General features: G+C 28.3%; 1 protein-coding gene across 1 annotated transcript; it reads left to right on the top strand.

The window, feature by feature from the left end:
* Window positions 1–62978: 62978 nt before the first annotated feature.
* On the top strand, window positions 62979–123538 carry LOC121124732 (uncharacterized). Its single transcript, XM_040719919.2, has 8 exons — window positions 62979–63294; window positions 102444–102588; window positions 102648–102708; window positions 116990–117125; window positions 118340–118473; window positions 121603–121707; window positions 122704–122845; window positions 122904–123538. Exons 1-8 carry the CDS (start codon window positions 63228–63230, stop codon window positions 123113–123115), a joined length of 1002 nt encoding a protein of 333 aa, XP_040575853.2. The 5' UTR covers window positions 62979–63227; the 3' UTR covers window positions 123116–123538.
* Window positions 123539–144179: the final 20641 nt, after the last annotated feature.

Raw genomic sequence — 144179 nt, 5'->3', positions numbered from 1 at the left:
TTAAGTTTTGAAAAAATATTACAGATAAATGAAAATAAAAGTATCGACTACCTTTGCACATACATAAATTATTTATAAGTATCTAGAATAAAGTCATATCATAAAAAATAAACGTTTTTATATGTTGTGATCAAATGAAGAACTCAATCTAACGTTATATCATTTCTATTCATTTTTATAATATAAGGTATGGAAAAATTCCTTTTTCCACATTTAGTATTTTTTCACTGGTATTATAATATTAAGACGTTTTTCACATCTATGAACTTGCTCTTTGTCTCATAGCCTTCCGAGTTGTTTGAATCCTCTTTATTGGTAGCAAAGTAAGGCGTTTTGCGACAGTTGACATGGTCATCAACATTTCAATTTATTATTATCCTTAACAAAAATTGGAGATCCCCGGATTATCATGTTGCAACAGTTTTTTTAGTTATTGAAAGCGTGCAACTACTTATTGTTATTTTTTTTTTTTTTTGACATATTTATTCACTTATTTCATATACATACATTTACATTAAACAGATCTCATCGCGAAATTTTATAAAAAAAAAACAATTCCCAGTTATTAATTTAAAGTCTTAAAAATATTTTTTTAAAGTACCAATATACAAATATATTTTATTGATTTTTATTTAATATAATTAAAAGGAAGGCGGGGAGAAGGCGTACAAACATAAGCCTTGATACCAAATATTTGACATGTACTGTCTCTAGCTCCCTCTCCCATACTAATCAAGAACGTTCCAAAGTAATCCATATTTGTCCTAGCTCCTCATCCAACAGAAAAGAGCACTAACACACATACTTTCAGTATTATTGCATAATGTAAATTATGAAAGAAGGCAAAAAAAGAAGGAGAAGCGAACCGGTCGTAAACAAGACTTGAGATAAACTTATAATTATAAGTATAAAGTTCCTGGCAAAACCTTCTTTTGTGAGGGGAACCCCAATTCCTCAAAGTTTTTTTTAGTAAGTCCCAGATCCTACTGGGACACAAGAGCCTATAGGCATGATAGAATTCTTCTTTCACCAAACACCACTGCGAATATAATTCATTGGAGTTTGCAATTATAAACTCAATCTATTATATTACATTATAATTATACATAATATTATTTTCATTAAGGAACTCGTTCCTACTATTGATCCTGGCATTAAAGTTAGCTGGTTCATTATTTCCAGTAGAGGAAAAACTACATTCAATATCGATTTCCAAGAGGATCCCATTTATTTCCGAAAATGTCCGCATTTTTTTATTGTTTTTAATAGAACCAACGGACCCATGACAATCTGCTCCGAAAAACAACTTCCCGTTTCAAGAATCTGTTTTTAATGTTCATCGCCCAAAAATCTTTATTAGGAAATATGCTTTTAATCCTATAGAAGTTCAAAGACTTCTAAAGTGATTCTATACAAGGGGGGGCCAAGGCCCCAATCATGAACTGAAGCTTCTACTCTGGTTTGTGAAATACATGGTTTTCAGTTATTCCATACTAGACCATCTCTCATCTTGATTATTTCTTGGTTTATTTGATTGCAAAAGGTTGTATATCTTAATAAATGGAAGATCCTAGGAAGTATATTTATATCCCATGCTTTCAGCCTTTTGTTTCGAGTTAGAAGGAATGCTCTTATAAATTATAACGCTTCTTTGTAGTGATTCAATAATTTTTACCTCATTTATTATCGTAACTTCCAAAGAATCTGCGGAACCCCTAACTCTGATGGAGTGATATCTAGTTCACCGAAAGAAACTCTCAATTCACGATCACAATTCGAGATAATTTGTGTCTTTTTAAGATATATTGAGAGACCCGAGAAATCTTTGAAATTATTAATAGTCTCGAAGGAGGCTTTAATCGACTGTATGATCTCTTCATCAGATCCTGTTGGAAAACAGAGAAGATCATCAGCATACAGTATCGACTTTAAAAGTGAGTTTTTTTGATTTGCAGACCTTAGGACTATTTAGCCTTATTTTATTCCATAAACCGTAAATGGCGATTATTAACTGGGTTTGAGATAACAAATCTCATTGTCTGGCAACTCTGTGTATTGCAAATTATAAATTTGCTCCCAGATTATCAACTGTCGACGATGCGTGTCATAGAATAGCCGATATGATATCAATGAATTAATCTGGAAATACATTTAAATACAATAGTTGGATTATGTACTTTTGAGATAAACAGTTGAAAGCTTTTTCAAAATCTTTGAGGAGTGTTAGAAATTTTCTATTACCTGACAAATAGTGATCCATTACATATTGTATTGACCGCGGAATATCTAACGAATATCTGCCTGACAATAAACATTTCTAATCAGGAGAGATAATGTGTGGTAAAACATATTGTATTCTTCTATTTAAAATGCCTCTAAGAATCTTGAATGATATATTCAGATAAGAGATAGGACGACAATTCTTGATGTCTTTACTATTTTTCTTTTTTTAGGAACAACACCCAAATTCCTTTACCACTGACATCTGGGACAAATTCCTTTTTGAAAATGTCATTAAAGACCTCTTCCAATATTGGATCCTTTGCGAGTCAAAAGTCTGAATAAAACTCGAAAGGAAATTTAGAAGGCCCAGGAGATTTATATTTTTTTTTGTAATTTTTAATTAAGTTTAGGATCTCACCTTGGTTTATGGGCAAGTTTATATTCATTATATTTTATGAACTAACATTACAATTTCGTTCAGTCCTTACTGGTGCCGATAATTCAGATAGGAGGGGTTTCCACTTGGTGAGCTCTTTCATAATTCTGCAGAAGGATCAAAAGTCGCCCATTTTATGTGTGGTACAGTTGGGGCAAGCATACAATTTTGTGTAGAAACTACATACTTCCTTCGATACCTCAGCAGGATCCTGAGAAACCTCACCAGAGGTCAACCTTAAGCAGGATTTCCCCCCCCCCTCCTCCTCTCAAAAATTTTTCCAAGTTATTGAAGGATAACTTCCTCTTTCTTTTAAGATCCATAAATTTTTGCTACTTACTCTAACCATGGCTCTTTTACTTTCGTATTCAGTTATTTCCTCCAACTTTGAGTTTGTATCTATACATTCCTCAAACAGTTTTTCTAAACGTATCCTCTCTCTTTTTCTTTCTAACGCAGCTTCTTTACCGCATAGTCTAAACATCTTTATTGCAGTTAACTCAATGTTTTTTAAATTTTCCCCTGGTGAAATACTTTCAGCATCTAACTTTAATTTATTTTCGCTTATAGGTTGATATATTTCATTCTCTAGAGCACAGGAGCGATTCATTTCGTTTCCTGAACATGCTACTTGGTTTACATGGATTCATGAAAGCAGAAATTAATGAAAAATGATCAAATATTATTGAAGGGAGAACATGGAACTCTTATAAAAGATTAGACACCCGAAGAGTAGCAAGAATGTAGTTGAGTCGGCCATTTATATCTCTATCAAACTTTTTTTTCCTTTTAAATATCATTCTAGTGAGTGTTTTGTTTGATATTGGACCTAAATCAGAAAGATTTTTTTTTTCCTGATGACATGTTTCATTTCTCTTGCGTTGATCTTATTATTTTACCCTCTGTATCCCCTTGCTCTCTGGTATGCACGTAATATTCAGATCTACAGCACCATAATTAATCACAAAAAGAGCATAAAAGGTTGTTCTTAACCCAAGAAAGTCAAAATTCACAAACACATAATTTCCCTCTGGATCAGATATCCAACGCTATAACGCTTCTGGCTGGATGGGAATGCGCTCTAGAAGCTTTGACATAGAATAATGCATGTGGTTAGGAGAGGATGTGTGATATGTTATTAATATCATCAGTTCTCGTACCTGTTAAAATGATTACGTCCAGAAATGAAATAACTTTTCAAAAACTAAAAATTTTTTTTTTGCTCTTTCAATACTTGAAATTGAGTTTACGTTATAGGTCAATAGACCAGACATAATAAATATTAAAAACAATACATTTTTTTTTACCTGTTATTTAGTTTTTTTATCTGTACCCTTCTCAAGGCGACTGATGTTGACCTGCCTATCTATGGTCTTGACCATACCATGATGATTCAATCCCTCCATTGGTTTGTTTTAGCTTTCCCATATCACTTCAATGCTTTTAAGTAAGTAGACAATCTGAACTGTGTGTTTGAGCAGTAATCCAACTATATTTTTTTGGAAATATGAAAACAATAATAAAAAATATTAATTGTATTATCGATTTATCCACACCCAGTATGGTCATGTTACTTAATTTCTTTGATATATATATACTTTATAATTAAAAAGTCAATATATTTTACTGGATAAAATATACATTCACATGTATATATCGATATAAACTATTCAAATAATTAATAAGTCTAATTTTTGATGGCAATGGTCATTAAGAAAAGCAGTTTCTCCATTTTTATTGTATTTTAATATTTAATAATAGTTTCTTAAATAAAATGGAGTAAGGAAATAGCTTTCAATATCACTTTTTTGTCAAAAAAAAAAAAAAAAAAAAAAAATACACACATGCATACTGAAAACATTTTTCAAGGAGTTACTATTGATTGAAGTGATGAATAAATTGGGAATGAATTTTTTATTTATTTCTCAATTCAAGTATGATTCAATTTGAAAGGAAGTAGGGACATTAATTTGATAAATTTACATATCTAAATTTTTTTTTCAAATTTAATATAAATAGATACTCACAAGAAGAGTTCCATGAAATATGACGCGTGCAAGACTTTTTTCTAGTTATTTAACAATTGTAATCTAGTGCTTTAAATGCTATCAACTATTTTTTGTAAAATTAGTGCAAAAAAGTTTTTTTAGATTTTCTTCCAGAATTTGTCAGTTGAAGTTTATAGTATAATATTTTTTTTAATTCATAATACTAATACTAATGTTAGAAGAGTTGTTTTTTTTTGGGGGAGGGGTAAACTTTATACAATTTCTCGCTACATCGTTATTATTATTGTATGAAAAATAAAATTATTAGCATATTTATCTTCAACAACGAAACATTCATATTACATTTATTATTAGTAGTATTAAGAAGTTTTTTTACTTTTTAAACTTTTTCCTATGATTCTGACCATTGTCATTGAGATTTTTCCACTCCCTCCTCGGCCCCAGTCACGCCATGTAACCCTTTAATATTATTCTATATAGTGCATTGTAGGGATGGGAAGAGTTGGTGTGTGTCCTTTATGAGTACTCACACCGAAAATTTGAGGAATTACTCATTTGCACCTGGTGAGGCTAAAATGGGGTTTCTGTTTTTTGATGGGAGGGGGGCTCATATAAGGGGAATTATTCAATAGCCAAAACAAAAAATTAGATAATGAGTTGAATTATGAGTCAAAAAGTGACTGTCATTTTGAAAAAAACATTTATTTGAATAAATACTTTCTCAGTTTTAAAGAAGAGATGCCACAAAATGATGATTTTGGAAATAAAATTTTAGACCTTATCACTTATAATATAAATTTTTCCATTTTTGGGCCATATTATAACATAATTTTTTTGATATTTGCAAAATTAAACCAGTTATTGAGGTTTTTATTCAACGACATTTTTTGCGTAACTTGTTTGCTTATGCAACTACAAAATTTTATTTATATGTTTGTGTTCTTCTTTCTATCGGCAATAAATACTATTCCCTATCTTTTTTAGCAACAATAGTAATAACAGTTTTTTTCAATGTTCTTCGTAAATTTCCGTTTGCAATTTATGACATAAATAAAAGATAGACTTAAAATCTGGACAATTTATATATAAAAATATATGTGAGTAGTTTATTGAAAGTTTATAATTTTTTTTTTTTTTAATTCATAATAACACAAATAATATATTATACAGGTGCAATATTATAATTATCTTCTGTACCAAAGGGGTCTAAGCATTAAGAAGAAATAACATTGACCATTTCCAATTTGATATCCTGCTTCTTCCTTGTCCCAAACAATGCCGGGTAGCTTTTTCGTAGTATTTTGTAAATTGCAGTGCGAGTAAGAAATACCACCTAAAATAATGAAACAAAAATATGTTAACATTGTGAGACAATCCATAAACTTACATTTATAACTACAGTCCTTTTTGCTTCCTGATACTGTAGAATTTTAGAAATGAGGGAGGAATTAATCATCATAACCCAAAAATTATATAATTAACACTCACTGCCATTTAGAAAAAAATATCGCCCTTAGTGATCAGGAATTACAATGTCGGTTCTCAAAGTAATCAGCAAATTTTATTTTTAGGCTCACAAGGATGTTGACAATTATTCCACCTATATTGGTCTTCTGCAAAACTTATTTTTTTTATATACATAGGCCTTATATCACAAATTCATCAATTCATACTTATATTAATTAAAATTAGTTAAAATAAATTAATAAAATTATGACAAAACAATTGAATTTACAAAATTAGAGACTTTTCCATTTCTTCAAAGAGATGGTGTTGAGTTTTCATAAAAAAACATTCCCTTTCTAATCCAAATTTATTTGATTTATTCTGGAAAGTATTAGGAGTAAACTCCACAACTTTATTTTCTTCATATTATTCATCATAAGATACCCAATAAATTTTTTTTTACCACCTCTATATCTTTTATTTACCCATTTTTCTTACTCACAGGTATCAGCTTTTTTAAAATGCAGGTTCCTCCCGATTTTCGCTTTTCTTCCCATTTCATTGGGCAGAAAAGGAATGTCCAATAAATCTATGTAATAGTTTATAACATGTATTATATAAAAACATATAAAGTCTGTTTTTGCATATTTTTATTTGTAAATTAAATGACCACCCGTTTTGTTAAAAAATATTAGCTGAAAATAAATGGTAGCTCTAATATTAATATTTGGAAAAAGAGAACCTTAGCTGTTATGATGTTACATTCAGGAAGCTCTGATATGAAGGAAATAAACAACAAACCCTCTTTTGGTCTTCCTATTATTAAGGCAGGAATTAGTCTGATTTTGATCATTTAATTCTACTATGAGTCCAAATAGGACTTACGCTTTTCAATCCCTAACAAATCATCATTGTTACTCTCCGTAATTCAAGTACACATATACTTGTAATTACATTTAGTACTTAGATTTTTCTATTCTATTATGAAATAATAATGAGCAAGTCATTGGAAAATAAAAAAACATCGCTCAGCTTGTCAATAACAAAAAATCTGCCTCGCAGCTTCGGTCATATTTTTACAATACAATTTAACATAATTTTTGATACACAAGAAGATAAAAAATATTATATTATAAAATACCACTATAATCAATATATTTTTGATTATAGATAATGTTTGTAGGAGGCATTTAACTAAATGAAATATCAGCTAAATTTATTGATACAATTTATACAGTGATATTGTTGGACCTATAAGTCCAAAAGTACGGAAACTCTTGATAGTTTTACTTTATGTATAAGATAAAATTATGTAACAAAGGAGTTTTTTTTTTAACTTACAACATTAGAATCAAAAATTATTGTCAATGCTTAAAAGTGGCCGTATCCTTGTATACAATGTTTTTTAATCCTCTAACAAATTAAAGATACTTCAGTAAAAGACATGACAATCATTTTAATAGAAAAATAAAATGAACTTCAGTTTTGATGATTTTAAAAATGTTGACCACAAGTGATAACTTCAAAGTGAAAAGTAACCTATTTGGCTCTGTTACGAGGAAATTGTCTTCCTAGGATTTCCTACTCCTGGGATCTTTACCGTTTGGAGCTGACATCACACATACATTTTTTATCTATCATTGTTCGACTTGATGTACGACTTACTTGATTCGTTTCTTTTTCTTTCGTCTCATCTGTCTTCTTTGGATTTAATTTTTTTCACTCTAAGCTTGCGGATTTTTATTTTTCCTTTTTCCCTTCTTCTTCTATACATATATTCATTTATAATCTATCCCTTGAAATGGAAGAAAATACTAATGTCAGCCCTCCAGAGTCCAATAAATTGCCTGAAAAAAAAGGGCAAGATCATGTCTTATGTGAGAGTCCTTTCTAAGAGAGAGGAAACTGTCAGATACGCACTAAACAGAATTGACCATAGTACAAATTAACGGTGGGAAACTATTGTTATAGTCTTAACAGAGTCAAAAAGCCAACGTGCTTTCCACAATTTAAATATGAAAGAGTTACTCGTTTACAATGCAGCTATAAATTATGGTTGCACAGATGAAGAAATCGCTATGATATGGCTTTGGTTACTCTTACACTTACACCAAGGTCCCTATAGACATTCGTCCAAGGTTGGAGAGATTAAATAAATGCTACAAACCCTATGTAGCTGGACCTAAGGGCCAAAATTGAGACCACTGATATGAAGATTAAAAACATTGACAATTTTAAATCAGATAAGAAGAAAAACTTCAGAATTACTGGTGTGAATATTTTTAAAGAGCCCGATGAAAGCAGACTGAAATAAATTGTTAGCATATTTGTTGACATTGTTGACTCCTACCCAGAACAAAACCTTGGAGATTCAGAAGCGGATGAATGCTTCAAAAATTACAAAATATAATTAAGGAACTTAAATTGTATTTTTGAGGTGGTAGGGGATCCCTTGAATATCCCCCAAATACTGCCTGTGAATGAAAGTCTTTTTTATCTCCGATTTCCGGGAGTTAGACTACATTGTCAAAAATGTTTTGGATTTGGACATCCTCGGTTAAATTGCACCGAAAAAAGACTGCAAATTAGCAAATATACACAAGTTCTAAAGAAAAAATCAGAATTATTAATGAAAATAAAATGAATAAAACTTCTGAAGTCATTTCTCCTATTGATCATGTACGTTCGATCCCAGAAAAGGCAACAGAATAATTTTAAATTACACAAACAGACTTTAAAAAACACTATAGAACTCCAAACGAGGGAGGAAGAAATGGTAGAATAACCAATACGAATTGTCTCTTATAAAACAGATGGACAGAAATCGTCCACCTCTGAAAAAAAGAAATCTTAATCCAAACAGATATCTTAAGACTGCTAGAAACTGATTCCCTTACAAATTCTACAGGTGCTCTTTCTAAGAATAATATTTTGCCCTTTCGGTCTAGATCTGGATCCAATCCAAATAGGTTATTGTCAATTTCACAATCGTCTCCCATCAATTCATCCTTAAAACTATAAAAGAAGAGCAGCCCTGCATGTGAACCAGAAGACGATCCTGATGGCTCTCGTGGGGTGTCCAGTCTTCATGGAAGTAACAAAGTAGATGGAAATTGATAGTCTAATACAATAAAAAAATAGATATGATAACTTGTACCCTCAATGAAATTTGAAATTCACTGATAAAATTGGAGAGAAAATACGCTTTATTGCGACTTCTACGACATCTTGATTACCCTGCAGATGAAACCATAAAAAAATAGCCATGCTTTATTTTCTTCTAATAAATCCTCCAAACCCGTGTCCTCAAGAATTTACCTATTTATATTCAGTGGTATTGAAAAGCAATCAAAACCAAATTGACAAATTCCTATTATCGGGCAGTGCTTTAAATTAAAAAAATAAACTTTAAATAAAACAAATAACGCAATAAATGGCTAGATACCGAAGAGAAAATCATTCAAATAGCTGTTGATGAGGAAGAAGAAAAAGAGAAAGAGTTTACGGTACATAAAATATAAAGAGAAAACTCTCTGGCGCTCCTCAATCCCAGATCTATGTCATATTAATCTTATGGAAATCATCCGTCCTTCCAACTTCATCTCTGCAATAAAAAATAAAGGATCCAGTATGACAAAATAATGTCATTTCTTTCACAGATGCCTCAAATGTTTGTTTAATTGACTGTCATATTCGCCATGGTCAAATTATTTCAATATAGGGGGGGAGGTAGCCAATGGGATGTTATCATGTATGAAAACCGGTACCCTGGAGATTTGGTTGTCAGTGATTTCATAACTTGGGCTTTATTCGTAGCATTTTGACTATAATAATTTCATAAAGGACATGTCACATGATTTTCAAGATATTTTTATGGATCCCAATTGCAATCATGCTGCCTTGTAAGCTAATGTAAATAGTAAACTACGTATTGAATATGTATTTATCCATTATGATTATACCCATTATTACATGTTCATATTTTAGCAATGTTATACGTAAGGAGATCATAAGTACCTACGGTATTATTTCTTTATCAGTACATCAACGCCTGCCTCAGAGAAGTCAGAAGCGGAATCAAATACCTGCCTGTACTTTTGTAGTAGACAATCAAGATTACCAAGGATGATGTTTGTTTCGATACGAATTGGAGACATTTAAATTAAATATGAGTATGAATTTTTCATACAGTAAAACAGTCATTGTTTGTAAATTTGTTAACATACTGAATTATAGTTTATTTAACCTAAACATTAGATACAATTTTCAAATGAGTTTACAACCGTGTAGTTGTATATGGTGCACAAACATTGTCTCCAAGAGGTACATTAAAATAAGCAAGGTACACACTCTGAACAAAGGGATTATGTTCCGTCTTTGAGTCTTTGAAGTGAATCATAAACAGATATAGCAGAATATATCTTACTTGCTACAGCACTTTTTACTCCATGAGGATTTTGATGTGGCTATCTTATATACGAATACAGATGTGTTCGGATTTCGTAAACGTCTATAACGGTGATTTAGAAATTGTTTAATAATCCCTAACGTTTATTAAATCCAAATGAAAGCAATACAAGAAAGTGTATCCAATGAGAACTACAATAGTATTAATTGGATTAAACTAAGTATATATTGATTGCTCAAGGAAAAGCTGGCACACACCAAGTTATATATTAAAACACAGTAGATACTTGAGTCAAAAAGAGAAAAAGACGTACATACAGAACAGGTAATGTGGTATCATTATATCCTTATAACTTCTTTTCTTAAAAGATTAGGAATAAATTGCCTAGTTTTTCCTAAGTAACCAAATTCGGTGAGAAACTTGTTATTTAGGCTTACAACTATAAACACTGCACAACCTCTAAAATTAAGAGAATTAAACTAAAAATAAACTTTTACCTCCCAAAATACGTAAAATACCATGCCAGAAAAAATTCTGTAATTAGATCAAAAACTTCCCCCAAAATGGAAAACATGTATTAGACAAGTATTCTCAATAAATAAAAGTTCACCTTTCCTCCTCACTTTAGTAAGCATACCAAAACAACCTACAAGCTAATCTAAAAAGTCTCCTATTAAACTGTAAGAACATTTATAAAAAAAAATAGTGGATGTAAACATATACGAATATTAAATATCAGATAGCACAAAAATTGATGTTATGGGGCAGATCTAAGTATATATTCGGATTTAGCAGCCCAAACTCTATAAGAATACTAGTGATATTATAGAAATACTAATAAGATTCCTAAAAATAATTATTTTTTATAAATTACATAACATTTTAACAAACTTACAAATATATTGTCAGTAAGATAGAACTAATTTTACTTTAAATTTTTGTCACTTAATTTTTTTAGTCAAAAAATAAGATTGTTACTTCACGGAAGTAATTAGGTCCTTCTCAGAAGTTTGGTATGGATATTATGAAAAAATGGTCCAGATATGTCCCAAACAAAAAATAGATTCTATAAATAAACAATTGATGACATAATGGGTGTTTAAAAATTTTAAACATCTGGTTTTTTTAACGTTCCTTTAATTGGTCAAAAAGAGATACACTTTTTAAATGTGTGTAAATATTATAATATTAGATTACTCCATCTAACCTAAGATTTTTTTTAAAGTCCATAACATAAAGTATATTTCCTTTTCTAGATACAATCGAGGCACGATTATCATTATTATCAATCATTACTCCTGAGCTTGTTGTCCAGTATACGGTTTGATATGGCAATTTTGATCGAATTATTGGTTCAAATTGGTACATAAAAACCAAAATAAATATATATTAGAACCAATTCTGAAAATAATTTTTCAGATATTTTAATTTAAGAAAAAAACTGTAAAATGTGAAAGAAATAAACCTTTCATTATAAAAAAATTGACGATCAAAAAGAAACTATCCCTTCAGTTGCGTCTCAAATTTTGAAAATATCCGTTATCCAACTAAGGTTTATAATATATGTTAAAATTGTCCCTATAATTTTATTTACTGTTATATAAAATTTATATTAAAATATGATAAAGTGATATATTTTAATCTTTTCATTTTATTTTTGTAACTGGAGAGTTAGTTTCTAAAATTGTAAACAAATTGTGTCATACTTGAATTAAACAAATTTTTAAAAAAATCTTCTATTTTTCAAAGGGTAAAACTGATTTGCCTTTTTAAGTAACTTAATCAAAAACATTGCGCAGAACTTGTAAATTCGTGTGTTAATTGTCTAAATGAATCACAATATAATAGATATGAATCACGATTGAAAATAATAGTACTTCATACTAAATAGTTACAAAAATTAAAATACTACTGCCATATGGTTGTAATACTCATAATTATTTTTCCCCATAATAATTAAGTTCTTTTGAACCTCATACATTGGCTTAATTTTGGTAGCCCTTTTAATATTATCGAAACCATTTTTGTTTGTTTTATGCTTTTTATAAAAGTTTAATGGAAATAATCGGTTTATTTTGTATATTCACGCCATCTAAGGAAAGGAACACCAACAAATAAAAAAAAATACAATTTCAAAACATTCAAATTAATATTAAAACTTAAATACAATTGTTGCCCAAAATAGTTTATTGTCTTGAACATAGCAAAATAAATTTGAATTTGATTATAATATCAATTGTAAAAGCTAAGTAAAGTTTCCAGACTAGTTTTTGTTTTCTGTACAGTACATTAAACAATACATGAAGATTTTTTAATTTAAATGATTTAATCCAAAAATGTATCCAGTTGATTTATAAGAAGTCAAGTTTCCCTAATCACTCCTAATTATAATAGCATATAACTTTTATTATGGTAGTAGTACATCTTTCTCTAAAGAATATTCATATACATAAAATATCTTTGATCCACTTAACTCTGCCGCAGAATATACTTTATACAACTTTAGAAAGAAACTCTTTTGATGAAAGTAAAAAAGGGAATCTTTTTTTTTCTATTTTCTGTCAGTTTAATAGGGTTAATTGTATTTCTTACTTTGAAAAGGGTTATTTGTCTTTTCGTACTATTTGAATTAAAAACAAATTTTTTAAATCGCCAGTCCCTTTATAACAAAAGAACGGTTTAGCAACTATGAATAAAATCAATTATACCAACTCAGATGTATTTTTTTTTGTAGAAGGGAACGAACAAAAGATAAGAAGTTTATTATTATAAAGAATGTATACCTATATGGTATATAGTTACAAACTTTGTAATACCTCAATCCCTTTCTTGAGCATCTATTGACTTCAAAAAAAGTTACAAAAAAAATTAAGTATGGATTATTTTTTTATTATAATTCTATTATCTATTTATTTACGAATTTATGTAAAAAATGATGTTATTGACTTTAAAAAAAAACCAAGATAAAAGCATGAAAAAATTTGCCTAGATAGGCAGTAAAATTTGTATTTTTTTAACAAAATTTGTCAAATCGAAAGTTTAGAAGAAAGATGAAAAAGCTGTTTTGCATTAATTTTGCAAAAATAAGTAGAAAAAAACATTTAATATTATTTTACAGAAGAGTTCACTAACCTACGTGAAAAAAAAGTTATATATTAGGTATGCGCTTATGAAATGACACTTGTAAAAAAAATTGAGCGTTTATTGTGAACAAATGGTTATAAATTTAATTTTCAATGTATGCGCCTTTGCTACCCACACAGTTTCTCCATCTTTCAGGCAATTTATGGATGCCTTTCCAAAAAAATCGTTCGTCTTTGGCTGCAAACCAGGCATCCATACAATTTTTTGCTTCAGTGTGAGAATTTAAGTGTAAATCATTAAGTGCGTGGCCCATCGATGCAAATAATTGATAATCGGAAGGCACCAGGTCTAGCAAGTAAGCTGCAGTAGCAAGAATTTTCCACTTGTACGATTCAACAAGCTGGTGGGTGGCTATAGAGCGACGCAGTGGTGCGTTATCATCAAGGATAATTACCTTTTGTTGCCTGGCTTCTGTTTTGGGTGTTTTTGGCGTAATACCAATGATTATTGGAAGCGATTACCATTAACAATTTGACCAAGTTTTAGAAGGCCATACCATATGACACCACACTGGTCCCAAAGCAGACACAACATTGCCTTCTTTCCCATCTCTTCATTTCTCACGTCAAAATTATCACTTTGGAATTTTTCAAACCACCTGAAGCACTTTGTTCTGCTTCTACAATCATTTTATGGGCTAGAAAAGTGTTTTTCTGCAATTGATAACAGAAAATAGAGGATGTCTACACTTCGTAGTTTGTAGCCACAAAATGAGATATTTTTAAGAAAAGTGTTTTCTAAAAAAAGTAAACTGGTGTAAAATTAACACATATTCATATAAACGTTTGGTGACATTACAAAAAGTTCAACAAGTGACGTTCCGTGACCTTTAATAGCTCAGTTATAATTATGTCATGATTTGAACCGATCTGTTGATTCTTACATTGCCTCTCTTCTCAAAAATAATATGGCAAATATCTCCAAAGTTTTACTCGAACTCCAGAGTAAACATAATAAGGCATAATACAAAGACGAATGATTTCTTTGTAATGAATGAAAACCCTACAAAACTAAATAATGAGCTATAAGATAAAAACCAATAAAAGAGCTAGACTAATACATATGAAATTTCAAAATCTGATACTGTAGATGGCCAAATTTCATTTATACCTTATTACTAAGACATTATATAGATGACCAACGATCCTACCATTGATTTGTATAGAGTAACAATATGTAAAAAATATATGGTTCTACTTAATCTACCACCAATATGGTAGAAAATAATCATGATTATACTAAAATTGTCGCAGTAGAAAATAAATTTATGGTCCATTTCCAAGTTTCAACTGAGTGTATCAATTCACCTAATAGAGATTCTGGGAGGATCCACAATTCCGTCATATGTGCTTTCATAGAGTATCAACTGATATCAGATCGTTTGTGCTTAATAAGGTATAATGCTGCGTTGCTTGGCTTTTGTGCAGTAAATTATGTATTAATAAGGTATCAAGCACTTAAATCAATTTGACCTACTTCTGTCAATAAAATGCAATTAGGAAGGTAATCATAGTATCTGTAGCAAGATATGCCATTTTTCCATTTCAATTTTGTAGGAGATATGTTTTAGAGTGGGACCTCCCTTCAGATTGGGTTTGATATTTTCCTTCTTGGTCGATTATATATTATCATAAACAAAAGCCTATAAGTGATAGATTCTGGATTAATGTGGAATGATATCAGAGATGTCTTTGGCTCTATTTTATTTCAAACGTTCGTTAAATCTAATTTTTTTAGATGCGGCTAAGTTGTGTTTTGGATTTTGTTTGTGGAGTTATATCTACTAATCTTATTTAGATAAGGAATTAAGATTTTCAGGTACTTAAAGAAAAGAGGATTTGAAAAATGAACAATAATTAATTTTTTTTGTACATATATAATATTAATTGTCCTATATAAATTTGAATTGAAGAATTTATTTCTTAAAAATTATTTATAAATATCGTTAAGATGATTGATTTCCAGAATTATTGCCATTACTAAATTACCCTCAAGAAAATCCCATCATTGGGAAATTTATTTTAATTATACTATATTGATTGGGATTCATGGAAGGACCCGCTGATAGTATTCCATATTTTTGTATGGACGATGATAAAATAACTTTTGGAATTTACCAATTTGCACCCGAGGCACATGAGATTAGTTAGAGAAAAAAAAATGTTTTTTGTATTTAAGTAACACTATAAATATATTCATTAATATTTTTTGCGTGTATAATAATCATTAAAAGTTATGAAAGAAAAAAGAAGGGCAGTTTCACATTAAAGTGTTTTTTTAACACCAAAAATATCAATTTAACTAATTTCGACTAGATTATAAATATAAAAAACTCAAAGTTTGGTCAATTTTCAATAAATTCTGACAAATTCATAGTAAGACGTTTTTATGTGCTTCTAAACTAGAATAAAAGAATTGGAATTCTGCTCTCATATTTACTTTGTTTGGTGTGTTTAGAATCATTATAAAAAATAAAATGTGCAAGGTTTCAAATAACAGTTTTTTGTTGAGGAAGGCCAACCCGGTTTTACTTTTTTTGTTTATCCTTGACAAGTTGTTCTGGTATTAATACCTTTCACTGAATCATGAATTTCCGCCTACTTCTTCTAGTATAATTTATACTAGAATGCATGATTAAAATATAATATTTTTGTTCGATAACAATCTGAAAATATTCTTCAATCCCAAATGCTACTATAAATATTGTAGATTCTCCTCTCTAGATATGGCATTAATACATTTTATAACCCTTGCAAAAAAAAAAAAAACTGGATCCCGTCATCTCCTCGCACTCTTCAAATGAACATCCTTAATGAGTGAAAAATTAAATAATAAAAATATTATTTATAATTAGAAAGCTGTCAACTGATATTATTATAATTATATAACATGCAACGTGACGTATTAATAATTTACGTCTTTAATAATATTTAAATATATTGATTATTTGATTATTAAGAGAATATAGTTGAACTACTTATCTTTCAATAAGTAATCATATTAAAATATATACTTTCTTTAACAAGATTTGTACTTTGTTTAGTTTAGCAGCAATGTTGATTTAATTCCAATTTTTTGGTACAAAAGGAAAACAAGTTTATAAATATGAAAATAATTTTTTTTGTCTATTTAATTAATTATTTTAAGTCAAAAAAAATTAAAATGTTAGCTTTGTGTTTATTCTTACATATACCACATCTTTCATGTTTTACAACCAAGGGAAAAAATAATCAACTTGCAAATGGAAAGGGGAAATATTCTAGGGTGAAAAAGGGACTAATAGCCATATCAATCTTCAACATTATGATTATTAAATGGGGTTAAATAAATAAGGAGTTTACATGTTTTGCGTAAACATTAAAACAATCTTGATGAAAAATCAAGAAAGTAAGAAAATCTAAAAAAAGTGTTCTACTATATGTAAACACTAGGGGGATGCAGTTGCCCCAACATTATCAGAATCAGCAGAACCTTATTTATGTACTGAGACAAGGTAAGTAAAATACAAATACAAACTTTTAGCAAATTTTGTTAGAGTTTACCTCTAGCACAATTGCAATTTCTAAACTTGTATGAAGTAACACTTTTTAATTATGGATTTTATAAAAAAATCTTGTTAAAAAATAACATATTTCTATATTCAAATAACGATTATCTAGTAATATAATTTTTTTTCACTTCATTTCCTTGATAAAATCATGTGATTGCACCTAGACTGTTTGTTAAATAAAGAAGAATTAGTTTTTCTCTACCTATTAGGTTTTTTTTTTTTAAATTATCATTTTTAAATAATAATATATATTAATAATTTTGTGTGTTTGTTTGGATTTCATTTCTAACTTGATCAAAAAAATTATGCGTATAATACGAGTTCTTCAGTTAGGTAACACAAATAGGCCAAAAATGGTTAATGATTGCAGCATCTAAGCAAGTTTTATTGATTAAAAACTGCAACTCTACAAAGATGAAATAATCTAAAAAACTGATCAAGTTTTTGACTGGTATAAGATCATTCAAGGTAAAGCTGAAGGAAATGTTCTTAAGTAATTCTTGTACTATATTTAGTGGATAGATCTTCAATGCAAAGAAGTATAGCTATCCAATATACTATTACCATTTTAAGCTTTACCGCCGCCACGTTTCTAGGCTTAATGGAAACCTTTTAATACGCTATAACTTAGCCAGACCCACAGGTTGTGCAGGTAAACTACTGTAATGGAGGTAAGTAAACTTTCTCTGATGTCTTTCTGCGTGCATGAAGCAACCTGTCTTACATCAGAAAACACCTCGGCTCTGAGACAGTGCAGGTGAAGTAATTGCCTCAAGTCATTTGTAAGCACTAAAAAACCCTTCTAATTTGTTAGAATGCATCCTTGCCCACAGGTTGTGGGCTGCTGGTCCCTGAGAAAGGTTCAATTCTTCCACTACCTCTTCCCTGGGCATAAAGAACCCGTTTGATATCCAAAATACACTCTGGCCCTCAGGTTGTAAAGAGCAAAATTATAACAAATGCTATTTTAAGACCACCATGGCCCTGAGCACCAAAAAAATTGTCACTATCCTTTTCTGGAGCCATAAGAACCTACGTTAAAAAATTCAGCAAAATCCATGTATTGGTTTGGCCGTATTTAGAGAACAAACACAGACACACACACATAGCCATTCACATATAATATATTGAATGGAGTAGGTTTCCCCAGCATTGCCCAGGACATTAAGAAATTAAAATTAATTGATTACAATTCTACTTAATATAAAACAAAAAAAAAAAGACTGAAAAATTTGTATTTTTTTTTCATGTTGGACAAAATGAAGTATGAATATACACTTTATAAATATTATCTGGCAGTATTTTTTCACGTGATGAGAAAGTAGTTGATTTATTCTGTGTAAGATGCCGAATTTGCAGTCTTTGTTCCATTTGCCTGAGCATCTAGGAAACTTCCATGTGAGGTCATCACATTAGGAAGACTAAACCTGTTTATATATAATATTTTAATGTACCTTTGAATAAAATATATTTTTATTAGTACACTATGCAACAAAATGACAATACAGATGATACTCATTAACAAAACATTCTGCACAAGCTTCAAGATAATATTCTAAAAGCTACTTTTATTTTCAGTTAAAGTTATGGTTATGGTTCTTAACTAGACACACATATCTGTCAAGAATACATTTGTACACGATTTGATCCACTGCACAGTAGGTGAATCTGTGTAGTATGCAGAATATATTATTTCATTTTAACGGCATATCCCCGGACCTAAAAAGAGTCGTAGGCATCGCCCAATTTTCTTGGCATGGCAATTTGACTGATTTTAGCTCATTCATTGGGCTTGCTAATCGATTAGGTAAATTCCTTCCAGATTTTCCACACGCTAAATAACTGCTTCGCAACTTTAAAAAGAAAATTGTTAATTTTCTAACTTAATACTTCTGGCAATACATATACACTGAAATCCAAAAAATCTTCTGGAACCTCCTTACATCACACTAAGGAACTCGAAGAACTCGTGAGAGAGCTATGGGCTTATATCTTTTGCGTACAATGTCGACTGAAATTAAATATTTGATATAAAGCTGTAATTCATGCCAAGAGTTAGGGCCTTCATTACCTATAGAATCACTCCAACAATTTTCAGGGTCAATGCCTTTGAAATCCATGTCTTCCAACCTAATGGAGGTAATTTAGAAAATAAATCTCTTAATCGTGGACCCCTATTCAGCATGTCCCCTCATAAGTCATTTACGAAAGACTTCAAATAAGTCAGTCGCTGATATAATGTTGACATGGTTTGAAGATTGGGGGCTTCCAATACATAATCGAACGTACGGTGTACCACAATTCTTGACGGAGTTTAAGGTATCTTGAAAAAAATTAGGCATTAAATATAAGCTTGCATCCTCATAATCAACCCAATCAGAGGCTGCCATCAATTGCATGTATATGATAGACAAAAATATAATGACTGGGCTTTATTTCATTCATTACTCCTGGAATGGAGAAATGCACCCACATCTGAGTGACACAGTCCAACCTAATAGGTATTTGGCTACTCACAAAGAACACGGATCCCAGAATTGCGCATTATCTACAATCACATTTCGCCTTTGGGCATTGAGAGGGCAGAGGAGAAGAAGAGTGAGATAGACCTTTTATCCAAAAAATACTACGACTGTACAAATTGGAACCCTTTGATTCTTGGAGATCACATTATGATCCCAAATACAAAAATAAAGGTGTTGGACATACTCGGAGTAATTAAAAGATTAGAAAAGATAGAAGATTCTATTTTGATAATGTAGAAAGAAAGAAAATTATTTATAAAAGACACTTCCTAAAATCCTATCAACCAGAATGCCCTTAAAAACGACTTAAATAATATTAGTATTCCATAATTATCCGTCAGTTTTGTATATTGAAATTTTGTGAAGTAAAATAATATTAAGAGTAATAATGTTAATATATTATGGTAGTTGTCGTTTGTGGGGAGATGTTGCTGTACCTTAAATAGTTGGATAGAATTTGAGGACGATTCTTTTAAAGAATACAATCATTTTTGCTTGCTTTTGTGTTTATGGACCAAACAAATACAAAAATAAAAGTAGCAAGAATGAGATTAATCGTATTTATATCAGCATATAGGTAAATCTTTTATTAATTACCATTTGTCTTTACATAATTTTGACGATTGAATTTGGATATTTTTACTAAAGTTTTCATGAACTTCCAAAAGCTAAATTTGAATAATTTGCTAATAGAAAATGACGATAATTCGTCCCAAGGTATAAATCATTAAAACTTTTATATTTTGATGGACAGGTTATATATATACAATATCATACATAATTTACATGTAAAATATTAATGTCAGTGTCCGAGATTCAAGACCAAAACCAATAGATAGATTTTGCTAAAAATCTTATGTTCTTTTTAAGGATTCGGAGACCATTTTGGTAACATTTTTTTATCTGTAAGGCCATAGCGGCTTAAAAATAACATTTTTCTATAATGATTATTTCAATAATAAAGTTCAGAATAAAATTAATTTTAATTTCATAACGTCCCGGCCATACCCAACCCACCTTCTCAAGTATATATTATAAATGAAACTAAACATAAAAATTATCTTTTTATTTTTTACAATAATCACGTAACACAGTCTTACATATAATACATATGTACATTCAAACAGAGAAGCACTTCATAGATTTTCTATATTTTCAGCTTATATTCATTAAAGTTAAAAAATGAAAATATATCAAATTTTTTCTAAATTACTTCATTTCTCTTCCATATATGATTAATGTATCATTTTTAGAAATAAAAACACTTTTTAAAACAACTCCATACTTGAATAGAAAGAAAAACAAAAGTCATTATTGTCCATTCTTTTTGATAATATTGGAATTGTTTATAAATAATTTTATTATAACTTCAATAGGTTGGTCAGTATATCATGGATCATTCGTGTTCCTCTGAGTGTGAATGGAAACTTTTTTTTATGTTTATACAAAGTACTAAAATTACACTATGGAATTGAATTATGTAACTTTATTAATTATATTAATATACGAGGACATATTAAGAGCCATAAAAATTGCTAAAGTTCGATAATATACATATTTTCTTTCACAGTAGAGACATATTTTTCTTTTTTGTTCAAACTCCGGCATAATTGTCCATAATAAAAAATATATTTGTATCTTTCGGTTGTTCTGGACAAATTTTTTTGGCCTTTTACACCCTTCTTAATATTTAATGTTAAAAACAATTTAGTTTTTTAGACATTGAGAATAAATAAAATCGCGTTGATCACTTCAGATTTAAGTGGTATCAAGCAGTTTTTTGGTCTATGAGATCAAATTACCCCCATATCTTTAGTGTAGAGCTTTACAATAGCAAGACAAAAGATTTGTTACCCTTTTGTTCCAAGAGACTAACAGTGGTATTAGTTTATATGCATTGTTACTCTTATTATCTTTTCATCAGTTATAAATTAAGTATCAGAGTCATTTAATAAATTAACAATACCCTCTTCATTGGCACAGTTCACCTAGTCTAAAATGCTATAAATATACTTAGAGTGCAGCTAAAAATATTCAAATATCGGTTTTTTTTTTGCATGATTTAGTTTTACGAACAACACTACATTAAATAATAAATTATTTATAAAAAATAAATGTATGTACTTTTTTTACTTAAATAAAAATATATACATATATTTCATCATGAATAAATTTTTAAACCTGAAAAAAAAAATCTTCAGTCATCAGTGGCATAACACATTTTAAACTGACATAACTTTTTCATTTTTTATCAAAACGGAGCAATATTTTCAGAAGTTATTGCTTATAAAATACAGATATTAAAACAGTAAAAAATAATTGAAAATATCCATCTGTAATAATCATATGAAATGTTATTTTATCGAAACAAAAAAGAAAACATTTATCAAATAACACGAATGAATCAAAATATTGGACTCTTCTTGTCAATAAAGATTTTCATGGTTGAACCATGTCCTTTTAGGTACTTGAGGAACTTTCGACACCAAGTGAACCTCTACTTCTTTAGTCTTGTAGTGAGGAGGTGGACTAGGATGCGGATGAATGTCTTCATAACCAAATCAATACAAATGGCAGTCCTGATAGTATTTTCGTCATTCCATTGCTCTTTCGCGTGCCTCCAAATAGTAGTCGTGGAGTCCTCGTCGACTTGGGTATTAAGAGATGTGAGGAAGACTGAATCACATTTAAGATTATTGCCACCACTCCCAAAGGACCTATCAACACTCTAATTGTACTTTTAACTGCTGTACACGAGTATACTAATTTAACGGCTCGGATTGAATTAGAATTTAAAAGAGATGTGTGGGAAACATTCGTTTTCGATACACCTCAAAGTCCAAGGGGGGGATCAGGGATCGAAGAGGGGCTACAAGGAGCCAGCCATATTGTTTTTGAATAAGTTTTGGTTTTCTCAGCTACATTGGGCTGTAATGGACTGCATGAAGTTGTAGGCAGTCCAAATGGAGATGCCTACAATCTTTGTAGCAGTTCTGGTACTGGCACCGGCGTAGACAAGATGGCACAATCCTGTACTTTTGTTGTTTTTCCAACATTTTTAGACTTAGAGACATTACATATAAAGTAAACGTATATATTTTTCTTTCTGCTGTATTTTGGTTTCGTAATACAATTTTGTAAATAAAAAACAGGTCATATAAGGATAATTAATTGCTTATACAAAAGTGTAGGTATCTTGTCTGTACATACAGGAACAGTAATAGTCCCTCAATAACACAATGGTTATATTTCAAAAGACTTTAAATCGACATATTTAGATATTTTATTTATCACTTTTAATAATCAGTTATTTTAAATTAAGTATTTCTACTTAATAAATGGATTATTGGACTTTATTTTTGTTATAAAAATAAATTGAGGGACGAATATAGTTTGTACAATATCTTAATATACTAAATTTTATCCGTTTACAGCTAATTAAAAAAGCTTTTCATTTCATAGATTCATTAATTTAACTTAATATCTCGTCTTTTTTAAAGAAACTCATTTACCTTAGTACTTTTTATTATTTTTTAGCAACTAAAAATAAACAAGACACCCAGTCAAATGAAAATGAAATTCAAAGCAATTTGTCAAAACTCATAAGGTATAAAAGTGGATATATGCTTTTTAAATCCCTCATTTTTCATACTACAAAAGAATAGGATTGTTAGCTTCAAGGGATCAATGGCACATATGAGTCCTAAGGCTAAAAATAACTAAAACAACTTGAAATAGATCTCAATTAGTTCTGGGATTCTTCTTTTATATGACTATTTACATTAATATATATATATAAACAATTTATCATTATTAGATTTCATGGTTTAGGGTTGTGTTATTTTACATACATTCCTCCGGTGCAGAGAGAGTCTAGAAAATACATATATAGTGTAATAAAAAAGAAACCATAATTTACTCATTTGGAATTCAAATCACAAATTATTCATAACTTTATTGGTAAATATGTCTACAATATTTATATTATGGTTTTTTTTTAAATAACAAAATCTTTTTTGACCTGCGCAATTTCCTACTATTGAGAAAAATGGCTTTAAAAAATCAATTTTTGGGGAAATTCTTTATAACATTTGAAAAGAGTGTTTATTTTTTAAAATCAAACATTTTATAAAATATAAATAATTAAGAAGAATAAAGAATCTTTCAAAAAGAAGAAATAAATTCCTCTAAATTGATTTTGCTTTCCATTTATTTTCATAAAATCTAAAATTGCAGAACACACAAAAAAGCGCATATCCTCTATTTTTGTATTGGTCAAAAACTAATTAACGTCGAGAGATGCAAACCCAAATAATCAAAAAACAATTTATTAATCATATAAAAATTGATTTCAGAATTATCAGATTTATATTTAGTTTACTTTCAAAGAGTTTGACGGAATTATTTCTATTTGATCAATATTTTGAAGAAACAAGAAATATTTATTTATGTAAGTAAGACGAACTTGTTGCTCTAAGAAAAGGTATTGTTTTTTTTCCAGTAAAGTCTAAATTATTATTTTTCGTAATTCCATCGGGGAAATGCTGTAATAGAGTCAAACCAAAGATTTAAATTAGATTTATTATTTTTTGAAGTAATTAAATTTTTGCAAAAGAAGAAGAAGAAGAGTTTATTAGAAGAAATGACACATTATTACCTTTATAGTATATTGCAATCTATCCTACAAAAAGAAAATTAATAAAGTCCACAAATAAATTGGTCGTTGAGACGGACGTGCCGGTTTCAAAACATTGTGATGGAACTATATCTGCTAAATGATGTCATCATATATTAAAGCTAGTAACCTCATCATACATCAAGTTTTAACTACAAGTAATACAAACTATAATAAGACCTAAATTAAGAATAATGGCAATTTTTATCGTGCATTGAAGATACTTAAAGTTTAAAAAGAAAAAATCAGTACAACATAAGCAAATTAAAATTAGGATTGACAAAAACTAATTTCGTATTTCCTGCCCTTTTTTTAAAAACTAAGTATTCCTTGGTCATTATTGGTCAAATAGGATCATCTTATAAGGCATTGTAAATGTAAGAGTGTGTACAACAAACACTTATTGTAATGGGCTTGGCCGGTTCAGTTGTGTACTACAGTACATCGAGTATGGAGGTATTGAAAAAAAGACATTCCCGATATTTTCCATTTTTACTACCTTGCAAGTAAGCATTTTCAATGGTTACAGGGCCGATATTTGGTAGGTTTGTGATATACAATAGCGGTTGAGCGATTTTTTGGCACTCAATTCTGCCCACTACTGAAAAAAACTCGACTGATGAAGTTGTCAAAAGAACAGAAGCGGTCAGCATTGGTGATTAGAAGACAACAAGGCATCATCTAGACAAGGCCATGCCGTACATACCTTCGATGGCACACAAGAAGCTCTAGGAGCTGGGATTATTCGTTCTTATTCATCTACAATACAGTCCGGATCTGGCAAATTATGAATACTACCTTTTTCTGTCTATGGCAAATGCGCTTGAGATCTTAAATTTGGCCGCGATAGTAGCCTATGAAAATGGTTTGCCATTACTTCCTCTTTTTGCATACCTTCAATTCTCCTTTACTTGGAAGACGGATGCTTCTTTGTTCAAAGAAGCCATTGAGCGATGATTTAAAGCATCTCCCCTGGTAATGGCAAAATCCAGCACATTCATTGCCTTCTTTATCCTTTGATCCATCTGTGTATATGATTGTGTCCGGATTTTCAAGCTTGGAGTTATCCATCCAAATTAGCTTTCCTTTAATATAATCACTGGGTTTGTTTAGGTGAGCTATGTTGAGTATTTTGTCACAGGAGAAGCGGTTTCCACGACGTTTCGGAAGATTGCCAATGCCGTCCCAGGTATCCTGTAAAAAGTGTCTTGTTCTCCATCTTGCTTTTGTTGCCTGTTCTATTATATAAAGATCAAAAGGGACTATTCCCATAACTGATCCCATCCCCGCTGGCGTCATGGACCAAAGAGTGTGGGTCTTTGCAAGAAGTGATTTTCTTTGAATGCCATATAAAATAATTCCGCATTTTTTTTTTTTTTGCTATAATAGCATGGCCCCATATAAGCTCGTTTAGAAAACTATTGGCCTTATAATCGATTTATAGAGCCATTAAACTTTGTCTGAGGTTAAATCCTACTTTTGACCAATAACTGCTTGGGCCATGTTCCACAGACGACCGCATTAAGCACCTTTTTCTTTTTTGGTGTTCCGCCCAAGTAAGTGCTTGATCAAATACAACACCAAAGTATCTTGTTTGTGATCAAAAATTTCGCACTCATTTCTAGTCTGGGAAGTATTTAGATCGTAGTTCATATGCCTTTGAGAAGACCACTGATTTAGTTTTGTCTGGGTTAAAGGTCACACCATTCATTCTTCCCCATATCAGAACAGTACTGATCGCTTCTTACATTTTGCTAACGAGGGCATGGATATGCATTCCACTCATTAGTAGAAAGATGTCATCAGCTTAACCAACAGCCTTGACTGCGTTATTATTAAATTTTTCAAGTAGGGTGTCCATGATCATATTCCATATCATAGGCGAAAGCACACCTCCTTGGGACTATCCCGTGTTGGGGTTATGCTAACTTTTTCTCCCGTAAGTTCAGCTGTTACTGTTTGCCTTTTAAGGAGTTCTCTGTACCAAGATTTTATACTATCTGGTATTCCTATTTTTTCCATTACATATTTTGAATTGAATACAGTCAAATACACCAGTACAATCAAAGCTGACCCCGAGTGTACATTGATTTTGATAGATCATTTTTTCAATGATATCTGTAACCTGTGACAAAGCCATTTTGGTTGATAAACCCTTTGTATAGGCATGTTGTCATGAGAATACTGGAATTAGTTATAATAATCTTGTTACGTTCTACCATAATACATAACAGTTTCCAACACTTTTTCTTATAGTATTAGACTATTAAAATGATACCCTATGGCCCATCTGTAACTATGAAATACCAACTATGACTCTCTTTTACGTGGATTACTTAACTGTCTACTGGACGGTTCTTTGAAATAGATAACATCGTATATGAAAGCAGTTGTAAGGACCTTAGAATCATTTTCAGATCCATTGGGTCCTGTATTTAACACCAGTACTACTGAACTCTTATATGTCTCACTGAAAAAACCTTTGAAGAGATGGTTTCCGTTATTGAAGTTCCAAGTAGATCACATCTTTTTGGATTCTCTTTAACAAAAGAGCAAGGTTAATATAACTACAAGGTTATGTTATTATGTAATCGGGCTTGCTAGAATATTCAATTTGATGAACCTTACCGACTTATGAGGTAGTCAGACAGATAAAAGGTCATAAAGTATAACAGAGTTACTTTAACAGTAACAGTTAACGATGACGATATATAGCTCCTCTTGATAATAGTTATACTCTTTGACGTAACTATTAAAAAGCGATGTGGAAGTCAAACATTTTTGGGAGAAGCGCAATGGTATAACCTTATGATTGATTGTATTACCATTGCAAAAGAGAAATGATTTATTGCCATCAACACTAATGCAGAGAGAGTCCTAGAATATATATCTAGTACTACGTTGTTCTATGATAAGCCATATATAAATATCTTATAAAGGGTGAAAATATGGAATGTAGTTTGTATATCCCGAGTATTGAACTTATTCAGAGAAAATCAAAGACAAAATAAATATTTCCAGGGAAAGTTTAATAGGGTTTCAACGCGAGCTTATGTACAAAAGCCAACAGTCTGCCCCAATTCTATCCTTGGGCATAGGTCTAAAAAAATATAGAAACTCAGTGACATTTTTTTTAACTTCACAAGGCTGATTAGATACAAAAGTTGTTTGGATTACTGGACAAAATGCTTGAAAGACAATTTTGAAAGGAATCACTAAATTTTTATTTATTATTTACACGAGAAGAAGCAAGAGCTATTAGTCTGGACAGACTCCTCTTAAGATTCTGTAAAGTAATGGAGAGGTTCAATATGAATTGAAAAGGAATTGTCCTATTGTTTTTTTGTTCATTTAATTCTTTTTTAGATTTTTGTAAAGATGTGATTATCTTTTTTCATATACCCATACTTATATTTTGTTTAAATCTTCCATAAGAAATGATTAGTATTGTTATTTTATTAATTAATTAACATTATTTTGTGATGAATAGTTATTAGTATTTTAGAATGTATATATATAAAATTAGTGTAGAGAGAATAAAATAATTATATAATTTAAAAAAAAATAATAATAAAATAAATGAAACAAGGACTAAGAAAGACAAAACCTTACATACATCAACCCCATTATACATTGATATATCAAAGTTATTCAATTGTTGTCTATTTTTTCTAGTTACTTTATTAAAATTGTTCATGGAATGTTTTTAAAATGTTTTTTTTTAAAGTTATAAAAAAATTTCTCAACCTTTTTTTACTTGTTATTGAAAATTAAAGGTTGGTTTTATGTGATTTGTTAAGCTTTGGGGTTTCGTACAAACAGTTCATGTTTGTTGGTGATTAAAGTTACGCCAGTTGGCCAAAAATAAACACATTTATTGATCCGGAAGGTGGTATGACAGCCTGTTCCTTGTTATTAGTGAGTTGTTTAAGAAAATCAATATCATTTTCCTCAGTCTTTATCGTTTCAATTTAACTACTGAGTAGTGAACTTCTTTTTCCATTACTTCCAATAATATTAAAAACCTGTTTGAACTTTGATGTGTATTAGTAATTGATGGAAAGTATAGTCGAGGATTTCTTACAAAGTTATGGTTGTAATTCCTTATTAGACTTGTTGTAGAATTGAGAATACAAATTAGAGTCATTCTTGCCAATATCCTTTTCTCCCACTCCTCGCAAACCACAGCTCTCAATGTAGCTGTTTTAATGTAACGTCATTACAGCTAAGCTACTCTCTTCCAAAACATTCTTGAAATTGTTTGGGTTACAATTTTGTAGCATGGCCAAAATAAAAATGTTTTTAATCACTAACAATTACCTATATTTTTATATTAAATGATTTTATAATAATTTTGTATCATAAAAGTAAACCTTGCTAAGGCCTTACTGGTAAATTAATGTTCCATAATATTATATAAGAGAAAATGATAGCTTGTTCAGGGGCCTCTAAATATTGAAACTTTACTCAAAAACAGAAAATAAGAAAAGTATGTGAGATTCGACTGATTTTAAATCCCAAATTGAGTACTGATATGACACTCATATTTAGCCTGTTATTCCCAACAATAAAGCTACTATTCAATTCATAATTATTAAAAATTGTTTACAGTTTCACAATAGTTGATTCGAATTCAAGCAAGCATTGGTTAGAAAAGAGATTACTTAAAAAGAAACAGAAAAATTGCTTGTTGACTACAACATCAGGTTATTTGTTTTGCAATAAGGACAATCCGGTGAAAAGCATTAAAGTAAAAAGAATAGAAGCAATGTAGCTCCGTGCACAGTGCACTTTAGAAAAATTGTTTTCTTGAACATAATGTGGGATTGAGTGCAACTCAGTCTAACCAACTAAAGCAACATTAAAAAAATTGAATCATTCTGAAAGCAAGATGAGAATAAAATAATCAATTTTTATTTACCAATTAGTATGGAAAATTTACAAATAAAATATGCTGCCCTTTAAAAATCAAATGGTCTGTTTTTTTACACATTTATTTACATGTTTTTATAAATAAAGAATATTGTAAAAGCTACTTCTTAGTGCCTTCAACATTAGAACATAATACGCTTTCCTTTTAAAAATATATATATCAAGAGCAGTTGAACAGCTAAAAATACACCAACACTTCTTAGTTTTTTCCCTTACGTCACTCTTAGCATAATAAATTATATAAATTAGTATAAAATGCTTTAATTAGTTTTCTACATATTAAATCAGATAAAAATACTGAAAATCTAGATTGTAAGAAGTTATACCATTAAGTATACATATATATATATAGGTACTTTGTACCTATGCCCCTGACAAAAAAGAAAAACAAAATTCTCTGCAGTAATTTAGCATGGACATAGTTTATGTATTTTTATGATTACTTTGATTATATGATTTGATTTTTTATAAATGAACATGTAGAACTCCTTATTGTTGTTTTCAATTTGGAAATGTATATTTATAACTTGTAGGTTGGTAATACGTATGCTCCTGAGAAATAAAAATCTTGTTTCTCAATCTTTTAATATATGATATTTGTACTCACTCAATTATAGAAAAATATGTAGAATATAAAATTTGCTAGAACCTATAAAAAACCCATTTACACACGCAAAAAAAATAATATCAAAAATATGTCTCTATGAGTAAATAAGTCATGGGACTATAGATATATGGAATAAAAATAATAAGTCCTAAAATTAGATCAGTCAAAAAAGACTGCAATTCTATCTGTCTTGTCCTTATAAAATTTGTCAGTCGAAGGATAGGTCTTTTATTGTAACTACAGCATGTGAAAGGGCGTAGTTACTGTGTCCCTCAGCTGTTTACCATAACTTCATTTAAATAGACAAGATATGTGATGCTGAAAGTAGAAAGTGTATGGCTAGCACTTAATAATAAAAGTAATTTTCTTCGTTTTGATATTCAATCCTAGCTAGTAGTGAATAAAAAAAAACATAGTTAGGATTGTAGCCTGAGGAACCAACTAATCCGTTCTTAGGAATGTTGAATTGTACAAAAGGACTAAAAGGTGGGGCAGAGGGAGAATGATTAAAAAATCAGTCCTAGGACAACACTTGTTCTGGAAAACTTGACGAAACCGCCTTATCACTGATTTTGTAGCCAGTACGTAAACCGTTTCCTAAATATTTTGCCCACAGATACTCAATAGCTGCCACTAGGGCGTCTTTGCTGAGCCTAAAAACTGTACTGGCCTCCACATTTAGGATATAATTTATTCGAAAGTTGAAGGGTTTTGTCTCAAAATTGTCTTTGCGCCCTTTTTGTTCTGTATTAGCAGTATTGTCGGTGATATTACTAATGATGTTATCTTTTTAACCTGGGTATTAAAATACCTACAATCAATATTCTTAATTTTATAAAGTAAATGTAAGTAGGACTCTTATTCTTTATCACACCATAAAAGCAAAGAAAACAAAATTAAACGAGCCCAAAATTAAAATATATTACAATTTGGACTTGAAAAATATGGAAATTTTACATATACTTTTGTTTTGTCCTGAACAACTACATACGTTGCTTGTTGACATACAAACAAGCTAGAATGGTTTTTCGTACAATGTATTGTGGATTATCTACATTTTATTCTTCTGCAAATTACCGTCAATTTGAATTAACTAATCATTCATTTTTTATAAACCTTATTGTGTACTGGATATTGCATTCAAATTAGCCAAAATTGATGATCGCAATAAAATAAAAAGAAATTGTAGATTTTATTTCAAACAGACCATTTGAATCCTATATAAGTTTAAGTTTATATGTACCCACTGTTAAAAATCTTGCCAGGAAGTAGCTGGGTAAAAATCAATCCAAAAATAATAAGTAATTAATCACATAATAGAAGTTTGAAGAATTATAATAATACCGTCATTTTAATTTTAAATCTTTTTCAACTATTCCATCTATCTTGAACTAGTAAATAAATTTAAATTCAGCTACAAAAAATACTTTAATGAATAGAAGAAACCAAGAAAGAATAAATTCCTATAAAAAAATTCATAAAAATATGCCTCCTTTCAATAAAATTTAATTTGTTATTCTCATGGAAAACAATATACATTATTTAATGGGAATTTTGGGAATCATTGGATAAAAAAATCTATGATATCAAAAGGGGAAAAATGTGTTTAAATCCCATATAAGCTAAAACTAAAGAATAAACTTCATATTACAACTTCAAAAGATTTACTGTCAAAATAAAGTTATATTTTGATGGATTTTTAAGTTAAAATTTTAATTTTCTTCTATAATATTTAAAAAATAAGCAATTTAAGGCTACCTGAAAATGTTTTAAAATTACATATAATTTTGTCAATTATTAGAACAATTGTAAAAGTAATTAGTATTTTAGTGGGAGGAAATATTTAGAATGTTTTTCAGTCCAATGTATTGGCTAAGTATTTTTAGATTATAAGTATGTAACCTACTTGACTTGTATATGTATATTTATTTTCTGAGCTTTTCCTTCCCCCAAAACATTGATCATTTATAGCCATTACCCAAATAATAGACATAATGATATTTAAAAATCTTTTCATGCTGCCTTACATTTCATCTTTATTAAATAACCCGCTATCAGAGCTGTTATATTTATAAAGGCATAATGATGAGTTGTTGGCTTTGTCGTAATGCTTTAACATCACAAGAAAGGTCATATTTGGTTCGGGATTCCTCTTCAAAGGAATTCCAGTTATGAAATCTCTGTACTAAATTTTGCATTAATAAGTTTCTAAAGCTCTTATAGCAAGTCAACTTTCTACTCACACTGAACTAAGATTGGAGGATATTAAGATCGAATTATTGCATTTACAGCAAGGTATGCCGCTTGTTCCTTGCGTATTTCGAAGAGAAATTCCTTAGATTGGACTTTATCTTGAATTTGGTTTTGGATATTTTCCTTTTTGGTTGGTTAAATATTAAAAATAAACTCAAAAATATAATAGAGTGGGTCTTTTGATATAATTATTATTTATGTTTTTTTTAAATCTAGTTTTTCAGTTGTGGGTACGTTCTGTATAATACTTGGCTGTATGTGTATTTTTGAAAGTAATTGTATGCAGAATGTGTTTCTTTCTGTATCAATGTTTTCACATATTTTACGAAAATTGTTTTTTTGTTTTGTTTTATGTTGCAAAGGAATACAAATGGGATAGTGGTCTATAATTGAGGAGGATATTTTTAAACAAGAATATTTATTTATGATTTCTATTTTGCATTCCCACTTAATTTAGTTTTTCATGATTTTATGTATATTTGATATATTTTTTTGGTAAATAAAGTCCTATAAAAATAACAATAATTAAGTTGGAATGTACTGGCTTTCTTTCAAAGGCCTTGAATTATGTTACATTATCATTGACTCAAATATGTCTATCAAATATGGAATTATGAATTATGATAATAAAAAGAGATTTTTACTTTTTCTTGATTTTGTACAAAATTGTTTTGATATTGAAGTAAAATATATTCATGTTGAATCATGATCATGCTAAAAATTCAAAATTTGTATTATTTGAATACAACTTTAATGTATTTAATTTTTTCATACTATTAGCTTTTTATAGTTTCATTTGATCTTTTGAACTTTTGTATTAACGTTTTGTCGTTTATTATTATCATTTTATCTTTTGCTTAACACCCATAGCATGTTAATCTCTATACTTTTGTCTTTATTAAATGGTTTTGATGTTTAAATAAATATTTTTTCGTTTACATTATTAAATCTTATCTACATATTTTTGTCAAACAAATTCCATTGTTTGTTTTTCATATTGAATTAAAAGGGCTTATTTTAAATTTGTGTATGTATGTACATATATGTAAAGTTTATTAAGCTTAGTAGCCTTTATTATCTACATAGATGTCATATTCTGTTATCTATATATACAAAAAGATCAACTGATAGAGTCTGGATTTACATGACTTTCATTTAATTCCAATGTTTCTCATAACATGATGTCCCCTAAATAATATAATGAAAGTTTTTATTTAAATTACATAAAGTTAAAAAGAATAAATTATAGTAATAAACATACATGTTGACACACGGTTATATTCAGGCAAGATGTAGAGTAAAATAACAGTTTCATTAATAGAAAAGAAAAAATTCTAAGTATTATTCAGGTTTTTTTTACCAACATTAATAATCAAAGCCTATAACTATCTATTGTAATGTTTAGAAAATTTAAACATTATCATTCTTTCTAAAAGTTAGATAAGAAAATAAGTTTTTCAAGATAAAAATATTAATATTTTAAAAAATAACGTAATAATGCAAATTAAAAAAAAGATAAAATAAACCCAAAATGCAAAAAATATATTTATAAATATGTCACAAAACAAGAATTAACTGAACATCACTTGAGGTCATCCTAACTTATGTTGACGATAGCATAGAGATGTTAAATTCCAAACACAAGCCAATCTGTAATAAAACTATGCATAGAAATGTTTACATTTGGTTTTCGTAAGTTGATGGTGTTGCAAATAGAGACTCTTGTTTCGTGGAGGGGGTATTCTTTATTTAGTAACCAGAGTGGGGAACAAAAATTTATCTTGTTTTTTTATTCGATGGAGTGTAGTAGCATCCTTAATAACACACCTAGGATAGAGAGTGATGGGGCCAAATCTTTTGATTTTGATTTAATAGTTTTTGTTATCTCACAATGAAAGAAAAATCGATACACACCTAGCTTGCACCTTTACCAAAGAATTAATCATGTAGTTTATAGAAGGATTACCAATCTCACATCCGCACATTAAGATCAAGAAAACGTAAATTTTCACGAAGTTTTATGTTACGAGCTTGGAAACATATTTAATGATTCCCAAGTTTTGATTAGCCTTCTTTATAATCTAATGTATATTTCTGCTTCCTAAATCTCAGATCACGAGAAATGTAAATTTCTTAGTCTAAGTAATCATCAATATTAAAATTATGCTCAATATTTGATAGATAGATGTGTATTAACATAAATATGTCTCTCTGAAAGAAAAGTTCCTCCCTACTTTATAAAATTTTTTTTGAATAAGTAGTATTCAAAATAATAAAATTTAATTTTTCAGGAGCATTATTCATCATAAAGTTATTGAATTAATTCCTTTTCTCCTTCTTCCCCATCATATACAAAGTGGATCCCAAAGTTTTCTGTAGAATGACTAATTTTCAAAATACGTGATTTTTGTGGAATATAAAAATAATAACTCGAAACCAATTTGTGATATGTTTAAATACTACCCAAATTAATCTTTTAATCAATATATGCTTTTTTACAAGTAATAAGATCTTCAACACACTGATGAACAGATTTGATGCTTTTGACGATGAAGGTGGTGTACAAGGCGTACCACACTGTCATAATGGTAGTTTGGCTGAGGGTTGCAGCAGTATTTTTCAATCTGCAAAGTCCAGGAGGTTGACGTTAGGGGTAAAGGAGGGCGAGAAGTCAGACATATTGTAGCTTAAGAAATTTTGGTTCCATGTATCATTCCTATCCTTAATTGACTTGTTGATGTTGTAAGAAGTCAAGATGGAGATTTTAATACCTTTAATAATGCTATAGGTGCTGACACCAGCACAGAGAAGATCGCACTCCTGTTGTCCTCTTCTCTGTTGCTCAGACAATTTTGAAACTTACGTGTGTAGAATAATAAAAAACTGGTTTATTTTTGTTTTATCTGTGGATTGGTTGAGTAATGAAACCTTTGAATTAGAAATAACCAGGATAAATTTGTTTATTAATATTACATCAAGTTTTGGGTCCTCACTAAGAAGTTCACAAAGATTTTCATTCAGTAATAACATAACTATTTTCCTTAATTTTTATCTTGCACTCTACAAAATATCCATATCTAAGGACGAGGTAAGTTGAAACACTTCAACTTTCTTGTAAGTTCTGACGAGTTGTGGTGCAGTTTTTGTATGGAGTGACCACCTATTATTGCTGTATGAGCAACGATTCCTTAGGAGCTGTGAGCTATTCCAATTTTGAGATATGAAATAGTTCTAAACTTATACTTTGAGTGTAATTTAGTTTATTTTTTATTATATTTTTTTCATAATCTCAAGCATGGAGTACTTAATGTTTCTAATGTTTTATAAATCCAAAATCAAATTTTTTGGATAATGCCCAAAGATGGAAGTTGTGATATACTGTATGCCCATTCTGTTTTTCTTTTTGAAGGGGGGGGGGGTAAATAAAGAACCACTACGTCAGTCTACATCGGGAACAACGAGATGATAAAAAATTATGTGTTAGAAAAACACAGGGGTAATGAATATCCCCTTATTCGTTATTCTTTTGTTACATAAATATTGTTGTATCCAACGATACCTACCTAAAAAATATACATAAATCTATGTATTCCTACCATATGCAATGCTGAAAGCTAAGTGGTTCTAGTGAGTTTTTCAGAGATGGAGATGAATAAACTTAGACTCGTTAAACATTTTATAAAGCAGTGTAGAAATTTCATTTGTTTATTTTTTTTTATTATATAAAAAATGGCATCTGAACGTGACACTGACGTGAAGAAAAATCAAGAGACTCACTTCCTCCCATGAGAGTGACAATATCTCTACTCTCACAAGGCTCTTTCCACCCACAATTATGATTGCACTCTGGACAATCTGCTGTAAAATTTCCAGATCTCTTGCATGGAATCTCATGGACTTGAGAGGATTGGTCTGGACTGTTTTTTAAATCCCTAATGCCATCTAACCCTGCTATTCCCCATGGTAATGCAATCTTTTTCATTTAACAATACAATTTTCATTAATGCTTTAACTTCTTTTGTATCATTATCTCTGCAAACACAGTTAAAAGGATATTATTTTATTACCCTGTTGGTTTTTCTATTGGTTAGCAGGATTACAACAAAATTGTAAATCTATTGTGACTTACCTTGCTACAAAGATTATATATATTCAAAGTAAAATCCTATAAAATTTTGAGATGCCAAGGTCAAGGTAGCACAAACCGTTAAAAATTTATATTTCCACCATGAAAAATAAAAAGATACAAAGCTAAAATTGCTTTTCTTATGTAGGTTTTTAACAATTTACTCAACATAACCATGGGCAGAGGGTTGCACTCTGCTGAACACCCATTTCAGTTTCACCACTTTATTCCTTCACTTACTGTATATTTTTTTAACTAAAATAATTTACATATAAAATAATAAACCTTTTATTGTTGATATTTTAATTCTTGAAGTGACTTGCACTAAATCATTCCTTTTTGTTTATGATCCTCATAAATATTTAATAGTTTTCATTGCAACAGAAAAAAAAATTAGACCTAAATAAATTGTATGATTAATTGCTATAAATATACAACGTAGTGTATTCACAAATTTGCATTCAAACAATTATTCATTTTTGAACATTTAACTGGTCTAAGTGTGATAAAAAGAGAAACTAACTCTACCAAAAAAATATCCAAAATGATACCATCAAGTCAATTCTATAGAATGAATAAATATAGGCCGTTTACACAAAAGAAAGTTTGGAGGAATTTTCTCAAATTTGAGCCTAAAATACATTTGTTACCTTTGACAAATTATCGTTCATTTATATTCCTAATTATTCTTATAAATCATTTTGAGACGTTGTAAATTGAACTTAAAGTAATAAATTCATCATCGTAATGAATAATTAGACATTGATAGATTTTATTTGAAAGGGTTTATATCAAAGCCACACAGAGTATCATTAATCAAATGAAGTAATTTCATATTCTTTGGTATTTTTTTTTTCTAACCCCATTTAATATATTTCAATAGTCTTGAAAGATAATCGAAATTAGAATATTTTTTTAAAGTAAATAAATTCGAATAATTAATAGCCATATAATTTCGTTAATTAAGTTAAATTAATTGGTCATAAGTAACGTAGTGAAAATATAGTAGTAACATACATTTTATATTTTCATATCAAAGTTTTTTTTAAATTATTATCGAATCAGTGATTCGTTGTTGAAGAAAAATGATAAGAATTGTCTTCTTTTTATCCTTTTAGCTCAGTCTAAGTGAAAGAGGTAGATGATTAATAGGATGTTCTTTAATATTATGTGACTTCGAAGGCACTTTTTTTAATTGGGATAAACACTACGGATGAAAAGATATATTTTGTAAAGTCCGATGATTAATTATTTGTTCAAAAGTGGATTTCTTTAATTTTTTTCAATCTGAAATAATTGATATCTTATCTCATAACAGAAATTTGAATACAGAGCACGCAATTGAACAAAATATGTTCATAAAATATTGAGATGTATGTAAATATAGTTAAACAAAGATTATTCATTAAACATTTTCTTAATTTTTTCTTCAAGAGTGTTTTTGTGTTACAAAAGTAAAAATATCTTCTATAGTAAAAAAGTACATTTAAATCATTCTTTAAAAAAAGAGCCTGGAGTTTTTAATTATTTTCTCTTCCCTCGATACGGAAGATAATTAATAAGTTTATATATGGCGCATATGATAAAAACACCTTGAAACCGGACCTAAAGGCTTCCCATTGATAAATTGTTTACATGGATGAAGATCAAAAAACTTGAGAAAATCCTCATCAATACTTTGGCTTTTCCATACACTTAATATTCCCATTGATAGTCTCAAACAAAGGTATAACCTAAATTTCAAATTGAATGTACTTGAAAAGATATTAATATGTATTTTCTGAAAAAGGATACTCTAGGAATTACAGATCACACATACTTTAAGTAACATGATGAATGTTCGATACTTTTTCAGGGCGAAAAATATTTCATATCGACCTAAGTATTCATTAGTCAAATGTAGATGAGTTATTGTACATAACATTCCAACAAGCTTTATAAATATAAAACCCATTTTACAAACCGAAATTTGTAGGCTGACAATGAGTTATCAATATGATCGGACATTGTAAACATTAAAAAACTTTACAAAGTCATTTTTCAAAACATAACCAAAACAACTAATATACTACTATTTAAAATCAAAGTCAAACGTATTATTAAGGAGTTATGAAGAATTAAATCATTGTTAATGATTTCGGAGAATAGTAGTAGCTTTTTACGTTCTTCAAACTGTATGGAGTACCATTCTTCACTTCATTTACCTTAAAAAACGTTGTTACATATTGTTAATAAATCTGTCATGGCATCAATTTGAAATTTATGTTACCTAAGCTTTTTAGAATTGATAAATTAATTACGTATACTTTCCCCTCTAGCAATTTATGTAACATGGATGAAAATTTATAGTTATACACAATATATACATCAGAAAAAATTATACAAGCTATCAACTTATTTTTTTATTTTATTAAATCAACATTTCCACCTGAAAACACCACATGTGGATTTTTTTTCTTCCCTCCGACAAAGAAACAAAATCCTAGCAACTTTATTATTAATTGTAATACAGAAAAATAAAAATCTTCATTTATTTTGGGTGTTTTTTATTTTCATTCATATATATATATATTTAATAATAACACATTTTGACAAAAACATTTAATTGAAATTCACTATTTTTTAATTTAAGTAAACATTAAGTTTATTTATTGTATAATGGATAGAGATGTAAACACTTTCAAAAATTTTGTGAACACATAAAAAGATCTTTCAAGGTAGCTACTAAAATAAAATCAGTTTGTACCCTACATAATTATTTCTTATTAATTATTTTTCCCCATATCGAAAATTCAAACGTATAAACGAACAATGAACAGTAAGTAAACAATAAATGAAGAATGGACTTCTCATCTAGGATTTTTTTAATGCATATACATGTTGCTATGTTATTTGAAGTTTAAATCACAATTTATTTTTTTAATTGATAGTGATATGACCAAATAATAAGAGTATTATTATTATTATTATTTTTATTTTTTTTGGGGGTGGGGTTTGCTGTTATGAGACTTTATGGATTACCTTAATTAACTGGATTGTTAACGTGTGATTATTATATATAATGTAAACTTATACATTTTTCCTGTTCCATCTTTATAATCATAGTAAGAGAATTAGAATTATTAGGATATTTCTCGAGAACAACAAAGCATTCAGATTACATTTATTAGTATATGTATATATCGAAATATTTGTTGGAATAATTTTTCAAATTTTTTCCAAGGATTTTGATCATAGTCAAAGTGATTTCTTTCTCCCTCCTTGGCCCAAGCAACACCAGGTAACTCTTTGCTAGTATAGTAATAACTAGATTGTGTGCTTATGAAAGAAGTTTTTAGTAACAACTAAAATTTTCTACAAAGTTATATGTGTAAGTTGTTGTTGACTCAAAGTAGAATTGAGGATAAAAAAAAGAGTAACTCCATTACTAAGTCATTGCTATATAAGGAAGATGTTTTTGTTCGTTTCCTTCATCTCATAGCTTCTTACTGGTAATTTAATGACACGTCATGATAGCTTAGCATTATTTTGTATACCTATTTAACTAATCAAAAAGTATTATTTATCTTTATTCTCCCCTCTTCAAACATAAATTAACAAAGTATGGAAGAAGGGTAAAAGAAGAAATAAGAGTGAAATAATTTCGCTTGATCGTAAGGAGAGTATGTATACATAATGGGAACTACTAAAAACCCACAATTCATACCTTGTGGAAAAAAATCCACATACATAATATATTTTAATATAAATATGTATTTTTCTAAGTATCCTTTCTGCCATCTACAACCCTGTCTATCCATTTTTACGATCTAAGCCCGGCTTCTTCATTTGTGAAATATCTGAAAACACCAGGAGAGTACTCCATACATTTATCAAACTCGCATAGGATCCATTTTTTGTTACACTGGATTGCGTAGAGGATTGAAAAGAACGCTTACAAATAAAAATTCAATTTTTCTACCATTTGATTCCCGACTAAACGTCATTATTAGCCAGTCTTAGATATCTAACCTCATATCGTACGTACTCTCTTAGAATGCTCTTCTCCAAGCCTCCCTCATACTTTGAATCTTTGTGAACTTGTAAGATATCTTTCCACTTCTCTCACTTTCTAATCCACAGATGGAGAAAATTGCCTTCGTTGTATCCCGGAGTGACTAATTTACAAATAATTAGGAGGTGGACATTCGATTCCACAACCATTTCTGGTCGGAGTCCAAACGTGAATGTTTCATATTTGTTTTGTAGTAGGTCAAAACGTCGACTGACTTAACGTCGACCAGAAAATATAACATTTCAAAATATGAAAAATTGTTCCTACAACATTTCCCTCCAGATATTTCCAAGCCGATATATTTACACCCCTCCCCCCCTACACAAACTAACATTAAGGTACCATCAAAGTCCCCCATGAGTATTTCAAAATTTGGGGCTACTTCGGGTACTGCCAGTACCCAAAATGAGATTAAACAAGAAACAGTCTGAAATTTTGGGGTCCCTTTCAGGGTGAAATAGGTATGGGGTCAATTTAAATAGTGGCGGTGGGTTTCATCCCATTTTGGGACACGGCAGTGACTGAAAACAGCCCCAACATATATAAGGGGGATTGAGAGGCCCCTAATTGGTAGTTTATATCGAAATGGTGCTGCTGGGTTATGTTTCAGGCAGGAAATGTCTGAATGGGATATATCGCAACACCATTTGGAGTAGCCCTTTATTTAATATTCTATGGTCGACCTTCTGTCAGTTGATCTTTTGTCTATTCGACGTTTTGTCCATTCGACGATTAGTCGGTCGATTTTTTGTCCACACACCATTTGTTTTTGTTTTTTGTTTTCTCGTAACTTTTCCACGGAGATCCAACAAATACTTTGTTCATCAGTGCAACTCCCCTTGACATAATTGCAATTATAATTTCACCATTCGTAAGGGTCGACGGAAAAAATATGGAACATAAAGGAGGGGATTTTTTGATTTAGTCTTTAATAATACGGTCTTACGTGTTAAAATCTCTCTTGCAAGAGGGGTAAAAACCCTTTTCCATAGCTGTAGACTGAGATGAATCCTTTTGAGTCATAGACTGTTCCGCAATGATGAAAAGTGTATTATAGTGTATGGATTCGTTTCACCAAGAAACTCTATGTTGCCAAATTAATTTTTAGTTTCATTTGTTAACATATTTTTTTCAACTATACTTATCTGTATTCAGCTGAAACGTCGGTCACCTCTCTCTTTATATTTGCTACAGAGTACACAAAAAAGGCACTACATACATTACTAATTGAGAAATTTATGCATTTATTAAAAAAAAAAAAAACCTACAGACCTTATAAAATAATAATCTAAAGTATTGAAAAAGATATAAAACTATTCATATAAACAACATATAAGACACAAGGGGGGGGGGGAGGGACAACAGAAAACTTATTTCATTTTGTAGAAGAATGTCTAATATAATTAAGTTTTCTTTCAAAAAGTTGTAGCAATATTGAGGGGGGGGGGGAGAGGAAAGAAACTGATATAATTTGTACATTTATGTATAATTTTTCAACTTTTTGTGCCAACTATTATACCTTTCTCTTTCTTTTTCACTATATATAGATAAATAGATACAAATTAAATGTTATTGTTATCAATACTGTACACAATGGTAGAGTTGATGATACAGAAGAATAAGAAAAAAATAATGATTCTGAAAACAAATCATTACTTTATTTTCTATTCTCTCTTTCTCCCTATTTCTCTGTCTCTTTCTCTGTTTATTTTTTATATGTGTTTATTTTCTTTTGCTGTAGTCATAGTTCTCATTTCGTTATCTCTTATTTACAAATGTGTTCATGTTATTTATTTGTGTACATACGAGTACATAAATAACGAAAGGTGGAAAATAGATGCGCTAAAAATCCAATACACTGATATTTTTATGAGACTCTAACGGTTTTTACTCTAGTTGGATCTTATGGATATAATCTGCTGGCATGTAAAAATAAAAGGAATTTAAAAGTCATGAAGATATCCCGACAATTTGAAATTTTTTCGGAAAGGGAGCAGTTTAGACTAGACTGGTCTTTAATAAAAATATGATTTTGATCTATATTTCATTTAAAATTCTGTCTAGACAGATTCTAAAAGTAAATTTTTGATGGCCTAATGTGTGCTTTAAAATTGTGAAAATCATACAAATACAGCCATACGATGTTAAATATGTTGCATAAACAATAAAAATAAAAAGTACTCCGGAATATTTATAATACCTATGAAGGAAAGGAAACAGCGGTGGATATCATAAAAGAAACCCATTTATTATTTGTAGTTGTTATTGGTTATTAAAAATTGAAAATAATGTTTTAATCTTTATTTTATGATAAGATTCATTTTTTTTTAAAATATACATAACTTTTAGAATAACATATATAAAGAAATAAACATTTTTAGCAAGTTATAATTGTTTTTCAGAACCAATAAAAGGCTTACGAACGAATCTTTTTCATTTATAACATGTTTTGCTTGCTAAGCATCGTTATTTTCTTTTACAATTGATGGTACACCAGCTTCTATTTTTAGTTGAACAGGTAGGCCATGATTGAAATACTTAATTATTTTCATCTGGATCATCCTTTGTTTCAAATAGAGTTATAATGTTTGCAAGATGAATCTACACCAAAGGGCAGACTAAAAAAGTAACTTGATCCAAAAAAATGGGGATCAAATAGGTTCTATTAACTTCATTACAACATATTCAAATAAAAATTTATTTGTTAGTTTTTGTGAATTTTTCCTGAAGGAAGGAAATCCATTAATTAAATATTTGAACTATGCAACAATTGCTAATCAAAATTTTATAGCAAATTTATCAGGCATATTAGGCATATATTTGGTGAATAGATACTTGGCTTTTATTGGGAATAGTTGCTCATATCTGGTAATATTTTCATATTCCCTTTGTGATGACTTACAATTTTTGACATATCGATCTCATCTTGTTGAAATCAAAGCGAACTTGTTGTCTGTAATTTTTGGGATCTTGTGATTCAAATTCTAAAGTGGATAAATTTATTTTAATGGTGATGTACCTGGGACTTCTTTAAAAAAACATTTGCTAAAACGGGATACATTCTGTCCATTTTCTATTTCTTGGTTCTAGATTGGGTTATCCTTGCCAATATACATTGACTCTCCCAATAAAGCGGTTGATACAGTTTCTTAGAATGCGCGAATTAAGTCCCTTTATAGCATCCTGGCATTTTCTAAATATTCAAAATACAAATTAGTTATAAATCTAGCATAACTAATAATGGTGTTCAACAAAATTACTTCCAACAGGCTTGTCAAAAATAACAGAATAGTAATTAGAATTATAAGAATTGGATTCAGGTGGTTGGACATATTCTTCATGGTGTTTCAATTCAAAATCATCGCCTTTTGAATTGGAGTACAATGTGGACACAAGATAATAACTTATTTCTTCCTTGTGTAGTTTTTCTCGAACGTCCTTGCACAACCAAAGGTCGAAGCAAAAAGTTTAGGTCAGAAAAATCACTCTTTATGTTTATTCAAGAAAGGTGAACGATTCCATTATAGAGTTATGCATTTATGTCTGAACCTGCTTGAGCCATTTCATACAAAATTTAACAACAAAAATATTTTTAATATATTGGATACCAAATAGTTTAAACCGACGTCTGTTTAGGTAGTATTCACTATATCAACGTAACGATTACTGTTCTTTTTTTTCTTGTGGTTAATTAAATGAATTATGAAAATTTGAGTACTGATAAACACATAGAATCAGGAATTTTCTTGCAACATTTGATTGAATCCCAATTGGGAAGCATAAATGATACTGTGTTGTTTTAGTATTAAAAATTGTTTGATTGTACTCCTCCAGATTTTTGTTGATTACCCAAGTTCCTTTATGTTGATGAGGAAGATCTTTTTGTTTTTCTCTTCCGTTTCCCTTAAAAATTGATATGTGTGGTTCTTGGTATGTTTGATTAAATATTTCTGATACTGATTTTATATAGATATTAAACGTTCTACTGTATGAATTTTTAACTTTTTCAGCCTAGTGTTGTCTGTTTTGGAATCAATAAAATACTTCATTTTTTTTTTAATCGTCCTTTCATTGGTCAGAAATAGTTGCACCATTAAGTATTAGTAAACATTATAGCATTACAATTAATCTAACTTATCTAGGAATCTTGTGCGAAGTACATATACATAAAGTATATTTCTTTCTCTAGGAATCACATGGGTGCAAAACTATGCACAATGAGTTCGAGAAAATATTCTCACTCGAACTTGTTGTCCATAAGCTACGGCGATTCAACTAAATTTTTTAATTCTGGCAGATGTACTCTTTCATTTTGGATAAAGTTTTTAATGGCTTGAGACTATGATGTTCTACATAATCATCTTGGCCAATTATATTTTTCAAAAGCCTTCCACCAGTTATAATTTTTCTTTCTTTTTTTTAATTATCGAGGAATAGATTAAAATCCAATGTATATCCATGTTTATCGCTCCTTGTCCTCCTTTACTTTTTTTTTTTTTTTTGTACAGATTCTATCATTTTTTATGGACAAATATTATTTGTGGTCTGATAATAAGAATATTACTTTTTTTCTTCAAAATTTGACAGTTAAAAAATATTAGTATTCCTAGAAAATAATCCCTAATTCAAAAGTTGATTTAGAATTTTCCTTAAAATTTTTTCCCATTGTAGAAGATTGCAAGCTTTCAAAAAGACGTCTAATCTTTTTATTATCATAATAATAGTAAAAAAACAAGTTTGAGAATTGAATTCAGAATTTAAAAAGAAAAGTTTCTTTTTATCCCTTAAGAAAATCATTATATTTTTTTTGTTTTTTTAAATACAGCAGAGCTAAGTGGAAATAATTCTTTCAAAGATAGAAGTTAACACCACGACGATCAATTCAAGAATGGACTTAAAAAGATAAAGCACCCAATCTCTAAAATGTGTGTTTAACCTACCAAATTTACATCCCTGAACAAAAAACAAAAAAAATATGTTTCATTTGTGACACTGTTTTCATTTTAAAAAAATCAAAAGGCACACTTAATTTTGTTACGTAAAAAGTATACGTCTTACAGATTTAAAAGAAGGACTTCATTTAATCAAATTGATCTTCCCTACGCTAAGTCCGCCTGGAGTTTCAAAATAAATGATGAATGATTTACATTGCATTTATATACCTTGTAAATAGTTTTGAACAAAGAGGTGCTGCATGCATTATTCATCTTACTATTATAAATTATACTGGATTCCACAAGTTAATCAGAGGATTCTTTTTTGTTAGAATTAGTTTTTTTCACCCAAAATGATTTATCTTGTGTATGTATTTGACATGGATATATTAAAAAATCAGAAGTTATACATGAATGCAATAAGAAAATTCATTTATGATATTTTTTTGCTTACACACCACTCTATTCTTGCCTTTTAAATTAAAACTTTTTGGGTAACCTTTATTTTTTAAAGAAATTCCATTTATAAGAGTCAATATTTCTCCATAACAAGGATATGTATCCATGTTACAGCCATTTTGGTGTAATGAATAAGAAAAATTAATGATATTACCGAAAGAAAGACATAATTGAGATTTATGGTAAGGATTTCTATTTATGAACTTGGATATAATATATGTAAATTAGGAGATAGTCCAATTTGCAGTAATTTAACAAACATATCTGTCTATCAATAATGTTTTAAGAGATAGGTTAAATTATGGAACTTTCTACAATATTTCTCAAATGAATATATTGTAACATGAAATTGCTATATTAAAATTTAAATATACTATACAAACATTCAATGTCTTTCCTTTCATAATAATTATTGTATTTTTATTAAGTATGTGAAATCTACGTCTAGATGTAGTTTAGGAGTCATAGTCATTTTAATTATCGGCAAACAGAGGGATTTTTTTTGTTCTCCATGTTTTTTACTTAATCAAACATGTAATCAGACATATCAGAATTAATTATTTTATTGTTTTGCATCACTGTAATATTTGTTTTGAAACTATATTAATCTGAACGGATTCATATATCATTTTTGTTGGCCATCATAATTTTGAAACTTTAATAGGACCATTATGATACCGTCAGTCCGCAAGTGGAAGTGCTATATGGGTGTACTTACTATTATTCATTAAAAATATATTGATAAGATTCTTCAATAAGCCTTTTTTAGATTTCAAATTAACCTTGTTGTAAGATTTGGTAATTTTTGTTGCTTAGCAACAGGTGGAAAAATCAGCAGTCTGTAAAAATAATTTCTTTAACATTGTCGTTCTAACAAATTATTACATTGATAAAAAATCTAATAACAAGCGTATTGGAAAAATTAGGCTTCGAATAACATGAAGATGAAAACATTAGTAATTGCTCAATTTTTGCAATTTGAACAGATAAGACATTTTTATACTGGGTAGCAAACTTAAGACAAATATAACAATAAAAGTAATTTAATTCTGTCTTAACACTAGAACGACGTATGGTAACAACCCCCTTAAACGACGGTGGATATCAAAAATGATACCCATTAATTTTTAATATTTTTAACTGTTAGTGGATGGTAAAATTGAAAGTAATGTGTTATTTGTCAGTCCTCTGTAGAAGAAAACAACATTTATACCAGCAAAATCCATAATATTGTAAAAACTTTTACAGCCCATTGGCAAAAATAAATTTTGGTTTTTTAAAGTACGGCCAGTATATCTAGAATATCAACTCCATACTTATTTTTGTTATAATACTGAATTGATTCTGGTAATGGTTTTTGTCCATTTAAAAGTTTCACTCATATTTTTGTAAATAAAGTTTATAATTAGTACATCTTTTTTTTTTGATAAATAGTATATCTTTTACTTTTTACAAAAATATTGAATTTTGTCCTTTTTTGGTAGCCTTTTGTTAAGGAGTTTTTTCTTGGGGATTCAAAGTTCCTAAAATACTGCTAACCAGAATTTAATATCAAATTTATAAGGCTTCATAGTCATACATTGAGTAAAAATATATTTTGATTGTCTTAATATTTTTACTTGGTCTGTACGCTCATTTACAATTTTCGACTAATTGATCCAATAGCGTTGAAATCAAGATCTAACTTGTTGTTTTTCTGTATTTGTGATCTTGTGGAAGAAATATCAAAGTAAATAAATCTCAATAATTCCATATATCAGTCGTGAGGCATAGTATTATGAAATAAATTGATCCTCAATTTTCCCCTTTGGCTAATATTCCTCTCTTATATATCATAGCAATTAATTGGAGTATTTCTCGTTTGCTAGTTGTCAATATATCAATATAAAGTTTGGAAGAAGCCTAAACTATTGTATATTTTTAAATGTGATCAATGATAAAACTATTGATAAAGAGTTCCAAAGCTAATAATGTTTTATATGTAATGATGTTAGGTTTTGAAATGATGATTGACCCTGGATTTCTTACAAAAATTTTCTGGTCTAAAAAAGGTTAAACTCTTTCAATTTCCAAATTTTTTTTTGTGCCTGATTATATTATCCTTACTGAGAAACAATTATTTTCTTAATGAGTGGGTTGATTTATGTTACTTAGTAAACAGGAATTAAGTCGTCACTTAATTGTATCCCAGCATTTTTGAAAAGTTAATCATACCCATTAGTCGTAAACAAATGCATATAGTGCCTACCACAACTAATGAAGGTTTTTGCATAACTTCAACATAGTCATGAGAATCAGACGTAATTGATTGAAGTGGCTAGACATATTCCTCATCTGCTTCCTATTCGAAATAATCACTTTCTGAATTGGAATACGATGTGGACTCAAGACAATATCTTATTTCTTCAATGGATATTTTTTCCTTGGGCAATAAAAGGTAGAAATAAAATTGTTACTTTAGACAAATATATTTTATATTTATAAAAGGAAGGCACAAGATTCCATTCTAGAGTTGCTCATTCATGTTAGAACTTGCTAGAGCTTGTTCATATACAAGTGTAGAACATAAAGATTATTGAAAATGATTAGATAACAAATATGATGCGGACGTCTGTCTAGGTAGTGTTCCTTACATTTAACTCATATGTTAAAGTACTGCTGGGTATTATTTCATCTCTAATGTATAAAGATGTATTATAATTGCAATGCCAGCTATAGAAAATAAGTTAATTGATAAACTTTTTTTTACAAAATCAGAGTTTAATAAACAGGGTTGATCTTTTTTTAGTAGTACAAATATCATTATTTTCAATTCAGAATGACTTTAGTACCAAATCACAGAGGAATACAACAAAATGTTTTATTTTTGAACAGAGCAAGCTGAAACGGTTGGAAAGACCAAATAATATTTTAAATTTTTGCAAAGTCAACAAAATTTTCCGGCAAAGTTTTGATCTTTTCTGACGAAACTTTTCCCACCTTTGATGTCATTATAAATAAGCAAAAAAGCCACTAAACCATAACCAAACATCCAAATAATGTCTAAACTTTAGCGAGATATGTCTGCAAAACAAAAAAAACTGGGCCTTTTGGACACTGCCCTCACATTTTTCTGGAAAGGAAGGATCGGCTCAATGCAGAAGTTTGATGTAAACATCAAACTTCTGGATAAGAAAGTACTACCTTGGGCCAAGAAAAAAAAGTTTGGTGACATATTTTTTTTCAAGCAAGACAGAGTTCCTCGTCATCACGCCGTTAAAAACCAGCCTTTTTGAGAAAAAAAATTCCCGACTTTTTGGACCTCAACATGGGGATACCTTCCTCTGCAGAGGTGAACCCCTTGGATGACAATATTTAGGTGCATCTGGAGGAGTGGGCGAGACATACTCCTGTCAGGAATCTTAAGTACCAGAGAATTCTATCAACAAGGAATGTACCAAGTTCGAGTATGACTACTTAATTGAGGTTTGTAAGGGATTTAGGCCTCACACTGAGGGAATTATGACAACTGAGTGCTCACAAAGTGAATAAAGTTGTACCAAACACTTTGTTTTTGTTATAGAGTTTCTCGTTTAATTTTACACTTAAAAATCGAAAATATAAAATGTGTTACACTGGATAAGAGCAACCCTTTATTTATAAATATAAATTATATTTACCAATTGTTTATGTAAAAATACCCAGATGAAAACAAACAGATGTGACGAAATATTGTACCCCCTATGCCAACAAACACCTTGCTCAATTATTCACACATATTGTTGCCTTCAAGATCGTAGGATCAGTCATCTCCTTTCTTTTCATCGGCGCCATAACTCAATTATTTTTAATGGATTTTTTTTTTCATTAAGATTTATTTCTTTGATAATCAAAACAGTGCTTACATGACATTTGTGACATTATTGGCTGTTACAGTATCAGGATCTCAAATACTATTTCTCTTAGCTTGTATTTTCGCCTTTCTCCAAGAAAAAAGGGCAAATATGGTGTATTTTCTCATTGTTGGAGTCTATCTTTGACTCACATTCAAACAATACTAATTCAAATGATTTAGTTCAACATTTTGTCGTTCTAACAGCATCCACTGTAAATCAGTTGTACTCATACAACGTAAGATCTACATTACTATAGCTATCCATAAGACAAATAATGGATTTGTGTTTACAAGACCTACTACAAATTATAGTTAATCTTAGATATGATTGAAAATAATTATCCAGGTAGTTGCTAATTTATATGGTTTCATAAAATAAAATTTCAAACCTAACTTACATAGAATGACTTTTATTCGACATACATACTTTGTCCATTAAATATATAAACATTACGAAAAATAATGTAACATTTTTAATTTAAATAAAAAAACTATACGGCCAATTAATCCTTTCAATTTTTTGTACAATGAATACGTAATATCATAAAGTAGTTATTGCATATACTTTTAATTTCAGTAAATAAACTTTATAGTTATAATTTTGGTCAAAAATAATTTGGAAATATGTAGCAATCAAACATTCTTGTCTTGTTTAATATCTAAGTTGTTGAATGTAAATTTAATTATTTATTCATTCATTTTTGTGATTAAAAAATGAAAAAATATGCTTTTATAAAATAATTCAAGGAATACTTCAAATATGAAATATGCACTGTTTTACTTTTTTCTATCTTTTTGCCTACTACGGTCTTTTTTTCAAATAAGTAGCCTAGTTATGAAATGGTAAAATAAATTTACTTGAAACAATCGTTTAATAAATTTATTTATATTTTTGTATGATTCATTATAATAATACGTTTTATAAACTATTATTTTAATTTGTTCAGATATTCATATCATGAATTATTTTGTTTTTTTATAAATTCCGTTTTCATTTCATAACTATTATACTCTAAAAGTTGCCTTTAGTTGGCCAAACTAAAGCGAAAAAAGGAAGACACAAAAAATACATCAGGCTCCTACCAACGTTTTTGAAAGTGGACGGTAACAGTAAATATATATATATAAAAAATCTGTTATTTGTAGGATTATCAACTGTTCTCATTTTCCCGGACATAAATTCTTATTAGTTCTTGTTTAGAAGATTTTTAAAAATTAAAGAAATGCCCCCATTTTTATGGATTATGTCGATTGTCGGAATTTTAATGGAGAAGAAGTTGTTGCAAAAGAGGACGGTTGGTCAGTCGAATAAGAAGATCGTTTGAAATGTATGGTAAAAGTCCCAGAGATGTCACAAACGGAAGTTATCGTGTCTATGTTTGGTTAGAATGATCTCTTGGAAGAACACATAACAACTTTCAGCCAGATTGGTCTATTTCTGTCTGTTTCACATTTGTTCGAAAAATTTCTGAGATGATTTAAAATAAATCAGTATAAGTAGATAATGCATCTTTTTTCAAGAACTAACTTGTCAGCTAAAAAAATATACTGTGCTGTCGGAACAACTAAATGATATTTTGAATTATATAGCTGGCTTTATTCTAAATCAAATTAAGATATATCAGTTGGTTTTTCGCACTGTCTTAGTTTGGTTTTTTTCGATTTTTTTACAAAATCCTTGATATAGAAGATTATACCGGCCAATCTTAATGCAGCTGTATCAAGGAAGTTTTCCAAAACACATTCAAAACGGCCTAGAAGCGATTAAGCAACCTTCTTATAACTCAAACATTAATTATTCCAGAAATATAATCAAATTACTGAAATATATATTTGAAAAAGAAAAAAAAAACTCCTACCCGATTCTCATAGTATTGATACCACAATTTTTCGAAAAATATTGCAAAGTTGGGTTTAAAATGCACGTAAAACTTTCTCAAAAGAGACGAATATAGAAAGGAGGAACAGGAACAGTGTTTCTGCTAGTAAAAGTACAATATGTATGAAATTCTCCAACACATGTTTGTATTATTGGCCAAACTTTATTAATATTAGTAATCTAAATGTATTATTTCCAAATTTAAAATTAGTAAAAGTCTATTAGTGCAATACTTAAAAATAAATTTGGTTCTTTTGATTTTAATACTTTTTTTCAAAATAAATGTCTAATTCATTTTTTTAATGAAGAAAACAAAACAAAATACTAAAAACTATTTCCTAAAAATTACCATTTTAAATCTTGAATCATGAGAGAAAAACAACAATATATCAGTAAGTACAAAAGCTGTAGATGACGACCTTATTCTTTCCCATTATATTATTGTAGTTGTTATGGATTTCTTCCCCGCTCTATCCCTTGAGCTCTTAAATATAAAAGGCTCTAAGATAACCTTTTTGGACACATTGGAATCAAATGTGGCATATTTATTTTTATTTTTTTAATCTGGTGTAATATATACACAAAACATATTATTTCATTGTAATTTCGTAACAATTGAGGAGCTATTATCAGAGCTACACGGTATTTAGTACATTTAGGAGGAAATGAGATGCAACATAGTTATGTGTACACCAATATCTATATAAATGAGATAGATCAAACTGTGATCCCCTGTATCAGCCAGAGGGCTAGAGGCCGTCCCTGGGTGTTGCAGCAGGACTCTACACCCTAGTTTGTCTTTTCTTACTTGAGAAGAACTTCTATGAACTCGTGATTAAAGGTCAGTGGATCACTCAACAACCCTGATCTTAATTTGATGGATTATTTTTTCTTTGGTTACATTTAGGTACACACAAATAGATGTCCCTAAAAACTAGGAAAGAATGGTGACTGCACCTTGAATTCATGTCCAGATACATTATCATTAAGGCTGCTCCTAAAATCGAGGCTGTTATTGAGGCTGAGCGCAATTATATCAAGTATGCCTCAAGACATATAACCTTCCATGAATTAGTTTTGTATTAGATATGATTTTTTTTTACAGATTAAATGTTTTTTTTTAAATGTAAATTTGAGAAAGAGCGCAGATTTTATTTTTGAAATGTGTTATATAAATTAAGGATTTCCTGTAATATTAAAAAAATATTCATAAATGTTCAATTATATCAAAAAAAAGATCAAAACTTTCTCCTTCCTAAAACTGACAAAGATTATTTCACATCTTCTTGCTTTGGAAATCAAATTATGATAGTTGTAAATGTTCAAATTTAGTATTAGCCATGTTTTTCTTCATTTGCACATACAAGTCAATATTGCATAGACATCAAATTATGATAGTTGTAAATGTTCAAATTTAGTATTAGCCATGTTTTTCTTCATTTGCAGATACAAGTCAATATTGCATAGACATATTTGGGTCAATTATACGTTAAGCATTTAAATTTTTATAATGAATTATGATACTGAGGAATCTTAGCTATATTTTAGAAACTTTATTTTATTTATGAGACTTATATTTTCCCTATATGAACTCTTTTTAATAATATCTATCAATTTCCCATTCAATTTTTGTTTCATTATGTGCAATTTGTGGCCTACACAGAAGGTTAATATAAATAATTTTTTAATATAAAATAAATGACTATTTACCGAATTATAAAAAATGTAACCCAAACTCTATTTTGAGAAAAACTCTTTCTAGCTTACTCTTATGTTGACAGATCCCATATACAAAACCCATTTCTAACTTTTCCTTAAATTACTTCATCCAAATTTCAAAAAATATAAGTTTTCATCTTAAATGAATGATTGTTGTACCTATATATTAATTTAGTACATAAAAACTTTACTGATATACTTAGCATTTACTTACATACCAATATCTAGAGTAGAGTTACTTTAAAATTAATTATGTATGTTTTCTCAAAGTCAGGTATGAAGGAAAAATAATAACTATCTAAAATGTTAAAGTTTTTCTATAAAATGTTCTTATTATTTTCTTTAAATAAGTAAATAGATTTTTTTTTCTTTCAAGGTCTTTATTCATCCACGTTACAGAACACAAATAAGTAAATTTACAAATAAATATATGAAACATAAAAGAAATTTGCATTGATAAACAACATTAGAAAGCCTTATAACCAACAGTTGATAAGGTTAAACAGTTAAATATATTTATTTACAAGACTATATTTGTAATTTTTTAGTTTTTAATTTTGCAGTTTCTCTTTTGCATAAAATGATTTCCCCTCCCAAAAAAATCAAATATTTTTATAAAAAATTTAGGACAACAGTTTGTTCCGGCATTGAAGAGTATTAGAGTTCTTGAATTGGTATAAATGAAAGTGTATTTTTTCGTCTGTTTGTTTTAATTAACATTATAAATGGGGTGGAGTTTTGATAAGTTGACAAACAATACCTATAACTTTGATTATAACTAGAGTCTATTTTGTAAAACATTGGTCATAGTATCATGATTCTATCTATTAAGTTTAATAGTTCAAAAAACATAATTCCCTTACAGTTTATTTTATAATCTTTACCCCTTTCAGGTTATAGGTTTGGAATGACTTTTTTTTTAGAAAGTGTAAGCTTTCTTGAGGTCTTTTTAATGACTTTGTTTTGCCAAACATTTCCCATGTTACGTGAATGCTCCAACTGAATGACTTCTGTCGGCTGCCCTTTGGCTAAGATTCCTCTCGCATACATTATTGCAATCAGTAGGAGTATTTCTCGTTTGCTGGTTGTCCATACATCATTCTTAAGTTTTGCCCGAGCCTCAACTATTGTACATTCTACAATGTGATCAATAATATAATTATCGATGAAGAGTTCAAAAGCTGATAATGTTTTATCTGCAATGATGTTACGTTTTGCAAATGATGATGGACCTGAGACTTCCTTCAAAAAGTTTTCTTGGCTAAAACGGCCTGAAATTTCTCCATTTCCTATTTGTTTGTGCCAGATTGTGTTATCCTTGCCAACCTCCATTGACTCTTTTAACAAGTGGGTTGATTTATGTTTCTTAGAAGACGGGAATTGAGTCACTTGACTGCATCCTGGCATTTCTTGAAATGTTAAATATACCAATTTGTTGTTAACAAATACATCTAGTATATAGCAAAACTAATAATGGTATTCAAGAAAATTACTTACCGACTAGCTTGTCAAAAACATCAGAATAGTCATCAGAATCAGAAAAACTTGGTTGAGGTGGTTGGACATATTCTTCATCTTTTTCCAATCCGAAATCCTCACCTTCTGAGTCGGAGTACGATGTGCACTAAAGATAATGTCTTATTTCTTTAATGGATAATTTTTTTCTTAGACATTCTTGCACAATAAAAGGTGGAAGCAGAATGGATAGTTCAGAACAATCTACGTTTATATTTATACTAGAAATGTACACGATTCCTATACAGAGAAGTTTATTCATGTTTAAACTTGCTTCAGCCTGTTCAAACAGGCTTGAGCCTGTTCATACACAATTGTGGAGCAAACATATTATTTGAAATGATTGGGTATCAAATATGATACCCACGTCTGTCTAGGTAGTGTTCACTGTACCAACGAAACGAATACTAATTTTAATTTAGTTTTTGTGATTAATAAAATGAATTAGGAGAATTCATGGACTTATAAACAAATACAATCAAGAAGTTTCTCACAGTATTTCATTGAATCCCAAATGGGTATCAAAAATGATACCCTCGTTGTTCTAGTGTTAAGAAAAAACAAGTTAATTATTTTTTTTGTAAAGATGAAGTATACTCATAACTTTCATAATGATGATAGTTTTTTTTAAATGAGTTGGAACAATGATATAGGAACGAAAATTATAGGTAGTTGGAGAGATCTGGAATAGTTGCAACACAGAATGGTGGAAGCAGGGCCTTTTTTTAAAGATCCATAAATCTACATTCACAAAAATCATATATACATTTTGTAAACTTTTTTGCCAGATACTACATAAAAACTACAGGAACAATATTTTCATAATTTGAGGTATAGTAACGCCTACTCCAAAATATGAAAAAATGCAATATTTTATATTTTGTTATATAAGAATACATACAATAAAATACTGGGGATAGGCCCTATTGATAGCATGTAAGCACACTCACACTAAAATAGACGTAATATAAAATATCTTCAATCTATAAATATTAAATTTCATAATTAGTTGTTTATATTAATCATTGTCTAGTAATTTATTTATATAAAAACATAACATTATTTATGTGAATTTCTATGTCAGACACGATCTCTTAACTGTATCAATTGTCCCCAAACGGTTGTTTCAAATGTCCCAAACTATTTGGTAAGTTGTAAAAATTACTAAATTGTACTGGGTCGCGCTGCAAAAAGCGAATTTTTGATCTTGAATATTAACAAAAACACTGTTCAAAATTTGTAAACAATGCCTTTGCAAATTTTGCCTCTAAATATAGCTCTATTTAACATCAATCACAGCTTTAACACGTATATGGATGTCCTTGTAAGGTTTGATAACAAAATCTTCGGACAAGTTATCCTACGGAGCTACTATGTCAGTCTTCAGAAAGTCAACATTTGGATGTGGAGTTTTGTTGATTTCCATCTCCCTAGTGTTCTACACAGCAAAGTACAGTGGATTCAAATCTGGCAAGGGAGGGGCCTAAATCTATTGCCTCTTTAACTCTTCCCAATGTCCCTTCACGGCCCTCCGTATGGTTCTAGCCACTATGGAACAAGGAAATTCAACGATTTTGTGGGGGCCTCCTTGTTTTTCTTCTCCAACTTAGATAGGAACTAAGGACCCCTCTTCAAATTTTGCCCTCCACTTCCTGCTTATACCAAGCGGTCTTCTCCATTCTTTATCTTGGCTGCCTTGAAAACCAGGCTTCTAGAGCATTTCACTATGTCCATAACCTTGGACATATCAACTTCAACAGCAGGAGAATTGAGATTCGCTTATTGTGACTATTTGCTATATTATAATGATGAAATGTTTCTTGTCAAAAAGAGTATCTTAACCTTAATGTAAAAATTAATCAATAAACCTTTCATTATTAATGAGAAAATTAACATTGATTAACAGTCAAAGTTTTTCAACTTAAACCTTTAAAATTCTCATAATGGTACCGACAAATAGCAGATACATTATTTTAGTTCAATTAAATTATTAGCAGATGCAAATCAAATTAATTCTGAAAATTTACCAAATAAACAAATCTTATTTTACAAGTTTACACACTCTATTTGTATTTCTAAGAAATTATTAACCGACGAAACTAAAAATACAACTGGAAAAATAAAATCATCTTATCAAATATCATTGTCAACTTCTTATCTATTAGTATTGAAATTTATGTAGCTAACATTATATAATAGGGTGGCATTTTATGTTAAATTTATATGTATGTCAGTATACATATAGAATTAATTTCTATTAATTTTTTTGTAAATCATATTAAATTTACGAATTCACAAAAAAGCTTGTGGAATAACTTTTTTACATAACACATTTATATATTGCTATGATGTGATGATAAAGTGCATTTACTTATTATTCCTTCTTTTAATATATTAAATATGTCTTATTTTATAATTATACCAAGCAATTTAATGGACACAAATTGGGGTTAGTCTATATGAAAAAAATGATAACAAGCTAAATACAAAGATGCTGTGATTCAATGCAATTTATACATTTAGTACAACAGATAAACTTTACAAAACAATATCTTTTTGAAATAATCATACAGTTTCAAGTAATAAATATTTTTTAATAGAATGTTGTAAATATAACTTGAAAAATTGTCCAATTGGTACTTTATAAGAGACGAAGAAGTTTACCTTAATATTGCAGATTACAAGTTTTGACAAATTGAAGGTGTTTCCTAATTTTAGCAATTGTTTTTTTAAGGAGACATGAAGAGCAAAATGTCATGGAATGGTACAAGGACATTATAAATGATTATTTTTTAATGTACAGCGTGTTTTACTTATAGAAATATCAAGTTTCTATAGTTGGATATCTTTCTAACCATGTGTTTCCTTTTTCAATATCAAAAATAGACATTCATAATGTCGTTCATGGTTGTTTAATTTTGATTAATTGCGTGTTTTTATAATTGGATATCTGGAATGTTTACACAGCAGCAAATTAAGCTGATCTTTCTAAAATTGAGTATAGTTTACATTCGTAGTCTGTCGCTAATTACCATCAATCTCTATCATCAATGTATCAATTATTAACACTTTGGAGGAACTGGACAATGCATATTAAGTAGCTAAAATGAATTGTCACAATCAAAAAATGATAATTTGACAACTTGTATTTAAAAGGTCATATCGGGGCAATTATAATTACCTAAAATAAAAATTAGGTTCAAGACTATAATAAAGTATTTTGGGGTATTTGACTCAAAAAAATGCATATGTTGAGTAAAAAAATCATTTGAAATATTCTCCCATTTAATGACATTATATTTGAGACCATAAATCCACGGTTTTGTTAAAACAACTTCGTCTAATTCTAAAGCCCTTTAATAAAAAAAAAAAAACCCTTGAAAAATTAGAGAGAGGATCAAAGTCGCAAAAAACTTTGGTACAACCAACTATAAATCAATCTTATGTTGGAAAAATTATAATCACTAATAATACATAATTAAAAGCTACATGATCAACACAACAAGAATTTATTTATTCCTCATTTGATTGCTGCATTTTTATTCAGTACTAACTAAGTTTTAAAAAATCTTTTGTTCACAGGAATTCATATAGCGATAATTTGATATAGTTTTTTAGAACTTTTTTTAAACAGATGTAATAAACTTGTAAAGCATATTTAAATCAGTCAATAAATCCTTTCTGAAATAAAAATTATCGTCAATTTCAGCTGTTACATCAACAACTTTATAGTTGTTTTTTTTTCATACTATTTCTCAGGAAGACTTTTTAAGATCAAATTCTCTTATGTTAATTATTGCTGTTGTTTTTATGTTTTTTTTTTCATAATTAAAAGTTGACTAAACATTATGAAATGGGTAAAAAGGCTTAAAAAATTCTAAGAGAAATTTTTCAAAACCAGATTTGATAAGAAAAAACTAATAACAAGATTATAATCAACAATGCAAGTAATAAATATGATTTTTTTGATGACTCGTATTATCGTCACTGAAGTAAATAATAGGCATATTATTGTAAACTAAATGAAAAAATACTGTCTGATTACTTTTCATTTGAAGCATGAAATTCGAAATCATGAAAAGCCATTAAAGTAAGTGGCAATCAGAAATAGTTGGAATACAAGAAACTATTTCATCTTTTGTCTTTCTAAAAAAACCCAAAAAGACTGAAGAAACACGAAAAGTAATGATATGAAGTATCAATTCCTAATAAGATAAACAAATGAAGATCATATGTTTGATAGACAAAGTAAAAGAAAACTTGATGATTTGAAAAAGGATGGGAGAGAACTGGGAAGTATCTATGTAATGGAGTAAAATAAAAATGGATAAACTGATACATTTCAAGATTCTCTTGATACATACTATTTATTAAATATCAACTGTCAGTAAACATTTTTTTTTGTTGTTGAAATAATAATGTTATTAGAGTGGGACAAAATACTCAATTGTCACAACTTTTATTCGTGCAAATCAATCTCTAATTTAGATTTTAAAACTAATTGGAGTGGTCAATAATTCTATTAAAAATTATATAATATTTAAGAAGTTGGAAAATGATGGAAGTGGCGATAGATTCTTGCGCTTTAAACTATTTTGCCTACGAACATTTGTATTAAACCATTTGGCATTATAACAATTTTTCAGATATTTTGCCATAATATACAAATACATGAGATTTATGCATTGTTATAAGTATTTTTTTGGTTGAAATTGATGAACCCTTTAAATTTTGAAAATCACAAAATGTAATGTGTATTACTATAAAAAACATTTTATGGTTGTTATAAGCAATTTTCACTTTGTTATGATACAATATGTGTCAAAAGAAACTGCAGTTGGCTGTAGTGAGGCAAATTCTGATAAAATTCTAGGACACACTCAAAATTTGGGTGATTATTTCAAACAGCCTCCTCTTCTTTTGACAGAGCTTGGATCATCACAAAGAGTAATCACTTGTTTGTTTATTTTTATTTTAAATTATATTACATATTTTGTTTTTTTGTTCTAACTCATACAGTAGTGAAATTTCAATAGTATGTTTCGAAATTGGGGGAAAAAATACAATCATTTCTCCAACAGAAAACAGCAAATTACTGTTTTTTAAAGTAATAAACATTACATATTTTGATTTTCAAAATTTAAAAGGAACATATGTATAAATCAAAAATAAACAATAACAACGAATAAATATCTTTTATTTCTTTACCACAGCAAAATATCCTTGATGCAATTTGCTTGTTAAGTGAAATGGGTTCTAAGAAAATAGCTTAATATGAGGAATAGTAGTAGCAGAAACTCAAATATTAATGGAAATAACTTCAATACGAAAAGGTATTGAAATATAACTTTATTTTTCTAAAATACAATAAAACAACTTTAATAAATCAAAAAACATTAATTTTTGTTTCATAATAATTAATAAATTCATAATATTTTAACATTTTTTGAAAACAATTTTTAAAATCATGCCAGTTAGATGACGTGACCCATTGTCCATAAACTGAATATAACGAACTCAGATATTTTAATAGCCGGATATTTAGTTCATAACTTTTATAATTTGTTATTTAGAGGTATTTGAGGGATAATGATTTTATACAAAAGGATGCAAAATTAAAGTAGCAGCATATTTTTTTTACAATTTAGTTTTTTCAAAATAAATCTGTTTCAATTACTAGACTTGGACATAACACAAAAGTTTAAATTTCTTGTATGAAACCAAATTTAATTACATAATTTTAACTCTCTTGCATCATTATCCGTGGATAATTCATTAAATTCATTATTTTTTTTTGTAAGTTTCAAATTTCGAAAATAAATTGAAAAAAAATATTTTTTGTGTATTAGAAATGGAAGAAATTAACTGAACGTCATAAATTGGAAATAATTTTCCTCCAGAGCGAAATTATAAAAAGCTGTATTTTATAAAATATTCTTTCATATCATTTTTTGCCAATATTTTTTTTTCTTTTACTACTCAAGTATTTGATAACAATTAACCGTAAAAAAACTTTAGATCCACACTAACCTCGCTACTACTTCTAAAGTCTGATTACCACGTATTATAAAAAACGAAGTTATGTTGTCACTCCTTCTGTAATTTGAAAGCACCTTATAAAGTACATGTGTAAATATACTATATACTTTATATATCTCAGTCTTCGGTCAAATAAATAGTCACAAAATTAGTAGTAAGGATATACTGGCGAATTTAAATAAACAGTTTGAAACAAACACAACATTTCATGTTTACCCTCTTTACAACTGCATGTATAGATAAAGGCATCAAGATTACATCATGAAAATGTGGAGACAATGAAAGTAGCTGTTAAACTGTGCTGGATTGAAATTGAAAAAGCTATAAATCTGAATTGTATATATAGCTTTTCACTACACTTATTATATAATTATCAATATATAAAGAATTCAAGAATAGTATCACAAAGCTGTAAAATTGTAGTTCCCCCCACCCGATATAAAGGGGTTTTCAATAAAGACGCTCACATTTTACGTTGATAGGTTTCGAAAACAACGTCATATTTGCTATTGTTTCTTTAACAGCTGTGCTCAAAAATAATTGTAGTCTCATCATGGAGCAGTACACACTCGAGCAACGCTTGCAAATTATTAAAATTTATTACAAAAGTTTGGTCCAAACTTTAAGAGCGTTAACGCCAATTTATGGTCAACGTAATCGACCTGCAAAATCAACAATTCAACGTTTGGTGAAAAAATTTGAGTCCACATACACGATACATAATTTTCCTGTGCCAGTGAGCAAAGAAATGCACGAAGTGTAAAAAATATTGCTGCCGCAATCGCATCAATTCAAGATGACCCAAATTTATCTCTTACGCGCCGTTCTCAATCGTTGGGCATCTCTGTGACATCGTTGTGGCGAATTTTGCGAAAAGATCTTGGCCTACACCCGTATAAGATCTAGTTGACAAATGAACTATAGCCGCTTGACCACTTCAAACGTCGGGAAGTCGTAAAATGGGCTGAAGGAAAATTCGAAAATGATCCTGATTTTCAACATAAAATCATCTTCAGCGATAGGGCACATTTTGACTCAATGGCTTTGTTAACAAGCAAAATATGCGCTAATGGGCCAAAAAACCACACGTGATTCATGAAGAAGTATTACATCCCCAAAAAATCACTGTTTGGTGTGCATTGCATGCTGGCAGTGTCATTGAGCTGTACTTTTTCGTCGACGATGACAATTGCCACGTTGCTGTGAATGGAAATCATTACCGCACCCTGACAACCGTTTTTTTTTTTGCCTGAATTGGAAGATATGGACTTGGACTGTATGTGGTTTCAACAAGACGGTGCTTCACACACAGCAAATGTTACAATCGATTTATTGAAGAGTAAGTTTGATGAGCATCTTATCTCCAGAAATGGGCCAGTCAATTGTCAGCCTAGCTCGTGCGATTTAACGCTTCTAGTTGTTTTTTTGGGGGGTCACGTGAAAGCCCTAGTCTACACCAATAATCCGTTGACGTTAAAAGAGCTCAGAACAAATATTCAAGGCGAAATTGCTGCAGTTTCAGCCAATTTATGCGGAAAAGTAGTCGAAAATTGGGTTCAACGATTGGACTTCGTAATACGTGCTCGTGGTGGTCATTCAAACGACATCGAATTTTATTCATAAATTAACTTAAATGTATTTTAACGGCAAATAAAAAAATCGTCGATATCTGAAACCATTTTTGTTTTATTCAAATAAAAAAAAATGTGAACGCTGTTAATGAAAAACCCTTTTATATACAAAAAACAGAAAGGTTATTGTTTTTTCCTTCAATTTCAATGGGAAAATATTGTTTGACATATAATATCTCAAAAAAAAAAAAAAATGGAAACAAATTATCTCAATTCTTTTGCCAGAATTTGAATAAATTGCTTCATGATTGATTTATGGGAATAAAACAAAAAAAAAAGAGTAATACCAGAGATAAAGAGGAGAATCGTCATGATATAAATATATCTATTAAATAATAATATAATTGACTTGACAAAAGTTTGTCTAAGTTTTTCATTACAAAGTTTTTATTTATTAAAAGAATAGAAAAAATGAAGTAAAACCATGAACTAACAAAGTGATTGAAAGATAGTTGTACGATGTTAAGAGAAAGAATAAACATTCTTCCTCTATTCTACTGATATTCATTAAGAACAATAGTAAAAGCTCCCTACCAAACCATATAAGGAGTAACTCTTCTCTCACGCGAACACGTACAAAGAAGAAGAGTATTCGAAAAGGTTTTTTTTCTGTTTCAGTATATATTGACAGAGTGAACGGAATAGTGAAAGTCGTTGGATTTTTAAAATGTGCTCTTTGTTTTAAAGCTATATTTAAACATCTTGATCAAGAGGCGAAGGACATTAATCAACATAACTCAAATACTAACTCCTAAATAACCATTAATCAAATCAGACACTCTCCTCATCATGATTAATTATATTGGGGAATGTTGGTTCTTACTGTTTACAATATGTTTAGTCATAAATATCCCAGGTAAGAGAGAAAGGAAAAACGTGGGGCTTCGATTACCTTACAAAATAAATGAAGAACAAGGCATTTGAAAGTATAAATTATTTATGAATGCAATCAAATTAGTATTTTGTTGTACCTTTTATAGAAAAGATAATAAAGCGATTTCGTAAGTTGCTCAAGAAAAAGAATGGAATTTAATCTATCAATATTTGGAAATGTAAATTGGGAAAAAAGAGTGCATGGGCTTAGTAATTGAATTGTTTTTGTTTATAAGCATATGTCCATACTTTTATACTTAGAAAAATTCGACAGGAATGAGTGTTTTTTTATTATAGAAGAAAAATTATATATAAAGCTCTCTCAATGATGTGATGAAATTGATTCTTTACATGGGATCCGTCAACACAAAAGCAAACTATAATAATAGTAATCAAAACGGAGTTAGTACTATATGTGTATTCTCTGACAAACGATTGGCTATTTGTATAAATAAATTATTCTAATTAACCTTTTGTCTGTGTTCTACAGTGCAATTAAAGTAGACGAAATTGATAGTCACAATTGAAAAAAAAAAAATTGATATATTTTATTATAAAAGTTCTACATGAGGATAATATATTGCGAATAATTCGTGGGGAAAAAAAAAGGAAATTTTTTATTCCATTCATCATGAGGAAAAGAAAAAGAAGAAGCTAAACTCCATGTGTAGTTATTCCATATGTCTAGAATTCCTTGATTTCATTTAAAATACCAATATATGCCTTTAAATTAAATACAATTATTGTATATCTGAACTCGTTCCACAAATTTGAACAAAATGTCCATAATTTGCTAAAAAGTGTCTATAAAATATTGGGCTCTATAAATACATAAAATTAAAAAATAATTTGGGATTTACACATTTTCGTAATTTTTGTTCGAGATTGTTTTTATGTGAAGTTTAACATATTTAGTAAAATTTCAAAAGGTTTGCTAGATAAATTATTTTTTTCAGGATACTTTTTAAATGTCTTTATTTTTTAAAATACAAAATTTCATATCTTTTGATTCTTCACTTTCTGACAATTGTAACAATGTAATTTAACAGAATTTTTATTGAAACTGCTGTTAAATATTAAACGTTTGTTTGACAACATCATTTTATGTTATGACAAATTTATAAGCGATTTGACAATGTTTGATTAACATATGTATAAAATTATTATATTTGATTGGTACTTTACACATATATTATATTTAACTTGTTAAAATATGCATTTATAATTAATAATCCCTCTTAGTGACCTTATAAAAACAACAACTGTTTTTTACAAAAAAAAGTTTCAAATATGTAACTATAGTATGCAAAGCCTCCATTTTATAGGTTCAACCCAGGTCCTTCGTTAAGTTATCCCTCGGCACTAAAAAAAAATGTACTTTTTGAAAAAAATAATACAAAAATTTGACATATATTTTGTTATCACAGTCGATGTTTTAACTTATTTTCAGGGTTATCAACATTTACTGATTGAATTCAAATAATTTTTTGTTAAAAGTTGAATAATTCCGAGAAACTATTCAATAAAAATTCGGTGGCTGGAAAAATTAAATATATTCCAACTTAATTTTGGTTTTTTTATCTTTCCAAGAGAAAAGATTGTTAGATACAATAAAAGTAACGGCCAAATTCAAAATTGGTATTCCCATTTTATAAAATTTAACCCCAGTTTCCAAGGCAGATGCCAAGAATATCCTGCTAAAACCGACACTGGATTTGAGGTGTATCAACATAAAAACAAGTTTGAACAAAAATTAAGAAAATAAGAATATATTTATTTACTTCATATACACATAGAGCCAAATATTTTATCAACATATTTGAGTCCACTACATACTTCTTATTTAAATTTGTAGGATGAATGAAGATTTCTCAGAATTCTCGAGATAGTTTAAACCCTTAATTGTACTATACACACTTATTTTGGTCTTGATATGGCCTATAAAATCAATCTGTTTATCATTTTCATATTGCCACGATATATTTAAGTGGGTCTAGCAGTTCCTCTAAGGAATAAATAAGAGTAACTTGTTGATATAAATAACCGATCAATCGTTTCAGTGTCCAATTGTGATCTACACTCAATTCGCGTTCATTGTATAAGCTTCCCCACACGTATGAATTTCTCTTTCTATCTCAAAATTGGAGGTAGCTACAACAGATAGATGATTTTGAATTATTGGAGCCTGTTAATAATAAGGAAATAACTTCACACATTTTTAACTGGAGTAAAAGGAGAGGGATGTCGACTTTTTGAGATATTCGGACAATTAGCACTTTGGAGGATCACGGAAGTAAATGGAAGGTCTTATTATGTGGAAGAGGTTGAATTTGAATCTTATGAAGTATTATGGGAAGAGACTCGGAGTCGATCTGATGGATGAGGTCGGAGGAGATCAAATCTATCTACTACAAATCATTGCAATGTATTTGTAAGATGGACGTATTTGGAATCATAAAGATGATCTTGTATGTCATTAATTCCTGAAACATAAAACTTATGAATATAAATTTACAGTAGGAACTCCAAGGATTGCTTATTCCTATAAGAACACGTTTTCGAAAATTGTACTCGATTGAGTCAAGATCACTCTTCTCCTTATCCGATATTATTTTCTTTGAATTTCAAACTTTTGTTTTTATAATTAAAGGTTGCAATAAATGAAGTTAAACTACTCGCTGTCATTGCCTGTAATTTTGCGATAGAAAGAAATAGTATGACGTACGGGCAGAGTTTTACAATGTACCCGTTCTTAATTATTCAACTTTTAACAAAAAATTATTTGAATTCAATCAGTAAATGTTGATAACCCTGAAAATAAGTTAAAACATCGACTGTGATAACAAAATATATGTCAAATTTTTGTATTATTTTTTTCAAAAAGTACATTTTTTTTTTAGTGCCGAGGGATAACTTAACGTCTGTGTTGATCGGCCACATATTTTATGTTTCCCCTTTTCCCCATGATAAACAGTGAAAACTTGACGTGTTAGTAATAACTACATCATATCTGAGAAGTATGTATTTTCATTTCAAAAAGGGAATAGAATCAACGTAAATCAGCAAAATTATACTGCCTAAAAAAACAAAAAATATTATAAAAATATGTATGAAACTAGTTGGATTTGATAAATTCAAAAAATATATATTAGTCAGCTGTTTTTACTTTCATATTATACACCTATGTTTTAAAATGTGTTTTTCTTTTCTTTTTTTTAATGTTGAGAGATCATAGTCCAAAAATTATAAATTATAAGAATTGAGTCATTTTGATCGATTTTCACACTTCTTTGAAAAAATTTTGAAAAAAAAAATATTACCTACAAAATAATCAACATTAGTAATAATGTTTTATAGCATTTTATAGTGGAAATTTATTATAGATGAATGTAGAATCTTTCAAAACGAGTAAATGCTTTTCTCATAAAATGATTATTTTGTGTAAAAAAAATATGTACTCCGTTCAGTGATCAAATTTTCCCCTTTATACGTAAAATATTTTTTTAAATCTATGTACCATGCTTTTTTTAATAACGAAAAAAACTAATACTATTTTTTAGTGGACACTCTTTAAATTATAAAATGCAGTGCATACTTATATTTAAAATACTCGATCTCATATATTGGTAATGCGAGAAATTATTTTCAATTATAGGGATGTTGAGTATAGTCAACCATTTTGCTAGCACGTGAAATTTTTCATTTTTATTTCGAAAATGGAGAATATGACATTACACCGGAAGCAGTAGTATCTGGCATTTCTTGAAATATTTTTACTTAATTAATATGTCATATTACTCATCAAAAAATCCTCAGTGTTACTTTTTGTTTTTCATGTCCACACTAACTCGTAACTACTCAATACTAAAGAGACTAAAAAGGAGAGAGGAGACAAAATGGTTGAAATAAAAAGTTAAAAAAAACTATGTATATGATTTATCTTCAGGATTCACGTAACCTCGATCAAAGAATATAGAATATAAATGCCCTTCGTTGATAATTAGAGGGTTAGGGATTTTTTTAACAACTTTTATAATATTGTCGAGTATAATTATGATGAAGATGATATGAACTATGCTTTTAATTAATATTTTGGTTTATTCTAAAGGAAAATACATAGCCCTGTCTGAAACGTTTACTTCTATGAAATTATTTAAATTAATCTTAGCCAAAAGATGTGACATAACAAGGAATTCCACAAGAGATTAAAAGTGTGGATTGATATATATAACGTATCTTTCACTTATAATCTCTTTACTCAATACTTATAAATAAATGATATGACGTGTTCTGTCCTCAAGAATGAAATAATAATAGAACGATTTTATATTAATATGTTGGTATGGTCTTTATAGCACTCACTAATAAGAAACCCAATTAATTTCCTCATATCAAAGTTTGTATTTACTTCAAAACTTAACATGTTCTAAAAATGTAAAGGAATTATGATATGTATATCAGATACCAATAAAAAAATGAAAGAGTGTAAAACTATTCATTTCAATAAAACGGGTTAAATTATTATTTCTTATATCAAAAATATGTAAATGGTATACACGTTAGATGTCATATACCCACGACTGTAATATTAAACTATTGGGACTACATTGATATTCCTGAATCAAAATATTTCGTATGATGTACATCATTTAGCTTTATATTTGGTAGACTCAGTGACTTGCTTTCATATACATAAAGACTAAAAAACTTTGCTTTATAAATCAATATGACCATAACTTTAATAACAATTTGAGGTAATGAAATATGATAACGCATTGTTTTCATATTAGACAATATATTTACAAATAAATATGCTTAATTAATATACCAATATTTTAGTCGGTCAATTAATTTGGTATTGTATAATTTTTTTCTTCTATTTCTACACAATAAAACCTAATTTATAGTTATATTTATATATTTTCTATTCAAGTTGTTTTTATTGGTGTGATTGTTAGATTTCTGATTTCATACATTAAATAATTTAGGGCCAGATGTAGTTAAACCCCGGTTAATGAGCATCCCTTTTCATAATGCCGTAATAGAACTGAGTAAAAAATAGATCCCACAAATTTAACATTTTTCATCTCATGATAAACGGGTTTACAGTATACAGAATTAATATTTATGTAATTGTGTATAAGTTTACACATATAATTAGGAATTAAAAAGTTAAAAATAGTTGTTTGAATATATATAAAATAATAGTTACTATACTAAATTTCCTGACAATGAAAAAAAAAAAAGAGTCCAAGACAGCGAAAGGAAAAATATAAAATGACTAATAAACAAAATGGTTAATTATATTAACTATACCTCGATTAAAAATGGTTAAATATACCAATAAATCCCACAGAAGGCATTATCATGATAAATAAAGCATTTTATATGACTAGGATTATGCTGCAAAATATTGGCGATATAACGTAGATTCAAAGCAATAAGGAGCTTTATTATTTATTTTGGAGAGTATAATATCCCAGATCAATAAGGGAGTGCAAACTTTATTATGTTTAAGAAAAAAATATTTAAAAATTTCAATAATTACTTTTTTAAAGTATTGGATTTGATTATTACGGGAACTTCAAAACTCAAGAACTTTTTCAAAATGAAACAAACTCGTTCATATATATGTTGTGAAAATTCAACATTACCTCAACTCAAATAATAATGAACTCAATTGGTAGTATCAATACATAAAAGGATAGAAAAAAAAACTCTAGACTCTACTTTCTCATTAAAAGGAGATTGCATTAAAAAAAGGAAAAAATAAATGGCATACAATTATACTCGTATATGTGGAAATTCTGAAAAACTGTACTAAACTAAAAAATTAGTGAATTGTCTAAACACCAATTGGACTTGACACAGAACTCAATACGTGAGTTCAAAAATTTGCGTCGAATTCGATATTAGTTTTTAATTTACTATGATGATTTTAATCCCAATTAATAAAAACATATGACACTTCTTCATCCATTTGCCTATTTATAATTAAGGCATTTCTAACCACATAGACTTTTATATAAACAAAGAAGTTTTTTAAAACTTTGGATATCGTATAATTATAATTTAATATTACTACATCATTGTTTTTTCTTCCCTGCATGGATTAGTCATTAAAATTATTGACTGTTCAATTGACTAGATATCATAATTTTATTCTGTTTAAATTTTTATAATGATCTTAAAATAATGAATTTACTTTATTAAGAATTGACATGTCAACAAATATTTATGGTCATGATTTTTGATTTTTCCTTTAAATTATATTTTAAATATATTTAATTCTCAAATTTAAAAAAAACATATTGTTATACAATAAAAACTTCTATTTAAAGCATATAACCACATAAAAAAGTTTCATAAAAACGTAAAAAATGTCATTACGTATTCACATGCAACCTTTTTAAACTTACTCTGATAAATGAAACTAAAAAAATATATTAAAAATGTACTTCATATAAAAAAGGTATTACTAAGCTTATCGTGAGCATTCTTAGCAAAATCAAGAAGGAAAATAATTAAATATTTATGGATTTACTGAATATTTAAACTGGGTTAAATAGTTATGTAAAAGTATGAACGCTTCGGGCTATATATTAATATATGTAATAAATGAAAGGATACTAATTTATATTTTGCATCATATCATTTTAGTTGAACATATCATCTTAGAAGTGATGAGTTAATGTATTCATTGGACTTGTCAATCATTCAGTAATTAATTAAAAAATTACTTTTGATAATAACATTTATATGATTATTTACCTTACAAAATGGATATAATAGATATAGAACACTTGGTCTAAAAAGTACCGGGCTTCACACTTAGATGTCCAAATTTTGTATCAATCTGTTCGTTATTAGGATTTTTTTTTGCTATTACATGCCTTAAGGGTACGTAGATGGATAGCTACCTCCCCCTAAAGCCACGGAAATCCCAATTAAATGCAGCAACCCGTGTAACATATACCCCTACAACTGGGATATACTTTTATATATTAAAATCACATCTTTTTCAACAAAAATGTATACGACCAAAACAATGCCCTAAAACAGTCTATAAAAATAATAACAACGATTTAAAAAAACGTTATTAAAATAGCTATTTTTCTTAATGGCTTCAGTCTAATATGAAATATTTTTTATTATTATACCTAGTCTTCTATATTTCCCTCCTTAATCTCTCCAGGGCATCACACTCTACCCATAAATGAATTGGAGTCTCAGTTATATCTCCACACAATCTGTATGATGCATCTTCCACCATTCCCATTACCGTTAGATGCTTCCTTAAGGGAATATGCTCTGTAATGAAGCCAACTATAATGCTTATAGATGCTCTCCATTTTTTTTTAAAGTTGCCATTTCGAACTACTAAAAGAATTTTGCATGTCGGCACGTTGTGTTTTTTATCCATTCCCGTTTCAATGTTTACCTTATGTACTTATTTATCTCGGACAAAATTACACTTTTGGGAACTTTGACTTCCAATTCTTATAGAATAGTATCACCATTCTTAGCAAGTGCATCCGCATATTCCATTCCTGTCTACTCCCAATGACCTTTTATCCAAGTTATCGGGACATTCCTTTTCAAACACTGCATTTCTTCTATCACCCTAACTTGTTGACCCGTTAAGAAACTTTCATTTTTAGCTATAAAACAAATAACAGCTGAACTGTCCAAGAAAGTTTTGATTGGCACTTGAACAAATGTTTCCTATTGAGAACACATAATGCCTCTAGTTCTGCCGGAAAAACAGTATTGTACTATTTTAAGTTGCCACAACCTTGCATGACACAGTTATATCATTTTTCCATTTTGCATTCATGTTTTTAAACAAAACCTTCGGAATTGCTTCTTCATATATTTCATCTGACCTAATTATAATTGAGTCACTAAAATACCCTCTCACTAAATCATTTAAGCCATCCAATGCGAAATCCCCCCATCTTTATTATTATTATTTTTTTTGTACATCAGTACAACTATATTTCAACATAATTACAACATATATGTAATTAAGAGAAACTTTAATTATATTAAACACACGCGTTAACAAACAGGAGATTTTTCGTACTTATTAATTTATATAAAATATGTTGTATATGTCCATTATGGCCATTTGGTAAATGTATTCCAGCTGATATTGCTCTGTAAAAATCCAACTTCGTGCATCTCTGCCCCAATGATTTTGTCTCTCAGTTCGATTACCCTCCTATATTCTGTTTTATTTTTATAATAGTCAACTCTATCGTTACTCCATTGGGGGTTTCTTCCTCTCCGCTCAGCTCTATTAGTTTCATTTCTCAATTTTCTCAGTTCTTCTGTCCACCAAGGTGTGACTTGTTTATACTTTTTTGAACGCAGTGGCGCCAAATCATTTAGAGCTTCGATGAGTAAATTCATTATTTCGGTAGCTAGAAGTTTCATTACTTTTACATGTACTTTGTTTTCCAATCCAGATGTAGCAACCTTTTTCAATGCACACAGCTTCTTATTATACTCTTGCCATTTGATTTATACATTTAAAACAATTTAACGAAAACAATTTCATGATATAATTTGAGACTGCTTCTTGATGAGAAAAAGTTTAAGCTATGCAATACCTCAAAAATGAAAAAATGGGGATTCTAATCTATAAAGAAAAATAAAATAATAATCTTTAAAAAATCCAATTTAGAACTCAAAAATAATTGTTTTCTCTGTTAAGGCCAAGATTTTCCAGCCTAAGTGTTATGTGAGTTGGAATGCTTTATGCAAATGATATTTTGATTAAAAATTAATTTATTATACATTATCCAACAAATGTTTGCTTGTGGACCCAAATGGTGTGTTCCTGTTTGCTTTTACTTCAAGGAAAATGATAGTACCTTTTATTTGCCAACATTTATGTTTTTGAGTTTACAGAACTTAGCATTTTATTTACTATCAATAAGATTTGATGGCTTTATTAATACATAAAATTATGGTATGATATAATAAATCTAAATCAATTTTGAATTTTAATTTATATTAAGTTTTATTTTTGTATTATAAATTTTAATATCTTCACCTTACAAAAAATGATAATAAATCTGTAATTTGATAAAAATGAGATGGGATAGACTTTTATTTAAAAAGTAAAATTTCAACATTTTGTTGTATTTACAAAGCAATTTTTCCGATTCAGAAACATATTTTCACAACGAGCTGAAAGTGACTGCATGGTAGAACTTTATTTGTTAATATAGGTAGTCAACAAAACAAACTAAACCTAAATTTACAAATCTTGAAAGGAACTTCATGTAATTTCCTTAAAAAAAAGGATTTTTCATAAACTAGCGAATATCAGGTCATCTTTTGAGAAGAATGATAATACTATTTTGCAAAATAAATGGTCCACACTAAATTACCATATATAATTATAATAATATATTAAATTATTATCACTCTGTTAAAATCAAACAAAAATACTTTATACTAAATAAATATATAACTATACATAATTTTATAGTTAAAAAAATATTTAAAAAGTTATGTATTTGGATTTTTTGGGAAAAAGAACAACATACATACTATTTTTCATACTGGTCAAATTTATATTCAAAATGACGCCAATCCGAAATTTTTGCAAAAATCATCCACGTTAAGGAAATTTGTGATTAAATTAGCTTTTTCGTGATCAAATTGGATATAAATGATAAAAAAAAGAACAGTACAAAGGAACTAGAAATTTTTTTTAATTCAGTTTAATTGGTATAATTTTCAATTAATCTTTCAATTTAAAAAAAAAAATTAAGACAAAATTTAGAATTTTTATATTTGGAAGACTATATACAAACTCATACAAAAAGTATTGGTGATTTTTTTTCCACAGTATATGCATCTTTCATGAAACTGCCAAAACCCACCAAATTATTCTGGAAGATAAATATCTCAACACTTGAATCTATATATAGATAGGTAAAAAAAAGAATAACAAATTAATGTTGAAAGCTTGTAAGATTTCTGTATGGGAAATCAAAGAAAATATTAAAGGATGCTACATCATTTTTAATTCTTAAAGATTAAGAAATATAACAATCTCATGAAAGTTCATAGAAAAATTGAGGAACAGATGGAAATACAAGAGGGGACAGAGGGTGCAAATAAGAAAATAGATAAAAACTAAATAAAATTCAATTGAACATAAAGAGAGAAAACTCACTTGACCATCTAGACAATATTAGGACAATAGGCATATAACACTTTCCATCACAGCCAGATGGTATCGTAAATGAGCCCATTTGTTTTTAAGCAATATTTTGTTTATATTCCGTATTTTAAATTTATAAAAAGTTGAAAGAACTTTCAGACATAATTTGTCACAATTACACCCTAGAGCAATGGTAGTGTAAAATATACTTATTGGTTTCAAAAATGATCCTACAATAGTTCCAAAACTGTGTTAGCAAGCTAAATAATTGTGTTTGAGTCTGATATAATTAATATAGTTAAAATACAATTATGTACTTCACTCAAAACATCAAAATTAATTAAAATAACTTTTATTGGATTTGTTTCATAGCAAAAAACAAAACAAATTGCTTTACGACAAACCTAATCTTAAATAAGATATTTTGCCTCCAACATATTAAAAGCTGAAGAATTGGAGTTAACCTGTATGTACAAAATAAAGATTAACGTCAGTAGAGCATTTTCTATTCAGATGAGATGTTCATAAAGTCGTGTGAATCTGTAATATACACTTAAAAGTCAAACAGTCAAACTATAAAAATAAGCAACTTTATAAATCTTAGTTTTCGCTTTCGATACAAACAACAAAATATTAAATAACCTTACCCACATAAGTACAAAAAGTGTTTATTTTGATACGCTGTATAATCATTCAGTCCATTTATGTTATAATTTCATTATAAAATTTTCTTCCATTTGTAAAATAGTTTTTACTTGTTTTTAAAACAATATATTATTCAAAAATATTTAAATTTTTACTTATAGTTAATGTAATTGTTATTTGCTCTTTAAGTTTCAAATAGACTATGTGAGCACCATAAATATACAACTTCAATTAGTGAAATTTTCCTTTTTTTAACAAATACAAAAACTGTGTAAAAATATTATTTTGTAACTCCAAACAAAAAAATATTTGTTTTCCATTAAGTATGTTTACAAACGCTATTTTTAAAGTAAATCTAATTTAGAACAATTTCCTGACTGACTTCATTTGCTCTTTATTTTTCTACGAACACTATTTAAATAATTTTAATTTCCAAAAGAATAAATTATCTCGCTCTATTTGTATAGAAACTCTTCCCCAATAGTATACAATTTTTTATTAAGTCCTAGTGACATCATTTTTCAAGTTAGGACCTTCAAAATTAAAAAAACAACATTTTTTTGGTTTTCAGGTTTTTGAAAAATGTACAAAAATTTAAAAAATGTAATTACGCACCAAAATATGAACATAAAAATAATAATGACTTAAGATAATTTTTAAACAAATAAAATTTGGATGACTTATGAGTAAAAAGATTAGCATTGATTTATTCTCAACCTCAACTGTCAAAAAGGAAAAACATTAATTAGCTAGTCTTGTATATTTTCATTCTTTATTGTCCATTGGTTATTATTATATCAAGAATCCTTATTAATTATTAAAAACATTACATTTATATACCAAAACTTGGAGTAAGCTTGTTTTAAAAAAGTGATTTATGTTCAGTGCAGTTTCTTAAAAGACTCAAGTATAAAAAAATGTCAATTTGTCCATCCATTTAGGAATCTATAAGCAAAAAAAAGAACAAATAAAATCCTACAAATATATTTAAGAAGAATATACTCTTTAATATAAGTAGCCTGTCAATCTAAAAGAAAATAAAATGATTTATAATTTAAACTGAGTGTAATGTTTATTTATATTATCTTTGAGTTATTGTCAATTTATATGTTCAAATTTAATTCTTTGAGGACATTGAAAAATATGCTTCCAATATCCAAAATTCATTGACACAATCATATACTTATAAACAGATGGATTTTAATTCAATTAAGTATCATAAACCAAATTAAGGTTTGAAACTATAATTAAGATTAAAAGATAACTAAAATAAAACAAGAAATTTGAATATATAGCCTATGATTGATCAATATATGAATGAAAATATTGAGATATATTGAAAAAAGCTTGGAATCTTAAAATTAGTTTTTAAAAAAACCATTTTTCTGAAAGTCCTGAGGCCAATAATGTAATGTTAAGACCAAATTTAGAACCTATACTAAATAAATATATTACATTCGTGTACTACTTTTTCTTGTGAACAGTGTTATTTATTGACCAAAAAATATTATTGGTAAGGCTTTGTGCTTTTTCATGTTGTTTTTCACTTTAAATTTTATGTTAAGAATTCATGATTTTTTAAATCAGTACCATTACTATTTTAACATTATATCTTTATTGAATTTCGATCCCACTTAATTAAGCAGTTAAAACGTAGGTTTCACCCATCGATAATATTATTGAAAGAACTTAAGTAAATGGATTATTTTATCATACTAATATATTTTAACGAATAATATAGCTGTATGTTCTTGTGTCGACACGTCATACATGTACATTTATAAAGTTGTTCATAAATTCTGGCAAACCATACTATTTAGTAATTTCAAATGTTTTCATAAAATTTCTATGTGAATATTATTATTTCATATCTACAAATTTAACATTTTTGTTTGTTAAAAATAAGATCAAAATGTCAAAAAATTATTTAATGCATAAAATTAACGTTTGTAAATATTAATAACTATGAATGTATCAAAGCATATAAATATATTTATACCATTTTTATTTTGCTGATTCAAATTTGTATGTCTGTACAATATACCTATATATACGTTGTAAAAAATAAAAAAAAGTTGATATGACGCATGAAAATTGAGTAAAATAATGGCTTGTATATTTTTATAACTTCTCTAAATTTCAATGAATCGGCAAAAATTATATACTTAATATTATTTTTTCCTGTTTTTTTAAAAATAAAATCACTAAGATTAGAAAAGAAAGAAAGTGTAGGCCAGTGAAGCAATTTGAAAAATAGAGAATATAAACTTAGTTTGGTATATTTTACTTTAGAAATAAAAATAAAAAGGTTCTTAAAATTTATTTTCTTATTTTTTTAGACAATGAAATTTCTTTAATCTTTTGTGAATAAAAAGTGTAAAGATTTTTATTCATTTTCTAAAATATAGCTGGAAAATTTAAAATAAAATATATATATTTTTATATTTCACTGATAATTAAATTGATAAAAATATCGTGATATGTAAATAAAAGAATTGAAATATTAATGGGGTTATAAATACCCCAGTTTGAAAAATCTCTGCATTTTTTGCTTTTGCGACTTATTTTTTTACTCATCCTTCAACGTAAAGAACTGTATTATATTTATTGAAATTGTGTTGCTGCTTCATATTTAGGACTGAAGAAAAGATTTCCGTTTCAGTTCAGTACTGCATATCAGTTATAAAAAAAAATTAAAATGCTGACTCCACTCATCTTGAATTATTTTTTATTAAAATAATTTATAGTACTGACTGGCATAAGGACCGACTTTATTAAGAACCGTTCTTAATCTTCTGTAAATGAACTGGGACATTACTCATCCTCAGGTTGATAAATGTTTCTAAGTCTTTTTAACCTCTATTTTATCTTCAATACTTTTTAGTATATACTAGAATCAATAACTCAGCGTTATTATGTTGCTATTTATTTTTCTGGATAATGCCTTCTTTAAAATTTATTCTATATTTATTAAGTTTAAATTGAGGTATAGTGAGTTTAATTAACGATTATGTTTAAAAGTATTTTCTTTGTTTTCTCTTTTGATGTCTTGTACTGAGGCATACAACAGTGGACACACAACTATGATAAATTAGCTATTATTTCATTACACAACATCATTTAACGTCCAGAGCACCAGAATGGAATTGTTAGAACTACTGCTTTGTTGCTTCATTCAATACTGTTTTAAATCCTTAAACAGAAAAAAAGGCCACCTCCTGGGCCTTTTTACCAAGGCTGTAGTGAAACTTTAAAAAAAGTATCAAATTTTCTCTTTTTTTACTTCCACTTTTGAACACTGTAACACAAAACTGGCTTCACCTAATACAAAAATATAAATCAACTTTTGTTTTGTGTACTCATAACCTTCAAGCATATATTAAATTTTTTTTTATACAATGTATTAATCGTGAGATATAATTCACTAAAGACATCTAGCAAAAAACGCTCAGAACTTTTTACTTTACCTAATATTTTAGAAGTCCAAGGGATATTGAATATAAGTGTTAGAAATAAACTTTTACCCATTCCACCATGCTGGAAGAGTATGTACTACATTTAAAAAATATCCTAGATGTTGTTTCTACCCGGTAAGAGATTTCCTGTCCATGAGGAGTTTTGGATTTATCTTTTTAGTATTTTCATCTACTTTTATTATGTATTTCTTATGTGTATTATACTAAAGTATTTCATATTCGAGATTCTTCTAAATGCCTTGCATTTGTTATCCTGATGCCAGATACAAGTACCTGTTTATTCTTTACGTCTGGGGTTAATAATAATATTAATGTATATTATATTTATCTCGAAGTATGTCTTAAAATGAGTGTTAGTAAAATTTTAAAATATTAGAAACTATATCTTATTATTTAATATTACCTATTATTTCATATTCATTTATGTATACATCTCTAATATCTTCTTATGTAAGTAATAGTCATCTCTCAGTTATTATTATGCAAACAAATAAATAACTATTAATATTAATTTAAAAAAAAAAATAATAAACGGAGTATTACTGTATTTACTACGGATTTGTGACGTCATTTCTATTAATTATTTATGTGCGTCGTCTTTCAAAGGAATTTCAGACAATAAACCATCAAATTAAATCGTGAAATAAGTGGTTTTCCCACAACAATTCAAAAAAATTAAGAAATATAATTTAAAGACCATAACTTGTGCAATCAACTTATTAATTTACTTTTACCGAAATAATTATAGCCTGTTTTTATGATGATAATTCATTTTTTTTCAATTGAAATACTATTTTGTTGGAAAAACAAGATCTCATTTAATATAGATAAAATTTATTTATAGAAATTAAACCGAATTATTGATGTTTAGAATTAAAAAAACAGAAGTTTCTTCATCAATAAATAGAAAAAAGAAGATAATCTTATTGAAAAAAAAAAAGATAAATAATATGATATTTTATATACTTACCTATACTTACTTACACATATATAAAAGACATGAAACGAAAAGGAAGAAAGAAAAAGAAAATCGATTGCATTTTTGTTTGAAAAAAGTTCAAATGTTTGTATTCAATATCTATCAAATCTTATATACAAATAAATATATATAAATATTATATTTATAATTATTTTAGTTTTGACAAGTTCCCCCTTCCTGTCCCTTAATTCCAAATTAAATTAATCGAATACGGATGGAGTGTTTTTATTCATATATAGGCATAGAAATATTAGAAATAATTTGTAGCAATATTACATTTATTATTTTGGTACCAGGAAAACTACCCTGGCGAAAATTGCGATGGAGAAAAATTGCCTGTATTTTGTTCAAAATTCATGACAACATATAATAAATTCGCTAAATAGCACCAATAACAAATTTCTAAATAAATATTTGTTTGTTCCAGACCGCGAGGGAGTACCTTCAAGAGTGAGTAATATTATTGCAGTACCATTTTATTCCATTTATTTTAAATTCAATCCAATCTTCTAAGAAATTAATCGAAAGGATTGGTAAGGATAGGGATTAATAGCTAGGACCTCTTAAAATATGGCTGAATACCTTCCGCCATTGGATTGGCCCATGGGTAGTGTAGGACTACTAAAAACCACCGGCAATACATCCAAGGAACCTCTCTAATACCAAAAAATATTTCCAAGCTCTCGGGTGTTGTACGGTACTTGGGTTACCCTTGGATCCTTAATAAAGTTTGAAGCATTCAAGGTATCCAGGTGTACTTGGGATACCCCTGGATCCTTAAAAACCACTGCCAATTCATGCAATACATTCAAGGAGCACGTCCAATAATAAAAAATACTTTAAAGCCCTTGGTTTTCCTATTGAAACCCGTATTTTTTTTTTTACGCCATTTACTCTTTTTTCTTACGGATGCTACGGTAAATGCAAATAATATTATTTGTATTTCAATATTCATAACAATATTTTTTTTAATTTAATTTTTAAATTACAATGTGTTATTATTCATCATGAAGTTTGAAGAAAATACGGGCAAATTTCACTTTCACTGCCCCAGTTGAAATTGCCATTGGAAGTTTTCCACGCACGAATGTTAATGTTTCCAAGGTTTGGGATATAGATAAATTATTAAATATATGCTACAAAGGCATTTGCAGTTCTGTATAGTAAAACTATAGCAAATAAAAAACCTTAAATCCGTGACAATGAACGTCAGCTTAAGATACGGTATTATCTTGAAATACGAGTGCTACAAGATAGGATTATTTTTAAAGATACAAGTCCGTCGAGAGGGAAAAAATACTTTAAAGGTAATTTTTCTAGCTATTTATTTTGGGATAGATTGCGTTTTCTTTCATACTATGTTAACGAACAGCTTAAACCTGTATGTCAAGGTAATATAACTTTATAATAGTATTATATCTCTGGGTACAAAAATAATGTATTAATAATAATATTGTAAATATGTATTATAATTTTAACATCAACATAGTAAAATATGTTGAGTTGATTGTTGAACATTTTATTACACTCCCAGAGTTGAATATTATTTCTATAATTATAGCTATTTTTTACTGATGTACAGAAAAGAAACATATGTAATGCCATATTATACCCTTTTGTCAGTTGTTAATTTTGCTCATCTTGTTTCCTGTATTTATTTCTGATTGTTTAACACAATAATTTTGTAAACGGAAAGTTCACTGTTCTCTTATCACCTCTAGAATGGTCACTTCCCACTTTTCATCCCGTAACAAATTCATCCAGTAGGCAATTCATTCTCAAAAGTACATATATTTAAGATATATCTTACTGAAGAAAAATCAAATATGATATAGAGTTGTATTCTACTATTTAGTACAATAATTTAGTCATTCACTAATATAATCATTATCATGGTCAGGAAATACTTATTCTTAATTAAAAACGTTATTTGATACTTAAAAATGCACTAATTAGACTTTTTCTAATAATTATATTATGTTAAATAAAAGCATTTTTTTCCTCCGGATGATTTTTTCTTGCTTCGGACTTCCTTGGGAATGAAATGTCTTTGGAATAATTGGGCATCGTGATGAACTAATCATAGGAAAAACATCCTTCAAATTGAGTTTTTCTTCCAATAGATTTGTCTTTGGGAGAACTTTTCTTATGACTAAATTAGCATGGGGTGAACTTTCTTGTACTCAAATAAATTGACTTTTTAACAAATTTTATTCTCAAAAGATTGCAAAATAAATTTATCAATATTTTTTACCTATATTCAAAAGTGTAACACGTAGTTATCAGTAATAAATCATATAACCTTTTCTTCGAAAGTAAACATAAGAAAGGCCCAAAATCAATTGGTCATTTGAGATTTCTTTCCAAAAATGGCATTGCACTATTTTATAATTATTGGGAATTTTTCACGGTTTGATGCACAAAAGTTCATACTTATTAAATCAATCAACGTCCAGAACACTTATAAGGGAAAAGAACGTAGTAAATTGATGTTTTAGTCCTGGTGTTTGTTAGCTACATTCTTCCCAACCATGGAATTATAATTTAATCGTACATGGTAAATTTTTCACAATTTAAAAATAGTAAAGTCCAATTCAACCCATCCACGATCGGAATATTCATTAATTGAAAGGAAGAACAAATATCAACAGGCAACAACAAAATATAAAATATTTTTTTGTTTCAGGTAAATAACGCTGTGATAAGTTTGAGTATATATTTTAAACTATAATGTTATAAAGAATAAATGTAAGTATATATGTACCTTTTTTTACGATCCATATAAAAGTTATGCAATAAAGTTTAAGACAGTTTTATATTGTTTTATACACGGGTATAATATATGGGTAACTATAATATTTTATTTGACTTTACAGTTTCCCTATCGGGTTTGCTGAATGCATTTCATCTTATCCTTCTTTTTACTCAGAGCCTTTTATTTTATTCTTGTTTCATTACAATTTTATCACATATTTTGCACATAAGGATACAAACCATTCTTTTTAATACAGTATTAACATCATTTTTACAATATAAAAGTGTTTATAGGTTCATAGGTGAGTATGAAAGACAAGGGTAACATAATATGCTTCGTTGGTTGGTAAAAAAAAAAATCTACCAAAATATAATTTAGTAACCAAGTACGTTTGTGTGAAGAGCAGATTAGCTGTCATGACAAAAACATAAAGAAATATATCATCCCGTGTTACTGTAAAAAAATAATACAAATTCTAGTTCATAATCTTCATAAGTGCTTCACTCAATAGATGTAAATTATAAGCACTGCCGTTAAGTATAAAAATAAAGAACCCCAAAACTAAAAAGGTATATTTTATTTATTGTTCTCCTTTCAAGAATAAAAATAAAATGATGGCAGCTTTTGTAAATGGAAAATATGTTTAGATACAAATCAAAAAAAGTGTACAATTTTCAAATATCATAATTGTTTCACCTTTATTTATGACATTATTTTTTTGTCTTACATATCGGCAGTGCATATTTTTTAACTTCTCACAAGCATAAATAAATACTTTAGAGTGCTTACTGATTTTTCTATAAATTTATAATCGTTAAATGATTGTTTTTAAGTTGAGCAGTTATATGAAAGGTACAGCGAAAAAGAAAATAAGAAGACAGTTTTTATAAATGTATCTCATCATATTAGATTCACTTCAAGAAGCTATGGGAGATGTACGAACTAGCACGATGTTAATCTTTAATTATACTCTGAGCCCAACAAGGACATACACATATATATTATATAGTTTCCTTTATTTTTTTAAATATGTTCTCTCCTCACAAATTAAATAAAGTATCAACACTTTATTACTTCTATTATATCTTCCAACCTTTAAAAAAACATAAAAAAGGTTCAAAATCAGTTAGTAGCAAGACAATTCTTTTAATTTTGAAATTCTTACATAATAATTGTAAATCATTTACCCCAGGTTAACAAAAGCTGATTCAAATCCAACCAGTTAATGTTCAGAACATTAATTAGTGTAAAATAAGACGGACAACAAAATACATTGTGTTGTTTTGTTTCTAGAGTAATGTTATGATAAAAACTCTAAAAAATAAAAACAATAACAACTACTAAAAAGTTCATACGCGATTAGTCGATTAAACGATTGCAACTCAATTAATTACACAATGAATACTTAATCTTTTTGGAATACTTGATATAGTTAATCTTTTTTTCTGTGATGTCGTCATCGATTCCTTCAAATTTTTCTCGAACATTGTTAGAAGTATTCAGATGTTCTTATGTTTTGAGTCTTCCATACCTGGATCGATGATTGTCACTTCTAATAAAAACTACAAATTTTCTAAATACTACACTCTTTGCACCTATATTTTTGAGTGCTGTATCTAGTTGCTTCCTTTTTTATGTAATTCAGATCATCCCTATGCCCGATATTAACCAAGCTATAAGAAGACTTGGAAACTGCAAGTTATTTAAACCTATTAATGACTTTTTTTCTATGTATTTAATGGAGCATTTTCCTTTCATATTTTAATTCAGAAGTTTGGATTTACTTCTTATTAGTGCAATTAAATTTTTGTAATCCAGAAGCTCTTCGAGCGATTAATAAATATCAATTGATTTCATATTTGAGTCTCATGGTCAAGAATGAAAAAATAATACAAACAGCTTGTGAAAAAAAATATGAAGGATGGTCTAGCGTCTACTTTAATCTCATGAACGCTATTTGGCTGTTCATTAGCCAGATCCACGTGCAGCTATAGCTCATTTTAAAGTAAAATGGATTATTTAAATATAATTTTTGTATAATATAATGTACTTATCTTCAGTTTTATATTATAAGAGTCTTATAAAATATGAGTTAACCTAAACGCTTGCAAGGTTTCATTTAACTTTATGTACTATTCTTGTACAACTTTATATTAAATATACCCCCCTGTCGTTTGAATAGGACTGCACACTCAATGTTATTTTCTAATGGTTTCAAAAATATATTAATACGGAGGACGTAAACAAATATACAGTTTGCTTTATTAATATTGATTATTTTAATTTCTTTAGAATAATTTTAATTTTGAAAATAAGCTTTTCTTAAATTTGACCATATCCACATCAAATCATCCAGGGAATGTCACTGTACCCTTTGATTTTCTTTAAAGTAGCAGCAGAGTTACCTTTCATCCAAATGAGAGAATCCCAAAAAAACTTAGCGTCTAACTCCCAGCAGTACGCAAGAAATAGCATTTTTATAAATCAGCTGTGTTGATAATTTTATTAAAAATTGCAACAAATAAAATGACCTTTTTGGTCATAAAATCTGTACTAGAGGGGTTATAGACCTAAAATTTGGACCAAGAACGTTAATTGATACGAAAAATCCAAAAATTGCATTTATTTTGGTAAACACATTCCATTTTTCAATATAAAACTTTTTTTCTCCTTTTTAGTTCCATCAAAATTTCATCGAAAAAATTTATGTTTGAATAAATATCCGACCAAATATATGCCTATCATCCGTTTTTATGTCACTAAGCTTCATTTTCACCAAATATTTGTTATGGGAAATAATTATTTCTTACAAAATTAATACCTTCAATTTGGTGCAAAATTGTTCATTGTAACGAATTAAGATTTTCCTTATTTATTTTGAGATCAAAGTTGGCTTTGAAGTTGTCTAATACTTTCTAATAGGGCGTCAATTAAGTCCTTAATTTCGACTGGGGCAAGTCTGAGAAATATAGTTTAGTCGTTTGCATATAGCTGATCCATTATTTTTCCAATATCAGAACTCATTCTTTGGATTATTTCACAAGAAGATATTTTTGCGTTAAGACCATTAACTTGGGGGGAAACTTGTACATAGCAATTTGTTCAATGATATATCGATGAATGATTATATCGAATGTACTCTGAAAGTCGATGAGTAAAGTTATGTTGTTCTCTTCACTGTTTTCGATATGATTGATCACATCTTGAATTGACTGGGGGGATGTCTTCTGCCAAACGGATTTTGAGAAAACCTATCTGATCCAAGCTGATAATAGATTGGAGGAATTTTACAAGTCTCTCGTTCAATATTCCAAGCGATATTTAGGCATGTGGTTACAAATTTTGCTGGGATACTTCCTTTTTTTCAGAATAAGAGTGACAATGCCACTGCCCATAACATTTGGGACATATTCCTTATGAAAAGCTTTCCCATATATATATTCCCATATACTTTTATTATAGGCGCCAGTTCCTCAAAAAACATTTTACAAAACTCAAAAGCAAAGCATAGGTGCCAGGAGACTTAAATTTAGATTTTAAAATGAGCTATACCTACACGTGCATTTGGCTAAAGGACAGCCAAATACCGTTCATAAGATTAAAGTATTCCCTAGATCATTATTCATATTTTTTTTTCTCAAGCTGTTAATTTCATTTTTTCGTTTCTTGATAAGAAAACATCCAAATATTGAACAACCATATGTAGTGTATAGCTAGAGCTTCTATTTCAAAATAAAATTAATTGGAAGTACATTATATGACATTAAAATTAATCAATGTGAATTTTGATGAGGCTTAGAGACTAGTGTGACCAACAAAAGCTCAACCAGAGAGTACTTCACTTTCTAGATTAAAGTACTCCCTTCTTCATCACGTCCATTTAAAAACAAAGCGGCGAGACTGCTATTATTATTCTTTTTTTCCTGAGGAGAGTTCATATAAATATTAAGTAACTAAGTGTGAATGGGCTAATGAAAATCAACGATTTTTACTAACAATTTCTTGGCAAGTTATCTTCTTCATTATAAAAGATGAATTTGGCTGTTTGTCGACGCCTAATAACTCAGGGCAATGCCAGATACTATGACTATTAAGTATAATATTGATAAATCATCATATTCAACCTATATATTTTTCATAAAATAAAACCAAAAATCTGTGATTTATTAAACTGCTTCAATTTATAATTATTTACAAGACCAAAAAAATGAATTTTATAAGAGAGGTGGTTTTAATCAAACATTAATTAATTATTTTTTATTTCAAAACAATAAAATTAGCTCGGTCATTTGAGTAACAAAGGGTTCATTTATTAGTGCCCAATAAATTATGCCATCGAAGGAATTTAATATAAATTTAGGTATAAAGAATTATACTTAATAGTTATTTAATTATTCTTAAAGGTATGTCAAACATATTATAGGTGTATATTAGAATGAAATACTTATTATGCTGTATTTATAAGTATATATTATCTAAATGTAACAACATGTGAAGAAACTGTAGCATGCTAATAATTTCCAAGATAAACTTATATTATAAATTACATATATTTAAGGTATGGATTGCTTTCTGAAACTGTTTTCAAAATTTATAAAAACGTCTACGTTGCCTTTTTTTTTCTTATGATTATATAGCAGACCTTTTTCTTGATATTACGAAATCCAAATGATATTTTTTATGAAAATAGATAGACAAATATCTTCAAAAAACAGAATGGAAATATATACAATACGGGTTGTACTATAAATGTTGGTGCACAATAGGGTAAGTAAAGATTTTTTACTTATCTTATAAAATATGTATACCTAAACATTTGATGTATGAACATATCGTTTGAAAAGTTCAAAAAAGTTGAGAAAAATTACTATTATAAGTTTAGAAAAGGTTTTATTATCTAAAAACCAGATTACACATTATTTTATATCTCTTAAAAAGGAAAAACATACAATTTATTGAAGGGAAACTATTTAAAAATGATCGGAATCCATTATTTAGTCTTTCTGAAAAATGATTTACGTATCATCTAATTACTTGTACTCTGTAGGTGTAAGTTTTAAGTAATGACAAACTGTCATTAGAATCAGTGATCATTTTAAGAAAACCATAGAAAAGTGAGGATTTTAGGTGTACTCACATTAAAAAGTAAATTTAACTAGCATTCAAAAGTTGTAAATCTACAGTTTTATCTGAAAACAATCGAGGCAAAGAAAAAGGAAATCGGTGCATTTATTTTTAAACATAAAAAAAAAGATTTAAAAACTTTAATGTTCTGTGGTGTTACATTTTCTTAAATCATATTTTGGTGTGGAGGTAATTTATCTTATTCATGGAGTGCTATGTACTTTTAATACTTTTAATGTGGATGCCATTTTATTATTTGAATGTTAGAATAAAGTAATACTTGTTTAAAAAAAGATATTATAAATGATTGAATTTAACTTGAAAATGTTTTCCCTACTCTTATGCTATATGTAATAAATATGTTCATCTCTTTGGTGTGTTAATTAATTTTCTGTTCCAAAAATTATATTAATTATTTTTAAGCATTTGTTTAATCCCACAATTATGTATTCTTAGAAAAAAATCGAATTTGGTACATGTTAAGCACAGTTTAGGTCCAGTACACTAAGGGTTGAGATTAAGTAAGGATGATAACAAAATTGACTTTGGAAAAGTAAAGTATTTCTATCGACGTCAAATGAACAACCTCGAGGTCCTTTTTTTTCAGCGGACGTCGTTTTATTCGGTTTACGGTTGACTTTGATGTATTCAAATTTATAGACATTTCTCTAACTTTTAATTCGTACTGAGTGTATACGAGATCTGATTGTGGACCTTGTTTTACAAAACTCAAAACTGATATATTTTGTTAAAGGATAACAATAATATCTAAATAATTACTATTTATTGATATTTTGGGTCGTTATTCATTAAACTTTGGAAAAAAAATCATATAAATAAGTGTGTAAGAACATAATTTATCATAGTGACTTACCTGATAATGATTTAATCCAGGTTTTACCATGTGTACATTTACATTAAAAGTATAACTAGGTTTTTAGAAGATCCCTGTAAATGATATTTTTGTTATGATGCTCAAGGGATGTTGTGGAAATGTTTATATATTTTTTCATACCTAGTAGAGTAGAGCAGCTTATTCCAGATGAAAAAAGGTTAATTACTATATCATGATTAAAAAAAGGTAGCATATACTTTAGTTATGACTACAGATAATGAAAGAACAAAAAATTTAATTATAAAATTGTATCTGGTGTTCTGCTAATAATTTTTTGTATGTTGAGCATGGAAATAGACAAATAACATATTTGAATCATATTATACCTAGTAATTATGATGTAATTGAAATCATTGGTTATAACATACAATATACAGAATGTAATGTGAAACCTTGAATATTATTATTTTTGTTATGACATAATTATTTGCAATTCTCTTTACAATGTCAAGAAGTACTATAGTCTACTTTTTGCAAAATTAGTACAAAATAGTATTCTGCAATTTTCTTTGCGAATGTCGATTTGGCAATGTATTAACAAAAACAAAAGATGGACTACTTAAGTAGAAAGTTTTTTAATGTATAGACATTGATTTGTTATTAGAAGTTTATAACAAACTTCTTTTTTAATTTATAATCATACATTATTAAGATTTTTGTCCACACCGAATAATATTGAACTTTTCAATGTGATGCCCTACTCCCTCCTTGTCAGGAGCAAGGTCAGGTAATCCTTGATAGTTTAAATATAAAGTAATAATTAGTGCTTTTCTGTCATAAAAGACAAAGAGGAACAAGCTTTATAAGTAATTCATTATTGGACTTGCATGCGACGAGTGGATCGGTATTTAGATCATTTCAACATATATATGTCTTTATTATATACAGAATGGGATTTTTTGTATTACCTACCTCTCAGGGCTGCAAGAGGTGATCTAATACTACGTAATTACAGCAAAGCTGCTCTCCTCTCCAGCATTCTTCAAACTTTTAGTATTAACACGTTCATTTTCTGATTCTGGTATTTTTATATATATAAAGAAGGTAATGTTTTATACATCAGTGAATTTTGTTTACGTTGTAGCTTAACGTAAAGACACTCTAAGGAAAGAGGCGACATGTTTGTTGGAATATTAAAAAATCAAAAAATATGTACCTATATATATATCAATATTCAAGGTGATATTATTTTTTTAACCGTTATGTCTTTCACCTTTTTCTTATAGTCTATAAACCAATAAACGGCGATAAATACATTTTTAATAGTAATTGAATTTATCCTTTTAATCTATCTATATGGATGTAAAAAGTGAGTAATAAATGTCTTCTTGAAAATGGATGCCATTTTACAAAAAATAAGACATTATTCATATGCCTACACTTAAAATACTTAAAAAAATTTCAAGTTAGGAAGCTACTTTTTAAGAAACATTGTTCCAAATTTAATGAGAATTGATTACTTCAAATAATCACAATATGCATTAAAAAATTAAGATTTGAGTGTTTTTATTGACAATTGTCAAGACATTTGAAACTTTTGCCGTTCACATTATAAAATAAATTTAAATACTTTAGAGGTTGTTCAGATATATAATTTTTTGTTATTGTTCTTTTTGCCCAAACTGTTTTAAGCTCCTTTTTAACTTTAAACTATAATATCTTACTATAACATTACCGATATAATACATGTTACTCATAAAAAAAATATATATACAATTTTATAATGAATAAAATGGCCTAAAAAACTGAGCTAGTTTTTGAATTTGAGAAAAAATTAATAAACATGAGGAAAAAAATGCCGCTGCTTAAGATTAGATATACTCATGAATTTAAAAAAGCTAAAGCAGCAATTAATTAATACATATTCAACATACAAAATTGTCCGTTTAAAATGTGATAAAAGCATTAATATTTTAATATAGGGAAGTACCATTCAACAGGCATAACTTTAACATATTATATATTTATATTTATTTAATACGAATACCTTGTGTATAAAAATATAAAAAACCCTATTTTATTTCCTTACAACATAAATTTGCCATTTAAAACTATATTAAAATGCATAATGATAATTTAATCAGTCAGACAAATTTTTTTTAAACGTCTTAAAACTATTTTCTATATTAAAATTAACATGTCAATTAATTACCATTACATAAAAGTAACTTTAGAAAACAAATAGTTTACAAAATTAATAATTTTTTAATACAAGATTAAAAAAGTTATGAACTAATACTATTTGATGAAAATTAATAAGAAAGATCGATAGAGATTTAAAAAAAAGTTGTTTTTAAGTTTAAATTCTTGATTCGAATCCTTCAATATACATTATCAGGTTTATAATTTAGATCATATATGTTATATATTCATGTAGTTCATACTTGTCGATATTGTATTGTTAATATGTGTATATATATATGTTATACAAGATGATCGTGTAAAGGAATATTAAAATGTACGGTTTTAATATAGACCACGATGGAGTAAAGTGCAAAAGTCTTACTCTTAAAGATTATTATATGTCGCAGTTGGTTGTTTTAGAAGAACATTAAAGAGAACAGGCCCGTCGCTTCCTCTGAACGCGACAAGATGTCAACTGAAGAGACGGTTACCATGATATCCATTGTGAGAAGATCCCGAGGGGCCCAGAAAAAATCATTTGAGTAGCAAGCTGAACATTAAAAAAAATTAAGGAAGTTTTTTTATTTTATATCTTTATATTTTTTTCATTTTACTGCTGTTCCTAGCAAAACTAATGGATCAGCAAGGCAGCTGTAATAACCTCTTCTAAACCATTATTCAAGTGGTCAGGCTTAGAATGTCATTTGGTTTCTTTTATTATTACATAGGATTATGTCATATTCGATAATACAACACTAGATCTGTATATATATATTCTATAGAGTTTGTGTGTCTTCTATGTATAAACACACCCTTAGGCCCAAGAGGTTAAAATTTTGGAAATGTGCTTCTTTTGAAACTGGTCAGGGTAAGACAGGGTAGACGATTTTTAGGGGTTTGTAATTTAAGGAGGCCTTATTTAATACCAGAAACAAAACAAAAATATATATATAGCTCATATATGCAAAAGTAAAATTACATCGTTTTCCAAATATCAAGATACATTTGCATTAAACTATTAAAGTTTGAAGGATTAATTAGTTGTGAAGTTATAACAATAAGTCTTTGCTAAACTTTGAGTAAATTGAGAATTAATATCAGAGTTTATACATTAACTAAATAAGAATAGTTATGTTTATTTATTTCCTCTCACAGATGCTTGTAGATAATAACACCATTATAACTAAGATGCTTTTCTTCTAAACATACTTCAAATTTGCCAGGGGTATTACAAAAATGGTATAAATGGCATGGCAACTCTGACAATTTGAAGAATGTTTGGAAGGAAAAGTAATTAAATTTTCTAAGAGCAAAAACATAAAGACAAATTCCCACAGTGGATCTAGCAAGGACTTCTCAATTCTACTCTGGGTTGAACAAAGAGTTACATCTATAGTTACTGAACCGATCCTCATTTTGTGAATCATGAGTACACAAATTAGTGATGACTTTTTATTTCAATTTTCTTTTTTTAAAAATTAAATAGTTATCAAACATCTTAGGAAAAAGCACTGTTTGTATTATCTACTAGAAATATTTAAACAATTTATACAACTCTTGTTATCCCGTTAGCTATTGTATTCTTTCTTTTTTACATACAGTCATATTTTATACAACTCTATATACAAAAATTAAATATGGTTATGCTTGTGAGTGTGTATGTCCTTCAATCACTGCCAAGGCAAAAAATGGATTTTGCTAAAAATCCATAGAGGTTATTATGGCTTTAGAATTGTTTTTGGTCAAAAAAATTAGTTTTCGAAACCATGGGAGTCTTTAAATGGCATTTTTAGCACTTTACCTGTATAACCTGAGGGTTTGGGTGTATTTAAGATAATAGATGGGTTATAAGTGGCAGTAGAAGAATTGCACCTGTTTAAGGTACTAGCAGCACACAACCCGTGGGCGGCAGTATTTCAGGGGTTCTTGGTGCTTAGAAGTGCGACAGCAGTGGAGTTTAAACTGCATTGAGGCTCAGTACTTCATCTGCACCACGTGATAGCTGGGGTATATTTTGAGTAGTATGAGGGTTCCTTGATAATCGCAAATGGTGTCAGATAAATTTAACTTGCCTCAAGCACAATAGTTCACCTGCTCAGCCCTTGGGAGGGGGGTGTATTCGAGCATATTAGAAGGGGTTCTTAGTGCTTACAAATGTGATGTCAGTGCAGTTTAAACTGTCTTAAGGTCTAGTACTTCCCCTGTTCAACTTTAGGACCGGGGTGAATTTTGGGATATTAAGAGGGGTTTGATCATGCTGAGACGGCTTAGAGATTTAACTTGCTTTGACACCAGCAGTTCACCTGTACGTCTTGTTGGCTGGGGTATTTTATAGACAGTGACAAGGGTTCTTTGATGCCTGGAAATGCGGCAGCGGTAGATTTTAAACTGTATTTTGGCCGAGTACTTCTCTTATTCAACGGGAGAGTTGGGTGGATTTTGGGATATTAGGAGGGTGTATTGAGGCACAAGACGGGCAGCAAATAAATTGAACTAGTCTTGGTTCCAGCAGTCCATCTCCACAACCTATGGGTTAGGGTTTATAATCAGTATAGTATAAGGGTTTCTTGGTATCCCTAAACACGGTAGGGGTAGGGTTTAAACCGTATTTCGGCCCTGTAGATCAAATTGTGCAACCTGGGAGATGGGGTGTATTTTTGGAGATTGAGAGGTCTCATAGAAGTAGCTGAAATACTTCAGGCTCGGCATCTGACCCCGAATAAAGCAATTGCATCGACATCATGTGAAATTTTATACTTATATATTTGTATACTCATAACTCATTAAATGAACATGAGAATAAATATTAAAAATTTTAGATGCATATTTTTTGTATTATATTAAGTAGAAGAATTCAAAATTAATTTTAATTTTTTAATGTCATGGCAACGCCGGGAAAACTTTCTATAGTCTGGGTTAAAGACCAGGCTCTCTTTACAAACTTTATTTTATGTACAATTAATGAGTAAACATCAAATAAACTTACTATTTATATTTATTTATTGATATACATACAAACATAAACAAATATATATTTTGTATACCATGTATACATAATATATGTTCATTAATTGCAATTATAATTCCTTGTCTAGTAGAAAAAAAAAGTATAACCAAGAAAGACCAAAAAATAAAAACTTTTTCAAACTTTCTTTTATATTACAAGAATTAAATGTGTTTTTCATCTAATAAACTATTTATTATTTTTTGTATTATACAGGTAGGTAATAAGAAAATATCAAATTAATACCTTGTAAAAAGTTTTTGTATCTTTCTTTTAAAAATTTATGATATATATATATATAGATTACTTTAGTATATTGAAATGTACTTAGAGCAAAATATTATTAGTAAATGATATGTTTTTTCCCCTATTGTTTTTACAAGATTTATATATTGCTGTGTCATTGTGGATTTTTGAGTTAACAGAACATTAATAAAAAAATACGTTCTACAGAATTTAAACAAAAGAGTAACATTTCTACGAAGAAGGATTAATGTTTATTTTCCTTCCTCTCACAGCTATTTGAATATGATCTAATAAAATCTCATTATAGCTTGGCTACTCCCAAACATTCTTCAAATTGTCAAGATTAACACGTCCATTTTCAGCTATTTTTATTTTTACATACCTGCAGGACATATTATAAATACAGCAATATTCATTAGGTTGTAGATAATTATATGTTCATGGAAAAGTCTTCAATTTCTTTAACAAATCTCTTTTTTTAAAATAACAAGTATAAATAGAGATTGCAAAAATATGTTACTGTTTTATAGCAAAATATGTAGTAACTATGTTTTAAAAATGGCAAAATATGTTATGGCTTTTTTATATATTGTATTTCGCATATTAAATTTTGAATATATCAAACTTTGCAGAATTCATTATTTGATTTTAATACAAAGGGTAAAATCATGGAAGTTTATCATTTATTTATAGATTATTCATTGAAAGCTCGGCACCTTCTATTAAACAAAAATAAAAATTGTAAAAAATGGAATATGTGGTTTTCCTTTCGTCACTTAGTTTTATAGCTTTAGTAAATCCTATTGGTAGCACAGTTTAGGTAGATTAGACAGGCCAAGTAGAGCTAGCACAGTCATTAAATTCCTTATACATCTCTAGAAAATAACTTCGAGTATATAGTGTTACACCTTTCATTTTCTCACAAAAAAAAAATTGGAATATATGTTATTATTGGTAAAATGAAGAAAATATGTAGTTCATGACCAAAATTTATTAATATACTGTGTAATATGTCATCAGAAATTTTTCCACGCCCAATATATAATTATTTTTTGTTAATAGATGAATCATTAGCAGCTGCTTACTTTTGGCCCTATTTTTATTGTCTAGGGTGTTTATTCACCTGACAGTTTGAAATATTATTATATATATATTATGTGTATCATATATCATCTCCACTTTCTAATTAAATTCTTAATTTATAAAAACACATTGAACACATCATTTTTTGAAATTGTACTTCCTTAGCTTCTAAGTTATAAACGTATGTCATTAATAATTATAGAGGTTTCGTAGTATTTTATTATAGGTTCTTGCTAAAGAAATGGGAAACTGGGAGTGAATGATGGCATATTCCGTATTTAAACATGCATATTTTATAATAATTTATCAGTCTAGAAATAGGATTTCAGATTAAGAATTCACAATATAAATATAGTAGCAAAAAAACAAACAAAAAACACAGTCTGTTTAATTATCCTTTAAGTAACATGTTCATAAGTAATGCCTCCTAATATTAATTAATGTTAATTTCTTTTATAAATCAATTAAAATATACAACCATATAAAAGTAAAAAATTATGTTTTATATACATTATTTTTATTTATCATTTTGGAAAGCCAATTATACATTGCTAATTAAAATTACCTACTAGGACATTTCCAAAAATAATTGGCAACTACAACATTTATTCCTTACCTTCTGTAACTTCCATTTTAAGCAAAAAAAATGATCTAAAAAACAAAAACAGACCAAATATCTGTATAGACAAGAATTTATGTTTTCAATGTTTACATCCAATGATTATACTATTCTTTTGAGAAACTTAATTAAAATTACAGCGAAAAAAAAATGTCATGAACAAGAACCATAAAATCATTTTTATTCTGAATCTCAACTGTCAAAATAAGTATTACAACATATCTGCATTCATGATTTAATGTGATATTTTTTAGCGGTCGAAGTTTGTTGTTATTGACTACCACCATAGTTCCACAATTGTTTCATTCTTGAAGAGAAAAAATCTAATTATAAAGTGTAGCAACAAGTGTACAAGGATGATGGAAAATAAGGCTTAAGATTTTTTGAGGATTTATAAGTGTAAGATCCTGACAGACTAAGAGTTGAATTTAGAAACTTAAACATAATAATTTTTGATTATTTTGTTTCGTGATTCAGAGTTGGACTTTTTTTTATTTTTTCAAATATTGAATACTTCTAGCTAATGTAATAAAACACTAAGTTGCTCTCTTTCCAAATATTCTTTAAATTGTAAGGTTTAAATACGAGAAATGCTGTGTACGGAGATATCTCTTTTCAACCCAAATCAAGTTCATCAAGAAGAAAGTTCATCTTAAAATAATATAATCGCCTGTAGTGTCTATCCTAAGAAAAATTGTATTCCCAACAATAGATACATTTGGAAATATATCTTTATAAAAAAATCAACTCTTTTGTTCTTTATTTTTTCTTTTTTTTCATTAAATGATTTCAAAATATACTCATTATCAAAGTTAAGAAGTTCCTAAATTATATAAGAACTTACACTTAACGAAACACTTTATTAAAACCTTAACATCGATTGTAACAAATTTGCTACATAGCTATGATAAATTTTTATTTCCCTAAATCAAACAAAGTACATTACTCATTTAATTATCACTCGTTTCGACGATTGTCACAAGTTATGTAGACTTTTATCTTATTTTTTTAAAATACATTTTGAACTTGTATAAGCATATTATACAACACACTTAGTATACATTCCTTAATAGTCATATAATATAAAAATTTGCATTTTCCTTGTGAAAAACGTTCCTTAAAATGAATTTACTTCGGGATAAACTTTGTGGTAAAAAGAGGAAGGTGTTATTTTTTAGGGGTAAAAGGATTGGAGTGAACTTTTCTGTGATTTGAAAATGTTTACAATTTACAACTCTAATCAAATTCAAACAAATAAATGTTTATGAGTTAGTTTGACATTTAATAAAAAAAGACTTAACTCAACTATACCAGACAATTTACTACGCCTAAAATACAACCTGTACTCATAGCCATTTATAGCAAAATATGGATTTTATTGTAAAACATAGTTGATAATAAAAAAACAAATAAATTGCATTATTTTTCTACATAATTTTCTTTTTTCCTCTTTCTACCTAATTTTTTTATTAGAGAAGCCTAATCGAAATTAGATTCTTTTAGCTAATTTTAACCAAAATTTGAATGGATACATCTTTATTCTTTGTAAATATTGAACTTTGATTATTTTATTTATTTTAGTATGTTTTAAGCTTTTTAAATAAGTGTAAATGTTTTTAATGGGTTCAATGGACACGTTGGACACATTAAATACTATATTTTGCATTGGTTTATTTCTATAAAATAATATTTGAATTAGGAAATAAATAAAAAAAAATTTTATTTAATGTCTAGAGGTACAAACAAAATCACAAAATTATTTTCGTAAAAGACTAATAGAAAAAGTAAGAGAAACAATCATATATTAAAATAAGACAATTTGAATCAATAAATTAATAAAGTCGTATAATTAAAGTTTTTTTTGTTTGCAAAAATTGATTCAAAATTAGCTCCGTCAGAAGATAAAAAAAATTGATGATTCTTCTTGATGCCCACATTTATCATAAAAAATTGTATTGCTCGTAGGAGTTTGAATTCGAACCAAGGAGCGTAGTGCCAATTATTCTATTATTTTATTTTAAAATTTTGCATATCTTACCTGGATGTCACAAAAATATTATTTTATACTCCAATATTGTCTCTTACTCTGACTTTTACGGAAAGAAGCCCATGACACATGGTTGTCATTTGGATACATTTTAATTTTTGGCCAAGTCCACAACTGCCTTCTCTAACATTAGATTTATATAACCTTCTCTAAATGTCTCTATCTCAACATGTCTTTGGGAATAAATAATCAAGATGATTAGTTTCTGAACTATAGGATGGCCAAAGTCTCCAAATAATATATATTTATAAACAAGGGTGAATGGGTGAGTTTACCATTTGTGCTGAAGATTACATTGTCAACAAGAAGATTATTTTTACTGTATCTTCAGTCATACTGGTAATTCCCATTTTATATACAATCTCAGTTGCTGTGTGAACTGCAGGAACTAAAGTTGTGACCTGGAGTTCTGCGCCCACATTTGATTCAATACTTAGCTTTAAAAAAATATATTAAATGTAAGAGGAACTGTAATATTATTTAAATACTATGTAAGATTGTAATTTTTAAAAGTAGAGACTTACAATTGTAAAGTATTTAAATTTTTAGTTTTTTTGGGGGGGGGCCTGTTATATATCTTTTTTTAAAGAACGAAACAAATTTTCAAATCACTTTTTATTGCTAAAACTCTCTCAACTATATATACCTTTATTTTACAAGTTGAAAGAAGTTGAAATAAAAGATTTAGTTCTAATTAAATAGATAAAAATTAAACACTCTAAAAATTTATACTAACAACAATATCTTATAACTTTTTGTAATTTCTTATAAAAAAGAAAAGGTTTTCTACGATCAAACACGATTAAGAGTGGATTTTATTATAAAAATGAACAATATATATTAGTAGAAAAAGTATGCAGAAACCATATAATTGTATTTATTTGCTAAAAAAGAAACCATTATATTCTCATTCCGAATTCAATTATCATTCGAATCTCAAGTTTATTTTTTATGATGTTGGTACACATGTACAGAACCTTTAATACTTTTTTACAGTTAAAAAGTTTGAATGTCTTTCAGTGTCCTTTACAATTTTGTACAATAGAAAAAGATGAAAAAAATATTTCTTGGGAGAATTCATTTATAACTTTTGAAGGATTGTATATTCTTCAAAGACTTGCATTTTGTAAAAATATTTATTTAAGAAGATTAAAATAAAGCATAAATAATGAAGATGTTGTTTAAAAAATATTATTTTGTTCTAAAAGGTCTCAAAAACCAGATTTGATATGAAAAAACTGCAAATTCAATGACTTAAGTGGAAAAAATTATTGTTGTAATTAAATAATTATAACTTCATATTTCAATGATCACATCGGGATCAATTTAAGTTTCATTAATATAATTAACATTTTTAAAACTTATTTGACACTTTTGATTATTTCAAGTTATTCCAAGCATTTCAATACAAAAACTATATTTTACTTAAATATTCATAAAAAATATGGTACTTAATTTTTATACGAAATAAATCAAAAATATAGAAATAATTAATTTTCAATTTTCATTGACAATAGAATCAACAGTTCATTGTCTGAATCAAAGAAATATTACAAGTTGTGATGCCTGTACCACTCGTAAATTTTTTCGAATTTCTAAAAAATTTCAAAACTTAAGAAATGGTGAAAAAATTCTGAAAAAATTTAAAACACCTCAAAATTTCCAAATGATACTTTAGATCAAATTTACTTTTTAAAACCTTACAGTCCAAAATTTTAAAAATAAGCTCCACCTTATAATAAAAAACTGGTATATTTAACTTGTTTATCAATGAATAAATTGAGTGATTAGAAAAGTATTAGTCATTTATGATTTGTAATTTATTTTAATAAGTAAGGAAGTAACTTTTGATTCAATGATAAGTATTTAGGAATAATGAAAAAGCAAAGAAAAAATTGTATGGGAGAATAAAACATACACTCTAATTTTTATAATTTTATACGTTTAATCTTCTGTAATTTATTTGGTGGTATTAGGATGAAAATTTTATATTCAATGTTTATCTTTTTCTTTCAAAAAACTGTAATATCCATTAAATACTTAGTTAAATCACAATTTATTTCAAGTAAATATTTTAAAATCATATCATTTGAATTAAGCTAAGATGCCTCAATTTGGCAAAAATCAAGCTCTTTTAAGTGCTTTTAAATCTTCTATCAAAATATTTCTTTTATTTTAAATTGATTTTGGAAAAAATAATTACCTTGAATTTTCTTTTGTTATAAAAATATGGTAATTCTAAATTTTTTTAAATTAATTACATAATCACAAATATTGTATTGTAATAAAATATGATCACACGTTGGTAGTGTAGTCATAGAGATTATCTAATTAAACAAAAAAGTCACATACATCAAGGGACCTTGTCATATTTTAAGAATGAAGGTTCAACTTATTTATATTAATTTATGTGGTTTATGTGTTTTTGTATATTATTATTGTGTATTAAAAATAAGAATAAACAAAGTCAAACGTCAGTTACAAAAATTCATTTAACTTTTCATTAATTGTATAAATAGCTAATGTCTAATCGTTACGATGTTGATTCCAGCTCCTCAAGTGCTGAAAAAGAATGGACCTATTCTAAAAAAACATTTGAATGATTTTGAAATCGTATATGTGATAAAAATACAAATGGAATACTAAAACGTATTGTTTAGATGAGCTATATTAGTTATAAGGTATTTTTGTTTAAGTCAGAAATAACAAGCTAAGAAGAAATTATTACAGTTATAAAAAAATTTACAACAGGAAGAAAAATAAAATTTTTGCAAGGCACTCATTAGGTACATGAAAACAAAAATATGACAAACAACTAAATTATATTGTGCCAAATTCAAGACTAGAAGAATTCTTTCATAATTCAAAAAAACGAAAAATAAGAGATACTTCATAAAGGGACTATTTTAATCACAAATAAGAAAAAAATCATGAAAAAATAAACACTTAGCTCAAAACAAGTATACGAACAGGTTATAAATTTATAATTTAAATTAAAGTATGCTTTTGTATATGCTCAAAAACTTACTTTATCTTTGATTAATTATATTAAAGGGGATCTTGGAGTAAAAAACTATTTAAGAAGATTCCAAGATTGAAAAAATCAATTGTACATCAGCATCGATATCATTGGAATGTTCTTATTTCTATATATACAAATGGCATTCTAGTTAGGAATCTTTGTTAATAAATGCAGTATGTAAAAACTGCGATTGAAGAGGCCATTATGTGAGGGCATGCAAGATGTCAAAAAAGAGAAAATATCCTCCCATTGTATCTGCAATTACAAGGATTACAGATATTCCTGTTCTGTTTATGTCATTTTCTTACTCTGGAGAAGAAAGTATAGAAAAACAATTATCTCAGTGACATTGAATAGAAATGTGGTCAAAACACTAGTTGACTCTTTAAAAATTACAAGATAATACAACTTCAGAAAAAAAAATATTAAGTGTAAGTGTAAATGGCATCTCCTTCCTTCCAACATGTCAACGTGGTAGTTTGTAAATTGCCAATGGTTGTTGTATTGCAGGATCATAGTCGAATTTAGTTATTTGTATTGGCAAAAATCTGCCTTGAATAATTTCTTAGGCATAACATACTCTCATGTATTCTAAAATTGAAACTTTATTAGGAGGGCCCAGAACTTGAAATGAAACTTATGAAACTTAACTCTTGATTGTCGACCAATAGTTCTAAAATGATGGCCATTCCCTGGATCTGATCAAAAATGTATCGTCTCAGATATATAAAAAATGTAAAGGAAAGGAATTATCCAAAAAAGTGCATTTAGATGGAAGGCTCGAGTTCTTATAACTACAAAGAATCGTCATAAATAACAGATTATAATAAATTACTCCAAAACTATTAATAAATATACTTTAATACATAGATATCTATTCATAATGTGTTAAATAATATTGCCACAATTAACCTTAAAAGCGTATTTTATCAGATAAAAACATAAAAAAGAAAATATTTATAGCGTTTGAAGCAAACTTTACCAATTCAGAAAAAATCTTTTTTATTTTTGTTACCACTGGAGTAATAGGGTAATAGATTAAATCATTTCTACTGAAAAATTAGAGTGCAAATGTGCATACATTGATGAAATAACTGAATGTGGGAATTTTGAAAAATAACATGTGAAAAACCTCATAAAATTTAAAAAAGGCTTCAAAAAGTAAGCTATGGTAATTAATGAAGGAAAAAGTAAATATCATTAAGTAAAAATAACATTGGTTGATTGTTATTAAAAATCAAAATATTAATTCGGATCCCGTTAGAATACGTCCATTAATGACTATTCCTTTCACTTAAAATATTTTGTGTAATAACCAATACTACTTAAGATTACATAACTTTTTTAAAAGATCATAAGACAGTTTATAAACAATAAAGAATGTAACCCACGGCCTGAAAAGTCTCGGCTTAACAAAAAAATGTGTTTTTCTGGTTCAAAATGTTTTTTTTTAAATTTCTATTTTATTTTTGTATTCACTTTATGTAGCATAATCCCAAACATATTTTTTGAACCATTACATAGTTTAAACGATTTTTTTCTCATTATGAAGCAGTGTAAGTTTAAATCTCGAAATTGTTTTTGATCAATTATTTTGGAAAAAAACAAAGGATGCAACACAATAATCCACAAAATAAAGAAAAAATTATCATGAAATTTTGATACTGTCTAATGAGGGTTGTTGGTAACTCTATATGCGATTAATTAAGAAAAATGTGCCTTAAATATGTGGAGGCAGGGACTTTTAAGATTATTTTTTCACGAACAAATATATATTTATAATTTATACTAAGAAATAACTTTTAACTAATGATCTCTAATGATTGGCCTCGAAGGTTGTTATAAAATTGCAGTGTTTACTATCTGTTGAACAATATCATAATGTTTATCCCATTATGAGTTTTACTTTAGCTGCTCTAAAAGAGTTTATATGGACAAAGTTGTCAGAAAGAAGAGAAGATGATAGAGAGAGACGAAAAAAATAACTAAAAAAAACTATTTTTACTATCATTGAGGCTAGACTTCTAGGATTGATTTACTATCGAATTGAAAAACTAGATCATATCATCTCCACTTTTTTGTTATCTTCTTTTATGTTATTGATACAAGGAAAAAATACGTATAGATTTTATGATGTAAAATTCATTTAATAATTAAGAGGTGAATACTTTGTTTAATCAAAATTAATTATGAATAAATTATATTATTTATCCACATAATTTGTATATTACTATGCATATAATTTAATAAAATCTATTTTTTTATAAATAAAATAAACTATAATTATCATAAAAAGAAACAAAAATATTTAACTAATTAAATAATTCAAGATCATTAAATTATTCATCCCCAGAATCAATAAAGAATGGATCCGCACCCTCAGGAGTTAAACAGTTCTTTCATCTCTTACAAGTTTTCACTTCTTGCAACTTTTCTTCAATTTGGTCTTTTACTATTTTCTAAAGCATACATCAACGTTTTAAATTTGAATATTGAAGTATAAGTTTTTCTATGAAGAAGCAAGTTTTTTACGAATATAAAAATTACCCATTCAAAAATAGGAGACACTACAATGTGTTTTATATTAAAGGTTTAAAAGTTCTTATAATGTTTTATAATATGTGATAGGATTAAATGGATACAAATCCTGCTGAGAATGATATTCAAAATTCACAAAAACATCATAATAAACTTTATAATTAGTGCTGTTTATGGTCAGAAAATTCTGAAAATATTTTTTTGTTTCTAAATTAAATTATATAATTGTTAAAGGATTAACTATATTATAACTCAACAGTTTAAATAGTTTTATCTATAAAACACTAATATTTTTTTAATTACAATGTGTAATTTAGCTATTTTATGTATAGAAACCAATGTTGCTTTTTTTCATATAAGAAACAGTTAATTATTCATTAAATTTTTTTCAGAAAATAGAGGAATCAAAATGCTTAGAGTTTCTGTACCAGATCCCCTCATCCTTGGGTCTGCAGCTGATTTGTTTTGTGACTTTGATATGGAGGGAGCACAGCTTTACTCTGTTAAGTGGTACAAAAATGGAAAAGAATTTTTTAGGTAATATCAACTTAAAGTTTATATTTTTCAAATACATCTAATATGCTTATAATTTCCAGATATATGGCGGATGAAATTGACCCAATTGATACATTAAATGTACATGGAATCTATGTTGACGTAAGTATATTTTTAATTCAAATAATCAATACTTATTTATTTGGTCTAGTTCAGTTTTAAAAACGGTAAATAAAAATGTCAGGCCTTCCTACTGTCGGTACTAGAACTGATTAATAAAGAAAGAAATAAAGTTAATTGATGTCATCAAGGACAGAGTTTTAAAGGTTGTGTAGGACTGATATCCATAAATGAACTATACAGAACTGTAGTTCTAAGTCCTAAATTAAGAATAGGCTCACACTTCTCATTACAAAAAATATCAAAGTGATTTATTGGAACATTCTTCATATGGGTCAACCTTTAATAAATGATATGTATACGACATCCAGATGTTTAGATAAGGGAACATTCTCTAATCCAATGGACATTTATGAAGGAATGGACCCACGTTTAGCCTAGTTTGGAGGGAGACGGTCCACTTAAAACAAAGTAGATCAGGATAATTTACCAAGATTAAATTACATCATAGGACAAAAGGCCCAAGTATTTAAAAAAATAAAAATAGGTAAACCAATTTCGATTTTGAAAGAAAAAAATAATTTTTTGTATTCAAGAGAAAAGATAAAAGATTAGTCCTACAATGTATTTTCAATGGGGATGTAAAACACAAATTATGAATTAACTTTCCACAAAATATAAAAATAATTAATTCTGATATCTCTAAGTAAATGTTTGATGAAGTAATCATTTGGTATTTGCAAAAATTATTACACCCTCAGAATAGGTGGCTTAATTGGGTTTTAGGATATTTAAAAAAACTATGGCTCCTAAACTTTTTCAAGGGGTATGTACACATACTTAATAAAAAAATTAGGAAGCATTTGAACATTTGATCATATTTTACGAGAAAGTGAAAATGATCGTCATTCGGGTGTAAAACGATATGGTTATTGTATTTATTTCTTTTAAAAACCTATATTTGAAAATGATTATATAAATTTAATTCAATAGGTTATAAATCATACAATATTTTGCCTGCAAATTTCTTTTTATGTTTATAATACACTTTTTATAGTTATTTTATTAATTAAAATGTCCTATTAAGAAATTTAAAAACTCCTCAAATTCAACTCACAAAACTATATAAGAAAAAATAATAATTAAAATTCCTTCAAATACAAACGCCGTGCATTCATTATTGAGTCCCTCCGTACCTGGTGTATCCCAAAAGATGCAATTAACATTCTAGATAATGATGCTAGAGTCTTTAAATTGATTTCAAAGAATTTGTTGACTTATTATAGTTTGAAATTGGTGCAGTTTGTTAAAATAGAGTTATTGGAACTGGAATTATTCTAGAAAACCAATATTTTTAAGACAACTAATTACATTTATTATTTATATCTTATCACGTTTACCAAGTTGCATATGTATAAATTAAGGTGTCAAGGCTAGTGGTAAACATTACATTCCAATTTTGTGTTGGTCTGACCCTTAAAATTTGTATAAATCAGAAGATCAATGGCAACAATTAGTCAAAGTAATATTATTATGTCTATCGACGCCTTTAAAGCTTAGAAAATTTAAAAAAAAATATTTAAAAAAAGTCTTTTCAATTACTTTATCATCCAAACAAATAAAGATATAAACTTTTCAATAACTTAAATTCTTGAACAAATAACTTTAAAAATATATTTAGTACTACAAAAGATCAGGGTATCTTATACAGATCCACTGGAATGTCATTACAAGATAATTATGTCTATATTATTTATGGAGGAAAATAAAAATAATTTTATGAGAATGTGATTTCATTTTTTTTTTTTTTTGGTTATACTTTACGTCTGAGTTTAATTCCTAATTTTTCTTGTTAACTTATGATACAATAATTTGAAATAAAAAATAATAAGTTACAAAATAATAACTCTATATATATTCAATCATGTTTTTTGCCTAAAATCTATGTACCGTATAAAACTTACATTCTATTCACTACACTATTTTAAACAAAACATCAACAAATAAATAAATAAAGTATATTAAAGCCTTATATTGTAGCTTTATAGTCTAAAATATATCGTAAATTATTGTATAAATAGTTATTTTGGAAAAAATACAATTCTTTGCAACTGTTGATGTTTAAGTTTAATTTTAATTACACTGTTCAATAAATATTAATTGGCACTTTAATATATATAAATTTTTACATTTGAATTATAATTTAAAAAACAAATTAACATTCTACTATACGTTTGATCGTTTATTAATTGTTTGAAAAATACTTTTTATATTAACAAATATATGTTGTTGTTTTCTTTTTAAATCAAAAAGGATAAAAGAAATGGCGAAATTTCGGAATGATAAGACTATGGTTATATTAAAAAAATTATTTTTTTCGAAAAACTCGAAAAGTTGATTGTACTGTATGACCTAAAAGATAAAATATAAAATTAATGAATTTAGGTAATTGAATGTTGTTGTTTTTTTAAATTTCCTACTTAATAACAACAACAAAATTTATAATTCTCTAGTGATTTATTCCAGCAATTAAAAAATTTGTAAATGAACTTAAATGAAAACTAAAATATATTTAACTGTTTTGAAAGTAAGGCAATCATTATAATGCCATAAACATTATTAATTAAAAATTTACTACAGAATTATTGTCATCATTTGAAAATTGTCTGAAGAAAAACTACAATCGATGGAAAATTACGTACAATTATACAATATATTAACTTTAGAAAACCGGTTGAACATAGAAGTAAGCCGTTGTAACTGTCAATGTAAAAATGTATTCGGAAATTAGAAAAGGTATTTTATGATTATTGAAGCGGTTGTGTTTGCTTTAATCTGCCGGGAACGTCAAGTTCAGATTGTAAAATCTGTTGATCTAGAGTAAAGACAATTGTAAAACATGTTCTTGAAAGGGGATGTGGATTTTTTTAAACAGTCTCGAAACCTTTGGTAAGTCTACACAAAATATGTGTGCCCTAGGTACAATTGGTGAAATTAAAAGGATTTTTTTTTTGTCACCCATCTGCATATAAGAAAACTATTAACGGATTCTTAAATGGGTCATATTCACCTGTTGATAGAACAGATCGGTAGAAAGAAATCACTACATCCCTATATACTATAGTTGCAAGCAGTTTTTTATTAATGGGAAATTTTCATTGGGCAATTATCTGATGTCAAAAAGTGTCATCAGTAGAACATTTCTGAAGGGAAAATTTTAATGGATGGACAATAGCCTGTATTTACAGTATATATTTATGTTTTAATTTATCTACAGACCCATGAAAGGATTCGTAGATATTTTTTCTATCTTGCAAAAAACTGTTGAACACATAATAGTCGTCCTCGAAACTGCCATTGTAAAAAAGTATTGGGAAATTAGGAAAGTGTTCTTCAAGCGTTTGAGGTTGTTTTAATTTGCCAAAAAATGTAAAGTTTATCCTATACAGCGTATTGATTTTTAAATTGGGGGAGGGGGGGGGTATATTTTCAAACTATCTTAAACATATTTTGTATGCCTTAAGTAAGGTTTGAAAAATTATTATGTTATTTCCCAATGGCGGTATTCTGTAGTGTGTGCAATCCTCCACAAACTCTTAAAAATGTTTAATGTAAGTATAGAAGTTGATTTATTACATTTTTTTATTGAGTATTGATTAATTTGTTGCTTAAGACTATAATATAAAAATAAAGATTTATGTAAAAACTCCAATTATGGATATTTCTTCTACTTTATCGATCTGTATATATAGCTACAAAAACAGTCTCTCTATAAAACAAAAATTATTTCTTAGAAATAGTTTTATTTTTGCTTTACTTAAGACATTTTTTTTCTCTACATACATGTTACTGTAATAAATGGTTTTTTATAAATAAAGAAAAGTATATCCAGAAACGCTTCTATTAGATAGAATATATGATTTATTAAGATTTAACATGAAAGTTTACCTAGAAAGATATGTAAGAGTATATATAAACAGAAGAACACAAACTATGTACATAATAGCTTTTCTTTCTTAAAAGGCTTTCAATCACAATATAAATCAAAATGGACATTTAGAACTATTTCATGAATACAATTTGTTTGACAAACTTTAAGTACATTACATTTTCATTTAATTAATTATTTGTCAAAATAAAATAATTTTTTTTTTTTTTCGTATACATGTAGTTAAAAAACAAAGTCATGTAAATTAATTATTTGATTTGAGAACCGTAAATAATATCTGTAATATCCGAGTAAAAAAGGTATGTGTCGATTAAATAAAGTTTTTGTAAATATTTTCCAAAACTATATTTATAAGTAGTTTGATTTTTGTTTTATGCAAATTATAAATATTAATGTATTTCAACATGTACAAATATTTTTGATCAGTTGTTTACTTTGTTAGACCAATTTTGTAAATACAATTTTACTAATGTTTGATTGAGATTATTCATGTAGTAAAAGAAAAGCATGTAAAGTATTAAAAAAATGTCCTTGCGCCATATATCTTGAATTAGTCGCATTATAATCACACAGTATAATATTTTTGAATCCTAGCAAATATATGTAATCTCCTAGAAAAAGAATTAAATGGCTTCATATTTATTTAATATCATTTACTTTCTTTTTTTGGAAAATATTTTTGTCCTTACCACATAAATATACATTAAGATTCTAATTTACAAAAATTTAAACAATTTTTTAAAGCCATCGAAAATGTAAAATATTAACTACATTCAAATCTGGATATGAACAATTTGCTTACCATAAAATAATTTTATAGTCAACGTTCTCTCAGATACCAATTTTTTACTACTTAAAATACATTCTATAAAAGAAACATGAATTAAAAAATAAACATTAAGTGATTCTTTTTTATTTGTTAGTGATATCAACATCATAGGAATTCATGAGAGTTCGTCAACTGTTGACAACATATTTATTTTGGTAGTTTATTTTTGATTTCATTTTACATTGCTTTTCAGGGAATGCTGAATCATATCATGAGCACCCCAGAAAAATCCTTTTGCTGAAAGATATACTAAAAGTCTTCAATGATATGTCAAAAACAGGATCTAATCAAACACTGGATTCCTTTAAACGGGGCTTCAAAATTATTTATTAGAAAAGTATATAAAAAATGTGGTTTTATACATACTGTGAATTATAAAGCATTTTCATTTTTCCAGATTTGATTGTATTTTGAAACATTATTTATTTTCATTAAAAAATATAGTGATACGAGGTGTGTAGAAAAAGTAAAGTGACTTTGTATCTTGAGAAAAAAATATTTATTTATTCATCAATATTTATTTTGTCTCCTTCAAAGTAATCCCTTTCAGATAAAATACGCTTCTACCAACGCTTTTTCGAATCCTTTAAGCACTATTCATAAGCAGGGAACAAAATTAAGCAGTTTCGGAATAAACTTTGCGGACACCCGTCTCATGCCTAATCCGTTCAAAAAAAATCTTTGGGATGGTCTAACCGACTTGTCATTATCCTTAGAAAATTCTCTATTCGTAATTTTCTCAACTGCTTCAATTTTTCGATCTGTTGTTGAAAGGGCTGGTCGTCCCGAATAATATATCTCTTGTTTTGGAATAACAGGTTTTATGGAGGGAAAATTAGATGAATGAAGGAAAGGTGGTCGATATTGAAAAAGGCAGTAGCACTTTAGCTTTTCATGCATGAAACTCATAAAAAGTAGAAACAAATGTATGTCTGTCTCGTTTATAACTTATCCGTCATATTGATTCGATTGTATTGATTTTTTTTAGAAGCGGCTAGCAAAAGCTGAAGAAACGACATTAATCTTCTCCTTATTAGGTATATTACAAATGTTAAAACGTTGCAAAGGTCTAAGGAAAAGTTGACAAATTTGGGTGTTTTAAAAGCAATATTTGAAGACATTCTCATTGTTTCTATAATTATTACAAATAATAGAAATTATACAATTATGTAGGATATTTTTTTAATAAAATTTTGATAAGGTACGTTGACAATGAAGATATCTAATATATGCTCACTTGCTGCAATACAAGAGATCTATTTTCTTATAGGTACCTTAGTTAAATTTAGAAATAATATCAGAAAATGTAAGGTTTATATACTTTTATCAACTTTTATGCCTTAAAAAATGGAACATACTTTGAGCTATATCAAAATTTCTTTAACAGTAAGATATTTTCTATAAAAAAAAATTATTCCTATTAAATAAGTTTGCTGCTAACTCTACTGGTTAATTTTTTAACTACCTAATGGGTTAATACAAGGCAATTAAATAATTTTTTAAAGTTATATATACAATTATAGTAGTTTTTGATTAATTTATTATTATTTTTTTCTTACCATAATAATTTTGTAAATTATTATATCATTTTTACACTTTTTATAGCTATGACACAATTTTTTGTATCATAAAGAAACGATAATCTACTTATAAATATACCATTCTCTTTGAAATTAAAAAAATAGCCTATCATGATGTTGTTTTGAAAGTAACAAGTCTAAGAACTTTCATTTATTTTCGTAAAAAATTGCAATTATTATTCGAATCACATTTACAAATAATATTTACTCTAAGTTGACATAATAAAAAAATAGTAAAAATCACTTTTTTATCAACGTCGTTTTTTTATTTATTATTACCGTCAATATTTTTAAAACCAATTATTGACGCCATTTATATAATTATTTTGTATAATAACAAATGGATACTTAAGGTAATATTTCTTTCCAAACAAAAATAAACAAAATAATAGTTTGTAAACATTTAAATTGTATTTTCTCAAGGGTAGATAACACCATATAAACCCATATTTTAAGTTATAAAACAATTTGGCAAAGAATGGGTTTATTTGCATATGAACCACTATTTTTTTAAATAAAAAAAGTTATTTTAAACACACAAAATTGATAAAAATACTCAAAAACCAAACTTCCTGTGACAAAACTAACAACTAATTTAATTATTACAATATTTGATTATTGAATTTAAAATGATTTTTGAAAAAGTAATTTTTTTAAGCTTTTTTAATGTGCAGTGTTTTTAAAAGACTGCAAAATATATTTGCTATGAAAATTGACAAATTCTTGAAAAAGCTAAGACATTCATGACCAATTCATACTTACAATTATAAGAATTCAAACATATCTTTCAAATAACACTGCATAAACACTATTTATAAAAAAAAGTTACATTGAATATAACCTTGATTTACCAGTAAGTCCTTCATCTTGTACAAAAAGGAATTGACTTTAAAAACTACAGCATGTAAACGTTTTAATTCAATTTTTGCTCGTAACTTAGATAAGGAAACAATGATTTCAACGTGAAGCAAATAGCTTAAAAGCCTAAGCATGATTATTTTTGATAAAGTGATAATTTAGAAATATATTCAACCAAGCTTTACATCAAATTTATTTTTATCATATTTGGATCATCGTTTTATTGGAGTCATTTTGTATTTTGTAGCCTTTCATCAATTTCCCTCTCCGCCAAATTTTCAGCCGGATAAATTATTGTTCATGGTCATATCATGCAAATAAGCTTAGTGTCTGTTAATAATAAAAATTTAACTTCAATCTGATCTCAAAGGAAATCCAGAAATATGATTTCATCTAATGTGACATCAATTTAAACATTTGAATCAATTCTTACTAATGAAGCATTGTCCTCATAAATTTAAGTGTCTTTATATTAGGACACATTTTTATGGATTTGTTAATTTTTCGTGGTTTTTTATTTAAACACCTTAAAGTCCACTTTATATTTTTAGAAATATAATAATAGCAGAAACTTACATTAGTACAAACAAATTTATCGTGATTTATTTGATAAAAAAATGCTCAATCAATTAGATGATAATAACATATAAAGTATCTCAATGGACAACGAACTCTGAAAAAATAGTTATTTTTAACTCTATGTGCGTAGGTTTAGCATCTTGGAATTATGTATAATATTAATGAACTTTAAAGAAAATTGCTATGTCAGATGGAGTAATTGTTATACCTTAAAATTTATTTAACTCAAGCACCGCAACCTAATGAACACCAACAAAAAAAAATTAGACAACAAATTATTGCATCAAAGTCATTAATTTTTGAACAAAGAGCTATTTATCAAGTCATTAATTGGTATAAGTAGACTAAGAGCCATTTTTGCAACATTTACTTTACATTTGAAACCCAATCAATCGAATTATTCTTCGCATTATTTCCACTCAAATATATACTAGAAAAATACAAGAAATAGTGTAAATAAATCAACATTATTGACGAAATTTCATTATATTTGTACCTTCATGTGCTTATGTAATATATATATTAAGCAAAATATGAACTACGTGAGAAAAATACAGGTAGGATCTACAAGGATATTACGTTGGTAAGCAAACTGTCGAATTACTGAAGAAAATTATGATTCATAATAAATATTGAAAAGTATATTATTTGTAATGTTGGAGTTAACCGAAAAAATATCAACATATTGCTACTTACTTACTCTCAAATATGAAGTAAGTCTCAGAAATCATGTTCAACTTCAATTAATGTTTGTCAAAAAATAAGAAAATACTAATATTTTTTAATGTACATAGGTAATATATCATCGAAGCAAGTTCCCTTTGGAAAATAATAGTTTCATTCCAAATCAGATATAAAATAAGTTATGAAATTTATAAATAGAAAAACTCATAACAGAGTGGACAACGACAATTTATTATTCTAAAACCAGTGTGTGTGAGGTTGAAAGGAGGTCATTCTTACGGAAGATAATTTACAGATATTTAAGTTCCATTTAGGGTATTTCCTAGGTCAAAAGCATTACCGGATGGTGCAATAAAATCGGAACACTTAATAATTCAAGAATTAAAGATGGTTAAGTGATTGAAAATAACTCATTTTTGATAATTTAAAGATAAACAATTAGTTAGCAAACAAAACAAATCTTATCTCTCTAACTTACGTACAAGTCAAAAAATTACACTTTAACAAGATCAACGAATTCCCCTTCGCACACTCAAATCAGTTGGGCATCTCCAGGACTTCTGTCTACGTTGTCAACAGTTCCAAATGTTGGTAAAGAAGAAGGGGGTTGTCGAAAAGACTAAATTGGACTTTTACAAGTGAAAGAAAACAGCCCAGGTCAACAACCTCTCATGTCCACGAGGACTCTTGCAAGATATCTCGAGTTTTCACATCAGACTGTCCAGAGTGCTATCAAAAAATTGATAGAAAGAGCCTTGTGGTAGTGGAGAAGCCACTTTTTACACCAGCAATAAAAAAACCATTTCCTTTGGTACAAGACTCTTTTGAATTATTTTTGACACTTCCCCCCCCCCTACAGCCTTGAAACCAACCCCCTCGACTACACCTTTTTGTTCATATATAATTCATCAAGTTCTGACAAAATATATTTTATAAAAATAAAGAATACACTTTTTTGTCAGTTTGGATTAAGGAGAAGGCCTGCAGTGTCTGTCATCCAAACATATTAAAGGATTGGGTTACTCTCACAAGGCCTTCATAATATTTAATCAGACTTTTGTCAATTGCAACTTTGAAGTCATGAAGTGATAATTTATTTGGATATTTAATATTATTAGTGATGAAGCTATTTAAGCATACTATATACAAGAAGATTTGTAGATAAAATGGTGTTGATGATTGAATCTTATTGGTATGAAGTAGTTCTTTAATCCTGGAGATCGTCTCCCCCATGCCTTTGTTGTAGGACAAAATTTTTGATAACCATTTGTTAAGATAGACTTTCAGTGGTTTTACTTTACTTATATGCTTGATCACTCTTATCATTTTTGAGATAATTATGAAAGTGAAAATTTCGAAGTATCATAATAACAACGTGTATGTTGGCTTTAGGAGTCAATGAAGCATATTATACATTCGTTTCTGTAGTAATCTCTTCATAAGCTATAACTTAAGTATTAAAATCATATAATGTGTCAATGTCCTCTTCATAAACACTATCTGTTTCGTCCAAAATGCTATAAATTTGGTAATTAATAGTGTTGCGAAATAGGTTAAAATATGTTGTTCTTTGTATTTTTTCCATTTATGAACTACTCTACAATCAATAATAAAGTATTATAAAAAATGTTTGTAAGTACATGCATTACTTGCTTATCTGTCCAATAATAAAGAGTACTTTTATATCAATACTTTAAAAGGACAAAGATAAAAGATACATGTCCCATCCTGAACAAATTTCAAACATAATAAAAAAATATAATTTTCAAACTCAGAGGGACATCAATGGCATAACAATATTAAACTACTATAACATTTGCATGCCTCATTCAAAAACTGAAACTTTTTCAACAATTACTTCTTTTTACTACACAAATATTATTTAAACAACAATAAAAAATTTAAAATATGTATACATGAAAAGCATATGATAGGTAGAAAGAGTGTTTTATCGAATTTCAAAAAGGACATAGTTTGAAGACTTATATAGGACGAATATAAAGTCCTTTGATAATTTTTTTATAAATTTTAGAAATCTATTCCTTTCGAAGGGGTATACCACGCGTTCTCTTTCTTCTCTACAGGTTGCAAAAGAAACACCTCAATTAAAGAGTATCATATTTCTTCAACAGGGATACATCATTTAACCCTTTATAACCCAATGTGCCAAATTTTGTACATTTGAAAAATTACTTATATAGCAAATAACTGGGAATGCATCTGTTAGAAACTTGTCATACCGGTTAAGTACACGTTTGGAACCACTCTGACACATTGTATTGTGCAAAATCAAGTGTGGCATTTCAGTTATATTTAAAAATTAATAGGTATTTTGATTGTTCATCATCCCCTCTAACAATTTTGGGATATCAATCCTAATGCTCATGTTATCATTATATTTAGTATTATCTACTAATAAATACATATTATGACATTTTGCAGTTGTACGCCCAATGTGACATATTTGGCCATATTATTATACATGTCTCTGTGCCTGATGTACCAAATTTGGGACATATCGATTAAATGCACTTTTATATTAAAATATTTTATATATATGCTAAATATGGGTTAGTTATACAGAATAAAACTTCATATATGGAAGAAAAAATTTAAAAATCTAATTCTAACATAATTCGAGTCATTCAAAACCCTTCATTACACCAGGTGATGTGTTTGAAGGGATAGTTAATATTAACAAATTAAACAACTTGGTCATGAATTTCTTTCATAATTTGATAAATACTTTTTTTATCATAGGAGAGAGGTTGAGACGGGTTTGTGCGAGTTTTTGTCAGGGAGGTACTCTGAATTCAACATATCAAACTCCGAGAAATTAACAAAAGTACTGTCAATGGCAGTTTTTCTTCATACTCACAGAAACAAATATGAAGTTTAATGTTATTATATAAATAGACAAAATATTGATACAAGCAAAAAAAAAATGAATCAAATAAACTTCAAGTAGCAAACGTTGTTTTTCCTAACAAAAAAATTATATAATTTGTTGATGTGTGTTTTTTTTAAACAAATATGTTTTCATAGAGTTGTCCTTACTTTACAATTTTTTTTTAATTGAGTTAAAGGTAAATTCCTAGCTTATTTTTATTCCAGATTCTTTTAAAAAAAGGTTTTTTTAGAAGCATGTATTAAGTAAGAAATATCTGAAATCCGGTTATAGGTAAATAGAAATAATTCAATTAAAGCAAATAGTTTTTTAGAAATTTAGAGTGCTTCTTCGAATTGGATGATGTTGTTTACTATTGTTTCCTTATTCTTAAATCATTAGTTTCCTTAGAAAAATATATATTTCTCCAGCAAAAATCCAAACTGACAAAAAAGTGTATTCTTTATTTTTATAAAATATATTTTGTAAGAACTTGATGAATTATATATGAACAAAAAGGTTCCTTATATTTTGGTAGCATTATACAAAAAAAAAGTATGTCAAATAGTAATGTGTGTATTACATACAATGTGTAAAGAAAATAGTTTTTGAAGAAGTTTGTTTCTTTGAACAAAACTCAGAGAATTGAAACAACAATGCAATACAAGTTATTTATGTTGTAAAAAATAACGCGTTTGATGAAAACAAGGATATAATATTTTTTTTAAGGCTGACAATTAACAATACTAGTACTATTTTTGGTTGACAATTATTATTATTTTATGTGTTTACATTTGAATGACTAAGAAGTAGAGTTAAATGATATATGAGATAAACACATGTTATATTTTTAGTACTTGGCACTCTAACAAGAGCAATTTTTAACGGATAAGGCTGAAAAAACTATCATTTTATTACTGAAGAGTGAACATCCAAGTAGGTTCGTCTGCCGTCAGCAGCAACCACGCACTCGAACTTATAGCTCAAGATGGTGCATCCATTTTTGAAATAAGCAAGATCCATTTGCTTGGCTTAAAGTACGATGATGGCATTTACATAGGTGTAGAAATTGGTACGAGTCTTACACTTTATCTCCACGTAGACGTAGAAGTTCAAGGATTAGGACATCTGTGGGCCATGTCTCAATGTACACGAAAATTGGGACTAATTCAGCAAAAGTTGCTTCCATAGTTGTTGTTGATGTTTTCGCTGGCCAATTCAGAGCTAAACTGTTGCTCAGATTATCAACCTCTGATATATGACATTTAAGTCGATAGGATGCCCTTGTTATTCAAGGAGACAAACTTTTATCTGTTACACCTTCTATCGAATTATAACCCGTGTTTGAACTCATGAAAAAGTAACAATGCAAGTTTACTTAGGTCCTTGTTGGAATTAGAGTAGAATTCAAGATCGACGTTGGAGTACTTTTATCCTTGACGTTGCCCAAGTTCAAATTTCATCAATTTCAAATATTTCACTTTTTATATTTATCCAAAAGTTTTAATTTAAGAATATATATTTTAAAAATAATATTACTTAAAAAAAAAAAAAAAAAAGATATATAATTAAAAATTCTAATAAATTTTTAAAAGTTATGAACACAGATACTAAACGACTTATTTTTAAACAATATTTTGTAAAAATATTAATAAAATAATATTGTAAAGATATATTAAGCAACCCTTTTGACAATGAACTCTCTACTTATCACCTATTATGATTATTTTAAATATGACGCACAGAGATTTAGCTAGGTACACTCGTTGCTACTTTTTTATTTTTTAGATTAAGTAGTTACGCAGTTCTATAATTTTGATTATAACCTAGAAAATGAGTCCTTTACAGACGGACAAACTTTACTTTATTGCTATAGAATATATTTTTTTCCATAATACATTTTTATAGAAAAAAGTGGTTGATCGTATACAATGTGATTTATGAATAAAACATACAATAATATATTTGGTTTTTAGTTTATAATATAAATTCCTAAAGCATTGAATACATTTTAAATTCACATAAGCAAATTAATTAATAACCAAATTTGGATAATAAATGTAATAAATAAATATTCTTTTTATTAATATGAAATACAAACATACTCAAATGAAAAAAAAAAAAAAAAAACATGCAAAAAAAAAGCTCATGGATGTCCAGTTTATTTCATTATTTTGTATAAATTTGCATAAAATATGACATAAACGTGTGCAAAATTTTTAGTAGTTGGTATTATTTTCTCATGTTGTTTTAAATTATTATTAAAATTTTGAAGAGATGACATCTAAATTCAATGTAGTCACATGAAAGTTTTCCCATAAATTGTGAAGAATAATATGTTTTAAGTCTTTTTTAATGTTTTATAATTCTTCAAATGGAGTTGCAATGATTAAGTATAATTAAACATTATAGTATTATATTTACTCCATTTTACCTAGGAATCTTCTCTTAAGTCCATATCCACAATGTATAATTATTTCTCTAAGAACGAACAGGGTGCAAACCGACGCACATTGAGTTTCAGATAATATTTTTCACAAAGAATATTTTCCCCGGGCGCGTTGTCAATTGAGCTACGTTGTCACATATTAACATTAATGATTTATTTTGGAGTTGTTAGTGTAAGTCCTAAAAAAATTTAAAATCGATATTGGAGCAATGCCTGCCAATTTCCTTGCTAAATACATCCTGGTATTTGAGTTTATTTCTCATTTCTTCTAGCTTCTTTTCTTTCAAATATTATTCAAGTTTTAATGATTTTTTTTTTACCTATCGGCCAGTCATAGTTTTTATAACATAAGTAGTAATGTATTTAAACTAAGCCATATTTAAAATAATGATTATACTAAGGGTGATTTCTTTATGTGCAATGACTAGGTAAAAGAAAAGAAAGATATTTTTTTATTTTAAATTTTCCAGTAGTGTTATCTTATAGTCTTTTTATCTATGTATTACAGAAGGGTAAATCAAGCGCAAACCGAGTGCACTTGAAATTTGTTCGTTGGTCGACTGAAGGACGATATAAGTGTGAAGTGACGGCTGGGAAACCCTCATACGATACCATCGTGAATACATCTAATGCAAGGATTGTTGGTGAGATATCTTTATCAATTTGCATAAATATCTAAAGAAGTCAACAAAATATTTCTTAATGAAAAAAGAAAAATATTTTGTCCGTTTTTTTTCACTTGTTTACTTAGAATATTTTATTTTCATATAATACTCTCATTTACTCTCTATTCTCTCATTCTGTGGTACTAAACAAGTATTATTTTTATACTGGGTTACCACTTCACTCATGTATGCATACAAATATACAGGGTGGTTCAGATAAATTGGGAAAATCTTTACAGGCTTATAAAAAACGAAATTGATAGGAATATTCAATAACTTTCATTATTCATAATGAGATCCATCTCTCTTGATAACCTTGGCCACTTGGCGAAAGAAGCGTTTGCAGGCCCGAAAAACCTTGTTCCGATCCAGCTTTTCAGTTGTACGCGTTATGGACTTCTTCAGAGACTACACAGACGAATTATACTTGGCACACACTTAATGGTAGACACTTTTCCAGAGATAGAAATCGTATGTGTTCATGTCCAGGCAGTTTGAAGGTCAAAAATTCTTGCTCCAACCGTGAATACATTTTGTAAGCCCAGACATACTGCAATTTTTTAGTCTTTTGGGCCGGTCTTCTGTCTTATTAGAAGACTCAATTCCGTCCTTGGGCTACTCCATACATAGTTGTTATGTAAATTAAAAGTGCATAACCAGAACCAGGCGTTTTCCAGTCATGCCAAAGCTTCAGTCGTCCTGTGGCCAAGGTTATAAAGAGAGGTGGACATCATTTTACATAATTGAAGATAATTAAATATAGCTTTTAAATAATAGAAAATTTAAGGTTTGGTCTAGTTTGTTTGTTATAGTATGTTACTATTAAATTTTTATTTGCTGCTACCATCATATCATTATTCAACTTACAACTCTGAAGAACACAAAGGATCTTAACAAAAAGTTTTTGTAAAGATTTTGTTTTGTATGCAAAACCATGAAATGAAAAACAATCGGAGTAAAACATTCTTTCGACTACAATAAGATCCAAAATTGATATCTAAAAATTAAGTCAACTTTTTGAATATTTAAAAATTATGCAATTCACAAAAAACTTCCAAACCTCTATTTTAATTTTTTTAAAGTTGCACATAAATAACATGAAACTTCAAATACCTTAACTTTATGAATCTATATACTTGACACAACTTATAAAACTATCGCATTTCTAACATATTTAATAACTTTATCCACAGCTGCTCCAAGACATGGACCAACAATTACAGGACAAAAAACTCGCTACCCTGCCGGGGGATGGGTCAAGTTGAACTGCACAGCAAATTCTTCTAAACCAGCTACAGAGCTCTCATGGTATATCAACTCAATCCAGGTATGTAGATTAATCAACTAATTCAAATAGATATGTAGCCCGTCAACAGAGAAGCAAGTTCAAATGATTTTACTACATATTCAGTCTCGATTACAGTTGTATTTTTCAACACATTATCATTCATTTCTATTAACTGATTATTCTTATTAACCCTTCGGACGACATGCAAATTACACTTAAATTAGCTAATAAAGATCGTCACAATAAAAGAATAAACAATCAATAGACTTTGTTTTAAAGGGGTCATATCGGAGGCAAAATAAATATTTTTTTAAAAATAAACATACATTACTATAGCTTAAATTTTTGGGTATTTTAATTCTAACAAAAAAATGGAATTCAAGGCCTATAATTGACTCAAATATATATCTATGAATTATTGGGGGGTATGTGTATTTTAAGTAAAAAAATAATTTTTTTTCAATATTGTTTTTATGTTTAACACACAACATATATTTGTAAGGATTTTCTATGAAAAGTACTTAGTAAAAACCATATATTTATGTATACAATAATATATATCTTGTGTACATGGCATTATATAAATCATTTTTTGCTAGATTTTGCCTTTATTTTTCTCTCTTTCAGTCTCTGAAAATGACTATTTTTTCATTTTATTGTTCAATATTTTATGTATGTTTATTTTCTTTCTTCTTGAATAAAAAAATGGCGAAAAAGGATTTGATTTTTAGTCTTTGTTTGTATAACTTTTGACTATACAAACAATTTTCACATTTCCTTTCGTGCCGGGTCCTTCTTTTTCTCTAATGTATTTTACTACAAACATACCAATAATATGCAAACCTGAACCATTATAATTTCTTTCCGTATTGTTTCAAGGTCTATTAAAGGAGTTGATTGAACATTTGTTATCAAATTTCTTAGTACAAAAAGAAATATTTTCACATAAGAAAGGCTCAATCTTTTGTTTATAATACGTACAAATAATAATTGAATTCTAAATTAAATACAAATTTCCTCTGTTAATGTATAATAGCATGCAAATATTTATTTTATCAAATTTTTACTAAAAAAAATAATTTTTTGTTCCATTAACAAATATAAAACTAATTGCAAATATTAAATATTTAACTTCGATATTAATTGTTGTTTTATAATACTTGACACGTCATTACATTTGATATTTATTAGTAAAATTAATCGTTGATAAGGATAAAAACGACACAAATGTTTACTTGCAAAAATTCAAATCCTCCCTGTTTATTTTATGGCTCCTTAAGTAGAAAGGAATCGAATTTCATCAAGGCAACACCAGGCTGCATACATCTTTGATGACGCGTCAGAAGCTCCAGGAGCTCGCAAGAAAATTCTTATGCATCAAACCAGACTTGTTACCAAATGCCTACGAACTATTCCTCTGTATGGACAAAACGTCTGTTTGTACAAATTTGGCCTCAATGCAGGTTGATGAAAATTGTTTTTTTTTTGGCAAAAGATACAAGGTGTTCTACAACAAAGGCATTATGTAGTTGAATTCTAGTTGGAAACAAGTAATTGTACAGAATAGGGGATATTTTGAGTAAATTGGATAATTGTAACTCATTTCATAAAGCATTGAAGTAGAGCGAAAAATATGGAATTACTTTTTCCTCTATCAATTATAAAACTCAATTACCAACTATGTCTGCAAGTGTATATAAATTTGATTGCAATACCAATAGCAATCATGGTTTAGTAATTTTTGTAGTTTGAATATTCAACACTTTAAAATTAATTAGAAATTTTAATAATTATTGTATTGCAAAGTATTCTATCTAAAAAACGAACCACCAATTTGTGTACTCTTTTTTTTTTTTTTTTTTTTTTTTACACTTTATAAGTTTACCAGCATTTTATACTTTCTTTTCTATCTTTAAATTGGAGAAAGCGACAGGTGAAAGTTAAAATTCAACTATCACAACCTTACATAGAAGCCCTTGTACCTATTGACAAAAATACGTACAACCAATTTTCACAAGCCTGTATTGAGGCCAAATTTTTGCCCACAAACGGGTTGCCCATACACAGGAACAGTTGATAGGCATTTGGTCACAGGTCTGGGCTGTAAGTTGGATGCACAAAAATTTCCTTGTGAGCTTCTGGCGTGTCATGAAAGATGTGTGCAGTCTTGTGTTTTGTTGATGAAAATCGATTCCTCTCCTATTCACTAATGCTGGGTGTTTCTGTTCGATCTCAGGTTCAAACGGTAGAGGGCAGATTTGAGCGTTTGGCCATAGAGGAGCAGCTCATAGTAAATAATTTCCAGCTAATCCCAGCGAATACATAGCACTATCTTCCAGGCAGTCAATTCTGGCTTGGGCACAGTCCGGCCCCCTTCTTTGGCGTTTGACCAAGATCTCTGTCGCTTGACAATTGACACAATTGATCCATTTTTCATCACCAGTGACAATCTGGTACAGAAATGACGCATTTTTCCATTTCAGATTATAAAAATGTAAATTATTTCTCTGAGGCCTCCATATTCGACGCACGGTAATTCACAATTGAACCAAGCCAGCACCATATTATTAAAAAAACATTTGTTTTATACACTCACACCTTTAAAATAGGTTATCGTATGATATCATGGTTCAATTAATAAACAAGATATAATTAGTTGAAAAGGAGGCAAACACGTAATTAATCTTTTACCAACCTAAAATTGCAATACAAAAACGGAAATATCGAATTTTTCGGGAACAAATTTTTCTATGTTGTCAAATTATTAAACAAGAGCTACTATAAAATAAATTCAAAATATTTTGCCCAGCAAACTTTTATTATATGCATTGGGGAAAAAATTGAAGTATTGTAATTAAAAACATTGATTTTCAAATACCATCAATTTTTGGACCTTATATTTTTATTAATATTGCATTAGAAGCATTGTATTTCTAAAGAAATGAAGTTTCAAAAAATATGTTTATTTCTTATATTTTATTATAGCAGCATGTTTGGCTGCTTGATTTCGCTTAATTTTGCTATAATACCCAAAAAAGTAAAGAAACACATGAGAACAAAAAAAATATTTAGTAATCATTAAAGTATATTTTTATTGCCCTTGTATTAGTTTACTTCTGCTAAATATGTATAATTGAATATCCTTTAATTTATTATTATTATTTATAGGCGGAAAGCTCTTGGATCATTCATTATCCCCCTGATATTGGCAAAGATGGACGTCTAACATCGACTCTTGGTCTCAGTTTTCGCATTAGAGATCATCATTATCGTGTAAGTTTGTTATTGTTTTTTTAATTTATTTGTATAATTATGTAATATAATTCTTTTAAAAAATTGTACCGAGTCAATACAAAAACAATTTCCAAAAACATTAAAAAAAAGATGCATTTTTTTTATTTACTACATTTATTCATATATCTAAATATTTCATCAAAATATTTTATTTAATAATTTAATATATATACACATTACTAGGATGAATCAAAATACCTAATAATATTTATTTTATTTATGAGACTGAATTTGGGCTAGATAATCTTTATCAATTCAAATTTTTCATAGTTTTTTTCTTTAATTATAACAAGGTCGTTTAGCAAACTTTAACTGTGAATTGGAAATTCTCCAAATGATAATTTTATAACGATAGATAGTGGAAGAATAAAAATCTTATCCAGACTCTATTTTGTCTGCAAAAACATGTTAGTTTGCTTTAGAGTTGACGTTCCACAAATATTGTTATATTTTTATTTCAAGCGACCAATTCTTATCTAACTTTATACAGTTCAGATATTACGTGTTAACATAAAAAGTAGAGTGATATTAATTTCTTAAAATTAGATCAGTAGACTAAAATAATTGATTCAGTTAACTATTTAATTATATTTACCATTCTTTTATTTATGAGGTGGAAGCTGTAGGTTTTTATTACTTAATTACGTGTGCCCAAAATTTAATATACAATATTAAACAAAGAAATGGATCGGCTTTGATTAAAAGAAAACGCAATTTTGAAGACCTTCAAATTAATATGAGAAGCATCATGAAAAAAGTTAACGCCTTATTTATGTTTCTGTTATACCAAAAATTAATATTTTGCTGATAAAGGATGCATAACACACTAATAGAAAGTTATTAGATATTTCTATATAAAAGAGCAAAAAAAATTAACAGTCCTTTTTTTGAATTTTTTTTTTATCCCAGCCAATTTTATGTTGACACACAAATACATTTTTTAATCATGGTATAATTATTTATTTATCTCTTTAGAATCAACCTGAAATTAAGATCAAGTGTACAGCTATGCTCAGTCCTATCTATTTAAAAAGCAACGAAATCAGTTTTGAGGTAAAACATCCTCTAAAAGCTCCAGTTTTAGAAAGCCGAGGGCAAAATCGTAAAAATCTAGAAGGTAAATCCTGTAAACGTGAGAATTTCCGATATTGTAAGTTATTTTATCCCATTCTTAGTTCCCTCGAGCGTTTATGGTGGCCTTGTTGAGATTGTTGATGACGAAAACTACCATCCAAGCCATGAGTCAGAGTTCGAATCCGACTCCTCCAAGGAGTCCTCTAATATTCTCTTATTCCCTTTTAACAATAACGGCTTACCTCTACGAAGTTCTGTGATAACATGTTGTTGTGGACTAATTACAATTTTATTTAGCTTATTATTAGAATGAATAGACCCAGTGGTTCTACATAACTTTTATTTTTCATTTAAGTCATATGTGTTCAAAGAAAGAATGAAAAACATATCATAGAATGAAGTAATTATAATTATCTATAATAATCAAACAGTCTTACTTGAGTGAAATAATTATTACTCAATATAATGTTGTTAAGATAGTGTTGATTCTTGTCTAAATAACAATTATGATACTTTTGTTTACGCAATACGCAAGTTAGCATATATACTTGAATTCGTTTGTCTTTGTTTTTAAATTATCATTTATAAAATTGATATCATCTTTAGTCCCTCCCTATCCAATGTTTAATATCATTTATTTCATTAAGTTATTTATTTGACAAATAAAGTTATATATTAGATATTCTAAAATGTATGATTCTGTTTCATCCTGAAATAAACACTTCTCCGTTCAAAATTCAAGCTTGAGTTATTTCACCAATTTCAGTACAGATAGGAGCAAAATGGCTCATTAAAAATCACATATTGTACACCTGATAATGTCATGAAAGTTGTCCATGTAATCTCGTTTCGTTACATTTATTACATATTAAGTATGAATATTAAAATATCAAATACAGTTTCAAGAAAATAAAGTTTGATACAAATAACCTGTCAGATTTTATAAAAATAATATCTATACCAAATCATGTTGATTTGAGTACGTAATTTTAAATCCAATACATTAGTTAGCGCACATTATTTAATGTTATTGGCAACCTTGAAGTTATTTTATCTTTAACTAAGTAGGTATTATTGATAAACAAATAACCACTGACAAGAAAAGTATAATATGACGTCACATTTTTTACAACATAGATAATTAATTGATGTTCAACTTTCAGGTATATTAACTATGATAGTGTAATAAAAAAATAAACCAACCAACTATTTTTTTTATTATTAATTAAATTGTCAGGTCCTTGATTGTTGGTTTCTTTTTATTTACATCTCAAAAATAGACGATTAAAATTATTTTTATGTTTATCATACGGTTTGTATAATTTATCATTTTATATAAATAATGTAGAATGAATGGAGGACATTTTTGTATGAATTTATAAACGTCATCAATAAATTATTCATATAATATCCATATATATGTATCTATCATGTGTTTTCTTTTTTCGATAAATAATAGTTCTTAATAGTTAATAATCAAAATCAAATTAAAGCATTCTACCTGAAATATTCAAGTTATTTTTTAATCTTGAAGTCGGAATATATAAGAAATTATTGAGCAATTAAAGTATAAAATCATTTATATATATATTTTTTTTTTAGAAAAGTGTTAAGAGCTTCCAATTAGTAAAATAAATTGTTTTAATGAATATTATTAAAAGAAGTTTTTTTTTTACTTCTGATGATTAAGATATTCTTACAATAAATTTTTAACTTACATTAAGACGTTTATATAATTAAAATGAGAGATATATTTTGATTTTTATAAGAAACATGAATTTAAAATAATCATTTTATAGCAATTTTAAATGTTTCTTTTCCAGAATGATTAAAATGTCGTTTGATTTATTCTTAAAGAGTTTTTGTTTGTCATATACTGTACCAATAAGTTGATCTTGTCATCTTGCTTTGTTTGCATGTATAATTTTAAGTCTTATATTACAGAAAAAGCTCAATATTATCAATATTGGTATTTGTCGTGGAAATAATATTTATATTAGATGTAAAAGGCTCTTAAATTTTGAGAGGTCAAAGTCACTTAATCGAACATAATTTTGAACAGTTTGTAAATTTTTAAATGTCATGGTTACAAAAAAGGTCAGAAATTGTAAAATTTTGACATATAAAATACAGTAAAAGTAAATTTTAATTTGAAGAGGAACTCCGAAGTACCCAATATCTATTCTAATTCTATTTTGAGTTTTAATTTAATTAACTTATAAACAAAGTAAATTTGGATTATTGAATAAACATAATATATTGAAACTATCCAAAGGAACGCATATTGATATAATAAGTATTATTCAATACATAAGTTGCATCAAATATTTAATTATCCGTTTTTAATGGGAATAATTCCATTGGGTATTTGCCCCCCCCATAATATTGATATTTCAGTGGTATAAAATTTATTTGCTCAATAATTGTTGATTTATATCTATTTTGTAGAAAAAAATATAGTTTACAAATAAGAAAAATAAATACGGTTAGTGGGTGTTCTCTTTTTTGTTTATTTTCACATAGAAAGGTGTGGTGATAAAATTTATCTTTGAAGGAATACTTCCCGGTCGTCTATAATTTATCTTTTAAAAAATCATCATTAAATATGAATTTAGTGGACACATCAATAATTTGTTTATCCGCTTATAGAGTACAATTTAAAGAATTAAAAAATCTGAGAAAAAAAAACATAAAAATAATAATTATTACATTCATTCCCCTTTCACGTAGAATGTGGAAATAGTTTGAATGAAATATGGTTGAAAGATGATGTCATTTACGGTCGTTAAAAAAAAGTAACTTTAGAATGAATAGTAAAGTGTATCTTATTTTGACTTATATTATTCCAGTTACCTCTTTTTTTATCCAGAAAAAAATGGATCCTTAAAAAATATTAAATATGATTTACGAGATAAGTCGATATTTTTCAAAATAACAAACATATTTCAAGTAACTTGGGTAAAAAGATTATTTTAGACGAATTGAATTAAATAAACTCATAATATAAAAAATAATGCTTTAAATATTTTCCTTCTTATTGGTCAGATAGAATAGCACCAATTTAGAGAAATAAACATTTTGCAATTACAATTAAATCATCTCACCTTGAAAATATCTTGAAGTCAAGGTACATATATTATTTGTATGGATATTACCTTGTTTAGAAAAGAAATTCACTCGAACTCAGGCACATTGAGCCATGAAACTGCAGATATTTTGAACAAAGACCCCATTTTCCTACAAGAGTCAATTTTTCTTTTGCTGTTTTACAATAATAAATAAGATTAAATTAACCCTTTCTCTCCGAATTTTTTTTTTTTTTTTAACAATTGAAAAAAATTGTTTGTTTAAACGGATGTCGGTAGGATATTTTTAACATTTTGAATAATTTAACATCTCTAATTCAGCTGATACAGTATGGTCCTGTATGGGACCGCTAGGAGAATATGAGTAAAATAACAATTATTTTTTAGCATCTATAATACAGTCTATATATGGAAATGTATCTATATTATTAGTAATAGCAAAGAATGAACACATATCATTTATATTTTTAAAATTCTATTTATTATCTGAAACCATTACTGTGTATGAAACTTTTTATATCATTGAATGCATAATCCCGCAAGGCATTAACAGCATTGTGATCGCGAATGTGAGTTACAATTTTCCAAAGAGCATCTTCTTTTCTACCCTTGGGAACTGGTTCTACGAAGTGCCTAACCTGATTATAACGAGCTGCATTTTCTCCCGGTTTCCACAATGGCTTCCTTCCAATAGTTCTTGGACAACATTGATATTTTAGTAGATACGACATTACAATTTCTCTTCTAAATGACAATTGATCCTAATTTTGACCAGCATCTCTTGCAAAAATCCATGCATTTTGGACTGCAGCGTGAACCAGCCAAGTAAAAATTGGCCACCACCATTTTTTACCTCTTATTCCAATTCGGTATGCATTAATATTTTTATCCATACGATTAGTTCCGCCCATATGCTCATTATACTGTTTGATTACATGAGTTATTTTACTTGTATATGCTTCTTGAAAACCTTTGACCATCTCTTTACAATTCCTGCCGGATTTTCTCTAAGGTTGGTTAATGGAGCAGTCACAATAGCATTGTGTTTCTATTGTATCCAGTCAATAGTAATTTGGACAAAAACACCTTCAGCTCTTTGATTTACCCTTTTACATCAGGCCAATTCTTTTTTAATGAGTCTTTACTCATTTCAAAGTGAATATATATACGGATATCATCTCCAAAATTATTTCAAATAGTTCTACAAGAGATAATGACGAGTACTTTAAAAAATTGCCTTCAGGAATCAAACCAGATCCTCCAGTGTTGTTCCCCTTTTTCCATAACACTTATTTTACAACTTTTTGTCGCTTCCCTTTAATATTTTTAGAGGAAGGAGATTGGATATCCCTATGTCCTTGAGGATCATATAAAGTACTTCTGTTACGAGGACGCAGCACGTACATGTAGTTGCTGAGCCGACAAATTGTCGGCTCCAAGGAGCCCATATAGGTTCTCATCTCCTGAGTCCTCATCCGTTAAATCCCGAACATCAGGTGGTTCAATGAATACGTTATTTTCCCTCTCATCCTCAAATAATACATCAAGAACTTCATTCATACATAGTTTCTTTTTCAAAAAATATAAATTATCATTTTATTCATGTTTTCTACTGGTGATCCCAAGCGGGACCACCAGATTGAAACTCATTTTAAACTTTGAAAAAACTATTGCAAAGGTTTCAAAAATACATCAATCGAACAATAGTTACTTTACAAGATAATATGATAGCCAATATGCAATATAAATAATAATGCAAATGAAATATAGCTTACTTTCTACAATTCGCCATCTTCGAAATAATTTTGAAAATATGATTTTCATAAACACGTTGTAATTCTCATATGTTAATATGAGATAACGCTAGAAAAAAATTTATAAAGTACAGGAAACGTATTAATCTAGGTATTTAGCGAGTTAATGATCCATATATATATATAAGATTTTGATTCTAAATATTTCTTCATTTTAAAATATTTTGTGATACAAAATGGGATCACCAAGAGAGAATGGGTTAAAAGCTGAATATATCGAGTTGGGCAATTCTTATCGCCTATATTGTTGAATGTATTTATATCCAAAGAATATAAAAGACAAACTATGGACTATAATTAAAGAAAGTTTTTTTAAACAGAAGGATCTATTACTCTAGTGGGATACATAGGGGGAAAATGATGTCGATAGCCTGCTATTTTACAAAAACACTATGATTGAGTTTAAAACAATAGCTTTTTTTAAGTGTTTTGTTCACTACGTTATAGGTATAATATCTTTTCTAGCTAATCTATCAAAAATGTTTCTAGAAGTAGAAAATGTCAAATTATAAAAATTTTAATTAATGGTTTTGTTATTTGATATATTTTTTGGATTCAATATAAAATAAAACTTAGACATCCTTATATATATTCATACACAAATTGGCAATGAACTGCCACATTGACTTTTGTATGGCCTCCTAATAAATTTATAATTTGGAAGGTAATTTCCGGAAATTGAGAGGGAATGTAAATATAACAGCGAATAAAAATTAGTAAAATCACGGTTATACGTTATATATATTTTTTGCTATAACGCCGTTAACTGATAATTTAATATACAAATCTGAACATGGATGATCATAGACTAAAGCACAAAAAGTAATTCTTATAGACAAAACCGATGCAAAGAGTTGTTGTACAAATTTTTGGACTCTAATCCAAAATGACTTTTTTTTTCAAAAAGAAGATCATTTGAACATCGAAATAATAAAAGTCCTTCCTTCATAAAAATTTTAGTTTATTTTCAATCGAATGATATAATTTTGATAAAAAATACTTCAGTAATATAATAATTACATATCAAAATAAAAATGTTTTATGTTTGTTTTGTATTGCATTATAATGAAAAAATGAATATTTTTATCTCAATAAATACCTTATAGGTATATCTTATTTGGCTGAATGAACGAAATTCTAAGCAAAAATTCGAAGGCAAATGGTTCAAGATCGGTCTAAGATTGCATATGCCCTAATAAATAAGGACCAACACAACATCAACATCAATAAAGCATTGTAAGATTACGTCATAATGGCATTCTTGGAGGTGAAAGCAATCAAACGTATAAATATAAAACCTTCTTATTTTTTTACAATGAAGGAAAATGGTAAATTAATGCTGTGTATTTGGTTGTCAAAATAGAAATCCATCAAAATTTCCCTCTCTATTTTTATCTTAGACTCTTATATTAGGCCATTACACCATTTAAAGTCTTATTACGTTGTTCTGTTCAGATAAATTATTTATTACGTCTAAATGGTTAAGAATGTTTCTCTAATACTTACACTACTTTTTTTGGTCCAATATTTAACCAGAACATGGTTAATTGTCAAAATCCAGCCATTTCGGGGATTTTCACTTTAAATCAGTTTTATTTTATTCAGATAACATTATCTTTAGTACCAATTTATATTCTAAACATATAGTTGTTTTGAGTTTGTTTGTTTTTTTCATTTTCAGAATAGGAAGTTTTCGCACGATTGTTTATTTTTTTAAATAATCCATTTTATGTAATGAAAATAACAAATATTTACAGAATTATTTTTGATTTATTAGGCAGTGTGTGACGTTAGTATAAGTGATTTTGTTAAAAGAAAGTATTTTTTTAGGTTTTATTATATGGCGTAAAGAAAAGGGTAATACTCTATTCTGGAAAATACTTATGTCAAAATTCTTTCTAAAATTAGAAATCCAAAAAGAGGTACAAACAGAAAGGAAAAATTCCCATATCAACACTTTTAACCTTTTTCACTTACGGGTTACAAAAATACATATTTTAAAATATATAGATAATCAACTAATAAATGCAACTATGAGGACAATTATTTTTGTAGATTGGAAGAATGTCGTAGCATTTTTAGTATTAGTATTTTATAGCAACCCCATTCAGTTTGCATCATTATATCTTTTGTTTCCAATCCATTCAAAACAAAAATAACTCAGTTAATCTAACCATATTGTTGGGATTGTAGCCGCGTTTTGTTCATTAAAGCAACGTTTATTTTAGTGACTGACATCTTGGTAACATTCAATTAAGCTTTTTTTTTTTGGAGATATTTTTTTCTACGTCGATCATTTCGTTAATATTTGATATAGTAAACAATGGAAGATGAATGACGTCATTATTAAACGACAAAATTTACCAGAACAGTGCTTAAAATCAAATAAAAGAAATATTGATGAAGAAAGGAAGGCTCTTTTTGGATTTTTGTCTCAATTCCGCAAGCTTCTGTGAAGGTATGAATTTACATATCTTATTGAGTGGAATGACATAAAAACACTTATAGTGAGCAGGGATCAAATTGTCGCAAAAATATTTTTCTACAAAAAACAACACAAAATATACATTTTTAACTTTTTTATTGAAAATCAAAAGTATGACGAGTATAAAGGTATAGAGTAGCCATTCATTCGATATAATTACCATTGGCATCAATAACGGCCTCAATACGGCCTCTGAACCGGCTGCAGGCTCTTCTGACCATCTCATTGTCCATGTTGCCGAATACCTCCTTGATGGAGTCCATCAGGCTGGCCTTGGTGCTATGGGGATGTCTATTGGTATGTATCTCGACATAGATCCAGACAAAATAGTCCAAAGGATTAAGGTCGGGAGAGTTAGGGGGCCAGAAATCCTTGGTTACGACGTCATAGCAATTCTCGGTTAACCACTGCATGGAGATTTTGGACACATGGCAGGGTGCTGAGTCCTGTTGCCACACCCAGGGCCTGTCTCCGGCCACCCCTTGGATCCAGGGCAGAACCACCTTCTCCATAACATCCAGGTAGACCTCTGTATTGACCTTTAGACCCGTTTCAAACATGTGGGGAGGCATAACATGACCTTCACTGCCGACCACCCCGAACACCATGACCATTGCAGGGAATTTGGTCTGCATTACCTTCCTCACATGGCTGGTGCAGGTGGCTATACACCTGTTGTTCTGCTTGTTGACCTTCTGATCTTGACAGAAATTCTTTTCATCAGAGAAAAACCACAGCATCCCGGGCTGCTTTGGGTGCTTGAGCTTGTTGAGCAATTTTGTTGACTTCATCAACCTGTTGTCCTTTGCCTTCTGGGCCAAGATCTGGCCCACCTGCATGTTGTAGCTCCTGCACGTTAAATCCTCAGATACGTAGTCCCTTATTTTTTTCTCGTGGCAGCCCAGATCCCTCGCCATGGCCTTCATGGGCCAGGTAGGGTCATCCTCAACCATTTTCTTCACCTTGTCGACAAAGTCGGTGTCCCTGACCTTCCTGTCGGCGCCCTCCTCCTTGGGTGCCCTCTTTATGGTGGCATCAACATCCCAGGTGTCCTCTAGCTTCTTACAGATACGCTGAACAGTCCGTAAATTCACTCCTAAGGTTGAAGCAATCGTTGAATTGGAGATTTCACCTCCATTATTAACCAATGCCATGACTACGGCGGACCTCGAAAGCTCCTCGTTCCACTTATAGCTCTTTATCTCCTCATATGATGACGGCATGATGCTAACTGAACTACATATCGCCAGCTGACGAGAAAAGCTTTCCTATTTGGTAACCAGTTTTTTATTTGATAATGTCGTCTTCAAGTTATCAAGGTTTAAAGTAGGCGACAATCTGATCCCTGCTCCCTGTATATCGATGAGTATATGTGAAGAAATATCTTTAAAATGTACATTTTCTGATTATTTTTGTTGTCAAATGTTATGACAGTCAATATGATATTCATAAATCCTTTTTGACTTTGTTTTGTTCTTTTTAGTAAGAGGCATCTAGGGAGTTAGGACAGATCTTTTTGTGTGTTCCTTTATCACTCTGTTAGCTTCATTGAATGAATAAATATTTGGCATTTATAAGAGGACATTATAAACTAGAAATAGTCCTTTAAGTTTGAAACTACTCCGGGCTTACTATATGAAATTGTCACTGAAATGAACAACCCTGAAAAGAAGCTCACGCAAACAAACAGCTGCACAAACTAATGCTCCAAGGATAACTCTCCCAGAAATTAATTTTGGTTGAGTGAAATCACCCAAATTTTAACATTGACTAATTTTTGTTATTCAACTATCATTTTAAATCTATTAGAGTAAGTTTTTTTAAACAAAAACTGAAAGTGTTCAATTTACAATTTTTTTAAATGAAGGATGTTCAATTTATTATGTCATAAATGACGTCAGTGAAAAAACTCAAATTCATATAATATAATATTTTATGATAAGGATATTAAATTCATATCAATTTTTATTGGTTTTAATAACTTTCTCACAGAAAATACAAACAGAGTCCAATCTAAAATAATTAACTTAATTTAAAAAAGTTAGATTGATCTTATACAACTAAAGGAAGAAAAAAAATGTAAACTATGATTTGATATGGACTGTTCAATTTTTTTCATTCATTGATGGTAGATGATTGCAAATAAGAATAGATTGTATTAAATTTATAAATTATTAATGTAGAATAGAATTTAAAAAAATTATGTATTTATATTTCTAAAGTAATAAATCAAAATTTTAATTTCCACCATTCAATTTTTGAATCTCTCTTACTTTTTAATTTTCATTTAAATAAAAGTTGTTGTGATTATTGTAATTGTCTTCCACATGTTTTTTGTGCTGTGAAACATTCCACATTATACATTATAAAACCGATTAGCTTAAAAAATATCCTGGATATATAAGTCTTCTGTAATTAGTTTTAAAATATAGTTGATAAAATATTATTCTCTATATTTTTGTTGAAGATACAATCTTCTTAATTAAAGCAGTATGGGACTTTTTCTAAACTTCAATCCCTTGTAAACACAAATGCATCCACCAATATTCACCATATCGATGGATTTCAATGTAAGGACCTATGTATAACCCCTAAACCAGAGGTCATCAAGCTTTTTTTTTATTACACCTCTGATAACTGAAAGAATGAAGACTGGGGGCTGCATATTTATTCTGTTCAATACTTGCAAGCCAGAACGAATACTCTGGGAAAAAATACGGAAACATACTTTACTATTTAATGCTAATTATGGATGAGTGGTGTGCAAAGACAAAAAAACACCACTTTTATAGTGGTGCTGAATATTTCAAAACTACAACATTTTGCCTGCATATTACACAACTAGCTAGCTTGGCCTCTGTTTCAACAAATAAATAACTTTCTCTTTACTGTTCAATGACAATGTGACACTTGGTGTCCACTATTATTTTTTTTGTATTCCTAATGAAGGGTGATAGAAAACATGATTTTAAAATGAATGAATGGGTTAGATGCATAGTTGTGCAACACCCAAATGGAAATGGAGAAAATAAATGATGCTCCTGCATGCTGAATAGATATTTCTTGAAATGCATAAAACAAGCCAAAGGTACTCAAAAGTTATTTCAAGGATATAATACATAAAATACCATACAAAATAGTAAAGTTATGGTACAGAGCAATCAGGATCTTCTAGTTTTCTAAAAATAATATCCAAATTTAACTTTTTTGTCACAATAGTTCGTGTTCCAAACGTTTTATTGAGTAAATTCGATCATCGGACGGATGAACTGACGTCGTGGGCCGTAGTTTGGTGACCAATATCCTATAAAAATAAGATATATATAGAAGTAGGTATGCAACTGTAAATGAATTTTTATCGTAGTAAAATAATAAATTACCTAGTTTGGCGTAATTTTATTCAGACACGAAATAAACTAAAGACTTAGCACATCGCATAAAACATTACATTTTCAACCCAAAAGAAACTAACACCAACGGTCAAAACAAGGAACAAACAGAAGAACAATTAAAAATTAAAATAATGTTAGTGGCATAGTGGCATTTACCTAAAGAACTAGTCCATATCTTTTATTACTTTGATATGTAACTTAATAATGGGGATAACGTATGTAAGGTTTAATTCTTTCTTAGTCCTTCTTGCATATATTAATTGTTGTGTTTTTATAAGAATGGATTTGATCTTGCCTTCCTAAAAATTCATCTTAACTTGTTGTTGCTCCAAAATTATCTAGCAGTCCATATGCGACTTATAAGCCTGCAGCTCCAGAAGAGATGGTCAGTAGTATCTTGTGCTTCATTACAAAAACGGGCAAATACTCCTCTAGTCGTTAAAGAATTTTGCCCCAACCTCCAACGTTCCTGAGAGTAATCGATATTTGAACCATTTCTCAGAAGATGCCAAATATTTATTTTTGATGCTATTATTTGTTCCTTTGTTTATGTTTCTCCTTTCCAAATAGTCACAAAAAGGAGCCATAGTTGATTTTTTGAAACATCTTTTGATCTCTGACGTAGAAACTATCGAAGCTTTCATCCTGAACGGCGCCAGAGGCCTTTCTACGCCCTTAAAATGACCTAACTTTGATCTAAAGGACTGTTCAGTCATTTGATCAATTAGAGAGGTCGACCAGCGAACGTCCGCCGCAATATTGGTGGATACAGTTAGCCCTTCCAGGAAATAAAAGTGTCCTCCTATGGGCAACTCCCAACCAAGAGAAAACTCAAACTTCATAGTAACAGGTATGCATACTTTACACATATACTGCATTTATTCTGTTATTCATTATATAGAAGAAAATTTAATATATAGAATTTCAAGATATTATTTACGTGTTTATACCACTTTAATATACATATTTACAATAAATACTGAAATATTCGTTTTTATATTCAGTTTGGTCCCACCATAAGGTTTTATTATAATTCGTAATTTATTGAACATTTATGGGGAGATCCTAAATCCTTTCAATGACAATATTTAAATATGGTGACAAGTAACTGAGTAATTCAAAAAATGACACCCTGCCCTTTAACTTTTGAAAGATGAACTACGAAATTCGTATTTTCTAATATAAGTCTACTGAAGTAGTGTGATCACTTATAATTTATTCACCATTAGAGCTTCCTTGAACTATTTATGAGCATATCAGCATAGATGAATATGCCTAAAGGCTTTAATGATCAATGTATGCAGAAAAGAGGACCCCATTGACCTTTATAGTCTAAGATCGTCTTCTATTTTTTCCAATGAAATAAGATAATCACAATTAATAAGGTAAATGAAAGTGAGTCTTAATTGTGTAGAATTAAAGTAATAGTTTATCCTTATCAATGGATTTATTGGCATAGATATGAGTCTTTTTATGTAGCATGGAAGGGCTCAAATCAATTTAAAAACTTTCGTAGAATAAGAAACGAAATAGAGTAGACATTTGAAAGAACCGGCTTCAAGAATTTAATAAAAGAGCTGTGGATAAAGAGTGATGACGCTTTTGGATCAACACTGGGTATTTCTACGTAGTATTCTTCCTCTTTGTCAAACTCCAATGTTCGTATAGAAGTATACAAGTACACCATACAAAATATAGAGTGATGGACGCTTATATAATCAATCGATGATGATATTATATATTTGGATGTTAAAAGACATCTGCATTATGAATAGTCATTCAATTAAAGAAGATGATATTTACTGAGTGAGGCAAAAGAGCCTTTTCTAAATAACACAAAGTATACACTAATGAAATGAATAATAATTCAATGCCTATGAGTTGACGCAAATTCATAAATCTGGATGCTTATCAAAAAATATCCATATAAATTATACTTATTGTCTTTAAGTCGTTGATATGTTGTATATAGAATATATAATAATTATCACTAAAGTTTATTACACACGCTATTTTGACAAAAAACTGAAAAATAATTTAATTAATTCATCCATCATTCCATGAAGTCGTTTGAATTTAAAAGGTTTTTTGAAGTTTTATGTTCTTTCTTGTTGCGATATTATTAAATAGATATGTCCAATAAAGTAAAAACAAAAAATAACTTAGAAAATAAATTGATTCAGTTAGTTAATTAGTATAATTTTATAATTATAACATAATACCTTTTTATGCTGCAGTAAAAAAAAATTTATGTGCATTTCTAACAAACAAAAAATCAAATATGTAGTAAATAACACAAATAAAATTACACAAAAATCAAAGAATAGGAGATTTTCCCAATTATTTTTTTTAAATCATAGGTATTCTTTTACAGCCCAATATTTCATAAACATACATGGGCGAAATATTATAAATGGGGTTAGTGAACTGTGTATAAAATTGCCAAAAATAAAACGTAATTAATTTAAAAATGGATAATAGTTAAGCCATTTACAGTTAATGGGATTGTTTTGCTATTCCCTTCATTTTGTACTCGTAAATATCACCTAAAGTTTTCTAAAACTAATTGTATAATTAATAGACCTCCGGAAAAATAATCTTATTTTTAAGTACTCTAACAGCATTAATTAAAAATTTCAATGAGATATATTTTCTTATTCATACGGTAATAACCTTTCAAATTTAAATTTAAAATATCAACTTTTTATGGAATTTCGAAAATCAAATTAGTAATCATTTTTTGATGAGGTAATATTTAATTAAAAACATATTAAAATTTTATAAATTTGTAGTCATTGTTGTACAACTCAGTCTTTTCATGGAAAAGGAAGGAATCAAGATATGTAAAGAAAAAAAAGAAAGGAAATTTTTTTGACCCTATATCACTTAAGATCTTTTTTAATACAGTAATTAAACTTGTGAACATTGACTCAACGTTTCACTTTTCAAGTTTGAAACATTTCCTAAAATTATTTCAATAACTTCGTACTAGTAAGATTATTGAAAATGTTAAAAATACTTGTAAAAGCTCAAGGTATTGTTCAAAATATATTCTCTCTTTAAAAATTTAATCTTAATAGTATTAGTTTGAAGTTTACACAAGAGAAAAATTATTATTATCTTGGTTAAAATATTGGAATTTCCTTTTCGATAAAAAATATAATGAAATATTTATTATTTTTAACAAACTTTGAACACATTTAATTATCAATTTTGATGATGTTACGTATGACACTCGAAATGACATATAATGTATAATTTGAAGCCATTCCAAATCATTATTATAAAAAAAAGATTCTCTAAGCCGTTTTTTAACAAAATTAAATCATTTTGGTTAACGACAAGACATTTTAGGAATATAATAATAAATGTTGGAGGGTTATAATCTGTTATTTGAAGGAATTGAATATAGTTTCATAAAATTTTGGTTATATAAAATCCCAGTTCATAAACGAAGGGTTAAGCTAAATAGTTAATTAAATACACTAAATTTAAATTTAAAATTACTAAATTCACGAATAATTCCTTTTGTAGGGTATTATAGAGATAAATTACTAACTATATCCTACTGAAAAATATTTGCAATAATAAGGTAATTCAAATGAATAATAAGCATTTTTTTACAAGTCTTGGGGATTGTAATACCCCAGTTCACTAAATAAAGGTTAGATACATTTTAAAACTTTTATTTTATTCATAAGGCTTAATTTTGCCCTTATTATCTGTTAAAGTCCTTTTTAATTGACATATATTTATAAATTTCTTGTTATGTTATTGTGATAAATGATAATGATATTTTCCCTACATTGTAAATGTAATTTATATCATTTCCATATGATTAATCAAAGGAATTTATTGATAAAATAAACAAAAATTTGATGAAAAATACCAATGTACAGCAAACGCAATTAAAAGAAAATTTAGTCTAAATTGTTTTGTCTTATTAAATAATCTGAATAAATTAAAGTCATTATTTATGTTGTTACAAATCCCCATTTACTCGTATGCTATTCAAATTAGAGTAAATAAAGTATGAAAAATCAAAAACATATGACGTGCTTGATACAAACATGTCAAAAAAGTATTTTTTTATTGTTCATAAATACATATATACTCTGTTGTATCAGCTGTGTTCATATTATTACTCGTTTTCTTTTATTTCTCTCCATGTTTTTTTTTGATATGCACAAATGTTGTTAAGAATCTAGAGGCACAAGGGAGACATTAAGATAATCAATATATTTCTGTTTATCAATTAGTTGTTGGACTTTCAAACACATATGAGTCCATGAAACAAAAGTACAATATAGTTGGGAATGCCAACTTGAACCATTTGGGGCCTTTAATGACATTATGCTAAAAAAAAATTACGCTGACAATTAATAGAGTGTTTTGAATAATGGCAGCTTGGCTGTTATCCATTTCATAAAGTTATCTGTGAAAGTAAAAAAATGTACAAAAACCCCATTCCATATCATGCAAGGACTTATAGGAATGAATTTTTCAAATTTTGATCCTTTAAACTACTTTGAGTAATGAAAAGACTTCTAAAACTTCACGACAACTCCTCAGTGTTATTTTAAAAATAACAATGTTTAAGTTGCCTACAACAAGAATATTCTCAGGCTAAAAATACTTAAGTTCTACAACTATATACATACTAATTTAATTGACATATATTATTCAATATCAAGCCATTACGATAATAATTATTCACAAGTAAAAACATTCAAACATTTCAATAACATGAATTTTTTATACAATTAATTTTAGAAAAAAAAATTACATATTAAAACAAATAAATTATGTAAAAAGTTTTGTTATCTTTTTGAAAAGGGACTGAGAGATAAATTATTTATTCAGTTGCGATAATTATTTTGTGTTTAAAGTATGCATCATTTGCTTCATTTTTCAAAGTTTCAAAAAAATTACTCTCCTTTCAGTAATTTTTATAATTTAAAGTTGAATAATTTGGGCAAATTTTATTTTATTATGTTGATATATAATGGGCATACCGATATAATTTTGTATTAAAAAGTAGGATATTAATAACTTTAAAGAAATCATAGATAAAATACACCATTTTATACTTATTAAATATTAATTGGAGTGTTCTTAATTGCATGGAGATATTAGGCATCGATGAATAAAAAAAAACCCGGGTAACCTGGTTTTATTAATATATGTAAGACGGTCAAAACGGAAAAAACAGTTTACCTCCCACACGTAGACACCACATCATGGAGTTAATCATACGCACAGCATGCATTCTTGTCATGTTTTGGACCGACGTCTTCTCATGATGTTCAAATGCTCAAAGATTTCTAAAAAAATGGCCATCCATTAGAACAGCTCAATTGACACTGGAATTAAAGATCGTGAAATAGCTAGTCTAGTACATGATGAGCAATAACATACCCTTGATTACGCAAAGAAATGTAAAACAAAATCTTCCTAGATACGAATATTAAGAATTACTTAACCTGATTATTATATTCCTGGGTGATGTTCCTCCGAGAGGTGTAAAATTTATGTTACCTTGTGCTATACACCACGCCCAATGATTATCAAAACTTTTATTATACTTAATAATTTGAATGTTTCAACATCAATTCAAATTGACAAACATAGAGAATTAAAAATTGCGATATCTTTGTGTGTATTAAGTAAGAGTGTATCCTCGAACCTTTATGTCTTATATTCAATCCTTAAGTGCCCCTCATAATTACCTGAAATCAATAAAATTCCTCTATTAATTCAGACATATCGAAGGCAATATCAAGAAAATTATTCAAGCACTTATAGTACTTTTTGGAAGAACTTATTCGATGAGTTCTATTTGACAATGTATCAAGTTCAAAATCAAAAAAATTATTATAAAGGTTTTACAAAATTTGAGTAATTAAACTTAAGAACAGCAGTTCATCAGCCACAATGAACTAAAACACAAAAACTTGGAAGATTTTGCTACAATGAAAATCAAAATAACTGTTTTAAAGTCTACAACACCAAAATACATTTCTTGGGACAAATCTTAACTTAAGGAATTATTAAGTACACTACCAACAAGCCCTTGATACAATTATTTATTTAAAAGTTGTTAATTATATTGCTGAGTGCGGAGTCAATCTCATTAGAAAATAAAGTGTTCTTCTAAAAACCAATGAATCCCAGCTCCAATTCCACCACAAAGTGGTCGAAGATCATCAAAGTTTTTATCCATATTAAACAAAAAATACTCAATTAAAATTTAATTTAAAAACATATTTAAATTAGGAATTACTTGCATTTTTTACGTTATAAAAAAAATTTTAGTCAGTATCTAACCAATTTAAAAAACATAAAAAATAAAGTAAAAATAAATACAAACTAGAATAAAATAAAATAAGTATGTATTTTGAAAAAAAATCATTGTTATTCACGTCCTTACGTTTGAAAAAAATATATTAATCCATCAATAATTAATTATTTAAAAGCATCATCCTTTAAGAAATAAACACAAATGCTTTCTAAGAAAACAACCTTTCTAAATGGATTCAATATCATCAATGTTATACAATAAAATATTAGAATCATTTATAAACTTTACTTGCAAGAAAAGTTTATCTAATTACTTCATGATCCAATTAAACTAATGAAGGAAAGTAAAAGAAAATTCTCTGAGTGAGACAATTGCAACTTGTCTCATATGTTAAATTAAATATTTATAAGTAGTATGTACTAAATAATTTCATGAAAGCTACATTACATTTAACCTTTTTAATTCTATAATAAAGCGAATTTAATAACAATATTAAGTATTAGCCATTAATATTTACTAATACTACAAAAAGGACCTTGAACTTAGAGATAGTCAAAAGATCATTTTTGCAAAAGAATTATCTATGTACACTAAGACATACCTGTATTATACATATATCATTTTTTAAGAAAATTTTAAATTATTTAAATAACTCCAGAGTTTATTAAAACTTGTCGATAGACATATAATAATAAGGAATATATTCTTCCTTCAACAAGAATGAAGTTACATACTAAGACTAACTCGCTGATCCTCTTCCTAATTCCCTTTTTAATTTGTATACAATTTACATTCCTGTTAGGACAACAATTTTTTTTTTTTAATAATTTTTAGGTATTTAGGTTATTAGGTTTCAAAATAAAAACATTGCTCTAGTTAGGTATCTTAGAATTTTGAACAACTTTTATTTTATGTCAAAAGTCTGTGTCTGACTCTGATTTCGTAAAAAATACCCTATGCGCTTTTATTAGTTGACATACAAACAAATATTGTATGATATTATTGTAGATAGTTGTAAAAATTTGCTCTTACTCTCTTGTATATTTTTTTTTCGGGGGGGGAATTTAAGAAATACAATTGAAGGGCTCGTTTGCACAGAAAAGTTTTGTGATGGAAATGCAAAATATGTATACACTATCAACATGAGGCCGATATTCCGTTTACATAAAACGATATTTTTTCGAAAATTTCTTCCTGAGTGGACGAATCTGACAGCTTCGTATTCACATGAAATATTTTGTTCAAATTGTATTATTGTAAAATACTTTATTAATATTGAAAATAACGTCCCGAAAATTAATTTGTGCCACTTTTCGTTTTTCATGAGGACACTCTCACGTAATTACTCAATACTTAGATGTTAAAAGGCTGATAAGATAAATAAAATTGTTCAGTTTTTTTTTCGGGAGAAATTATTCTCTTGAATTCTATGTGCTGTTGGATTTTAATAATATAAAAAGGTATCGGGAGAATAATTGTTCTAACTGAAACGTCCATTAATCAACTAAGACAAAATAGAATTATATACATACACACTACTCAGGTAGCAACAAGAAAATTGATATAAACAGGAACAGATGATATATAAGGAAAACTACATATATAAAACTTTAAATATATATTCACAGATCAGTATTGACATAATAATACAAACACCTCCACTTCAATGCAGATCATTCAAACTAATAATTTGTACAAGCTTTAACAAGTTTAACTTTGGAAAGTCCTTTTGTTAGCATATCAGCCACCATATCTTCAATCCGACAGTAGACGAGTGTAATCTTGTCTGCCTCTACTAGCATCACATTAGCGGCAAGAGCTCTAACTGCAAATTCTAAATCTGATCTCATTCGAGTAGATGAGACTACCAATAATTGATCTATTTTCAATAAGTTTTATTATTTGTTCATCCACAATTTTTGTCGGGTTTGTTCCTAAAGCTAAAGGGGTTTCCACCGTTTTGCTATCCTCGAGTCCAGTTCTTTTTAGTATTCTCAACAAAATGTTGACTGACCAATCCATATATATCGATAGTTCATATCTTGTATTTTATTTATTCCAAGAAAATATAGCACAGGTTCTCCATCAGTAATCACAAACTTAGAGTAAATCTTCTTCTTTAATTTACAGAACAACGTTTCATTTCGAGGTTAACGGAATACCCCAGTTTGTTCAACATAAACGTTTTCTGATATTTCATCAATTAGAAAAGCATTTTTAACATCAAGCTGATTTAATTAAAGCCCTTCTCCAGCAGCTATTTCTAAGAGCAATAGTGCAGTTTCAAACTTAATTTTAGGACTGAAAGTTTCATCATACTCTTTTCCATATCTTTGAGAATAACCTCTTGCCACTAGCCGTACTTTGAATCTTTTAGGACTATTTTCTATATCTTTTTTTAACTTAAATACCCATTTTATTTTTTTATAACTTCTATTATCAGGACGTTCTACCAAATCCCAAAAAAATATTTTTCTTAAAAAAATTAAGTTCCTTCATTATAGCCTTCTTCACTCTGTTGCATCTGAACTTTGTAGATCCTCTTCAAGTGACTTTTGATCTTCGTGTAAGACATATAGTTTTTCTTCAAAACGATCTGGTTATTTCTTTTCTCTTGTAGATCTTCTGAGTTCTTGCACACTATCTTCAATTTTATTAAGATAGTTATAGCTGATATCATTTTCTGTATTTACCTCATCATTTGAGTTATCAAATACTATCATTTTTTTGAATAGCTCAGGATCACAATCATTTTTATTTCAACCTATGAGATTTTCATCAAAAATAACATCTCTACTACAAATATTTTTTTCAATTTTAGGTTCATATAATTTATGGCCTTTTACCTGTTCTCCATATCTTAATACCACAATTCATTTACTCTTGAAGTCCAGCTTTTTACAACTCTCTCTATGTATAAAAACACAATTACAAATCCATTTCTTTTTAGATGTGCCAAATCAGGCTTTGTACCATTCAAATGCTCATAAGGGGTCTTCCATTCAACTGCTATAGTAGGGCATCGATTAGGAATAAAAGCAGCAGTTGTCACTATTTCAGCACATAATTTATTGGCTAAACGACTATCAGATAACATTGCACCAACTGACTCTATTAATGTTGTATTCATTCTTACTGATACACCATTCTGTTGAGGATTCCTCGGCATAGTAAGTTCTCTCTTGATGTTTTACTTACCAAATATTGTTTGAATTCTTCATATATGTACTCCCATCCATTATAAGAACGTAGACATTTCACCCTTTTTCCAGTTTCTTTCTCCAACATGACTTTCTAGTTTTTAAATGTTATTAGGTTGTATCTTTATTCTCCAGAATATGTACCCAAGTACGTCTCGATTTGGGATGAATGAAGGTAATAAAGTTACGATATCTACTCAACAAAGGATTATGTATGCGTCCAGACAAATCCAAAGGAATTAATTGCAGAAAATCTTTAGCTCCTTTTATTGATTCGTGTGGAAACGATCCCTCACTAAGTTTACCCTCAATGCAAGGTTCATATAAATGATGAGAGGGAATTTCCATAGAACCTATACATTTGATTAGGTCTTTTGAACTATAACTCAGATTCCAGATACGCCCAAATTGTCCAAGGCGTCGATGCCACTTTCAAAATTGGTTCCTTTGGACATATTAACTCTTTCTATCAATTTTCGATATATAAGATAATACAGATCATCACTCCTGATGCTTCATCCAACTACTTCATCTTACTAATCAATAACACATTGTTCTCCTTTGAAAAAAATTAGATCTCCTTTGAAGGAAACTGCAGCTTCTCTTTCAGACGCTTTTGAAATACTGTAAAGATTAAACGATAAGTCTGGTATATATTATAGGTTAGACCTATTAAAAAAATACTTTTTGAATTTTAATATGTTTCTGCATTTTTTCACATACTTTAAGATGTGAGCAGCTCGACGATTACTTTTTAAGGATCTAAGTATGTTTTATATCCTACCTCATCGGCTTTAACGTTTTTCCAAAATGACTCTTTTGATTATTTGTGTAGTATTTGTACAAAAAGTAAAAAAAAACAATTGAATGCATCAAATACATTAAACTAACTAAAAGATAAGCATTTTAGAATATTAATTTTTATATTTCATATTATCTAAGTATCAAGTATCCAATGAGATTAAGGTAAAAAGAAACATCTAGGTGCACAGCCGCAGTACTAAAATTGTATGCTCCCATCTATCAATGTTATTTTCTTTAATATTCAGCTGTTTATTAGGAAAAAGGTAAAAATAATTTCGAAATATTATACACTTAC

Source organism: Lepeophtheirus salmonis, chromosome 9 (assembly GCF_016086655.4).
Source record: "Lepeophtheirus salmonis chromosome 9, UVic_Lsal_1.4, whole genome shotgun sequence".
Lineage (NCBI taxonomy): Eukaryota > Metazoa > Arthropoda > Copepoda > Siphonostomatoida > Caligidae > Lepeophtheirus > Lepeophtheirus salmonis.
The sequence above is the reverse complement of the archived record's forward strand: the minus strand, read 5'-3'. Positions and strand labels throughout refer to the sequence as shown.

Bases quoted from the DNA above. Each gene is read 5' to 3' on its own strand.
- LOC121124732 (XM_040719919.2), top strand. From the start codon at position 63,228: ATGATTAATTATATTGGGGAATGTTGGTTCTTACTGTTTACAATATGT. The intron at 102,709-116,989 runs GTAAGTATATTT...TATGTATTACAG, and splicing joins TACATGGAATCTATGTTGAC to AAGGGTAAATCAAGCGCAAA. The intron at 122,846-122,903 runs GTAAATCCTGTA...TCCCATTCTTAG, and splicing joins AAATCGTAAAAATCTAGAAG to TTCCCTCGAGCGTTTATGGT.